General features: G+C 44.0%; 1 protein-coding gene across 2 annotated transcripts; it reads left to right on the forward strand.

Annotated features, from left to right (window-relative positions):
- The first annotated feature begins 45,961 nt into the window (after window positions 1–45,961).
- VTCN1 (V-set domain containing T cell activation inhibitor 1) lies at window positions 45,962–109,484 on the forward strand. 2 transcript variants are annotated; one of them, XM_019457987.2, is made up of 6 exons: window positions 45,963–46,085; window positions 79,200–79,264; window positions 91,617–91,964; window positions 94,833–95,111; window positions 105,300–105,469; window positions 107,907–109,484. In XM_019457987.2, exons 1-5 carry the CDS (start codon window positions 46,054–46,056, stop codon window positions 105,422–105,424), a joined length of 849 nt encoding a protein of 282 aa, XP_019313532.1. In that variant the 5' UTR covers window positions 45,963–46,053; the 3' UTR covers window positions 105,425–105,469; window positions 107,907–109,484. The 2 variants fall into 2 exon arrangements, with proteins under 2 accessions (XP_053746690.1, XP_019313532.1); XM_053890715.1 differs by lacking the exons at window positions 105,300–105,469; window positions 107,907–109,484 and adding an exon at window positions 104,885–105,247 and having other exon boundaries at window positions 45,962–46,085; window positions 94,833–95,119.
- Window positions 109,485–112,038: the final 2,554 nt, after the last annotated feature.

Below are 112,038 nucleotides of genomic sequence, written 5' to 3' on the forward strand. Positions count from 1 at the left end.
GTCAGTGTACAAATATTCTTCCCTCAAGTTGGGGAGATTGGGGAGAGCTAAGGGGGTATGAACAGAGACAGAATCTCTTTCATATACGGAGAGGAAATTTCCTGTACAGTTTTTAATGTCTGAAAAGAAGTCATTATAGATTTTTGAATCCTCAGAAGGGAACCAATATCTATTGAATATCTATTATGGCTTACATGGTGCTAGGCAATTTTCCTCAGAGTATCCATCAGCTATCTTTGTTTGCAAGTAACAAAAACAAAGCTTACCTATTTAAGGAGAAGAGGAATTTATTTAAAGGATATTGGGTAATTCATAGAATTGCCAGTCAGAATGGGGAACCAGGCTCATATACTCAGTAGCCAAAATCATTTCCAAAACTCGAACTATCTCATCTTTGGCTAGGGGAGTTCTATTCAAGTTAGTTCCCGAGTCCTTTGAAATGATAACTTTAATAACTTCCTTTCTACCTGGGATGACAAGATATTGTATGCCCAGCTTGTACATTTCCCTTGTCAGGCCTGGAATCAGACATTCCCTAAGGAGTTCTGGTGCATTTTAATAAGAAATGGTATTTAGAGACTATAATCTGGGCCCTAATGGTCTCATTGCTAGTGGTTTGGTCTTTGTTTCTAGACTTGTCAGAAGCAAATGGATATAGTATGCATATTTGTGCAACATATATATTACAGTATATATAATATATTAAAATGACATTAATTATGAATTATTATGAATATAAAATACACCATGAGCTCATACTGATAGTTTCATTCAAATTCAGGACCACAGAGTTTTTATTTAGCCTTATTTATCTTATGCCATGTGTCCTTTCTCCCATATCATAAATTTCAGTTCTCTGTGGTACCTGTTATGGACTGAATTGTTTCCTTTTCAAATGCGTATGTTGAAGCTCTAACCCTAGTGTGATATACTTGGAGATAAGATCTTTAGGGATATAATTAAGGTTAGACGAGGTCACAAAAGTGGCATCTTAATCTGATAGGACTGGTGTCTTTATAAGAAGAGTAAGACGTAGAAGATTCTTTCTTCCTCTCCCTGTCTCTCTGTCTCTGTCTCTCTCTATCTCTCTCTTCATGTACCCAGAGTAGAGGCCATGTCAGGACCCAGAAAGATGGCAGCTGTCCCCAAGCTAGGAAGAGACCTCACCAGAAACCAACCTTACTGGCACTTTGATTTTGGACTTCTCAGGAAAATAAATTTCTATTGTGAAGCAACCTAGGCTATGGTATTTTGTTATGACAGCCCTAGAAGGCTAATATAGTACCATAATAACTCATTCTCTTTATCTTACAAAGCACATAAAATAATACCACTGCTACCACTAATAATATGATTATTGTAAATAGTTTTAAAATTCTTTATGGGGCGCTGGGTGGCTCAGTTAAGTGTCTGACTTCGGCTCAGGTCACGATCTCGCGGTTAATGAGTTCAAGTCCCGCATTGGGCTCTGTGCTGATGGCTCAGAGTCTGGAGCCTGCTTTGGATTCTGTGTCTCTCTCTCACTGCCCCTCCCCTGCTCATGCTCTGTCTCTGCCTCAAAATAAATAAACATTAAAAAAAACTTTTTATTAAATTTTTTACATAACTTTTTTGTCCTTAGTGACTAGTCAAAGACACTCTGACCAGTTTCTTTCCATGTGGTTATGCCACCATTTAAATACAAGTTAGAATTGTTTTCTTTTACTTTTCACTCTTAGAGGTTGCTTTTTAAATTTTTAAATTTGTTTTATAATTATGTAAAATATTTCATGATTCTAAAGTCAAATCTGCAAAGCATGTTTTATTTATAGATTTCTATCATTAACATCCATATGCCCAATTACAACTCTATTTTTTCAAAAGATTTAGAATATATTTAGGTGGACATATAGCAAACTCTGCCACACCAGTAGTTTGTGTTTTCTCTCTGATTACTTCTAATTTTTTTCTTTGGTGTCTTATAATTTATCAAAATGTGTTTATTTGTATATTTTTCATCGCATTGAATATTTAGCATGCTTCTTGAATCTAAGATTTATGTTTTTATCAATTCTGAGAACTTCACCATAATTTTCTCTTCAAATAATTCTTCTTTGTCATTTTCTTTAATCTTTCCTTTTGGAACTAAATTGGTCATTCTTAGTCTGTCTTTCGTGACCCTTAACTTCTGTTTTATATTTTCTATACCTTTTTTATACTTTCTATACCTTCATCACTTTGTGTTACATTCTGGTTCATTTTCTCAGATTTATCTTACTTCTTCAATTATGTTTAAAATCAATTATGTTTAAAATCAATTAAATTATTTAATTTTTCCCTTGAATTTTAATTCCAATTACTAGATCACCCTTTTATAGAAGTTCTGTAAAAATCTACCTCCTTTCATCTCTTAATCATTTAGAAATACATACTTTACACAACTTCAGGTTGTACTTTTGCCTAAAATTTGCAAGATTGTTTTCCTAGTATTTAGTTTGTTGACTTTCCTAAGTAACGGATGGCTTTGTCATATATTAATTTTCTTTTTTTGTCACATGGCAATTTTGTATTGTAAGCTGATCTTTAATAACGATATTTTCCCCCTTGGGGCTTTCTTTGTGCTCTGGATCAGAGGTTGGCATGATTTTTCTAGAGCAGAGACAGACAGTGCGTATAGGAACCTCCCCTTATCCACAGAGTATACGTTTCAAGCACCCCAGTGGATGACTGAAACCATTGGTAGTGCTGACCCCTACACACTGTTTTTTTCCTATACATACATGCATACCTATAATGAAGTTTAATTTATCAATTAGGCATAGTAAAGGATTAGCAACAGTAACTAATAATGAAATAGAACAATTAGAGTAAACACTGTCATGAAAGATATGTGCATGTGGTCTTTCCCTCTCGCTTTCCAAATACTTTACTTACTGCATTCACCCTTCTTCTTGTGATGATGTGAGATGATAAAATGCCTACTGATGAGATGAAGTGAGGTGAATGGCACAGCCATTGTGACGTAGGATTAGGCTGCTATTGACCTTCTGAATACCTCTGATGGATCATCCGCTTCTAGACCGTGATTGACTGTGGGTAACTGAAACCATGAAAGTGAAACCACGGATAAGGGGGGAACTGCATTTTAGTCTTCATAGGTCACATAGAGTCATATAGTCTCTATTTCTCCTTCTCCTTCTCCTCGTTCTCCTCCTCCTTCTTTTTCTTCTTCCCTTTGATAATGCAATAACTATTCGTAACAAACAAGTCATACAAAAATAGGATATGGGCAGTATTTGGCCCCTAAACCTTAGTGTGCCAGCTCCCACAATTGATTTGTATCATACATTATGTTGAAAAAGTATGCTTCTATCTGCTGAGGGGCCCAGGGATTTGCAAGCCAGAACAGGTTTACCTTAATTTCTTGACTTGGGGATGCCCACACCCCCTGGGCAGCATACATCTGGGCTCCACGCTCAGGCAAAGCACACTCATGCAAAGCCACCATGTTTTGGTTTCAACAGGAAGAATTTTTCCTCTAATGAGAGTTCTAGGGAGATTCAAATTTCCTCACCACTTTTCTGATCCAGGGAATGAAATGTTTCTTGTTTCTAATTCACTGGTCAGGGAGGCGGGCCCGCACCCTTTAAGGTTCCAATCTCACGCGTTGATCTTAGTCATGGCCTCCCATCTAATGCAGGACCCAAACCATATATCTTATCCCTTAATGAACTAAAAAAATGCTGATTTTTTTTACCATTAGAGCTAATATCAGGACTTAATATGTCTCACCCCCCATCTCCTAAGTCATCACTACATTAGCTTATAATTCCGGCTTTAAATTCCTTCATTGTTTAGGTACCTAGTTTTTTCTTTCTTTGGAGCCCTACTATTATTTTATTTATTTTTTTAACGTTTATTCATTTTTGAGAGACAGAGCACAAGTGGGGGAGAGACAGAGAGAGGGAGACACAGAATCCGAAGCAAGTTCCCGGGTCTGAGCTGTCAGCACAGAGCCCGACGCGGGGATCTAACGAACACACAAACCGTGAGATTGTGAACTGAGCTGAAGTCAGAGGCTTAACTGACTGAGCCACCCAGGCACCCGGCAGAGCCCTGCTATTATTTTAATTGTACGTGTCATATATTATCTACCATTTCTCCATGTTGGGTGAAGCAAGAGGTCCAAGTTAGCTTTTTCTTCCAAGATGCCAGTAACTCTTAATCAGAAAAAGTGTTGAATTTTATCAAAAGCCTTCATTCATACAGTGTGATTATAAACTAGGTCTTACTCACTGAAAAAGATATGTCATGTTATATTAACTTTTTTTTTTTCTAATTCTAAATTATCCTCGCATTTCTGCAATAAAGTTTTTTTGGTCGTGATGCATGAGCCATTTAACTTACTGTGAATTCATTCAATTTAGTAGGTTTATGAATCCAGATGCATAAATAAAATGGTTTTAAAGTTTGATACGTCTTTCTTTCTGGTTAACTTTTTTTGGGGGGAGGGGAGGGGTTAAGATTTTATATTAAAGTTGTCTTAGTTCTGTTAAAAATTGGGTAACTTTATGTTTACTTTTATATTTTTGTTTTTAAACAATTTTTGATTAGATGCTTATCTTTTTACTTTTCCTCCAAAATAATAAATCTTGGATTTTAAAGAATAAATCTTGCTCTTTTTTTGTTTTTATTTATGCATTTTTGTTACTATTTTTATTTTTCCTTTCCTTTTTAAAGAAATTTTTTACCCTTCTAACTTCTTGAATTGAAATCAGTAATTCAATTATTTTCATTCTTTCTTCACTTATGAGAAAATTTAGAGTGATCAGTTTTGTATTTTCTGCATCCAAGTCTCTAACTTTGATACATAGCGTTAGGTTGTCTCACTGCTGGAATGTTCTTTCCCACATCTTCACATGATGAAATCTTCCTGACCTTCAGATCTCAACTTAAAGGCCATCTCAGAGAGGCCATTCCAACTAAAAGTATCCCTACCCTCATGCCAGTCACATTATTTTGTTTTATCTTTATTAGATAAGCAAAGTGTTAAGTTATTCGAGTGTTAAGACTATAAGAACAGAGTTTGTCTTTTCAGTGCTTTATATTCTGCTGTTGAAATAATGTCTAGCATCCAGTAGGCGCTCAATAAGTATTGTATAAATTCATAAAATGTGTTCTCACTTCATTATTTAAAAATAGCCTAATATAATGTTATATCTCAATTATACCTCAATTAAAATTAATTTTTTTATTTTAAAATTATTATTAAATTATTAAAAATTAACTTTTAAATTTAATTTTAAAGTAATCTTTATTTCACTTTATAGTAACTGGAAGTTTGCTCTCTACATCAAGTGGATGGTTTATTTGCTTGTTTAATTTCTTGTTTTATTACTTTCTTATATGATAAAATGGCTAGAAACTTATTGAGTTTTATGCTTTGAAACTTACTGAGTTCTGGGGTGCCTGGGTGGCTCAGTTGGTTAAGCGTCCGACTTCAGCTCAGGTCATGATCTCACAGTTTGTGGGTTCGAGCCCCGTGTCGGGCTCTGTGCTGACAGCTCAGAGCCTGGAGCCTGCTTCGGATTCTGTGTCTTCCCCTCTCTCTGCCCCTCCCATGCTCATGCTCTATTTCTCTCTGTCTCTCAATAGTAAATAAATGTTTAAAAAAATTTTTTTAAAAAGAAACTTACTGAGTTCATCTTCGCATCTTATTTATGATCACTTTTACTAAATATTCCACAGAAGCATAAAAAGATGGTATATTTTCTCTTTGTAAAAGAAAAATTCTGTCTATGATCCAGGTTTTTTATGTTTTTGACAGTTTTTGTTTATTTCAGCTGTCAACATCTGAGATACGTGTGTTTAAAAGTCTCCTACAAATATTGTATTTCAAGTATTTTTTTCTTACATTTCTAACATACTTTGTTACTGTCACAGAAAGTTTCCAGCTGTTAGGTCTTTATTGTAGATTGTATCTTTGTTCAGCATACCACGTTTTTCTTTGACCCATTTAATGTTTTCGACATGAATTCTATTTGTCCGAAAGAAGCCACCCTCTGCTTTTGTGTGTTTGTGTTTGTCTGAAAAGAGAACCTGGGAAACTCTAGCCCTTGGACCCTGATGGCTCCCAGACCCCTTTCCTAACGTGCTACAAAAGGTTAAATTTGAAGGGCAATTTAACACACTGTATGTGTGAAATGCTTCTCTTGTAGGAAAAGAGAGCATATATTGGCGAATTCTCCAGGAGTGCTGAAATTACAACTCTACCGGAGCCAGAAATTGCCTACCTGTCAACCAGCTTAGCAATGTCCTCCCTTTGATGTCTCCAGATCCCCAGACTGGCTTTCTGGGACAAGAATGGCACCCTCCCCGCTGCTCCTGACAGTCTAAGGAGCAATAGTACAGGGTGGATGGACCACCACGTCTCACGGAAAGCACATTGTTTCCAAGGGAATCTGGGAGACATTGCAAAGTCTGTACCTTTAGTAAGGATGACACCTTGCTTGCCTAGGACAATGGAGAAAAAAATAAATATTATTAATGTCACTAACAAGGAACTACTCAGTCTTTCCAAAGGCCATTTGTATTGGGTCCTTACCAAAACATGCTGTCCTGGCAACATGGCAGCCTCACATTTCTTCTAAAGTTGGCACAGCTGGGATCCCCAACCGACAACTTTGTGATGTGAATACTAGTACTTGTTGGAAGTCTTTCGTCTAGCAAAAATGCCAAACTGGTGTCCCTCTTGGTCAGAAGATGAAACTCTTCGTGCCCCAAATGTTAAATAATGACATTCATTTCTTTGAAAACAGTGATTTTAGTATGGAACAATTTATGAAATAAATGTATTATCGGCTATTAAAAAAAAAAGGGGGGGGGGGCTGTCTCCAAAGTGGTTGTACTGAGGATTCGCCGTGGACTGTGTGATGGCCTCTTTTGTGAGGGTGTCCCTGGCACGGACTGTGACTGGTGACAGCCAGGTTCCTAAGCATAGCTCAGAGAGCAGGGAATGTAAGGGGTAAGGTGTGTGAAGGCCCCTGGTGTCTATTTGCATGAAACCCCCTTGCTTAGTCTGGTTAGCAGTGGTTGGCACCCTCATCCACTCCCACCTAAACCTGGTGTTGCTGCTGAGACGCAGGAGTGCACGATGCTTGAGAAAGATCATGACGAAGGCATGAACTGAAGACAGCAAGGCAGAGCCCTGCAAGATCATTATTCTCCACCAAACGAAACCAGAAATCATGATCAGATCTGGCTTCACGGCATCTGGATATGGTGGCCACATAAGAAATATAGCAATGATGTGGCAGCAGAACCCTGGCCCAATGACAGGAGAACTGTGCATGAGTCCCTGTCAGTGTCCCTGCCTTGCCATATGCCACTTATCACGGTGTGAAAACTGGGCATGAGCAGAGCAGAGAGCAGCACCTCACTCCTCAAGAGCCTTCTGCAAGTAGATGAGAAAAATGTGCTAGTTTGTGAAGTGTGGAGAGCTGTTGGGAAGCAAAATACAGTTTAAAAAAAAAAAAAAGACAGGAAAGTACAACTGAGCTGTAGTGAAAACTGTGATCTGCCACCAGCTGCCCCTTTCTTTTCAAGGAAGAGCTGGCTGGCTGTCCCAGCTGCCGGGAAAACTGTTAGCAGTTGACCCTCCGCGACCCCCGCTACAGAGAGCCTCCCCATCCAGGAGAGTCCCTGTCTCAGGGTGACCCACATCGCTAGACTGATCAGTGGGGGTTATAAAGTTCTTGTCGTTTTGCTCCAACCCAGGAAACCCTGAAGGTCCATCCAGAACTTCTGGAAGAATCTTCTGAGGCCTTCACTGAGACCGCATAGCCAGACTGCTCTCAGGGGGAGCCCAGCTCCCACTTGAGCCATGCAAAGCAGTAGGGATTTTTTTTTTCTCCATTACTCTTTCTTCAGAAATTTAAGCATATCCTAAGGATAGGTACACCTGACTTGAAGAAAAACCCATTTTTGAAACAGTGATTTGGTGTTTTGTTTTGTTTTGTTTTTTAAGATTCAAACTGAAGGGACATGTTAACAATAGCTACCATTAATTTGGCATTTAATATGTATCAGATCCTGCGAAGTGCTTTCTATCCATTAGCTCATTTGATTCTCAGAATAATCTACTGAGGTAGATACTAATATTAGTTTTTGGTTTTTTTTTTTTATAGCTGTGGGGGAGCAAGGCTTAGAAAGTTTCAGTAATTTGCCCAAGTTCACATCTAGGAAGTGGTGGGATAAGACCTGATACTCAATTCTGTCTGACCCCAAAGAACTGGCTAATCAGCAAACACACAATACCATCTCTTGAAACTATGGTACAGCAGGCTTCCCTGTAGTTCCTGTAAATAATAAATTCCTTTGTGGCACTAAGAGAATTGCATTTGCAAAAAAAAAACAAAAAAAAAAAACAACAAAACTGGGCTAGGGGAGGAGATATACCATGTTTTCTAGAAAAAAAGGACACTGGGCATTGCATAAATATTAAACCTTTTCTCTTGGTCTATTTCTTCCACGTCCATGAAAAGAACTGGAAATAGAATAAGAAGCATTTCTCAATATTTCAATACACGAGAAATTTATAAACTATTCAGGACAGTAGTGTCCACAGAACAATGCATCTTGAAAATAGGCCTTATCTGTTGTCCAAGAGGTGGGGGCTCTCTGCAATTTCTATGACCTCTTTGGTCTATGCAGAGAGTGTTAGGCAAAAATAACTTTTCTTGCACTTTTTTTTTTTAACCTCTTCAAAAGAGAGGTCATTCTATCAAGGCCATTTTCAATGCTTCAGTCCCTCCTGCTGAGCCCTGCGCCTATCCTCCACTAAGGGCTGTGCCCTTTGAAGACCTGCTTGCTTTTGCTGCTGTTATGTTCCCTGAAGACCCCATCTCTGACCCTTCAGTAAGCAGAAGCAGATCCCCACAAGAGCACCGAGGCCCCCTTAAACCAAGCCGCATGGCCAGGTTAGCATCTCTCGTTCTCAGTTCCTTCCCAACCGTGCTGGGAATGTAACCCCCAGAGCACAGCGTTCCAAAGAACCTTCACCCCCCTTTAAGCCTTCATGTTCCCCAGCAGCCACTGCAGGCCAGATCTCAATCTCAACCACATCATTCACGTATGCCTGACTGGCTGAGACAAAACAGAACAAAATTCTCTCAGGTCACAGGCCACGTGCTTGTATCAGATAATCTGAGCTGTCCCTGGAAGAACATTCATCTCCTAGACCAGGCACCCCTGGCCTCGTAACTGAGGCCAGGCTTTCCTCTGTGCATGCTCGTAGGCCCTGGCCAGTGCCTGGCACCTTCCAAGACCCTCCAGAGTGGTTTGAGCTGCCTGCCGCGCCCATTCCCTCCGTTCGTCCAGTCCCTCAGGATAGGTCAGTGCACTGTGTTACCCCAACACAGAATGCTCAGCAGAGATGGTTCAGTTGTAAAGGATGCTGCTCCAGAAACTAGTTGTGAGGGGTGATGAGAGCTGACTCTGCTGTAGAGCTTTCTGGGTGGAGCTCTGACTAAGGACCTTCAGGTCTTCATGATTTAGTGTTATAATAATGGCAGTGCTAACTTTTATTGAGTATTGATTATGTGCCTGGCAGCATTCTAAGTGCTTCAGCTACATTATGTCACTTAATCTTCCCGAGAACGCTATGAGATAAGACCAATGCTATCCTTGCCTTACAGATGAGGAAACTGAAGGTGGGAGGGGTGCCTCGCTCAAGGTCACAGAGAGGGGCTGAGCCAGGATCCACTCTGGTCTGTCTGACTTTAGTGTCTGTTTTTGATCCACTGCTATGCTGCAGGTGTCTTATACGCAGCCCATGGGCTGGGCTGTGTTTAGCCTGCCAATGTTTTAAAAGACATTTAAAAATGTGAGCCAGGGGCGCCTGGGTGGCTGAGCCGATTAAACATCCGACTTTGGGGGAGCCTGGGTGGCGCAGTCGGTTAAGCGTCCGACTTCAGCCAGGTCACGATCTCGCGGTCCGTGAGTTCGAGCCCCGCGTCAGGCTCTGGGCTGATGGCTCGGAGCCTGGAGCCTGTTTCCGATTCTGTGTCTCCCTCTCTCTCTGCCCCTCCCGCGTTCATGCTCTGTCTCTCTCTGTCCCAAAAATAAATAAATAAAAAAAAAAAAACATCCGACTTTGGCTCAGGTCATGATCTCACAGTTCGTGGGTTTGAGCCCTGCATTGGGCTCTATGCTGATGGCTTGGAATCTGAAGCCTACTTCAGATTCTGTGTCTCCCTCTCTCTCTGCCCCTCCCCCCCTCGTTCTTTCTCTCTCTCTCTCTCAAAAAAACAAAAAATGAATAAACATTAAAAAAAATTTTTTTAATGTAAGCCAGTATTTAAAATGCAAGAGATTTCACTTATGAACACATATAAAATTCTGTCTCTTTAAAAATAGGTCTGGCAAGATTGGGCCCTCAGTTCCAAAGGCTTTCCTCTACTGGAGGTGAGTATTAGGTGCCTCCTTAGATGAGGCCTGTGCCCCGCAGTGTTCATAGAACCCAGTACAGTAGGCCAACTCCATGGTCACACCTGCATGACCTCCATGTGCTTCTGAATTGCCCAGTCCTGCTAGAGAGTCCTCTAGTCCATGACTTTGGGGTGGTAGGTGTATCCCTGAGCGATACCACCCTGGAAACAGAATTTGGGGCTAACGTTTGTGTCCCTGGCTGGTTAGGAACACAGAGCACAAGTGTAAGCTGGTGATGGTCTGGAGCAATAAGGCAGGTAACTAGAGTTCAGGGTTCACCCCAAAGTCACTTTCTCTCTGAGGGGTGAATGGAAAATGCTGGGAAGTGACGGTACACCAGGAATTTACTGAGTTCAGCGGCGAGCAACTTGGGTGAGCCAAGCTGAGTCACTTCCCTGCACCAGGAGACTGAGGTTGGTAAGTTACAAGGCAGATGTCAGCACTGAGACTCTTCTGTGCCTCTGCTTGTAAGTCAGATTTTCACACAAGAGGACTGACTTTGGGAACACACCTTCTGGAAGCGGACAAGTCTTTGTAAATTGCCCTCAGTAGCTACAAGTGAACAGGTAAGGAGCAAACAGCTTGGGCTGGCCACGATTCAAAGCAGCTAAGACAGGGGGCCATGGCTTGGGGCACTGCCTCCATTTCAGGCGCCAAATGCCTTGACATTAGTTCAAGGGTCACGTCAAAGCTCGGTTCTTTATTTAGAAAACCATAATAACAACCACTGAACACAGTCCTTGCCAGGGCAAACATCTCAGCCCCAAACAATATCACTGAGAACTCTGGAAGAGAGAATTTCACAATCTTTCTGTGCATTCAGAGGAACCCATGGGAACCGTATTGCTTTCTACTCTCTCTCTTTAAAGCACAACAAAGGGAACCTGTTTCTCAAATTAGAGGAGCCATGAAAATAAATATCCAAAAGACTGCACTGAAAGAAATCGAGATAGAAGTCAAGAAGTCAGGCACGGGTCCAAGAAAAACCCTCGTAATACATGTTTTCTGTATTCTATTTCGTACATCTGTGGGTTTTGTAATTCTCTTGGGCCTGCCACCATCTGTGAGTGTAAGATTCTCTGGTGCTTTAGAGTAAGCCCTATTTTCTCTTTGGTAAAGGTGTTGTGTACCGCCTGAAGTTCAGTTGCTTGTGCGAACATTTGATCTCAAGCACGACTTCCCAGAATCCCCCAAGCCTGGGCAGATTTGAGGGTGTGGGTGAGGGCCCATAGGAGAGATGCGGCCTACAGGAGAGAGCCAGATACCAACTGAGGCTCTTTGAAGCCCCTTTGAAGGGACCAAGTCATCCTGGACTCGGCCTACTGGCTTGATCTTCCAGAACTTGCCTCTATATCCAGGGTTTGCTGACTTTGCAGCTTGTGCTAGAGCAGCGACTCTCCTAGAACAGGCACATTCTCAAACTTGAATGTGCATACATATTACCGTCAAATGCGCGTTTTGATTCGGTAGGTCTGGGGTGTAGGGTCAGCCATGCACCCAGGGCAAACGGGCCAGGCTCCTCCTAGTGGCCTAGTTTCTCTAGAGAGTGTGCTTGGTGCTTTTCCAGCAGCATATACTAGCATTCAGGTGAGACCAGGTCCTATGGAGCACTGGGGCTACAGACTGGGGATGGGGGTGAGGGGGACGGTGCATCAGGGAAGGTCCAGGAGGGAGCACACAGCTGGAGAGCTAAGGAGAAGCTCACAGCCCCATTCCTTGCCTTGGGACTTAGGGGATAAGCTAAGGGCTGGTTATTTATTTCTAAGCCTCAGATTCTTTTCAGGACCAACTGATGAGATTTCTGCCCCAAATCAGAAATGCTAGGGGTGGAAGAAACCTAAGGTCATCATGCATAATAACCCCCACCTCCTGCCCTTCAGATTCCTCTAGAGCTTTCTTGACCTAAAGCCCACCAACAGCTGGGCACATCGGGGGCAATTACTCCCTGCCTCCTGAGCAGGAACTTTCTCTTTGAACTGAATGAAAATGGATTTTTCTGTAGCTTTCTTCCATCTGTTGTCCCTTCCCTAGAGAATGGTGGCTCCCCATCCCCCAAAACCCCTTTCTCCAACCAATCTTGCCGGGTGCTCTTGGCAACTCATCTTCTCTTTCGGCACCTGTACCTTCTCTGCCTGTTTGATAGAATTTCTGGCAATGTCAAATAAAATTCTTATGTGAGAGCACTTTGAACAAGTAAATTGGCCCTAGGACATAATGAGTCATGGTGGTTATTGGTTTGCTTAGCTGGCTAGTTCTAGCCCATGTCTACCTTCCAGTTCCAAACTCTACAAAAAAAAAAAAACAGTATCTTTCTTTTCCTCCTTTTTTTAAGTTTATTTATTTTGAGAGAGAGAGAGAGAGCATGAGTGGGGGAGGGCAGAGGAGAGAGAGAGAGTCGTTTTGTTTTTTAGAGAGAGAGAGAGTGAGCATGAGCGGGAGAGGAGCTGAGGGAAGGAGAGAGAGAGAGAGAGAGAGAGAGAGAGAGAATCTTAAGCAGGCCCCACACTCAGCCTGCTGCCCAATGTGGGCCTCGATCTCATGACCCTGGGATCATAACCTGAGCCAAAATCGAGAGTCAGACACTGAATAGACTGAGCCACCCAGGGCTCAGTTCTTTCCTCCTTTTTCTCCTTGTTCTCCTTCTTTTTCTCCTCCCCGCCCTTTCTTCAGTAATAAAATGCCAAGATTTATCTGGGCAAATGGTCACTCAGGTAACAACCACATCTCCCAGTGCCCCTTGCAGCTAGGAGGGACATGTGACTGAATTCCTGCTATTAGACAGTGAGTGGAAGTGATGTGAATGACATCAGTACCACATTCTTTATAGAGAAAGGGCTGTGCCCACTCTCTCTTTCCTCCTGTGTGGGGAATGGCAGTAACTGCCACGGCCACATTTAACCAAAGGCGGGAGCCACCATGGAGGATGGAAGAGCTGCCCCAGACCTATACTTCTGATGACCTTGGGGAACAGAGCTGTATGTCCATTACGCAGCTCTAGCCTACCTATGGACACTTGCAGCCAAAGGGTTCAACTCCTGTCTTGTTTTGGACCTCTTTGCAGGGCAGTTAAGCCTGTAACCTAAGTCACGTATCCAGGGTCCACCCCTTGGCATGTCATTAGCTTAGCTCAGGACCACAGAGGCATTTACTCAGTTTGTCATACTCTATATATATTTACAGCATGAGGTTCTCCTGAGTGATTTTCCAGTTTAAGTGTATCGTGATCCCCATCTGGCCATGATTTCTTTTAACTCTCCAGCCTCTCTTCCTCTGCTCACCTGCTTCTTCTTTCATTGTTCAGGTGCTCTAAATATTTGGAGAAAAATGAATGTCATGGAGTCATGGGTTTTCTTGCCAGGTCACAGTGCCTTGCGGGGGGCGGGCTAGGAGAAAAAGGGTTGTGAATGAGATTCTGAGATTAAGATGAAGACCTTAATTACCTGCAGCCCAGCTAATCCCAGCTCTCTATTAATGAGAATGTTCTACCACATCTTTAGAAAGAAATAAACTGCAACAACATAAGCTGTTATGAGAGAGAGATTTACTCAAAAAATCTGCTGCCCAAGCCCATGACAGAGTGTCACCCCGTTGGCTACTCTTTCTTGGTGGCATCCACAACCAGGTGTGATGGAATAAACTTTTTTTAAGTTTATTTATTTATTTTGAAACTGAGAGAGTAGGGGCAGAAAGGGAGGAGAGAGAGAATCCCAAGCAGGCTCCTCCCTTTCAGCGTAGAGCCCGGCGTGGGGCTGGATGCCACAAACCATGAGATCATGACCTGAGCCAAAATCAAGAGTTGGACGCTTAACTGACTGAGCCTCCCAGGCACCACAGAATGGGCATTTCTCATAATGGGTCTGAAGCTGTCCTTTCAACTCTGATTTATTTCTCCTCTATTAAAGTGGATGCTTTCAAAGGAAGGCCCAATGGACTACCACGTCCATTTTTAGGAACTTGTGCTAAAGAAATATCCTACAAATGTACAAAGCTACAGGCATAAGGAAGTTCATTTTGGTGTTGTTTGCATCAGTCATAAGGCTAGAAACAACCTAACATGCATCAATAGGAAGAGGAGGAAATGAAAAGTATTTGGTTTATCATATGATAGAAACAAAAGGCAGCCACTTTGAAGGAGATAGGTCTGTATGGGCGACTTGCAAAAGTGTATCTGATATATTGTTAGCAAGATGATTGTATCTTTTATTAAAAGGAACAACTGGTGTTTATATATATATTTTGATATGCCTAGAAAAATAGTCTGGAAGGATACCTGTGGAATTATTAACAGTTACCTCTGGGAAGTAGAATTAGGGGAGATAGGGGTAGGTTTTCATATTTTAGTCTATATAATTTTATATTGTTTGAATTTTTTAAATTATTTTTTAATTTTTTTAATTTTTATTTTTTTTAATTTTTTTTTTAACGTTTATTTATTTTTGAGACAGAGAGAGACAGAGCATGAATGGGGGAGGGGCAGAGAGAGAGGGAGACACAGAATCCGAAGCAGGTTCCAGGCTCTGAGAAGTCAGCACAGAGCCCGACGCGGGGCTCGAACTCATGGACCGCGAGATCATGACCTGAGCGTAAGTCGGCCGCTTAACCGACTGAGCCACCCAGGCGCCCCTGAATTTTTTTTAAATAGTAAGAACTCACTGTGATGCAGGGATCATCTTAGCCTGCCAATTGCCCTTTGATGAATAAAATATAGGAGTGAACAACCATAACAATACTTAAAGTTGTGTGCTAGGCACTGTCCTTTGGACTTTACATATGTCAGTCGATTGGATTTTTGTAAAGATGCTATGAAATAAACACCATTACCATTTCTACTTTATAGATGGGGAGACAGAAGCACAGAGAGGGTGAGCAAGCTGTCCGAGGTAACCAAGTGATGGAGCTGGGGTTGAATACACAGTTTGGTTCCAGAGACTGCTCTTAGCCCCTCTGTCATGTTGTTTAATTGGTGGAATGAACTAATGAATGAATGAATGCTAAAAGTAAAAAAAAAAAAAAAAATTTTTTTTAAAGTTCTGGCGAAGTCTCTGATAAGTAGAAGAATCAATGAACCAGTAAAGCTCATTTCCAGAGCATTCTGCTTAATCAAGGTTCTACAATTTATCTTTCATTGCAAGGTAATGGGCTGTTTATACTCAGAGCCTTCCAATGCTGAAAAGACACTGATGTTAACAGTTGTTGATGAGTGGCTGGGAAAGGCTGAACATTTTAATTTAAAGTAAGTGAAAGAATTAATTGCCAGCAAATTAAAAGGCTTCGTCTCCCATGTCTCTGCTCCTTGGTCATCTGCCTTCCACCCAGAACAATAACAAGGGCGTTGTTGAGCACAAGTGCGGTGGGCTGGAGCTTCTTTTCCACGCTGCCTGGTTTTTCAGCTTGTGCTCATACCTGAACGTTCAGTAGAAGCACTTCTATTCCTTGGAGGGGTGGTTGGGGCTCCACCCTCGGGGAAAAAGGCTAAAGTGTAGACTGTGAGTTTCTGGAACAGAGAAAGCAGATTGCATCCTGTTTGTAACCCCAGCAGCTGGAAGGGTGCCTGGCACATAGTAGGACCGTTACATAGGACTGGCTATCAGCACTGTCTGATCCGTAGGAATTTTCATGGTATAGAGGACGTTCTAAGAAAAATAATAAATACTCCTTAATTTTTTACATATGTTTAAAAAAAATTTTTGAGAGAAAGAGAACACGTGTGTGTGATCAGGGGAGGGGGCAGAGGGAGAGAGAGGGAGAGAGAGAGGGAGAATCTTAGGCAGGCTCCGTGCTCAGAATGGAGTCCAGTGCAGGGCTCGATCCCAGCACCGTGGGATCATGAGCCAAAATCAACAGTCAGGTGCTCGACCAACTGGGCCACCCAGGCGCTCCACTCCTTAATTGAAATAGCGTTTTCTAAATTTACAAATTACAGTTCAGCAAATAGATAGTAAGCATATATGATGTGCAAAGCACTGTGGGAGATACAGGTGAATACAAAATAGTCCCAGTGTTCAAGAAGCCTATAGTAGAGTGTGAGAGATATATATACACGATGTTGACACTGGGCCTTGGGAATAAGGAGAAGAAATTTGTAAATTTGAAGTCAAGGAAAAACAACATCTCTCTCTCTCTCCCTCTGTCTCTCTCTCTCTCTCCTTTCATCTATCTGTCTGTCCCTAATCTTAGAATTTATACAGGAGTAATTGTGTGGGATCTGAAATTTGTATATATGCCTAAACTGAATTTTTGTAACACAAGTAGAATTATTTCCCTAGGACAACTGAATATAGTTTCCCAGCAGAGTGGAGGTTGACTGATCGGTGGACATCCAAGTTGGGTGTAGGACTGCACACGAGCCAAGCACTCTTCCAGCTGCTGAGGATACAAATGGGATGAAATCTACTTCCTCTCTCAGGAACTCACAGTGTATGCTTCAGCCTTTTTCCCGGAGGGAAGAGTCCCAACATCTCTTAAGAAATAGAGATGCTTCTGGAGTACAGAATTCTTTCCCATATTTCCAGGTCCCCAGCTGTAAACGTAAGCTGCAAAACCAGGCAGCTTGGAAAAGAAACTACAGCCTTGTTACTGTAACTGTTACTTGTTACTGTTCTGGGTGGAAGGCAGAAGACCAAGCAGCAGAGAAATGAGAGTGAAGCCTTTTAATTTGCCAGCAATCAATTCTTTCACTTACTTTAAATCTCTTCCGTGGGAAGTCACAAGAAAATCCCCCAGGAAAAAGGCATGCCAGCCTGTTTGATGGGACAAATGACCTATTTGGGGGAGAGGAAAGGAGAAGAGTGCTTAAATTAATCGTGTTGGCTACTTGATCCTTAACAATCTTCTAGAAAGGGTTGAGAGCGCTGAGTAGCTAAGACACTGAACTGTGGTGGAATCAGGAAGGTACTCAGCCAAAATTTGGACAACCACACCTCTGTCTTTCTTGAAGCGTATCTGCACAAGCACCGAAGTTCTGAGCAGCAACAAACCAGGGACGTTGCAATTGTTCATTTGTTTCCAAACAGAAATAATACCACCTCATCGAATATTTTTCGTGAATCTTTGAATGTGGGGGAAGATAGCAGAGGGCAGTGGTAAGTAGGGCAATTGTTGGTGTCAGACTGGCAGTGTTGAAAGAGCATCCTCTGTGTTACCCTGGATAAGGAGACCTTATGTGGGCAGTAAGACATTCAAAGGGTTATTGTTAAGATTAAATGAGGGAGGCCTGGGTGGCTCAGTTGGAGAAGCGTCTGACTTCGGCTCAGGTCATGATCTCACGCTTCGAGGGTTCAAGCCCCACCTCGGGCTCCGGGCGGACAGCTCAGAACCTGGATCCTGCTTCCAATTCTGTGTAACTCTCTCTCTCTCTCTCTCTCTCTCTCTCTCTCTGCCTCTCTCCTGCTCATACTCTGTCTCACTCTCTCAAAAATAAATAAACATTTAAAAAATTTTTTTTAAAGATTAAATGAGATAATATGGGTGAAATACCTATATTGTAAGTACTCAACAAATGGCAGCTATGATCAGTGTTCCAGACTAACAACAAGAAGTACTATGTGCATAACCTGAGTTTGCAACGTGTGTTCTGGGATGAAGCACAGATCTTAAGAGTCAGACTTCTGGCATCATACAGATCTGAGATCAACTACTAGTTTCCTTCTCACCAACTTTTCAAACACATGCAACTCAGTTAACCTCTAAGCCTCAGTTTCTTCCTCTGTGAAATGGGATAATAGCAGTACATAAGGTATATAAGAGAGCAGTGAAGGTTAAATTAAATAACGTGCGTAAGCTGTTCGGCACATACTAAGGGCTCTATAAATGTTAGCAATCATTTATTATCCTGTATCTCCTCCTAACAGCTCTGTGCTGAGGAACGTAAAACTCTGTAGGTCATAGTTTCTCATGTTAGCTGGCAGCATTCCAGAAAGGGGCTGAGCTCAGACTCCAGTGCAAGTGGAGCACCTGGCTGAGGACATTTTCTAGTGGTGACGTAAGGGAGGTGTTTCTGCAAGTGAGTTGGAGGCTTCAAAGAGACACGCCAGATACCTGAGCCGGGAATGAAGATTCTAGCCCCAGAGGCCGTGAAGCCAACAATGGAAATCTGAAGGGAGGAGTCCATTTGAATCAGGCGCAGGGACCCAGTGAATCCCTTCACCTCCCTAAAAGAAGTCATTCGAGTGGACATTTCTCTTCTGGTCGTAGCTCTGGTTATCGGGAGTGGAGAGGGGAGGGGTCATAATAGGTCTTTGATGTGCCCCGAAGGTTCTTGGCTGTCCTCAGAACTCTGCAGATGGACTTCAAATTAAAGAGTGTGCAGATAGGGGCACTTGTACCCCGATGTTTATAGCAGCACTCTCAACAATAGCCAAATTATGGAAAGAGCCTAAATGTCCATCAACTGATGAATGGATAAAGAAATTGTGGTTTATATACACAATGGAATACTACGTGGCAATGAGAAAGAATGAAATATGGCCCTTTGTAGCAACGTGGATGGAACTGGAGAGTGTGATGCTAAGTGAAATAAGCCATACAGAGAAAGACAGATACCATATGCTTTCACTCTTATGTGGATCCTGAGAAACTTAACAGAAGCCCATGGGGGAGGGGAAGGAAAAAAAAAAAAAGAGGTCAGAGTGGGAGAGAGCCAAAGCATAAGAGACTCTTAAAAACTGAGAACAAACTGAGGGTTGATGGGGGGTGGGAGGGAGGGGAGGGTGGGTGATGGGTATTGAGGAGGGCACCTTTTGGGATGAGCACTGGGTGTTGTATGGAAACCAATTTGACAATAAATTTCATATATTGGAAAAAAGAAAATAAAAAAAATAAAGAGTGTGCAGAAGTGGACTCATGGGGGGCAGGGGCAGTGGGGCACTCTTGAATGAGCCCCACGATGCTGCAGAACCAGGTGACTCAGCCCTGAGATCTGCTGAGTCAGGGGACACCGTCCCCTGGCAGGTAACTGTAGTGATTGCGGCAACAGTCAGGCAGGCACAGAATTCTATTGATCCCATCCCCCTACGGCCTATTCACTTTCCCTCCCCCTCCAGTCACCTCCCAAGTCACACTTCCTCAGACACTGCGTTCTTCCTCTGTAGAGACTCCCACTCACTCCACTCTATTTTTGAGTTATGTGGGTACAACCTAAATGAGTGTCTACGCGTGTTCATGTACAGCGTTACCCCCAGTGTGCTTAATATTTGTATCAGTGTGGTTAAGTGTCCGACTTCGGCTCAGGTCATGATCTCACGGTCCGTGAGTTCGAGCCCCGCGTCGGGCTCTGTGCTGACAGCTCGGAGCCTGGAGCCTGCTCTGATTCTGTGTCTCCCTCTCTCTCTGCCCCTCCCCTGTTCATGCTCTGTCTCTCTCTGTCTCAAAAATAAATAAACGTTAAAAAAAAAACCTAAAAAAAAATAAAATGTTATAAAATATTTGTATCGGTGTGATCTAGATTTGTAGTCATCAGGGACTTAAGCCAAAATCACGAAGCCATACCTAAAGGACACATGCTGGTTTCCTGAACTAAGGCAAATCTGAAAGCTAAACTTTTCTTAGAAGAAAAGCTTAGAAGAAAATAGCGTGGTTCCATTTAAGACAAGCAATAGAATTTTTCAAAAATCACTTGATCTTTTAAGTAGATAATACATTTATAGGATTCAAAGTTAAATAAATATATAGGCACTTATATAGGTATGCATATAGCTCTATTTCACGCTCATAAATGGGTAACCATGTTAATATTTCCTGTGGATTCTTCCAGAGATTTTAAACGCATGCAGAAGCAAATAGGGATTTACAATGCAATCTCCTCCTTTCTACACAAATGAGAGCATGCTCTGTGTATTATTTTGTTAGATTTTTTTTTTTTTTGCTTCATAATCCATCTAGGAAATCTTTCAGTTCAATTTGTAAGAAATGCCCTCATTCTCTTTTGACAACTATACAGTATTTCATTGCATGGATGTACCATAGTGTGTATGACCAACCCCTATTGGTGGACATTTAGGTTGTTATCAATGTCTTGCCATAGCCAACAATATTATAATGAATAACCAATTCCGATGGTTATTACTAAATTGCCCCCCGTGGGTGACACCAATTGACGCTTGGAAGAACAAAGTAGGAGAATGCCCATTTCCCCTTTCCTTGCTAATACCACACACTAATACACTTAGATTTTTACTAAGTTGATAGTGAAAAATGGTATTTCATTGTAGTTTGAACTTGTGTTGCCCTTTATATATACATATATATGTGTATATATATACATATATATATGTGTACATATATACATATACATATATGTATATATACATATATATATGTGTATATATGTATATGTATATATATACACATATATATATGTGTATATATATGTATATATATATGTGTGTATATATATATATATATATATATATATATAAAACATTAAACTTTGTCTGTGAAATGAGTAACAAATAATTTGCTCCCAATTTGACATTTGTATTTTTACTTGGCTCGGGGGTTTTTTTGCTAAGCAAAGATTTTTATATTTATGGAATTTAATTTTCAAATATTTTACTTTATGCCTTCTAGATTTTGAGTCCTAGTTAGAAAGGTCTTCTCTAAATTAATACAGACATTTTCCTTTCAGGATTTATTTTTTTACATTCAATATTTGATTCATTTGGAATGGATCCTAGTATAATGCATTTCACAATTTTAGCATGAACCTGAAGAGTAGGACAAGGAGGGAAGTCAGAAGGATGTTTCTATGTGGGCTGAAGGCTGGAATCAAAAACACCCAGAAGGTTCTCGTAGCTTTGCCACGTCTTTCTGGCTCCCTGCCCTTCCAGCCACAGTCTTTTGGCCGAGAGGTGAGTATCTAACCCGATACAGGTCAATCAGAGTCCTTAGGAATTTCTGACCTTGGGACCAGCATGAGAATCAGGAAGTGCTTGGTGGAGACAGCCATTAAAAGTAAACCCTGGGACTTCCATGGGCCAGGCTTCCTTCCCTATGAGATGGCAAGGTAGGAGTGAAAGAGTATAATTAACACAGAGAAAATGGCGGAAGTGATAGAAACTACTCAGCATTAAAAAGGAATGAACTATATAGATACACACAACAGTATGAGTTAATCTGAGTGAAAGAAGCGAGACCCAAATAAGTACCTACTGTATGATTCCATTGACACAAAACTCTTAAAAATGTAAACTAATCTAGAATGACAGAAATCAGGTCAATCATTGCCATGAAGAGCAAGGTAAGGAGAGGCAGAGTGGGATGGGAGAGAGGAATTACAAGGAGGCATGGGGAAAATTGGAGAGTGATTGATACATGTACTGTTTTAATTGTGGTGATGGTTCCATGGATGGGTATATATTTCAAAACCTATCAAATAGTACACTTTAAATTTATGCAGTTCATTCTATGTGAGTGATACCTCAACAAAAGTGTTTTTTTTAAATCAGAGATGAGAGGAAAACTTAACACAGAGAGAAGCAGGAGGGAAGGAAAATAGGAGAAAGAATGATATTAGATAGTATCTAGTTCTCCTGTTCTAAATACCCAGCTGCTCCCCAGTTTGGTGTCTTAACCCAAACTTGTATTCTTGGGGCAATATGTTCATCACTTCGCCCAAGCTGAGTTTCTATGCTTTGCAGACAGAATGATAGAAACACACTCACCTTCTTCCCAAGAAATAGCTCAAAGATTCCATTTTGGCTCTTTCCCTCCTTACCTGTCACATCCGGTTTATCACCAAGTACAACCAGTTCTGCCTGCAAGCATTTCTTGCACTTGTCCTGTCCCATCCAGATCTGCGGAGAATCCTCCAATATGGAGGCTCTACCTTCCATAGTCTTTCCAAGGTTGCATAATCAAAGCATGGATCTGATCCTTCTACTGCCCTCTTCTTAATAGTATCAACCTTTGGTGATGACAACTGCTTGCCCACTGCATTGCCTAGCTTGGCCCCAGTATCCCCCTCCAGAGCACCTCAGGGGTCCCCCACTTCCCTGGCAGGCAGCTAACTCCAACTACACCAAGATGATTTGCCCTTGAGTTCTCCTATCCTATTTGTCCTCACCTGACAAACTTCTTACACAGTTACAGCCTGACTCAAATATTACCTTTTTATAACTTTATTTGGCTCTCTCAGGCTGAATTAATTGCTCCTTCCTCTGTGTTCCCATAGCTCTTATCACCTCTGCAATGGTGATTGATGAATCTGTCTTTCTCACAAGATGATAAACTTATGAAAAGCAGGAAGTGTCTTATCCATCTTTATAAACCCAGAAACCAGCATGATTCACAAAATTGGAGCAGGTGCTTAATTAATGTCTTTTAATTGATTTAAATTGAGGGAATCAAAATAGATCAATGATTTTCAAGTCTTTTGGAACACTCCTTAATACAACTCTTATTAAAAACAAAACGTTACAAGGAATCTCAATTTATAATTTGGATAAAGGTGGAACTGATCTGGTTGAAGAGCAAATTGATGAGTTTGATCCCAAGGCTATTTTGTCATTCAGGTTTTCTTTCTATCTGCAGCCACGTGTAAGAGATTTGCTTTTTTGCCACCTTCCCTTATCTGCACATATTTTCCACCACCTGATGAAGACTCCACTCACCCTCTCTGGAAGAATCCCTAATCCTCACAAAAAGAACCCCCAAAGATAACTCCCCTGTGTTACCTGGCACCCCCACTCATAGCTTTCCTGTGCCACAACAAATTCCCAATTATGGGGGGTGGGAGGGAGGGAGAGACGTTTTTGGACAGAGATTCCTAACCACAAAGAATATTCTTATAAAGAGGCCTCTGGCTACTTGCTGAAATTACTAAGCTAGTTTTCAGAAAGTTACATGAAAGAGAAAGTGTATCTCCAAAGTGCCAAGGAGTCTGGGAATTAAGCCATTGCTGTCGAGTGCTTCTCCCATTTAGTCTTCCTGCATGCAGAGTCTTAATTTAAAATTTTGGGTCTGTGGTCTTTTATTTCCAGAATTCCAATTTATAGAGTTGATTCTCATATCATTTTCTGTCTAGTATTATCCAAGGAGTTGCCATGTTTTAATTCTCCCGACAGTTTTATAAACAAAGCTGGTTCAATATAAAAACCCAATAGGCTACATTTGGAACCCATAGGAAGCATTCACAACATTTGTGGCATATTGAATTTATGATAAAGATAAAACTGAAGCAATTTCATTGTTTGTAGGCAAAGTGAGGGCATTGGACCAGATGATCTCTGAGGGTTCCTCCAGCCTGTAAGTTTATGATTTCTGGGCAGATGAGAACAACAGCATGGGTTTCAGGTGAACTGTGTAAGAAATAAATTGTTCTTTGCACAAACAAATAGCATACAATGGCAATAAATCTCAGAGAGAACATCTCAAAACTTATTTTCAGTGCCTCATGATACGTAGCTTCATTTGGTCTTATTTTTCTTTTTTTTTTTTTTAATTTTTTTTAACGTTTATTTATTTTTGAGACAGAGAGAGACAGAGCATGAACAGGGGAGGGGCAGAGAGAGAGGGAGACACAGAATCTGAAACAGGCTCCAGGCTCTGAGCCGTCAGCACAGAGCCCGACGCGGGGCTCGAACTCACGGACCGTGAGATCATGACCTGAGCCGAAGTCAGAGGCTTAACCGACCAAGCCACCCAGGCGCCCCAAGGTCTTATTTTTCTTACTTTCTAAAAAATGCCACTTGTGTGAGGTTTCAACTGTGATTCAGCAAATGGTATGTGTACTTGTAATATCTTCCATACCCCCAGCACAGAGGCCACAGGCTCTAGAGCCATTTTGCAAGGTCAATGGGACTACATAAAGGAAGGGGAGGATTTTTTTCCAGCTGCGTAAAAATGTGAAGAAAGGGGGTATTTCAAGAGTTGATCTGTTGGTGGGAATCCAAACTCCATTTGCCCAGACCATTGAGGTTATATGGCTAGTTTACCAGGCTAGATCCCAAAAGCCATTTTACCCAAAATATAATATAAAAGGACCATTGAAAGCTTTATTTTTATATATTTAGCCTCATTTATAGCATCATTTTCTTAGGGGGGAAAAACATTCTGCATTCCCTACTGCAATGCCATGGGCATATCTCCCTCAGTCCAGCAGTAGAAACAGACCTGCCATGGTAGGACAATTGTGGGCCGGTAATGGTAGCCATCCACAGTTTCTTCAAGCTTTACATCTGCCTAAGAGAAGACAAAGTTGTCCCACACTGGGGAACAAGGAAAAGTCATCTAGAAGGGTGGAGTGGTGAATGTCAACTCTCCCTAGTCTTACTTTTTAAATTATTCTGTAAATCGAATATTCACAACATATTGCTTGCCTTTGAATTAATTCAGAACCTGTTTTGTGACCATGATTGAGAACTCAAATGTTTTTTTTTCTTTTTTTTTTGGTCTTTGTTATATAATTAGTAAATGGTTTTATGTACCTTCATTATAATAAATTTGTTTTTGAATTTCATTATGATATCTAAATTGATCATTATCACAAACCAATGTCAGTATTTGGCTGTCAGTATTTTTCTTCTAGCAGAAATGAATGATGCAAATTTTTTGAATTAGTTTGTTGTGGGTTTCTTTTTTAACTACTTGAAGAGAAAAAAAAAAAACCAACACAATGATAAAGTATATTTTGAACCAAACATGAGCTCAATCGTTCATTCAACAAACATTTATTGAGTACCAACAATTGGGCTGAATCCTCTGGAGTATACTAAGATGAATAAATCATATTTCTGGTACTCATAGAACTTATGAATTACAGCAAATAAAAAAAGATAAATAAATAGCCCCTACTTAAGGTAAAATGAATAAGTACCATCAGAGACGACAGTTCTTTGGGCAACAAAGGAGAGGAAGAGGATATTCAGCTGAGACCAGAGAAGTTTCCTGGAGAAATTGGTGCATAAACTGATCCTTGTTGGAGAAGCAAGCCCCAAAAAGTGATGGGAGGGGGCCCCAAGGAGGAGGGAATGGAAAACCATTGATTTTAGAAATCAGAAGTGACATGGGTTAGCTGATGGTCTGGAAAGCAGACAGATGCTGGCTCAACAATGATTGCCGTGATTCAGATGAACTTCACATGCCTGAACCATATGAGACTTGTGTGAATGGACAGCACGGATTTGAGGGATGCTAAGGGAGCTGGATCAATAAGCCTTGGGGATCATTTAGAAACAAGATGGAAACACAGATTTGGAAATCAGTAAAGGTAATTACTGAAATGACAGAATAGTGGTTCTTAAGCTTTTGAAGCAGAAGAATTACCTGGGAGCTTATTTAATGCAGGTTTTAGGCTCTGCCCTATGGACACAGAAACTGAGTAAGATTCAGGTTTGGGTCTAGGAATCTGTATTTTTTTTTAAGTCACATCCCAAATGATGTCGATGCATGTGGGGCACTGATCACACTTTGAGAGGCAGTGCTGTGGACTTAGGGACTTCTGAGAGTGTACAAAGAACAAAAGGTGACTGAAAATGGCTATTTAAGGACCCAAGGAAGAGAATCTGCCCACAGGAGCTCCAACATTTGCCACAAGCTTCTGCATGTCCTGGCATCAAAGTCCTCACCTTCTTGGAGCTTCTGTTCTAAAGTGAGAGAATACATGCACAGGAATTAAAAGGTTTTAAATGGAGCCATGGAGAAACTAAAGCAGAAGAGGGCTAGAAAGTGATGAGGTTTGGGGAAGTGAAGGGAGCAAAAGAGTGGGAGGGATAGTATGGGAAGCACTTTTTTTTTAAGTTTATTTACTGATTTTTGAGAGTGGGGGAGGGGTAGAGAGAGAGAGGGAGAGAGACTGCCACACAGGTTCCATGCTGCTAGCACAGATCCCAAGGTGGGGCTCCATCCCAAAAACCGTGAGATCATGACCTGAGCTGAAATCAAGAGTTAAGAGTGGGACAGCCAAACAACCGAGCCCCTGACTTGCTTTCTGGAAAGGTCGCTCTGCCTGCTATGAACTGTAAAAAGTGGGTGGGGCAGTGAGAGCCAGCGAGGAAGCTACTGAGGGGGTCCAGGTGGCGGTTGCGGCAGTTGGGACACGGATGGTGGCAGCGGAGATGGTAAGAAGATGGGAAACCTGACATATGTTTCGAAGGTAGAATGACATAACTTGCTGATGAGATACGAGGGAAATTTCCAGATTTGGGGGTTTTGTTTGTTTGTTGGTAGAAGGAACAATTGAACATTTAAGAGATCAAGATGACAGTATGAAAACAAAGGGGGAGAGGGCTCCAGGGTCTCATCAGTTTGGGTATTCCTAATGCCTTGAACCACGATGACACACAGTAAGATCTTAACAAGTATTTCTTGAATGAATTTTACTGAAGGACTCAACATTGCAGAATATCTAAGAAGGTGAGGACTGGAGAAAGCCATTAGATGGTAGAATTAAGAGGTTGCTGGGAGGAAGGGTGGAGGATGGGGGTATTAGCCAGGGGAGAGACACAGAAGAGGTTGCAGGGTGAGGGCCAGGAGATAATCGCATACGGCGGCAATGAGGGAGGTCAGCAATGGAGAATGGACCTGGCTAGGGCTGAGCCAATACAGATGACAGGAAGGAGGGGCTTGGGCCTTGGGTGGTACCAAGACACTTGAATAACGACACCTGAATGAAGTCCTGTAACTATGTGCTAAGTGATTCTTTTTCAATCTCTTATAGGGACATGTGTGTGTGTGCAGATGAGTGTTTGTGCTTACACAATTGTGGGGGGGGGGGGCGGATCCACAATGGGAGTGTCTGTTAAGAGGAAAGCATGTTTCTATCTTCATGGATATATATTTGCACCAGCAAATTGCAGTTGCTTACACAACTTTCTCCCCCTCTTCTCTTCCCTCTCTTCTTCCTTCTCTCCTTCCTTTCTCCCATTCTTTGATGCAGACTTTTAAAGACTTTGAATCAATGAGCTAAGATGCTCCTTTGAAAAAAGATTCTAATTTAAATATCCTGGTAATCAAGAAGGGAATAAAGGAATTCTGACCAATGTCATACCTTAACAGATGAGGGTGGATGTTATCTTTCCAACTTGTGATGTAAAGTGTTTTTCCAAAGAGCCTGCAGCTGCTTTCTGACTGATACGTTGGTGGACTGCCTTCTTACGAATGCATTTCTAGGTGAACTTGAGCCTTGTGTTCCCTCCCATCTGCGCCCCCTTTGAACTATTTTGGTCAGAAAATATGGTTATGAAAGGCTTGCGCCATTCCAACCAACAGCATCCATTATCACTTGATGGATGGAATCCTAAAGAAGTAGTTCAATATGTGTAACATTTAATCTTTTTCAAAGTGGCCCATGAAATTAGTTTTAAGCATCTCATAAAACAGGGCCATATTCCAAGTTTGTGTTGCTATTAGATTATCTTTAAATAAAATATCATAAAGACATTTTATCTTGACATAACAAACTACCTTCCGCCCATATTTTAATACAATTTCCTGAATTTCAGTACATGCCATAACTAATAGAGTAATAACTTCTAAGCGGTCAATCTGCCTATTTTATGCAGACTTGTGATAGCATGGCTAATACCACGCCCCAGTAGTGCCCCACCTGTTTTTAATGACCTTGAGCCAACTAGCTATGATCCTCCTTTGGAAAGAAGTTCTAATTCAAATAGCCTGTTCATCAAGAAGGGCATATTTACATTGAATTTAGAAAGTTCTTACCAACCTTTAAGTCGGCAGTTCTTGACTGCAGACACAGTGCCTTGGGGGAGTTCGGAAATGCATAGACACTTGTGGTTGTCACGGTGACTGGGAGATGCTATTGGCCCCAGTCACCTCAGATCTGTCAAAGGCAGTTTGAAACCGGGCAGTTTCAGGTGCACAGGTATATTTTTGTGTGCCATTCCCTCTTCCTGCAATGTTCTGCCCTATCCCTGTGTCACTTGTGTGTGTGTATTACGCAAACATTATCACTACCTAGTTCCAGAATATTTTCATCACCCCAAGAGGAACCCCTGTACCCATTAAGGAAACTCCCCATTTCCATCACCAACCCCATCCCCTGGAAACCATTAAACTTTCTGTCTTGATAGATCTGCCTGTGATAAATATGTCATATGGGTGGAATCATGTGATCTGTTGCCTTTGTGTCTGGCTTCATTCATTTGGCACGATGTTTTCAAGGTTCATCCCTGTTTTAGGATATGTCAGCCCATCATTTCATTTTATGGGTAAATAATATTCCACCGTATGGATACACGATATTCCGTTTACCCAGTCATCTGTGGATGGACAGTTGTGTTGTTTCTACCTTTCGGCTCTTGCAAATAGTGCTAGTACGAATATTTGTTTACAAGTTTTTGTTTGCACTGGTTATCGGTTTGGGGGGTTATATACCCAGGGGTGGAATTGCTGAACCATATGGTAATTTTATGTTTATCAGTCAATTGGGCATCTTTTAAGAAATCCACTCTGAAGTTTTTGGGGGACTGTTTTTCCCCATCCACCCAAGTCAACCTACCCTCCCTGTATTACCACTGCTTACAATGTACACATCTCTTCTGGCACCTGAACTTGAGTTTAATAATCTTCTGTTTCCTGCTTCCTGGTGGTAGATTATAAACTTCTTCAGGGCAGAACCCAGGCCTTAGTTTTCTTTGTATTGCTTACTGCAACTCCATTTATCTTTAGTGAATTGTAAGCTCTCAGTCTCTGCTGAGAAAATGACTGTTCTGGGTGCAGAGAAAACTTAGCTTCAAAGGGGCTGACTTTTCGTTTGGAGAACCGAGAACTTCAGATGCGACAACGTGGTACTTGCTGTTTTTAACTGTATAGGTGCTTGGGCTGTGCTGGCACACCCAGGTTGCTATTATATTTATTTAGGCAAAGAAAGAGAGGGCGTATGCGTGTATATGTGTGGGCAAGAGGAGTTTTTTTGTTTTTGTTTTTTTTTTGATGCTGCAGCTTTTTGACAGTTAAGCTACATTTGCAAAATCTGTCTACCAGCCAAGTGACCTCAACCAATGTAGGAGGAACTTCTCAGAACTTCATCTTTGAACAAGCCTGAGTTGCGGGTCTCCTCTCCTGCTATGCCGATATCTGAAAATGCTGCGTTTTATAAGCCATAGGTCTGTCTAGAGCTACTAGCATTTTTGGCAATCTTGCAAAATCACAAGGTTTTAATTAAATTGCTTTCAAAGTAGCTTTACTTAATGGGTCATAGGACAAAATGTTGAATTAACACAAAGAATTTCTTAATGGAGTGAAAACAAATGGGGGGGGGGGAGCGGCTTCTCATGTGAGCTTCCTGTAATTGGAACCACCAATCAGAGGTGTTGCATGAGGGCTCCCTAATGGAATGCTTTTTGCCTCTGAATCAGCATACCACGTTAAATGCTGGAAAAGAGTTGACTTTCCAAGTGCAAAAGCACAGAGGGTCAGACAGAGAAGTATAAGGCATGGCTTCTCCTTACTAAGAACTTATAACCTAGCCAGAGAGGTGAGAAATAGACATGTAAAAGATAATTATCAGGGCGTCTGGGTGGCTCAGTCGGTTGCACGTCCGACTTCGGCTCAGGTCATGATCTCACGGTCTGTGAGTTCGAGCCCCGCGTCGGGCTCTCTGCTGACAGCTCAGAGCCTGGAGCCTGCTTCGGATTCTGTGTCTCCCTCTGTCTTTCTGACCCTCCCCCGTTCGTGCTCTGTCTCTCTCTGTCTCAAAAATAAACATTAAAAAAATTTTTTTTAAAGATATTTATCAATGGTGGTCACATGTGAGAGCTAAAGGAGTAGTATAAACACTCGGCAGTATTAGGTGAGGCAGGGGGCTAAGAAAAGATGCTACTTGAGCAGTCCATGAAGTGTGAAGAAGTACTTAAGATAGGCAGAGAGGCTGTGTGTTCCAAGTGAAGAACATGGTGAATGTCAAGAGCGTGCCATGGTTAAGGACCATTGAGCAAATTAGTCTAAATGGAGCAGGATATTCAGGTAAGGGACTAAGGGGGTAGAGGAATGGCACGGGCAAATTGGGAGTCAGATTGAAAAGAGCACTGAAAACAAAAATCAGTTTAGACTTCATCCTGGAGGGATTGAGAAGCAGTTGGGGCTTTGAGCAGGAGGGTGACACTTTGACAGTTATATTTACAGAAAAGTAATCTAACAAGATTTTATAGACTAGCTTAAAGGGAGAAAATAATGGGAAAGAGAAACAAGCCAAGAGACTGTTGAAATAGTCCAGCCCAGACTGAGAAGCTGGACTAGAGCAGTGGCCATGGGGATACAAAGAAGGGTGAGAGAAGGAGGTGGGTTCATACATAAAAGAGGGCTTTCGTTAGTTTTAGACAGACATCAAAAAGTATTCATTTTATGTTGAATTTATCTATCCGTACTTCATAGCTTCCACACACTGCTCTGTTGGAAACGAGCACCTCCTTAGCTGATGAAGGAGATCAGAATATGACACCCCAAAATATGCCACTTTGGCTTAAGGATTATTTTGAGCACAAGGCAATTAAAAAACAGCAGACCCAGGAAGAATTCTCTGCCCTCCCCCTTACTGCCTAAAAGGAAGGCATAAATTTTTCTTTGTAAAGGTAGCACAAATTTCCATTTGTAAAGGTGTCTCCCTTTCTAGCACCAGGAAGAGGAGAATACTTTTAATCACTGGAGATGACACTTATCACTGGAGACAGCACTAACTTCGGTCTGCATAACAAACGTTTTTGAACAAACATCTACTGTGAATTTCCTGGTTACCTTCCCACAAGTTACTGTCCCTAGAAGCCCAGACTGCCCTCCTTCTTTCCTCTGTCTAGTCACTTCTCCACTATCATTCTTTGTTAAAGTGATATATAAACCCCTGGGGTCTAAACCCCTTTTTGGGCTTTCACTTCTTTTCCAATATAAAATCCAATATAAAGACTAAATAAACCCTTCTCCTGTTAATCTATCTTTTGTCAGTTTAATCTGCAAGATCTGGGAGCTGAACCTAAGACAGTAGAAGAAACTTTCCCTCCCCTACGCTGACCATTCAACAATGCCCTCAAGCAACTGACCAATAATCACAATCATGTGACCTCTTTTATTTATACTCTGATGCCAAATCTCATCCTAAGTGCTGCCTATCTGAATACATTTCTCTAGTAAATTCACGGGAATGTGAGCTCTAAGTGGGCAGGGATTTCTATTCTGTTCACTGCTCTATTTCAAGAGCCTAGAATAGGGCCTGGTACATAGCACGTACAGTGAATGTTATGGACAAGTATTTCACACTTTCTCCTCTTTCCAAAGACCTTGAACCCTTTCACTGCAGTCCACCCTCAGCTACTTAGTTGACTGAGAAAATAAAATGAGTCTGAGAAGACTATCCACACTCTCCTGCAGCAAAAGCAACCACCCCCTTGCAAACTTACCCATATTTGCTCCTTTCCACTTATCACAAAGAACAATTTCTCCCAGCTCCTATCCAAGGCTGACTCTTCTGATTGTACGTGGCATCCTAGCCCCTGCTGCATACTCAAGACTTTGCTCTTGCAGTTGGCTCTTCTCTCTCCTGCACCACCAGTTTTTCCTCTCAACTGGATACTTCCCATCAGCATTCAATTGGTTTAGGAGAAAGCTCTGAGGCAGAAAAGCAAAGAGATGCTTTGGCATGTGCTTGGGTGCTGGCAGCCTGCATAGCACCGTCCAATAAAGCTGTCTTTAGGTGGCCTGCAGGCACCCAAAGCATCTGCTGAAGGAGCTGACTACAGTTTTTCTAATGCATAATTTTGTATCTGAGAATTAGTAGGTGTTCAATAAATATTCACTGAAGGACGGATAATATCTCCCATCTTAAATTATCCTTCTTTTTGGCTATAATCCTGCCAACTACCACCCCATTTCTCTTCCTCTTATTTATTTTAAAATTTTTTATGTTTATTTTTGAGAGACAGAGAGACAGAGCATGAGTGGGTGAGGGGCAGAAAGAGAGGGAGACACAGAATCAAAAGCAGGCCCCAGTCTCTGAGCTGTCAGCGCAGAGCCCAACATGGGGCTTGGACTCATGAATTGGGAGAGCATGACCTGAACTGAAGTCCAAGGCTTAACCAGCTGAGCCACCCAGGTGCCCCATTCATTCCTCTTCTTTCCTGGCAAAATTCACAAGAGTATTGTTTATATACTTGCTGTCTCCACTTCTGACCCCTTTGCCTCTCTTGATCTCACTCCAATTGTACTTTCGTTTCTACCACTCTACTGCAATATTGAGATCACCAATGACCTCCACTTTGCCAAATTCAGTACTTAGACCTCATCCTACTTGACCCATCAAGCAATCGTTTAACCCAGGGAATCATGTCTCCTTCCCTTTTCGTCATCAGCCCTTCCTTCTCAGTCACATTTGCTGGTTCTGCTGGTTCCTACCCGGCATTTAATGTTGGAATATTCCCATTTCTGCCTTCAGACATCTCTTTTCTATCAGACTCACTCCCCCACTTTATAGCCTCTCTACATTATGATGACTAAAATTCATATCCATGCCCTAAATTCAAGACTCATGTACCACCTCTTAGATTTCAATAGACATTTCTCTTTCTCTCTCTTTTTTCCTCTAAATTTCAGATGCATAGAAATGAATTAATCATAACCTTTGGCTGATGACACACTAATTTTTTTTGTCAATGCTTGGCCTTCTTTTAAAAATCTTTTATTAATTATTTTAAATAATATAATAAATATGTATGAACCCATAGCCCAATACAGAAAATAGAATGTTGACAATAATGGAAACCATACTCTATGGTCTTCCTCCGTCCTATCCCTGTATCTCCACCCCCAGCCCCCACAGTTAAACCCCTCTCACCAGCTCCATCACCATGAGTGTCCCATACACCATCAGCTGTCTCCTGGACTCACACAACAGTCTTCTAACGGATCTCCCTGCTTCTTCTTTTGCATCCCACCCCCACCCCCAGCCAATCTATTCTTTTCATTGCATCTGGAGTGATTCTTCAAGATCATCTCACATAAATCCTTGCTTCATAACTTGCAATGGCTTCCCATCTCATGCAGGATAAAATCCAAAGTCCTTACAATGGATTATCAGAACTCGTATAACCTGACTCTCGGTGCTTATCTGCTACCATCCTCCTCACTGTTCCTTTGGCCTAAAGTCTTGGAAGTTGCTATTCCAACTGCCCAAAATATCTTTCCCAAAATATCTTGTCCCTCTCTTATTTTATTCAGGCTGCTACTCACCAGGGACTTCTCAGCTTTCATTAGGAACAGCATCCTTGTCTACTTCCTGAGTCATTTTCCAACTCCCTTATTCTGTTCATGACACCCCCCCTTTAACTTCTTATATGTGTATTTGTTTATTGTCCGTCTTTTCTCCATAGAATAAATGCTCCATGGAGGCAGGGCCTGGTCTTGTTCACCACTCTAATCCCACCACCTAGAGTAATATCTGACACTGGTTATAGGTTGGGGTCCCTGGGAAGCAGATTCTGAGATAGGGTTTGGTGTGCATGACTTCTATAAGGGAGTACTCTTGAGATTAGTGGCTATAAAAGGGAAGAGAAAGAAACAGAACAGGACAGAGGGAGCAGTTGGCTGATGATACCATCTTAATGAAGGCCTTAGACAAACCCATCAGGCTGGGATTGCCTTTCAGAGTGGTACCAAATTGGGGTGACAAGCCTGGGCCTTGATAAGCCCATGTAGATCAGTCATTCCTGGGGTTCCCCGAGGAAGGGGGCATGACTTTGGAGGAGGGGCTCTCTTCAGCTGGGCAATTGTGTAGTGGGCTGACAGCTGAGTGCTGCCTGCAGCACCTCCAGGAGCTGGGGAAATCATTCCTTCATTTCTGAAGGGAGATCTGGGTGGCGTATCACAATACCCACTATAGCACTCAATAAGGTAGTTCAACAAATAAACTTAATGGGATCCAAGAACAGAACAGATGGCATGAGGATCCATGACGTGTGAAAGAGGAGAGAAAGGAAAACCAGGTCAGTGAATCCTCATGCCCAAAGTCCTCCATTTGCCTACTATGGGGAAGGCCCTGTGGTGGTGCTCTACAGGATATAATGTTCAAAACAATGTCACCCTTGCTTTTGAGAAAAAGAATGAACATAAGCACAAACATCCATGGTACCAAGCAGTGTATTTTAACTTCCATGTGTAGCACAAACCAGTGCTCACAGTGGGAAAAGAGGAGGAGGATAACAGGTGTAAAGATCATCACCAGTGTAACCTTACAGATGAAGGAACTAAGCTCAGAAAGGTAAAGGGACTTCCTCAAGGTCATGCAGCAGATCAGTGTCAGAAGTAAAACCTAATGATAAATACACAGCCCCCCTTCCCCTTAAATTATTGCCTAAATATTTGGCCAGAGCTCCTTATGTGATGTCTGCTTCCCCATTCTTTAATTAATAGCAATGGGGGTCGCTGGCCAACCCAGTTGCTGGGTCAAGTAAGAGCTCTCACCTAACTGTTGCCACTGCAAAGAAGGATGACATCACTTGAGTCAGCTCAGAGTCTTATTTTCCTGTAGCTCATGAATTTGTTGTTGGGGTAACAGGATGATTTAGAAGGCTCTAGCAGAGGTGTGATGGGAAAAGGAAAATATTCCAAGGTTGGCTGTAGTGGGAAAAAGAAAATATTCTAAGGTTGTGATTTCAGAGAGGGACGGATGGTCACTTGAAACCATGGCTTCAGCTTGAGGTTCCAACTTGGCTTTGTGTTTTCCCTCAAGTTAACCAATCTCCATTTGCCTAAGCTAACCAACCTGAATAGCAACCTCCTGATATGCTTCTAGAATAGCCTTCCCTTCCCCTCCTTATGTCATGAGGAAGACCAAAAAAACCCCTTTTGTTGAGTGTTTTCTATGTACCACGCTCTGGGTGGCCTTTTACATACTTAAGTTTATTTACATAGGTGATCAATACAGTCTCTGACCATAAGGAACTAAACATCATTTACATTAAAATAAGACAAATACAAAAAAAAAAAAATAAGACAAATACATAACAAAAAGGTAACTATCCCAAGTGTTGTATAAAACTAAAAATCAAGACATTAAGAGCAATGAGAATTTAGAGAAAGCAGAAGTCACTGCTAAGGGATGGGGTCATGAAAGTCTTAAAAAAATTATTTATTTATTTTGAGAGAGGCAGAGAGAGAGAGAGAGAACGAGGGGGTAGGGGTAGATAGAGAGGATGAGAGAACTCCAAGCAGGCTCCCCGCTATCAGTGAACAGCCCAGCATGGAGCTCAAACTCACGAATTGTGAGATCATGACCTGAGCCAAGATCAAGTGTTGGTCACTTAACCGACTGAGCCACTCAGACACCCCTGTCATGAAAGTCTTTAGGAGGAAGGATGGATTTGATATGGGCCTTGAAGAATGGGCAACATTTGGGCAGGGAAAGAAAAAAGGAGACCACCTACTCAGGTGCATGAACAGATCCTAAAATGGGAATGAATCTCAACTGTGCCCATGAGACAGTGAAAAGCCATTCCTGAGGATGGGGTGGGATGACCCCCACTCCCCACGCCAATAACCGAGAGGCAACTGCTTCAGTGTCAAACAAACTTGAACTCAAACCCCACTCATGTCACACAATAGCTAAATTAATAAGCCTGAGTCTCATTATCCTCATTTCTAAAATTGGAATAAAATACTTCATTCCTAAGTTGTCAGTTGAGGATTCAACAAAATGATAATGTGCCCAAAGTACCCAGCCCTTCATGCGGGCCATAGTGAGACCAGAAAAATGGTTAGACATCATCTAGTATGTGCAGATCAATTGAGCTCTCATGGTTAGAGCCTCCCGTGGTTTGCAAAGCACTCTCACAAACATGAACTCATCAGAGTGAACCTCCCAATAGTACTGCTGGGAAAACTGGAGTTTAGAGAAACCTTGACTTTCTCCAGTTCCTATCTTTAGGGGCAGACAGACCTGTGCTCAGAAGCTGACTCTGCTACCTCGGCTAGCTAAGGCACCTTGGGACACTTGGGCTCTCTGAGCTTCAGCTTCTTTGCATTCTGTGGTCAACTTTTCACATCCATACCTACATCCTTTCCTAAATATTTGATTTGATTCTTTACATTTTGAATAGATCATACATTATAAGCTTCAAAAATTAAACAGTACAAAAGCTACAAGATGAAAAGTCTCCCTCTCACCCCTGTCCATTATCCACCCTTTGAACCACACCCAGTAAGTAACCTGTGCATTCTCCAGTAATTTTCTGTGTATCCTTTTCTGAGTCTTTACGCATATAGAAGTCAATCTAAATGCGTATAAATATGTTTCTGCAACTTGCTTTATTTTTTAACGACACATCTCAGATATTTTTTCGTATCAGAATGTACCAACTCCTTATTCATTTTTACGGTTGCATGGTATTCGATTATATGAATGTCCCATAATTCAACTAGTTTCCTATTGATGGGCATTTAGGTTGTCGCCATAGTCCTTTGTTATTACAAACAATACTGCTGAGAATAGCCTGTACCTAGGCCATTTTGCGAGTGAGTACATTCATAAGCTAAACTCCTAGAAGTACAATTACTGGGTCAAATAGTTTGTGCATTTGGCATTTCCATAGCTATTGCCAAGCTGCCCTCTATCAGGTTATACCTCTGCCTGCAATGTCAACATATGAGGGTGCCTGTTTACCCAAACCTTGCCAACTCTTGTTGTCCTTGTTGCCAATCTGACAAGTGAAAATAGCATCTCAGTGTAGTTTCAATTTGAATTTATCTTACTAAAAATGAGTTTAAGGGTGTATTCATAATTTTTAAAAGCTATTTGTATTCTATTTACTTTAAATTGTATGTTCACATCCTTTGCCCCCCTTTCCGTTGGGTTGTTGACCTTTTTTATTTGTAATAAGGAAATTTATAGAAGAAAAATTTTATGTCAGAAACACAAGCCCTTCATTTGTAGTATGAGTGGCAAATAACTTTCTCAATTTGCCATTTGCCTTTTGATCTTGCTTACAGCATCAGTTGTGTGTGTGTGTGTGTGTGTGTGTGTGTGTGCGTGTGTGTAAGAAACCATCCCCAAACATATTGGCCTAACGTAAGATTTATTTGCTCATGATGCAATGTTGTGGCCTCCACTGAGACCACTGTTCTCTGTTCCACGAGGTGTCAGCTGGGCTCACTTAGGCTTTAAAGTCACTCGGTGGTTGATGGCCTCAATTACAAGTCTGGTGTTTGACTGACTGTCAGTAGAGATGATGGAGATCACTAGCCATCCAGTAGGCTAACCTACTCTTCTTCTCATGGTGGCCACAGGTTTCAAAAACAGCAAGAGAGCAAGCACCAATGCGCACATGTTTCTCAGTGTCTGCTTGTGTCATTTGTTATTGTCCCAATGGCCAAGGCAAGTAACATGGCTAAGGTTAGAGTCAGGGTAGGAAAGGAATAGCCAAGGGTGTGAATAAAGAGGAGACATTTGTGGCTATTTTTTGCCTACCACATTTACAGGAATTGTTTGTTTTTGGGTTTGGGTTCCTTATCATGAGGTTACTATTTGTTAGTTTGTCTTTCCATGCAGTTTTTAATTTTTATGTAACACAATATCATGGGTTCCGAATTTTGAGTCATAGGTAGAAAGCTCTTCTCCAGTTGAAGGTTATAAAGGTCATTCCTATTTTATTCTTTTATGGCTTCATTGCTTACATTTGAGCTTTGATTCATTGGGAATTTATCCTGTGTTCACTCCACATTTATATTCTTGATGAACAAACAGTCCTCCTCTGGGAAGGTTGTTGTACCAGTCAGGACAGGCAAAGTTATACCCAATTACAAAAAAATCCTAATGGTAGTAGCTTTTAACAAGAAAAATCTACTTCATGCTACATGCCCATCAAGGTTTGGCATAAGCTCTGCCCCACATCAATTTTACTCTGGTGCCCAGACTGATGAACCATCCTCCATCTAGATCGTTGCCAGTCATGCACAGGAGAGAGGCTGTGACCAAGCACAGACTGCCTTTCAGCTTTCTCTCAGAAGTGACATATGTCCCCTCCACCCTCATTTCATTGGCAAAGCAAGCCGCACAACCCATCTTGATGCCAATGGGATTCTCCCCCGAGGAGGGACAGCAAATATTTGGGAACATTTCAGTCTTTCATAATTGTCCCTCCTGCCAATGTGCAGATTTGCAAAGAAATGCACGTGGAGCCTGAGGCAGGCTGGGAACTCCATCTCTCCAGCTAGCTCAGGAACATGACTGCTAGCCTGTGGTTCTACCTGCCAGGGGCAAATGAGGCCCACCCCAACATTTCTTCCCCAGATCTTATATCCTGCTCAGACTAGAGGGCACACATATAATCCAGAGCAGCAAAGGACAGAACGGGAGGAATAGGGGGCCTCACCTATAGGACTGTTGAATTATGTCTCCCTCAAAAGACATATTGGAGTACTAACCCTCACCCCCAGTGCCTCAGAATGTTACTTTATTCAGAGATGGTGTCTGTACAGAGACACGCAAGTTAAAATGAAGTCATGAGGATGAGTCCTGATCCAATGTGACTGGTACCCTTACAAAAAGGGGATATTCGGACATGGACACGTGCCAAGGGAAGATGAGGTGAACACACAAGGAAAAGACAGCCATCCACCAGCCAAGGAGGGAAGCCTGGAGCAGACCCTTCCTTCAGATCCCACAAAAGGAACCGAGTCTGCCAACACCTTGGTGTCAGACTTCCAGCCTCCAGACCTGTAAGACGATAAGTGTCTGCTGCACAAGGCACCCAGGTCTTGGTTATGGCAGCCCTAGCAAACGAATACAGGGAACGTCTCCAACGGCTTGATGGGGGCGTCCTGGATGCTCTTTGGAAAGGGCTTCTGGTGCCACACCAGAATAGCAGGAAAGAAATCTGTGATCAACTAGCAAGGTCTTCCATGAATGTCACGTGGGGAGCAGCATTGAATTTGGAGTCAGCTGGCCAGGAAGGGCTCCTGCACACTGTGACTTTGCGATGAAAACAGGGGCTTTGCTGAAACGATGAGGGAGGGAGAACGGAGAATAGCATGGCATCCGCGAGGATATTGGTCCCTGGCCTGCTCGAAAGCCATCCGCCCGTCAACTAATAAGAGCACTAGCAGCTAGCAAGAGAAAGTCAAAGTCTCAGACAAAATGATAGTCCCTTAATATTTTACCAGACATCAGCATCCCCTTCAATGACTCTTTTTGAAGTTGGTTATATTAAGACCACAATGTCTGCTCTTCTCAGCCCTGCTGAGTATTATGAAATCTCTCCACCTCCAGCAGAAGTGATTCCAAAACCCTGCTAGCCGCGACGTATTTCTCAGAGCAGGTGTCAGAGTGTGCGAGGGCATTAGAGGAAGCCTGAAATATGCATGAAGAGGTCCAGAGGCGTGGGGATAGTGGTTGCTTTTGGCAGCTGAGGGCCCCTCTTTGTTTCCTCCCTGAAGGCAGATTCACCAACAACAAACTGTTGTATTTTAAACCTGAGTCATTAGTGTGCATGCATGTGTGTGTGTATGCGTAACATGTCTTAGTACACTGGGTGCTCCCTGGAACACCATCCCAATTTGGAAGCAAGACAGCACTCTTGCCATTGATGGCAGGGTTGACTCAGCAGGCCCCAGCAGTGGTAACATGGTGAGATGGCATCTGAAGTGACTTCAGAGGCAGTGATCTCCAGAAAGAAACATGATGCAGAATAAGACAAAAGAAGAGGGGCGCCTGAGTGGCTCAGTTGGTTAAGTGTCAGACTTTGGCTTAGGTCATGATCTCATGGTTCGTGAGTTCGAGCCCCGAGTTGGGCTCCGTGCTGACAGCACAGAACCCGCTTGGGATTCTCTCTCTCCCCCACCCTCTCTCTGCCCTTCCCCCATCTGTGCGTTTTCTCTCTCTCAAATAAATAAACTTAAGAATTTTTAAAAATATGTAGAAAAGACAAAAGAAGAGTGTATCTATTGCTTATGTAACAAACCAGCCCCAAAACTGTGGCTTAAAACAACCAGCATTTTATTTGTTCATGATTATGTGGGTCAGTAATTTGGGCTGGGCTCAGCTGGGTGATTCTTCTATTCAGCCAAGGTCATTCACGTGTCTGCAGCCAGCTGGCAGGTCACCTGAGGGCCACCTGACCTAAGGGATCTCAGCTGGCTTGGCTCTTCTCTGTTACACAGGCTTTATCACAAGGTGGCAGAGGAGTCCTCGGCAGCCCAAGTTCATTAGCATTTTTCAGGCCTCTGCTTACATCACCCCTGCTAATGTCCCAGTGGCCACACCCAGAGCCAATGTGGGAGGGGATTGCACAAAGGCTTAGATACAAGAAGCCATGATCCCTTGGGGGCCTTTCAGCATGAGAATCTTCCACAGTTTGCTTTTCTGAGAATTTTGTAAAAGTCGCTGAGATTCTCAAAGGTAAAACTTGCAGACCACTGGACCTCCTGCCTTAGAAGGTAGTGAAATCTTTGTTACTTTCATTACTATGATCCCATCTATACACACAGGCAAGTGAGCCTGGGGAAGCTCAAATTGTGGGTCTTGGATAAATCCATTAATCTCTGAGACTCAGTTTCCCATCTGTAAAACTCACCCCATAGGCATCATCAGGGAAATACAAACCAAAGCCACATGGAGATACCACCTCACACAGGTCAGAATGGCTAAAATGAACAAATCAGGAGACTATAGATGCTGGAGAGGATGTGGAGAAACAGGAACCCTCTTGCACTGCTGGTGGGAATGCAAACTGGTGCAGTCACTCTGGAATCAGTGTGGAGGTTCCTCAAAACATTAAAAATAGAAATACCCTACGACCCAGCAATAGCACTGGTAGGAATTTGTCCAAAGGATACAGGAGTGCTGATGCATAGGGGCACTTGTACCCCAATGTTTATAGCAGCACTTTCAACAATAGCCAAATTCTGGAAAGAGCCTAAATGTCCATCAACTGATGAATGGATAAAGAAGATGCGGTTTATATATACAATGGAATACTACTTGGCAATGAGAAAGAATGAAATTCTGCCATTTGCAGCAACGTGGATGGAACTGGAGGGTATTATGCTGAATGAAGTAAGTCAGTCAGAGAAGGACAGATATCATATGTTTTCGCTCATATGTGGAACTTGAGAAACTGAACAGAAGACCATGGGGAAGGGAAGGGGAAAAAATAGTTACAAACAGAGAGGGAAGGAGACAAACCACAAGAGACTATTAAATACAGAGAACAAACTAAGGGTGGGTGGGGGCTTGGGGAGAGGAGAAAGTGGGTGATGGGCATTGAGGAAGGCACCTGTTGGGATGAGCACTGGGTGTTGTATGTAAGCCAATTTGACAATGAAATATATCAATAAATAAATAAACAAACAAGTAAGTCAGTCCTAGGGATATAATGTAAAAAACAAAAACAGAAAAACTCACCCCATAGGGTTATGGTAAGTATCGCACCAGCTCAGGGACTTTTGGGAAGTGCAAAGCCCTCAATGGGTGTTCTTCTATCAGCCAGGAGATGCCATGAGGGAAATTTTAAGCTGGTACACAGGAAAATGTGCAGATACTCAATGTGAAAAGAGAGTTCTGGGAAACTGAGCTGTGTAGAGAATTTTTTTAAAAAATTCATGAGATGACATTTCGGTTCGAGGGACGTTAAGTTCATCTTGGTCTCTCTGTCTCTGTCCCCAAGACTGACAAGGAGAAAACAGATTTTGTCTTTGTTTCACACATCTGTTTTCCTCTTGTGCTAATTCTAAATTGTTCCTCTATCTCAAACGCAACGTGTTCCCTCCTGCTCCAAACAGCGTTGATCCAGCTTGCAAGACATCTCCAGAAAGTGTTTGTGGCTCACGCCCCAAGTTGATCCCTGCTCAGCCATCCATCAGATATTACCACGTCCTTTTTATGTGTCTGGCACAGTGCTAGGACCTGGTGACACAAAGATGAATGAGGCACAGTTTTTATTCTCTCGCTGCTCACAGACTGGTGATGAGATAGATGCATAAACAGGAAATAGCACTATCATTGTGTGCTGTGAAAGAAAAATGTGTATTTTTTTCAACGAGCACGTAATGATCCCTTCCCCATGCATGCCTTCTGCTGGCGTGAAGTACAAAATGAATTCAGATGCCTTTCCTGGTTTTCAGGGGTGTCTAGTGCAGGAGTCAGATAAGTCAACAGTCACAATCCAGGAACACAGAAGCAAGCGTGAGGTTCACACAGGAGCCCAGAGTACAGCACCTGCTGGATTGAAGCATTCGGGGAATGTTTCCCATAGGACGTATATCAAACAGGAAGAAGCAGGGGTTGGATTCCAGGCAGACAGAGCAGCGTGTACAAAGGCAGAGTGGCTTGGGGGAGTGTGGCATTTTGGAGAAACCAAAGCTGCTCAGCATGCCTGGTACACAGAGTGAGGAGGGGGGGATGTGAGAGCAAAGCAGCAAAGTCTGGAGGGGTGGCAGAGGCCAGACCACAGGCCCTGGGGAACCGTTGATCATTTCAACCTGGGAAGTGGTCTGGTTGGATTTGCATCTTAGAAAGATCGTTGTAGCCGAGGTGGGTAGATCAGCACATATACGGGCAGTCGGGGGGCAGGACAGGGACACAAGAGACTGTTTAAAATTCCCTTCAAATGGGAAATTATGAGGGACTGAATCTGGGTAATACTACTGGGGGACAGAGAGAAGGAGGTGGATTTGAGAGCCAGAAAGAAATGTCATGGGCTGAATTGTGTCCTCCTGTAAAAAAATTCATGTGTGAAGTTCTGGTACCTCAGAATGTGACTGTGTTTAGAGAGAAGGCTTTTGTTGTTGTTGTTGTTGTTGTTGTTGTTGTTGTTTGAGAGAGAGTGGGATCACTCGTGTACAAACAGGGGAGGGGCGGAGGGAGAGAGAGAGAATCTTAAGCAGGCTCCATGCTCAGCACGGGGCCTGACACGCTCTCTGGAACCGTGACATCATGACCTGAGCCAGAATCAAGAGTTGGACACTCAACCAACTGAGGCACCCAGGTGCCCTGAGAAGGTCTTTAAAGATACGATTAAGTGAAAGGTCATTAGGAGGAGCTCTACTCCTGTATGATTGTTGTGCTTATGAGGCCGGGACACAGAGACACATAGGAAGAAGACCATGTGAAGGCACAGGGAGAAGACAGCCATCCGCAAACCAAGGAGAGAAGCCTCAGAAGAAACCAGTCCTGCTGATAACAGTGTCTTAGACTTCCAGCGTCCAGAATCATGTGAGAATAAATTTCTGTTAAGCCACCCCACCTATAGTACTTTGCTGTGGCAACCTGAGCAAACAAATACAAGGAGGAAGAATCAGGAGTTCTGGGGGTTATGTGGCGGGAGGGACTGAAGGAAGAGAGTAGAGGGTGACTTTCAGGTTTCTCACTTGGCCGTCTGGCATGTGATGCTGCCCCTCTCCAAGAGGTAGAACTCAGGAGGAGCAGTGGGGTTGGAGAGAGAAGATGGTGCATTCCAGGTCGGACATGTCCATGGTCCCTGTAGAACAGTGAGTGGAGATGGCCCACGAAGCAGCTGGATGTGTGGGGCTGGAGTTCACACAGGAGGTGTGGGGATACAGGTAATGAAATGTTCAGACAGAGGGGCCGTTGAAGCAGAGGACAGCGGAGGTCACGCAGGCAACAGGTGTGCTGGGAGAAGAGAAGGCAGAGGCCACTTATGGGAGAAGGGAACAGAGATGGCCTGGGCACGGGACAGAGTGAGAGGCATTTCTCAGAGAAGAAAATGTCAAGAGAGGCTCTCAAATCCTGGAGAGCTCAATGTCTCTAAATCCCTGTCTCTCTCTGTCTCTGTCTCTCTCTCTCTCTCTCTCTCTCTCTCTCTTTCTCTCACACACACGCACACCCACAAGTTCATGTTGTTCTACCATTTTGTGATATCGGTCGGTCGCTTTGCAAAGATCTTTCCATTGTTTTCCACGTGTTGCTCTTCAGGCTTCAGAGTCAGAACCAGAGCAATGTCTACTTCTTCAGAGGCCACAGAATGCTCTTAGCTCTGGACCCCTGCCTGCTGGGGTCTGCCCTGGCCTCTAGCCAGCCCCCCAACAGAAGCTGTCCATTGGTCACTAAATGTCACCCTCCGGGAGGTTGGCCCGGTTTTTCCTCCAGGGCCGTCTTAGCCCATCCTGCAGTGATTACCTCACTGAAGGACACAGACTCAGTGGCCCTGCTCCAGGGTGTTTGAGGTGAGACTGCTCTTTTTAAGGCTTTTTGAGGAGTTGGGCAGAAACCTTGTGCCTCTGGGGTGGGGCCAGATGTACAGGAGCTATAGAAACCACCGCACCCACTTAGCCCAGCCTCCCAGACCTGGGAAGAACCGTTTCATTGGTTTACTTACTCTGGGAAGGCGCCTGGACCCCCTCTCATGGACTCCTCACTCCAGTCCAGTGAGAGATGCCTTGAAGAAAGGTCATTTGTCCCGGGTTGTGTGATTAATTAAGAACCCAGGATGTGGGGGTACCTGGCTGGCTCAGTCAGAAGAGCATGAGACTCTTGATCTCGGGGTCGTGAGTTCAAACCCCACGTTGGGTATAGAGATCACAAAAAATAAATAAATAAACATTAAAAAAAAAAAAAACCAAACCCAGGACTTGGCTCTGGGTGACTTTAAAGTTCTCTCCGCTGTTAAGTGACACTCTCTCTTGTCTTTCCGCCACCACCTGGTTCTCCCTTCCTTCCCGGGCATACTCCATGCTGGTGAAATCCTGGGGTGCTTTACCCTGAAGTAAACACAGTCGGCCAAGCAGTAGCTGGTGAACCGGTCAGCCAGTCAGTGGATGTTTACTCTCCAGGGCACTCCTCCAGGGTGTGGAGGGGATGGATGGCACAATACGAAGAGAGCACGAGAAAGAGCTTCTGCCTTAAGAACTTGCCGTCTCCTTGGAAATCGGAGTGCTGGGCACAATGTCAGAGATCGGTTTTTCTCACCCACTCGGCAATAAGCTTCGGTGCAATGCCAGTCAGGGTCCTTTGTGAGGCCGACAGGGCAGGCCCTCTCACCCTTTCACCGAGAGGGAGCCTGAAGGGGTCAGCCCGCCTAGCTGGGCTATCTCAGGGGCCCAAGGTGAGCTCAGTCCTCAGTGACAAGCTCAGCGCCCTCGTCCTTCCGACCTCAGCCTTTCTGAGGTCCCTCGGCATGAATCTCCCTCGAGAGACCCCACTGGTGGTGACGGGCCTCTGTCTGAGCACTGGCTGCCCCCAGCGATAAGGACTCCAGCCTCCCAGCGTCCTGGGAGAGCCCAGTCACTTTGAGCTGTTCCAGTCCCTTTCTTCTTTGGAGATTAAATCTCCATGCCCAGTGCTCCCTTCCAGCATCAGGAGGAAAAGACGTGTGCTGAGCACGAGCCCTGAAGCGGGGGGCCTGGGAAGCTTTCCCCTGTCGCCCGCTCACCGGGTCAAGGCCTGGAAAGCAACCCTGCGTGCATGGCCTCCCCGGCTGGCTGGGTGCGGGCAGCCTGTGTGCCTGCAGGGACTTCTGCCCAGCAGCGCTGTTTCCTCATACCTGAACCGCCCGGGCCGCACGCACCACTCCCGGCCTGAGCACACTATTTAAGGCCGGCGCGCTAGAGCCTGCTGTGAGTCACGGCACCGGGAGGGCGGCGGCAGCTCCACGCACCGGGCTCCCTACACGAGCGGGAAGGGGCGCTCCCCCGGCCATGGCCTCCCTGGGGCAGACCATCTTCTGGAGGTAGTGTGCTCTTCTCCTTCCTTCCTGGTGAAGGGGACAGGGGTGAGGTGTCTGGGGAGTGCTGACGACAGCTGGGCTGTCCCACGGGACTCTACCTATACCCTTATCTGCTCCAGCACTGTGCTGGCGGGAGCCTAACTGGACTTGACTTAACATCACGCCCCAGCCACTCAGGGCACCCATTTGGGGTGAGGCTGGTTTTCTGCCATGGACGGCCGGGCCCCCCACCAAGGCAGCTCTGGATCAAGGCTTGTATGCATCGGGCCGAGAGCTCCACGGAGACATCAAGGCTCTTGTGGGGCACCGAGCAGGGCTGTGTGGGGCTGCTTGCTGGGATGGCAGGGAGCCAGTGACTGATGCTGGATGGGATGTGAAGGTGCTATATACGCTATCTGGTCCCCAGGATGAGGCAGGCAAGCATGCTGTGACCCTTCTCTGTGGGCGTGACTTCCCAGTACTGCTGAGTAAACCACACCAACACCCCTCCTCCACTCCCAGCTGCAGGATGGGGTCCCTAGTTGTCATGGGGGTTCCCAGGAGACGAGACCCGAGATGCTGCTGCTGAGAAAGCAGGTCTTTGCTAAGGCCCAGGTCTGCCCATCCTGGGGACTGGGGCAGAGTAGGGAAGGAGAAAGAAAGAAAGAAAGAAAGAAAGAAAGAAAGAAAGAAAGAAAGAAAGAAAAAAGAAAGAAAAGAAAAGAAAGAAAGAAAAGGGGAGGGGCACCTGGGTGGCTCAGTCAGTTAAACCTCCGACTTCAGCTCAGGTCATGAAGTCAGTTAAGCATCCCACTTCAGCTCAAGTCATGATCTCATGGCTCATGGGTTTGAGTCCGGCGTAGGGCTCTGTGTTGACAGCTCAGAGCCTGGAGCCTGCTTCGAATTCCATGTCTTCCTCTTTCTCTGCCCCTTCTGCACTTGCACTCTGTCTCTGTCTTGCTCTACCACTCAAAAATAAATAAACATTAAAAAAATTTTTTAATTGGGGCGCCTGGGTGGCGCAGTCGGTTAAGCGTCCGACTTCAGCCAGGTCACGATCTCGCGGTCCGTGAGTTCGAGCCCCGCGTCAGGCTCTGGGCTGATGGCTCGGAGCCTGGAGCCTGTTTCCGATTCTGTGTCTCCTTCTCTCTCTGCCCCTCCCCCGTTCATGCTCTGTCTCTCTCTGTCCCCAAAAATAAATAAAAAACGTTGGAAAAAAAAAAAATTAAAAAAAAAAAAAATTTTTTTAATTGAAAGAAAGAGTAGGGAGGCATGAGAGGGAAGTATAAAATGCAGTAGGCACATAGAGCTGACAGGATGGAAGGCCCAGAGCTGAGAGGAGGAGCAGGGTTCACGAGGAAAAAAGAAAGCCCACCCCTCACATTTCCTCCTCTCACTTAGCTACCTCTAGTTGCCTCTTTTTCCCTCAGAACGTCACTTCCCTTTCTGGAAAGAAAGAGCTGGAAAGTGAAGGAAGGGTTTTCCTGAAAGGGTTGATGATTCTATGTCCCTCATAACTCATGATGGTGTTTAGGAAGATGGGAAGACTGGTACACAAGGACTCTAGGGGTCGTTGGAGAGACCAATCCTCTGATTTCTAGGTGTTTTTTTTTAGAGAAAGGAAAAGGACGGAGGGAGGGAGGAAAGGAAAGCTCAAATTAACAAGGAAGTTTGTGAAGAGGCTGAGAGAATGTTACTTCCCAGCGGCAGCCTAGAAAATTCTTTCCCTTAGGGGTGCCTGGGTGGCTCAGTTGGTTGAGCGGTTGAGCATCCAACTTCGGCTCAGGTCATGATCTCACTGCTCATGAGTTCGAGCCCCACGTTGGGGTCTCTGCTGACAGCTTGGAGCTTGGAGCCTGGAGCCTGCTTCGGAGTCTGTGTCTCCTCCTCTCTCTGCCTCTCCCTTGCTCGCACTCTGTGTCTCTGTCTCTGTCTCTCTCAATAATAAATAAACATTGTAAAAAATTTAGGAAAGAAAAAAAGAAAATTCTTTCCTTTAAAAAAAATGATAGCCCCCTCACTTGGGTCCTTCTGGAATAGCCAGTCCTGCAGTGGGGGGGGAGGGGGGGGTTGGGGGGCGGGCTCTGTGTGGTCAACAAGGCTGTCAGACAGCACTCACCTCCCCATGCCTTACTCCCAGGGGAAGGAGCAGGTAGTGGAGAGCTTCCCTTCAGGCTTTTCTGCCCTGCAAGAATGTCCCAGGAAGCACCTACATCAGAGGAACTGGTGTTTTGCCAGCACCTTCTATCTCCACGCCCTGGGCTAGGTGCCTTACAGAAGTCCTTTAATCCTCATCTGAGCCTGTGAGAGTTCATTATCACCTCAGAGAAGTTCAGCCATGTGCTCAAGGCGACACAGTGTGCAGGAGGCAGGGCAGCATTTAAATCCACTCTACCTAACTCTGAACCCCAAGCTGTCTCCTCTGGGCCGTGCTTGCCCCCACTCCACCCTCCCCTCAGACTCGCCTCACCTCGCCTGTCCCAGCTCTCCCTCCTCCACCCCCATTCCTCCGTTCTGGTTCCATAGATGTGAAACACTCCTCTAGCAACAAGTGGGTCTGTTGTTCCAAGGATGGATGTGTGGGCTTTCTAATAATACATTACAACCAGCCTGACTGGTTTTGCTGGAGGATTAGCAGGAGGTGGGTGTTCAAAATGCATGTTCCCCCACCCTTTAGAGACCCAAGGGAATCAACAGAGGCTCCTCTTGTTGGCCCCAGCATGCCTCATTAGCTATTCATGCTCTGCAATTGCAAAGGCCATGACAAGTCACAAGAGCAGATCTTTTGTGCCAAGAGGCCACCAGGAAGAGGACCAGTGGGCAGGCTCAGTGGGAAGCAGGGGCTGGAGAACTCATCCCACCCTTGGCCCTAACGAACCCTCTTTCTTTGCCATAATTTTCTTAATTCATAATAATTCCTTTTATTGAGGCGATCATGACCGTTGGTGATGTGGGGGAGTGTAAGAGAGGGCCTGCCAACCTCCGCAGACCCGGTGGATTTCTCTCTTAAATAATTACCAGGGAGCTTAATACCTTCAAATCTCATGCTCAAAAATGGATGCCACTCAGGGATGGAATACCAATATGCAGTTTCTGCTGAACCTGACCTTGGTCTATTTCAGTGTTGTGTGATCAGAATTTTTCTCCCCTCCTCCCATTGTAGCTGACAGTGGGCACAGCATTTGCCTATGGAGCATTTGTGCAGTACCTGCTAGGAGTTCAAGGGTAGAAAGGTCATGGCCCCAGCTCAAAGGGGTTATGTTATGGTCAACAACATTAACTCAATACCTTCTGTGTGCATCAGACTAGGCACTGGGTCAAAGGCGGCTAAGACATTGATGAGATTGTAGCCTAATGGAGAAGAAAGACTCCCAAACAGATAATTCCAGTATGCTGTTCATAAGCCATGAGACAATAAGGCAGTGTGCAACAGCAGCATTTCCTTAATCTGAGGCCTTAGGGAAGGTCTCCTGAGCCAGGTGATGGCTGGGCAAAGCCTTGAAGGATGAGTTAGTGTGATCCTGGTGAAGAAGGGTAGGAAGGACACTCTGTGCAGAGGAAAGAATAGAATAGAATAGAATAGAATAGAATAGAATAGAATACAATACAATACAATACAATACAATACAATAGAACTCACGAACCAGCTACTCTCCTCTCATCATCGGAGTAAGAAGCATGAGGCAGGGGGTACTGGGATGAAGCAGGAGAGGCAGGGCCAGGTCATGGTGGGTCTTATCTGTCAGGCTCAAAGTTTGTTGTTGTGATGAGAAGCCAATGAAGGCTCTCAAGCAGGGGGAATCATGGTGGTTTTCATCTTGGGTGGGTTATTCCAGAGGCAGCATAGAGGATGGATATGAGGGCAGTGAGCCTGGAGGCCAGGAGAAACTGGGGAAGCCATTGCTGTCAGAAGTATAAGGGATAACGAAGACCTGAAGTGGAGAATGATGGCTGGGATCTGGAGGGGAAAATCAATTCCAGACACATTTAGAACTTAAAATCAGTAATATATGAAAAATGAATGGAGGGGCAGGTAGGGTGGTACAGAGTAGGAGTAGATGAGGCAAAGGGCGGAGCCGGGCATGAGCCCCACGTTTCTGGATCGCACAGAGTGAGTTGGAGAAGAGCGAGGAGAGATGAGAGTTGTTTCACTCTGGTACATGTTGAATTTGAGGGCCCCCTGGAACCTCCAGTTGGAGATGCTCAACAGGCAGCAGAAGGCATGAAACTGGGAGAAGTGAGGGCTGGAGATAGCAGTTGGAGAGCAGTTGAGGGAATGGTCACCTGGGATTCCTTCTAAGGAGAACACGTAGAGAGAGAGAAAGGGCAAGGAGCCAGCTAAAGAAGTGAGCTAAAGAAAACTAACTTTTATGGGTGGGCAAAGGAAGATGAGTCAAAGAAAGAGCTTCGAGTACACAGTGGAAGAGGTAGGAAGAGACCAGGATGGACAAGTCTCAGGGATGTCAACAGAGCAAAGTTTCATAGAGGTCCCAGGGCTGGAAGCGGTGTCATTCAGGCTCAGTAAAGTCTGGCACTGACGGAGAGATCCAATCCAGATAAAAATATGGCCTATGCAGCATTTAAGTGAAACTCACATGGCTTTGCCCAGAAAATGAAGAGGGCAGGCTTCCAAGTAGATCCTGCATGCAGATGAGGTCAAGCAAGGGCAGGGACCCTCTGAGTCGAGCCTGAAGAAGGGCTCACGGGTGCTCTGAGTGTGCACGGTCAGCAGAGAACATCAGATTGCTATGACACCTGGTAGCTCTCTTTCCAGAAAGTAGAGACACAACTGTAGCAGAAGTGAGGCCCAGTTGGCACAGATTTCAAATTGTTATTCCGCTTTCCTCCCCACCAACATTCTCTCCCTCCCTCCCACCCTTCTTTCCTTCCTTCTTTTTCCCTAGATTCTTCATCTGTCCTATTCTGACTCTTCTATCTGAAGTCAACTCTTTGGAGCCTCTAAGACTGGGGGAAATCACCAGCAACAATGAGAGTGATGAAGACATGTCCAAGGAAGGAATTTACTGGGTGCAGAAGTAGCAGGAATCTTTTTACCAGAAGAAGGCACATGAAACAGAAAATAAGGGAAACCAGAACAAAAGCAGCTCAAGGGGCTTCGCTCTGGAGGCTTCGTTTCCCACTGTCCCTGAGTTTTCAAGCTGGTGGCTGGCTCAGACCTACCGGACCTTAGTGGCCAGGGAAAACAGCGCTTGGCAACACAATGAAAGTTCACCCGATGAGAAAATCATGAAAGGTCTGGCTTGGGGAGGATCTCAGCACAGGCCATGCTGACACTTGAAACCCCACTGAGATAGGAGATCTGCCCAACTTTCAGACCCTCTGAACCTACAAAACCTAAGGTCTGGGGGCCTTCAGGGCCCATCCCCGTGGACAGGACAGGAAGTTAGAAAATGAGATAAACTGCACATCGGAAGAAAGACTTAAACAGGTGGCACCTGTGTTGCTGCCCCTCTCTTTCCATTCAGCTCACATGGCGTTTCCACTTCGAGGTCTTCCTGGATCTTTCTAGCTGCTGTTAACTGCCCCTTTTATGTTTGCGGTTGCCCATGTTGATGAATTTCTGTTCCTGGCGCCCATCTGTCTCCCTCAGTAGGGTTTTAGCCCCTCGAGGGTCTGGCCTTCACCTTGTTCACTGTTGTGTGGGGGCACCACCATGTGTGACACCATGGCTACACGGCGGGGCTCTGGAATCAGACTGCCTGGATTCAAATCCTCCTGCCACCTTGAACACTTCTCTTCTGTGAGCCTCAATTTCCCTTGTTCTAAAACGGGGTGACAGTAGTACCTAACTCCTAGTGCCATGGGGATGACACGTGATGATTATGTGCCTGGCACATCCTAAGAACTCTATAAATGTTAGCTATTGCTAGAGTCATTAGTTGCCACTCTACAATGCTCGGTCCGTGACCGGCTCTCCATAAGAACTTGTTAACCTCAACTCCGTGACGCCACTGGCTCTCCCATCCCTTAAATAGGTGTTCTAGGGAGACTACACTTGGATAAATTGCCACTGGGGTCTCTTAAAGACAGTTAACTCTAACAACACTCTGGAGAATATTCAGTTTTCTAGAATCTTGTTTTGAAAAAAAAAAAAAAAATCCAGCCCACCTCACTTTGTTGTCTATGAGTCTGACACGTAATCCTTCTCTCAACCTGAGGATGACTACGGTTTAGAATATATGTCTGGCTTTCCCAGTATCAAGCATGAAAGCAGACAAGGTGAGTTGGGAGACCCTTGGGTATACAAGCTCAGCATCTACATCTTCCTGATGAGGCACTGTTGACATCAGGAGCCACAACCTTCAGGGAGCAGCTGGAGCTATGGAGATCTGACCAAGCACTAAGTAATGGTTAATTAGCTAACCCACCCCACAGTCCTGATTATCTCCATTTCAAAGATGCCAGTGTTGAGGCAAGAAGATTTGCTCAGTGTCCCCCAGCCAGCCAATGGCAGGAACCAGCTAGTTCCCACTTAGACCTCTATGCCAACTGTTACTAGGAAAGTGTCTTTCTACTCAGCTCTGCCTCATCTCGCGCCACTTAAAAAACCCCAGCTCCTCACTGGCAAAACTCACATCCTCAGGGGCAAGTGACTGCCAGGGTTCTTAACCGCCGAGGAAGGAGCTTCCTCCAAACAGGCAGGAGCCTGTGGACTGTTGGCCCCTGGTTTGTGTTGTTTTGAGTAGCTGCTCTAGGCGAGTGAGCTCAGGAGGAAGAAGTGACTGAAACTCAGTGAGAATTACATACTCTCAGAGCTTGACAATTCAGACGGTACACCCCCTCGTTTTATTGCCAAGCTAATAAATTGTGCAACTTGCCCATGGGTCATGCAGTTTTTAAAACATGGGTACAACAATAAGCCTATATTGTCCAGTGTCCCTAGCTGAAAACTCCGTTGGACCCCAGCCAGCCACGACTGACCAAACAGCAAAGTCCCTAGACCTGAGAGACCAAAGCTTCCTCCATATTTACCTTTGACATAGGAAGATGTGGAGATAAATGTTGGTACTGGAATTCGTCTGACCTGTGTTCATATTCCAGCCCTCCACCCCCTCGCTCGAGGGACCTCAAGTACGTTACTGAACCTCTCTGTGTCTTCACTTCCTCCTCGGTAAATTGGGATTCATAACAGAAGCTATGTCAGAGAGTTGTTGTCAAGACCAAATGAGTTAATGCACGTGAAAGTTTCCAAGCAGCACCTTGCTTGGGTTAACGGTTGGTTGGGTGTATGAGTTATCTCAGTTATTCCCTCCCACTGTTTTCACAGAATAATTAAGTGATTTGGAGATAGGGAGCCGAATGGCAAGTCTGACAGTAGCAGCTGGGTTTAAGGGACCTCAGTGTCTGAATTGTTCTAGGATTTCAGTCAACTGGAAACACTTTCTTTTCTAGTCCCTGTTCTGTGAGATCCGGGAAAAATCCCTGGCCCCCTGAGGTGGCAACATACCCCATGATACTCAGGGTTCAGTATCCTGACGGCAGAGGTGACATCACCTGGGCCTGTTAGAAATGCAAATTATCACACACAACCCCCCCTTACCAATCCCCCAGACCTACTGAATCACAACCTGGGGTGAGGCCCAGCAATGTGTTGTGGTTTGTTTTTGTTTTTGTTTTTTTCATTTTTTAAAGTGTTTATTTTTGAGAGAGAAGCAGGGAAGGGGCAGAGAGAGAGGGAGACACAGGTATCCGAAGCAGGCTCCGGGCTCCAAGCGCTCAGCACAGAGCCCGACACAGGGCTCGAACTCATGAACTGCGAGATCATGACCCTCAGAACCAAAGTCAGACGCTTAACCGACTGAGCCACCCAGGCACCCTGCAATGTGTTTTTTTTTTTAATTTTTTTTTTAACGTTTATTTATTTTTGAGACAGAGAGAGACAGAGCATGAACGGGGGAGGGGCAGAGAGAGAGGGAGACACAGAATCGGAAACAGGCTCCACGCTCTGAGCCATCAGCCCAGAGCCTGACGCAGGGCTCGAACTCACGGACCTCGAGATCGTGACCTGAGCCGAAGTCGGACGCTTAACCGACTGAGCCACCCAGGCGCCCCTGCAATGTGTTTTAATAAGCCATCCAGGTGATGTCGACGTGAGCTCAAGTTCCAGAAGCCCTGTATTAGCGTTCTCTCTGGACTCCGTGGTTCCTCAGGGAAAGCACAAGGATTTCATCTGGACAGAGATAAATTTCACCTGGGCTCATTTATCATTCCACATTTCTCCTTAAGAAATGTTCTAAAGAGGGACAGGTGGGCCTTGATGAAAACAAAGGGAAAAACATGAAGTTTCTGCAGGTAAGAAACCCAGGTTATATTTCTCTTTATGTTAGCTTTCCGCAATCCCAAACCATCTGCCTGAAACGTTTCAGATTTACTGGCCCATCACTTCCAAATGTATTCCTACTGCTCCCAGCACAGCAGTAATGGGAGAAAGGGCAGACGGTTTCCCCTCTTTCTTTTTCGGCAGGTTTAGAATGAAAAATTTCATACACTAAAAACCATGAAAGATTTGAGAAAGGGAGAGAGCATCCATAAAATTTAAAGTATTGAATTGTCTCTTTTAGCTTCCTATGGCCTCCTCATTGTGCTCTCTGCCACCCTCACCTGAAATGGCCATTTCCTACCTCTCTTCTCTTCAATCCTCTTGTAAGCCCTCCCCTCCCCAGTCTCAGATGATTATCTTGCTTTATCCTTCACTGAGAAAATAGGAGCCAGCAGACAGGTATCCTTTATCTTTTCACTCCCAAAACTACCTGCTACACTCATCCGCGCCCTTTTTCTCTGCTCTCGCCTGCTCAAGAACACCTCCGCCAGCCAACATCCTCAGTCTCCCCTCGGCTCCTCTGTCATCCCTGTCCCCATCAGCGCATTGCTATCTTAAAGGGAAAACCCTCTCTCACCTCACAGACTCTCTAGCTCTCGCCCCATGTCTCTTTTCCCTGCTTGGCAAACTTGTCGAAAGAGCTGTCTGGGGTTGCTGATGAGATCTGCGGCATCAGAGAGGGAGTATGATGTGGTTCCTAGCGCAGACTGGAGCCAGGCTGCCTGCGTGCAATCCCAGCTCTGCCACCTTCCAGCCATGTGGCCTTGGGCGGGTTCTTTGTCCTCCCGGTACCTGGGCCCTGCATCTGTAAAATGAGGATGATACTAGAATCTGCATAATAAGACTGTGAGAATTATGTGAATGAAATCATATAAAGCGCTTAGCAGATCCTTACTGCAGGACACAGTTTTGTCCCCACTATACCAAGGTATTGCTCCTGTCCCTGCCAAACCTGATGTTGACCTCTCTGTACTTTCACAGCGGCATTCGACACAGATGTCCCACTACCTACTTCATGATTTCTTCTCTCGGTTTCCATGGTACTACACTCTCCTGATTCCCTAACCCCCACCCGTGCTTCCCACCCTCCTTCCCCTGTGGCACTGGTATGGTCTCCTGGGGTTACCTCTGCTTCTCCAAGCCTGGGCCTAGTCTGAGGGTAGCCATCCCTCTGCTGCCCCCACACAACTGGAAACCACCAGGATCTTCCTCTGGGAAACCTGCCTCCGGTATGAGGACTTTCATTCATTTTCTATATTAAAAAAAAAAAAAAAAATTAACATTTATTTTTGAGAGACAGAGCACAAGTGGGGGAGGGGCAGAGAGAGAGGCAGACACAGAATCCGAAGCAGGCTCCAGGCTCTGAGCTGTCAGCACAGAGCCCGACGTGGGGCTCAAACCCATGGAACCATGAGATCATGACCTGAGCCAAAGTCAGATGCTTAACCCACTGAGCCACCCAGGTGCCCCCATGTCCTATATTTGATGATTGGCTCTACTCTGCTAAAAAGTCTTAGGGCCCAGGAACAAAATATAATGGCATAGGGACAATTGTCCTTTAAAGGGGCTGGCGTAAGCTTCAGGGTTGGGATGAAGTCCCATAAGGATGATAGGGTAAGTTGTGTACTAGCAAGTGCTAGATAGGAGGATGGCCATATTGGGCCACGCTTCCCGGAAACAGCCCTAACGCCTGTCAGAATCCCCCCATCTGTCTTCTCACTCCCCTGGACCATTATCTGGTCACGTCTGAGCATCATGGGGTCCAAGCAACATGCTTGATTCAAGCCCCTAATAATCTCTGTATTTAAGTACCTAAGACCGTGGTTCCCCAAATGAGTCTAAAGGGCACTGACGCTGCAACAAAATTTTTCCTGGAAGAGTCCTGCAGTCGAGCAAGTTTGGAAGTGCTGAATATTATTAGGTTGGACCATATGAAATTGCCAATGTTCAATGGCTTTTGCCCTATGGAAATGGCAATTTCAAATGGTTCATCCTCATATGTGTTCCTCTGGGACATTCACTTAGGCATATTAGCATCTTCACGTCCTAACGGTAGAGAAATCTGTTTGATTGCGATTGACCCAAGGTTATGAAAATGTAATCCTTTTTAAAATAATACTTATTAATAAACACCAGACACACTTTGGGAAACTATGGGCCAGGGTAATTGAGAACGGCAGTCATGAATAGAAAAAAAGTGCAAGAAGGTGGGAGTGTGCAAGCAGCAGCCGGGCCTGAGCAAAAGCACGGGAGAAAAAGAGCAGGATGGGGTTTTCCTTCCAGGGAATGCCTGCCCGTCTTTGAAAGCCAAAGTCATATTTTTTCAGATATTCCCCTTATACAGTCAAGCTCTTCCTTGATGAACCTTCTTCCAAATAAGCTTTTTTTGTAACTGACTCCTGCCCTTCTCTCCCTCCTAAAGGGTAGGGAGGATCCATGAGGTGACATCAATGGCTCATGCCATATTCCTCAAATGACAGATACTAAATAAACATGGGTATTATTTTGACTGCCCTCTCATTATTATAATTATTAATTAGTTCATCGTTTCCGGGTATTATCATCATCCCAGTTCATAGGTGTTCATCTAATCTGCTTACACCAGTGAGGTGAGTTAAGCACATCTGGATGCAGAGAAGAGACTCAGCCCTGGCTGCTGGTGCCTCAGGGAGCATCTCACACACGCTCTATAAAGAACGTGGGCACATAGCCAATGTGAGTTTGTTGTTCTCCAGGCACTGGAGCCAAATGTCCATGACAGAGAATGAAATTGTTGGATGGGGTAGATTCAGGTAGAGTAGAGTGAGACAGGGGCTTGGCCAGGACTAGATCCCCCGGTGCTTCCACTGCCCCCCACACCATGCCACTGTCTGGAATTCTTTCCATGAGAGAGCCTCTAACAGGCTTCTCTGTCATTCATATGCTACCTAACGGCCACCTGTGACTGACCCTCTGTGGAAGGACTAGGTATTTTGACATCAGTCAGCCCCTCTGGTCACCTAGCAGGTGTTAGGCATTGGTAGGCACTATCTAAGACTCTGTGGGAAGTAGAAGATGATAGTTGAAGGATAGGGTGTTGCTTTCTTAGGACAGCATAGCGTTAATCAAAGTTGTGAATCGTGGCTTGCTGGGACTAATGACATTGAATGGTCCCCTGACAGTTTTGTGTCCCGTGGTGGAAGACAACTGTCTAGAGTGAGCACCCTTACAAAGGAAATCCCTAGCCTGTCAGGGGCATGGCTACAAACATTCAATTACCAGGAAGGGTAACAACAAGCCTTTTTGATTTCTCATGATATAAGTGAAAACAAAGCCTTTGACCTAGGCTCGCCCAAAGAGCACACACGGATAAGCCTTGAACAGGCCACATCATCTTGCAGGCCCTCATATCTCTTTTGTCTTCTCCCCATAAAAGTCAAATAGTCTTACTAGCATTCGGAGAGCTCTGAGAGCAACGGGAAGGGGTGTGGGCATTGCTACTTCTCTCCTGCTTCGTGGTAGATTGGAAGAGGGTGGGATTTGGAAGCTGGGGGTCCTGACTTGACTTCCCTTTCCAAATTTATATTGGGTAATCTTATGCCAGTCACTTGCTTAATTTCTCCTGTTAAGTAATGACAATAAATGGACCTCCCAAAACTGCCCTAAGGCATCTCTTGCATTGCTTGACATGTCTACATCTTTAATTGAGAAGCTGTCTCACCCATTTCAAGAAGAGAATTAAAAAAAAAAAACAACACAAGACCCATACACCATGAACTTTAAAACAAGCAGAAGGTCAGAGGTGCCTGGGTGGCTCAGTCAGTTAAGCCTGCAATTTCAGCTCAGGTCATGATCTCACGGTTCGTGAATTCAAGCCCTGCATCGGACTCTGCACGGACGGCACAGAGCTTGCGTGGGATTCTCTCTCTCCTCTCTCTGCCTCTCCCTCACTTGCTCTCTCTCTCTCTCTCTTTCTCTCTCTCTCTCAGATAAGTAAACTTAAAAAAAAAAAAACAGACAGAAGGATTAAAAGCAATGGTCATACATGTCCTATTGTCCATTTCCCTTTGGGTCCAGCTTCAAAGAGTCTGTGCATATCAGGAATGTAGCCCCACGTTCTGGATCTCTCAGACAGCAACTTATGTCAATTCTAGTGTTGGCCTTCTCATGGGATCACCCTATGAGAAGCCCCACAACCTTTAATCATGGCCTCCAATGTTGGGTTCTTCCTGTGTATCAATACAGTTCCACAAGTTCCACATACATTATTGATGAATTTAACAAATAGTTATTTGATCATCTACTTTGTACCTGGCAACAGAGATCCTAGGATTATAGTCGTGTATCAGGAGATGGATAAGTAAACACACAGTTATAAGAGAGTAAGCAAAGTGCCACTGCAGGCCACTTTCAGAATGCTTTGGAATCAACTTCTAGCCCAGCGTTGATGGTAGTGATTATGGTGCATGGTCAGAGAGACTTTTTGAAGGAGGTGGCTGCTGAGTGGGAATTAGCGAAGCAAGGAGAAGTGGAAAGAACATCCAGGCGAAGTGCAAGGCCTAGGAGGTGGTGCAAGATGGGAAGACAAGGAGGAAGGCAGAGCAGGGAACAGAGTGGCATCTGGAGAGATCAGCATGAGCTGGATTTAACCTCAACAACTGGAGATGTTGGGTTTTATCCTCTCACTTTGCAGCTGAGTAAATTAAGGCTGAGAGTGCTAGGAGAAAGTGAAGGTGGATACTTGGGGGGAAGATTAGAAGACGTGCAAAATGAGCAGATGAGATCAAGTCACTTTTGAGAATGATTTTCAAATGAATGAGGAGAAATGATGAGGTCAGGAAGCCATTGGTTAATGGCAGGACTCTGTGAGGCCCATTACTTACACTTTCTGCAAGGGATCATAAATTTCACCGCTTATCCATTGTCACAACTGTTGAATATAATATATACAAAGGGAATTGAAAATAGAGTGTAGATCTATCTGCCTCTTTCTTTCTTAGAAAGAAATTTATTTTATTTTAATACTAAGATCAGGTGGTTGGAGGAGCTAGGGAAGTTGGGGTGGCCCGCTGGTGGCAAGTTGGACCTTATGAGGCCAATCCCTTTAGGTCCAAGAGCTTGATGGCTGTACTCTGTCAAGAGCTCTGGAGCCCAGCTCCCCAGGAGCCTCTGTGCAAAACCCTAAATGCCACTGCCTTTCTTTAAAAGCCCTTAGAAGTAAAACTCTAAGTGTTAGCAAAAAGGGATATTGGTATAAGAAGGAGGTGTTTTGATTTTGCAAACCTATAAGCTTCTTGGCTCTCTTGAGGTACCAGAAGGACCTTTTCCTTAAAGAGGTCCCCCCAAACTTCTTAACTGTGCTCAAACTCTAAGAGAAGACTAAAATTTTGAAAGTGTTGTGGTACCTGGCTGGCTCAGTCAGTGGAGCGCACGACTCTTGATCTTGGGGTTGTGGGTTCAAGCCCCACATTGGGTTTAGAGACTACTTAAAAATAAAATCTTTAAAAGGAAAAAAAAAACACAAACAAACCCCAAAACTTTGAAAGCTTTTGACCATGACCAAAACTGAAAAAAAGATAAATCTGGCTGTTTTCTCATATTTCCAGGTTGACATTTTCTCATAGGCAAATTCCTAGATCAACAAAATGCTCAAATTAGCAAAGAGGTAATTATAGTTTCCCTAATACTGACCCCAACATATTCCATTTATTCTAATAAAGATGTAAATGCTAATTTTCAGAGGCAGAAAAAATGGGGACTGTAAGAGAATGTTTAATATGTGTAAAGGATCCTGCTAGCTTCCCAGTTTCCTACCCTTAAGGCAAGTACAACTGTAGAAAAGTGAGTTGCAGGATGGTGGGCTTTCATTGGCATTCCCAAAAGGTGTCAAACTATGAAGGAAGGGTTTTTCATTTTTCTGAAAATTCTGGGGGCTCCTGGTGCTGCCCAGCTGGGCTTCCTAGAGCTGAGGCTGTTCTCGAACCATCATGCAGGGCAGCTGTGAACAGCCTATTGTGTTATGAAGAACATGTCTGCTCACATAAAGGAAGGCAGACCGGTTATGTATAACTTCTAGCACATGTTCGCTGGGTCCTGGCTCTGCCTCTGAAAGTGCAACAGCTGACCCAGGAAACTGTTGGAACTGCTTCCTGAGAGCATCACTTTGAAAGATGCCTGCTCGCCCACCATCTAAAAGACAGGTCAAACCTAAAGAAATTAGTGTTTTCTCTTGCAAAATGTGTTTCCCTTATTTGCTCTACAAATGTAATGTGGGATTAGTGTGGAAACTTGGAAAATGCAGAAAAGCACAAAAGAAAAAAATTATCAAAATCTCTATCATCCCTAACCGAGGGATACCCACCGTTATTATGTTCTTCCAGTCTTTTTTCTTGGTATCTATGTTTAATAAGTGATACCCTACAGTGCATATTATTTTAGAAACTACTTTCTACATACTGGTTTTGTGAACATTTTTCATATAAATAAATATTCTTGGGAAGTGTGATTCTTTACCACTGCATAGTAGTGCCTCTATAATGAAACTTAATTCTCTTGTTCACTTCTCTGTTCTTGGACATGTGGGTGTTTTTAATGATTTGCCCATAATTACTATCCTAATTTTAACCAACACTATAGTTACTATCCTTGGAAATCCATCCCGTTGGGTTTTTTTTTATTTTTTTTAAATGTTTATCTATTTTTGAGAGAGAGAGAGACAGAGCACAAGCAGGGGAGGTGCAGAGAGAGAGGGAAGCACAGAAGCTGAAGCAGGCTCCAGGCTCTGAGCTGTCAGCGCAGAGCCCAATGCCAGGCTCAAACTCACAAACTGTGAGATCATGACCTGAACTGAAATCGGATGTTTAACTGACTGAGCCACCCAGGGGCCCCTAACCAACCGTATAGTTACCATCCTTGGAAATGCATCTAAAGAACCTGTTGGTTCTTTATAACGAGTTCTTAGAAAGAATTACAGGATGGAAACTCACAATGTACACCGTATGCCTTCTGATGCATGTGAAGACGCTGTCCCCCTTCTCCTCACCCTAAAGTGTGCACCAACTCACACTCCTACCAGCCATCTAGACTTCCCAAAATAATAGTGGCTACATAGGACTTTTCCAGGACCAGTACTAACCCTTTGCCACCATTTTGAAAAAGATAATGGAAATATTTTTTAATGTTTATTTATTTTTGAGAGAGAAAGAAAGAGAAAGGCAGAACGTGAGCAGGGGAGGGGCAGAGAGAGAGGGAGATATGGAATCCAAAGCAGGCTCCAGGCTCTGAGCCGTCAGCACAGAGCCCGACACGGGGCTCAAACTCACAAATTGCGAGATCATGACCTGAGCCAAAGTTGGACACTTAACCGATTGAGTCAACCAGGTGCCCCGAAAATGGCAAATTTTATATCTAATGTTCCCACATTTCCCTGTTGTTGAGGCTTTCTTTTTCATGTCTTAGTTTCCTTCTTAATTTCTCATCCAACCCTACTCTCAGTAAAGTCACTAATATACTCATTTACACTCAGGTACACTAGACAGTGATTAATGAGATAAAATATTGTACTATACATTTTAATCAGTAAAAAAACCAAAGGGCTAAATTTCTTATAGGGTTTCACTTAATTATCAAGCTAAAGATAGGAGGGACTGTGGCGTGGAGAAAGCCCAAGAGGTAGTAAAACAGAGGGTCAGTTGTCCGCCATATTCCTAGAGCTGCCCTCTGCGAGTCTCTTATATGGACAGAGAAAACAATGGAATATTCACAGCCTATTCCTTCTCTACCCAACCCCTCAGGAGAATCTTGGTGTTTTCTGCTAAGTCTCCCCACCCTCCAGCTCATAATTATGAATTCAGTGGAGTAAGCCACACAGGCAAAACTGATGAAGGTGGAAGAGAAAGGAGAGAGGATTTGCTGGTGAGAATAGATAGAAAGCTACGAGGGAGAAGAGACCAGGGAGTAGACCTCAGAGAGAGTTTTGGGGAACTTTCAAGAAGGAAAAGTTTGGGAAGCCAATAAGAAGGATAGAAGTTGCAAAAGAGGGTGTCTTTCTTCTTCTTTTTTTTTTTAAGAAGTTTTGCCGTGCACTGTCCATGTAATGCCTTTTGATGTTTTCCTACATGTCCAATGGTTTCAGTGAAGCTTTTCCATTGGGTCAGTATTTCTTTGTGACATTGTCAAAAACTGGACCACAAGATATTTGGGCTTTATATAGGTTATAATAAGATCCTGTCCCTCGAGCTAGACAATATTTATGGATAATAATTAAGAGCTGATTTCTAAATGCGTGTTTATATTTAGCTGCTAATTTTAATTATTCATGTAAAATCTTTAAGGAGAGATAACCCTGAAATAAAAATATGGACCGCCATTCCATTGGGCTGCCTCGTGGACATGTTTTGGTTCAGTAGAAGAAGGATACATTCCAAAATCAGATCAGCTCAGTTCGGTATTTATCGAATGCCTAGGATTAGTCAGGCACTATGTCTGACACTCAGGGGAATAAATGTGACTGATACATTGATTCAGCATGACCAGCAGGTTAATAATTTATAATCAAAGCGCAATTTTATTTTTATCTCTCTCTGACCATTTGAAGTGCATTCAGTAGGGAAATACATGACAAACCTTTTTTTTTTTAATTCAAGTTAGTTAACACACAGTGCAGTCTTGGCTTCAGGAGTAGAACCCAGTGACTCATCTCTTACGTATGACACCCAGTGCTCATCCCAACACATGCCTTCCTCAATGCCCATCACCCGTCTAGCCCATCCCCTCACCCAACACCCCACCAGCAACCCTCAGCTTGTTCTGTGTATTTAAGAGTCTCTTATGGTTTGCCCCCCTCTCTGTTTTTATCTTATTTTCCTTTCTCTTCTCCTATGCTATCTGTTTTGTTTCTCAAATTCCACATATGAGTGAAATCATAGGATATCTGTCTTTCTCTGACGGGCTTATTTCACTTAGCATGATACCCTCTAGTTCCATCCAAACCTTCTGAAAGCTGTCATGAAAACTTGGCCTCTCCTTCAGATGGCTGATGCCTCCTTGGCCCCTGGTTCATGGCAGGCGCACTTCTCACATGACTCTCAGCGCTCAGGTGTCCTCTCCCACGTATTGCTTGTGGTGAGGACTCACAGCTCTAGGGTATCAGGCCTACCGGACAAACTCACATATTCCTTGCCTCGTGAAAGGGTAATGACCCCCAAATTCAGCTCTGTGTTCCGTCTCCCCCAACCTGAACCCCTGTCTCTGTCTCACTCACTGAGCTGTTCTAGACCACATTAAACCCCTGAAGTATGATTTCAGTTCTAGTGGGTGTTTCACCGCTGCACCCCAACTTTGTGCTTTGTGCATTGGGGAGGAGTTAGAGCCTCAGAAATTACCTCACGCACCTTCTCTCCCTACACTGAGCCCCTTTTAAATCCTTCACCTGATTGAGGTGGCTAAGATTTCTAGAAGTGGTTGTCAAAGATCCCCTTTTAAAAATCTGCATAGTGCTGTGGTATCTTGCTTTGGTATGCAGCGTCTACTGTATCTTAGAACCTCAGCTGAAACGTTAAACTTAACATCCAATTACACGCACACAAAAAGATACACTGCCCGTTACTGAGAAGTTTAGAGGAGACCAAAGGAGACACAAATGTATAAACAGATCGTTTATACACTTGATATATATGATGGGATGGGCATCGGGACAGAAACATGTACCAGGGACAATGAAGACACCGAGATAACTTCTGATACACATTGCCACCGTTTTCCCTCAAGCACTATCCAGAGTTAGGCCATACACAAAAGAATGAGGAGGCTGTCTGGCTTCCAAGTGAGCTCAAAGAATGTGGTGTCTTCCTGGGAACTTCATGCTTCAGCACAAAGGCTACGGAGTTGCCCCCTGGTTACTCCAGTACCTGGAGAAATGATAACATTACACATTTGGGGTAATACCGTATAATTGGTTAAAGTGGATAGGGGAAGGATCCTTTCTTAAGGGTTTGAAAGGAGGCCCAGAAATCTTGGCAGCCACATCTAAAAATAGTAATCCTCTCTGAATCTGCCTGGAGGCATTGTAGAGACAGGACCGGTTGGGGGGCCAGCGCCACTCAGATGCGTCTCCTTGTTGCTCTCGGCTCCATGGTATCAGTGCCCATATAGAAGACATCTGCACGAACACAGCCCCAGATTTTAGGGGTGGAGAGGGAATAGAATGGGCCCTGTCCACTAAAGCTACCTTCTCCTACCTTCTCTGCATTTTATCCACCATCCAATTCTCTCTCTCCCCTTGCAATAAATAGCTCATTGCACTTTCCCAGCCCCCACCTCCCACCCAAACACGACTTTACAAAACTGTAAGGAAAATACTGAACACGTCTAAGAATGAGCTTGCTCCGCTCGTGGTGCTAAGGCAAGAGGAAAAGGGAGCTGTGATCTGTTAGGGTCTCAACTGAAGTTTACGCTGCTGAGCCCTCGGCCCTAGAGACGCCCTCTCCAACTGTCCAAACAGGTGCAATCCACTCTCCACGCCACGAGAACCCTGCCCTGGCTACAAGTCCACAGGCCTGTTGTAGCTTTAGTGATCTTACCCATTGCACATCCCAGCCATTGGAATAGCCCAGGAATTCAAGCAGTCAGGAATGGAAACTACCTCTTTCAGACCTCTCACACCCACCCAATCCCATTTCCCATTTTTAGAAAGATCGCTCTTGTAACCAGAGACCATTTCAGAGCAATGAAGCAGGATTTCATGCCCAGGGTATCCCCCACCCTGTTAGATGGTGACTCGTATGGCAGGCCGTGGCAACGTCCTCTGGGAGACCGTGGTAGCAGGGAAACTGGCCAGAGGGAGATAGTTCCAACATCCCCAGTCATTCCTACCTCTTGTCTTCTGGGCACCCCCATCTGTGTTGCCACATCCATGGTCATCCTGGGTTTCTCAACTCTGTGGCCACTGGAATGGTCACATTTGACTGCAATGTGAGACACTGTTTCTGTCCTCGGTTTGGGTAAGATGTGCCTAGAAAGAGCAGAGAAACTAAGAAACCATTGTAAATATGAGCCCAACAAAACTAGTTTCTGATCCTGACTTCTGAAATCTAAGTCAAGGTCGATGTGGCTGGTGCAGCTTTAGGGGCACTGGAATTATCCTTTGTATCCAGGCTAGTGAGAAACAAAGCCCATCCATTTCTAGACCAAGGGAAAACCGGGGATGCATTTCTCCCAGGCCTGGCAGGATTCTCAGTCCCTGACAGAATCTAAGTGTCTCCACAGGAGACCTTCCTCTCCTAGCTCCACCCTCCACCCTTTGGCCTGGAAAACAGCACACTGTCTACCCACAGTCACCCTGGTTCTTCACATGGGCCTTAAAGGAAAGGGATGCAGCCTTTTTAGTGCACTTGCTACCTGCCAGGCACTGTTCTACAGGTGTTATATATATCATGAAGAAAGGCACCAAATGAAGAAGGTAGGTCTGACGTTGGCCTTCAAATATTTCTCCCTCCCATTCAGAGCATTAAAAAGATGGTAGTGTTGCCCCCTAATGCCTCACCAACCACCAGGTAATTCACGTACGAAAACCACTAAACTTTAAAACAACAAAAAAAAAGTATACACAAGTTAACATTAAAAACACTTCCTTCCAGTTTTCCTGATTGTAAAGTCCACTGAAACTTAACTTTGATCTCTGGTCCTTTTGTGAGTGTTGGTCGGGGCTGGGAGGGACAGGTTGCCATTCCTGCTGGGCTAAGGCCATAAGGCCACGCTTCGTGGGCCTAATGAATAGCCCAGGGCTGCCCAAAAAAGCTTGCTTTGGCCCATCTCTTGAAGTTCTGATAGCTTGGACCCCTGGACAGCGAAGCTTTGTCTGTCACTTGTTTCTCTAACATGTTCAATATTGCCTGAAGCAAATTCTCTGGATGCCCATTAAGACTGATTCTACCCTGCTGTGAAGGTATAAATCTTACTTTTAAGTTTTTGGAGGCATCATCTAATAGTCTGTTGATTGTGCAGGAAGTGTTCATGTTGGGTACCACATTCCCTCCATGGCGTATCTGTGTCTGTGATACCTGCTGGGCACTCGAGCTATACTTCATACCTCGCATTTCCTTTTCTCTTAGGACTTTGAAGATACAATCCCATCATTTTTCTGGCATCCCTTGTTACTTTGGAAAGCAAGCTATTAGTTTGTCATTCCTTTCTAGGTAATTTGTCTTTTACCGCCTTTAAGATCTTTTCAGTCTTTGTTCATCAGTTGCGCTATGAAGTGTCTTGTAGTTTTCTTTTTACTTACCCTACTTGAGATACACTGGCCTTCCTGAATCTGAAAAATTGGGATCTTTCCTGCATACTAAAAAATACTCGGTCCTTTTCTCTTTGGATAGTGCCCCTCTCTCATTCTCTACCTCTGATTAGATACGTATTACATTTTCTCATTTTGGTCATGGTGTGTCCTACCCTCTTTTTTATGTTTTTAAAACCTCTTTTGTTTCTATGGCTGGAAATTTATATTTTTGTTCCCTGAAAATTTCCTTTTGGCTTAGAGGGGCGTGTATATTTTGTAAATCATCTGTGGAGAGAAATGACTAAAAGGACCCAAGGTGAATAAGTGATCAAGCACAGCTATTATCAGTTAATTCCAGGTTTGCTTCGTGACCCTGGCCAACTAGGTCTTCTGCTTTTTTGAGCCCTCCAAAAAGCATTGTGCTAGAATGCATGGCACCAGCAAGATCACATATGCTGTAATTTTTTAAAAGATTATTTTCCTTTAGAGAGGAATATAAACGATCACTTCTCCCATAAAAGGCGCCTCAAAAGTGAAGACTGTGTTAGTTTCCCTTAGTCTTTGACTTATCCATTAATTCAATAACTTTTAAGTACTATGTGCTAGATACTCTGGGGGATGCATTCTCTAAGGCGAAACATTTACTCAACAAACATTTATTAAATTCCTACCATGTTCTAAGACCTGGAAAAACAGCATGAACAAAACACAAAGGCAAGAAACAGCCTGGGATCTTTAGAGGCCCAAATTCATTTAGAATAGATGAAACATGGAGGTAGGGGGCCAGAAAATGGGGCAAGAAATGGGATAAAGTATCCACGAGTTCAAAAAAATTTTTTTAAATATTTATTTATTTTTGAGAGAGAGAGAGAGAGAGCTTGAGTGGGGGAGGCCCAGAAAGAGGGCCAAGAAGATCCAAGCACTGTCAGCACAGAGCCCGACATGGGGCTCAAACTCACGAACTGTGAGATCATGACCCGAACTGAAGTCAAACACTTAACTGACTGAGCCACCCAGGAGCCCCTAAACTATCCACACATTTATGTAAACTCTTCTTGAGCTTGTATTTGGTTTCAAGATTTTTTAAACTTTCAGAATTCATATACATTCTTTACTTTTTATGCTCAAATCAATATTTTATATTTAGATGTAAATCTTAAGCTGTTACTAAAATATGGTATCTGAATATGTAGAAGTCTAAACCAGAAGATAAAACAGAAATTTTGTGTTTCATTGTAGCCCCGTAGCCAACCAATCCCCAGGTTAGTGCCAAACTAACCTGGGCTAGGCACAGGCTGGGATGGGGAGTTGGGGGTGGGTACAGGAGAATACAGCGGAACCTTCTTGCATGTAGTACCAGGCTGGCAGGAATGCAGGAACCATGAATCTACAGGACAGAGCTGAGGCCTGTGCCTTAGAAGTCAGGCTGGGCCAGAGGGAAATGACCATGCAGCAGACTCAGAAATCACAACGAGGCCCTGGACTCAAGCCCAGCTCCAGGGCAGAAGCAGGGTGCAGATTCCAGGCTTGAAGGCCGGGGAAAGTTTCTTGGTATGTGTTACAGACAAGCAAGTCCACAGAGTTGTGTAAGTCAAGGATGAGTGTGGATCCTAGGACAGGGTGCATATCCCCTACCGTCCTCAGTGTGAGCAGTCGAGATCTGTCATGTACTGGAGAGGGCAGCCCCAGGGTCTGTGGCTAAGGAGTGCGGCTCGATCCCTCAAGGGATGGGCCCAGCAGCCTAACTTCCACAAGTCCGTCCATCCTCCCAGGCTTCATACAGCCACAGCTTCAGCCACACTTTCAGCACTGCATGTCCACATCTACGCAATGAGAACGTAGGTCCCAGCAGGTGAGGACTTGCCTGCCGTAGAGCCCTGGGTCGGACTTTTGGAAGACCGAACAGCGTATCCCTATTGATTCCCAGGATACAGCGGTCTGCTTTTCACTGGGGAGATTTCCTGGTGTTACTGAAATAAAGAGTGAATGACAGAAGCCTTGGGGCATACAAATATGACATTGTATCCCATTTCAGAACACAGAGGCGTCAGACCGCCTAAGACAGGTATATGTGCTCAGGGAGAGAAAAGTTCTGAGGGTGACAGATAGACTTGTTCCCAGACTTATTAATGAATAAACAATGAACTGATCCCAGGGCTAGGCTTTCTGAGAGAAGACAGCCCAAGTTCTTCTCTGAATCTCTTCAGTGACAGTGTAGGTTTCCTGAAGGCAAGAAAGGGATGAAAAGTCACAACAGTTATTGTGGCTTTAGGGTGTTGCAAAGTGATCTAGATTCTAGATCATTTGCTCTGTGGGCCACCCATGTGCCCGAGGCCCAGATCACAGTGACCGATGGGGACAAAGGTTTGAGGAAAATGTACCTGCCCCAGAAGGAGACTGCCCTGTCCTACCCCATCAAACTTGCTAGTTCCCATGCTGGCCTCCCAGCCCCCATCCTAAACCCCAGTGCCTGACCCTCCTCCTCTTGCTCAGGCCCTGCCCTCTGAGGTTCCCCTTCCTACCTCATCCCCTTAAATCCACTAAGGAAAGAGAAAAGATAGCACACTCTGGGCTGGGCCTTCAGGAAAGGTGTCAGAGTCAAGGCAGAGCTCTTTGAGTGGGACCTGCCTTTCACAGCCAGAGAGGGGTCAGAAGAATGTTACAGACGGAGGACAACAGGGGACAATGCACTCATCCACTTGATAAGGATTTACGGCTCCAGAAGGGGAGAAGGGTCATGTAGATACGATGGGGCATTTTACAATGGTCTTAAATTCTAGGCTCGATTTGAACTTTGATCTATAAGCAATGAGAAATCATTTAAATTAGGAGACATAGGGGTGCCTGGGTGGCTCAGTCAGTTGAGCATCTGACTCTTGATTTCAGCCTAGGTCATGATCCCAGGGTTGTGGGATCAGGCCCCATGTCATTTCTGTACTGAGTGTGGAGCCTGATTAAGATTCTCTCTCTCTCTCTCTCTCTCTCTCTCTCTCTCTCTCTCTCTTTCTCTCTCTCTCTCTCTGCCCCTCCCAGCTTGTGCTCTCTCTCTAAAATATAAAAATAAAAATAATAATAATAATAATTGGGGGATACTGGGAAGGGATAGAAATAAAAATTAACATTTGTAATTTAAAAACAAAAACCAGCATCTATACAAAGCCTAGTTTGTTTCTCTGACCCTTACAGCAATCCTGTAGAGGCAAAGTGTTGATGAGGACCCAGGTAGAGGAAGAATTACAGGATTGCTCAATCATACAAGCCCTCTGCTCCCATCAAGTCTTCATTAGGAAAATAACGCCAGGTTCTCCACGGAGTTGGTGAGGGGAGAGGTAGAGAGCACCTTCTCTTTGCATCATCCATTCCAGAAATGACCATCATCCATCCATCCATTCACTGTCACTGAGCCGTGCTCCAGCCCTCATCTGGACTGGGCTGGAGCAGGAGGGGTGAGGAAAGCAAGGTGATGTGGGACAAGGTGGGAAGGAGGCCGTGCATGATAGGAGAGCGGCCTGAAAAACAGGAGCCAATCATGTGAAGGACGTGCTTATTAGCGGCCAAACCTCACTCCAGGTGCTGTGCGCGCCCCTGGAAATCTCTCCCAAACTTTGGTTTGGAAGACTTATAATTAGGCTGTTTCAGTTCCGACCACACAGACTGCTCAGGGGCTGCCCAGCCCTTCCTACAGAGCAGACACTTCATGGGAGGTTCATAACCGGTGTGAAGTGTGTTTGTTATTAAACACAATGGGATCAGTTATACTGCTGAAGAAATCTTCTGGAAACGTTATTTCCTCTGCAGTGAGAATAAGGAAGAATGGGAGACACAGGTATGATTAGAAAAAAGACTAGCGATCAATCTGATATTGACTTTTGTCCCGCTCTGCTTGTGCCACTGGAGAACAGTGTGCACAAGGCTGATGAAATGCTAATGTGTGCTTCATGGGCAATCAGGGGACAGTTATAAATAGAGCAGGTTTAAGAATAAAATATAATGGGGCACCTGGGTGGCTCAGTCAGTTAAGTGTCTGACTTCAGCTCAGGTCATGATCTCGTGGTTTGTGGGTTCGAGCCACGTGTCAGGCTCTGTGCTGACAGCTCAGAGCCTGGAGCCTGCTTCGGATTCTGTGTCTCCCTCTCTCTGCCCTTCCCTTGCTCATGTTCTGTCTTTCTCTTTCTCTCTCAAAAATAAATAATAAACATTAAAAAAAAATTTATGGCTCTGCCACAAAATCAAATATTGTTTAGGTAAAGGTATCTATCTGTTAACATTCAGTAATTTTCCACCTGATACTCCCCCTTTCGGGTTTCCTTCCAGCATCTCAAACAAAAGATACCACCTGCGAGAGGTGGGCTTCTTCAGTCTGTGGAACATCAGGCCCGATGGCCTCCACAAGTTATTAACTGCACAAACCATGAACCCAGCAACTGATGGGAACCCTGGGAGTTAGAAAATTTGGATTTATGTAACATACCGTACGATAATGAAGGCCATGAATGGTATTAGATCCAAAGTCTCATACCATTAGACCTTGGTATTAGACCCAAGTCTCATCCTACTCTGATTTAATAATGTAGGGGTGAGCCCGTGGATGAGTTACTTAACACAAGGCCTCAGTTTCCCCATCTGAAAAGAAAGATAACAGTACCGATTGGGTTGCTGCAGGGATTAAACGAGATAAGTGAGGCCCTGCCCTCAGTACATACCAGCCATCATTGTTAAGTTATTAATAAAGGTTTTAGGAGGCATAATCAGAATACATAACTGTGGCAAGGGCAAGGCCAGAGCAAACCCCCTGGGATATCAAATTACAGAACTGTCTATTTGAAAGGGACTTTCAAAACTGTTCCAAGTCCTATCCGGTGCCCCAAAATGCCCTTCCCCACTTCTGTCCCTAAGTACTTACTCAGCCCCTGCTTATAGGCACATGTCCAGTGACAGGAAACTGCAGTCTCAGGCCCGTACCAGAACCCTCACTGGAAAGGTTCTCTGGATCCTTGATCTAAATCTAACCTCCTGGAACTTTCACCTATTGGCTTCATTTCTTCCAGAGTGAGAGAGAATAGGCCTGTATGGCACCCTTCAAATTTTGAAGTGATCATCACTGCATCTGGACGTCTCTAACTTAAACTACCCCAGTTACTTCAACTACCCTTCAAAAGAAATGTCTTCTAACCACATCACCATGCTGGTCCCACTTCTCCTAGATCAACAGTCCTCAACCAGAGCAACATGTCTCCAGACATTTTAGGTTGTCACAAAAAGGGCAGGGTACTGCTGGCATCTAAAAGAGGCCAGGGACGCTGCTAGAGAACCTACAGTGCACAGGACAGCCCCGGCAGCAAAGAATTATCTGGCCCAAATACTCAGTATGGCTGAGCGTGAGAAACCCTGTCCTAAACAAACACATTAATCAGTGTTCTTTTTATTTATTTTTATTTTTTAATGTTCATTTGTTTTTGAGAGAGAGAGAGAGAGAGAGCACGAGCGGGGGAGGAGCAGAGAGAGGGAGACACAGAATCCGAAGCAGGCTCCAGGCTCCGAGCTGTCAGCACAAAGCCGGATGTGGGGCTCAAACCTACAAACCTTGAGATCATGACCTGAGTTGAAGTCAGACTCTTAACCGACTAAGCCACCCAGGTGCCCCAATCAGTGTTCTTCTTAAAGTGTGGGCCAAAAATGTGCATAGAGGAGTGTCAGCCATTTTACTGTCATTCTTTTTCTATTAAATTAGGCTAAGACTCTGGTAGTCTGTGGCTAGTGGTTAGCTCAAGCTCCCTTTTCATGTGTCACTGCTAGCCCAGAAACGGCACTCCTGGGGCCCACGTGCTCACCCAGAAATCACCGATCAGTGGTGCCACTCTCTCCTGCTGAGCCTGGAGGCAGCCTTACAATCTTCTCTAACACAATATCCTAGGCCACCACCACTATCCATCATTCAAAAGAAGTTGGCACGTGAGATGCAATCTACTTGTTGGTCATATCTTCCTGGTTTTGTGGCATTGGGGTCCGGGTATGATGTAACCCTGGGTCCTGTGCTTTGGAGGATCCCCATAATCCTGCATCACTATTCTCAGCGGAAGCTTGAAAGAACTCAACCTGATACTCAAAAGCACCCAAGTGTCTTATGGGCAATTTTTGAAAATGTCTTTCCCAAACAGAAAGCCATGCTGTCCACTGCCAGGAAAGCCATGTGGACAGGGCAGGGCTGCCCAGAAGGATGCCCATTCCTCCCCCTCCCCTCACGCAGCTAAAATTCCATGGAACAGCCCCCTCTTTGCTAATTGCTTCCCAACCCTCCATTTACCAGTCTTAAATGGTCATGTTCTCAGTTCCCTGGATCAATGCTGGCCTTGATTTTACCAATACAGATAAAGCAGGGGGATGTAGAGATGGGGAAAATAATGTCTGAGGAGACAACAATCTAAGCCTCTCAGAAACCTAAAACCTGTACTAATCGATATCTGGACAATAATTGTACCTTGAAGCCCAATGCTCTCTTCTACATAGTATTTAAAAATAATTCCTTTTCACCTTTCTAGGGGGGAAGAAAGAGAGAAATTTTTTGGATAGGCTGAAATGAATGTCTTCAATTTCAGCGTTCTTTATAATAAACTCAGTCACTTGGTTAGTTTATGAACAAAGTAATATATTTGATTTATTCAAATATTTACTTGATTTACTCAAATATTCTGCTTGCTATATTTAATTTAAAAGTGTAATTTATTCAGATTAATCATACAAGTGATAACTTAATCTACGTTTCAGAGCTCTTAATCATTTATCATTTATTCAAGTGGAGGTAAGCTGATGATCTGTAAGGAACGTGCTATCTCTCAGTTCAGTCAGTATTTGGGGAAGGAGGCAGAAACTAGAGAGCATAGAAACCATTAATGTTTGGATAAAACAAAGGGCACTTTATGCCTTCCAGAATGAGTGCTCTACGCACCGTGGAGCGGATCCAGAAAGCCCTTGTTTTCTGAAATGGAGCTAGGGGAGATACACAAGGGGTGGGGACAAGGGGAGCCTTCTGACCTTGTGGCCTCCTGCCACGTGGGACCTTTGTGGCTTGCTGTGGCTTTCAGGTTTGTCTGTGTTTTAAATTTCAAATCAACACCTGTGCTTGGGGCTGCCTTCCCAGATCAGCACACCCCAGTCTGCACCTCCCCACGTCCCCACCTTCCCAGAAGACCCCCCTGGTTTGCAGCACCCTCGGTCAGCACAATTGTGTCTGTGCAGTTTGAATAATGCCCGGAAACAGATTCTGGCCCTACTGAGCTGCCCACTTTGGCTGCCAGAGTTCTCTCCAGAAAACATTATTCCTGTTGGTAGACCAATTACAAGGTCACACAGGTTTTGAGCGGTCAGCCCTCTACCCTGTTTTTCTCCATAAGCACTGCCACGTTTAGTGTGTGATTTTGTACAGTGTGTGGTTTTGCAGGGATGCACGGATCATGTCTTCCCAGAAATGCCTCATTTCTTTCAAGGCAGCAGCAGCGGAGACAAAGTCGTGTGAGAGAGTTGAACAGGGCCATCCCTGGGTAGCATGGATGTGTTTGACAGAATCTAAGCCCCTCCCCTGGAAGACTCTGAGTCCTGCAGCACCTCAAAGCCCCCTTCTCCAAGTCCAGAGCACTGAGTGGGGTCCTGACCCCGTCCCTGCCTACGTGGTCTTTCTGTTGCTTTGGGTTGCTGCCTTGGAGAGAGAGTACGTTGCAGCATGAATTGGCTAAATGCATTTCTCCAGAAAACCTTCCTTTGTACTTTCCTTGAAATTGGTTCATGGAAACACACTTTGTGGAAACACACTTGGATTCTTCCTATTTCTCTCTGATGTAAATACTTCCTACACCCTAGAATTCCTGCAAGAATTTGTTGGTCTTTGTACTGAAGCCCTGACTATGTGTCTTGTGTTATTACAGCATGCATGTGTGCGTGTGTGTGCATGTCTGTGTATGTTGCATGTGCGTGTGTGTGTGTGTTTTGCCTTGTTACACTATATGCTCCTTGAGGGCAGGCACCCCATCTCTACATTTCCTCCATATTGCCCAGCAATGCATTTCACACTCTCGACACTCAATAAATCTTTCTAAATGAGCCGATCCTCCAAAAGCACTGATTTTCATGTGGGTCCTTTTGTAAGGAGGATCTATTTAAATGTGCGCCGTGAATTCCAACGCAGTGGTGAAAAGACAGTTTTGCAATAAAAATTTCCCACAGCGTCGTTATTGGAAATCATTCCGGCAAAGTAAAAGCCAAAAAGCAACGTAAGAACACCTTATGTGAATATTTTCTTCAACTTTAAAAAAAATTAATAAGCAGCAGACAGGAATTATTTAATCTGGCAGCTCCGAGAGTTCCTGCCTCTCTTTCCAAGGCGCTAGAGTTGAGCTATTTCCCAAGGGAACAGCAGCTCGGCACAAACCTCAAGGGGATTCCTGCTTAGGGAGATTGCTGACAGACAGCAGGGTTCAGCTTCCACGATTAGGGAAACATGCGGGTCTGCTGGTGATGGAGATGGGCTCAGCCGCTTTGACTGACACACGCGACCTCCACTGTCCCATCCCTGCCGGTGAGTGTGCAGGTGTCTGTTCTGTGTCTTTGCTTTCTTCAGAGAGGGTAGGGGAAAGCACATGTGATGGCTTGAGGCAGGGGTATCTATGATGCTTCAGTGTGGCTGGAGAGCAGGAACCCAGGGGGAGCGTGGGGAGAGGCAGAGGCAGGAGAGAAGGCAAGATACCCCCTTTCGAAGGCCACATGGCCACATCCAAGGGTGAATTTTTATCATGAGGGAAATGGAAAGGCACTCAAAGTTTTCAGCAGAGGACTGTTATGACTATATTACAGTTCGCTAATCATTCTTACAAAGAGCTCAGTCGCTGAACGAAGGGCCAATCCCCACACCAACTTCCATCAGCACCCCCAAGGAAACATATATTCCAACTTAAAAACATGAGTTTGTTATATAACCACAGCAGAAAAATAAGAATTCATACTTATGGAAGCTTCCCATGTGCCTGGCATTATGCTACATGGTTTTTAAAATCACTCAACTTGTGTTAACACTGTGTTAACTCGTTTAATCTTTAAAAAAAAAAAATTTGTTTAATGTTTATTTTTGAGAGAGAGAGAGAGTGTGAGTGGGTGAGGGGCACAGAGAGAGGGAGACAGAATCTGAAGCAGGCTCCAGGCTCTGAGCTGTCGGCACAGAGCCTGACGTGGGGACTGAACCCGTGAACTGCGAGATCATGACCTGAGCGGAAGTCGGACACTTAACCGACTGAGCCACCCAGGCGCCCCCAGATCATTTAATCCTAACAAGAAGGAATGGAAGCTGGAAGTCACATGACTATAAGCGGTGATGCTGTGGCTCGAATCAAGCAGGGCTCGGTCCAGAAGCCATGCTTGGGACCTTGTCATCATACTCTCCCCGTGATCACTGAGGCTCCCACCTCAGTCACTCTCATACAGAAACTCTGAAGTCACACTGATGGGGGCGGTATGAAGAGTGGGCAGGAGGGGCCAGACTGGAAACAGGGAAGACTGTTGGGAGAGCCTTGTAAAAATGCTAGTGACACACGGTGGTGACCAGGGGCCCTGAAGACAGAAATGAAGAGACTAGGAGAGAAATGAAACGGATACTCAACAGGACCTGATAACTCAAAGGAGCTCGTTGAGCCCTCGCACATGCCTGGTACACGGTATTTCTGATGTATCAAAATACTCTAATATTGTTAGGATTACCAGTTGGACTGTTCCCAGGTGTAAGTCAGCTTTTAATAACAAACTTACAGCAAATAGCTTCGGGTAAACGTTTTTATGGTAAAATATATATACACAGCCTTTCATGGATCATGCCACATCCACTATCTAATTTGATCTTAAAACAACACTCTTAGATGGGTCTTCTCAGTCTGCTGTAACAAGGAACCACTGACCTGTGGCTTAAACAACAGAAAGGTGCTCTCTCACAGCTCGGGAGACTAGCAAACCACTTGTGGGGCAGGCTTGATTCCTTTGGAGGGTGAGGGAGAATCTTCTCCAGGCCTCCCCGCCAGCTTCTGGTGGTTTCTGGGCAATCTTTGATGTTCCTTGGCTTGTAGGTCTCTGCTTTCATCTTAAAGTAGTGTGTTCCCTTAGTGTGTGTGCATGTCTGTGTCTAAATGTCCCCTTGTCATAAGGACACCAGTCACACTGGACTGGGGGCCCACGCTACTCTGGCATGACCTCGTCTAACAAATTCCTTTTGCCATGACCTTATTTCCAACTAAAGTCACATTCTGAAGTACTCAGGGTTTGGACTTCAAAATATAAATCTGGAGGGGTGGACGCACTTCACCCTGTAACACCCTTCCAGCTGGCAAAGCAGGGATGGCTCCTGTGCCCATTTTAAGGAAAAAGAAACCGAGTCTCAGAGAGATGAAGTAATTTCCCCACGGTAAGTGAAACCCTGAGCCACAAATGCCAGGTGGCTCCCTGGCTCAGTAGTCAGAGACAGCCAGGCAGTGCCGCCTGCTGGGTGCGAGTGGCTGTTCTCACACCCTTCGAGCGGTCAGAACCGAGGGTGTAGAGAGAGCAAAGTGGTCAAATGTGGTCTCCTCTTAGAATCAATGGCAGATACCCTGTTGTTAAAAGCATCATTTTGCTTTATTCGGTTGCTGCCCCCACAGCCGCACTTCGTGAGGGCTTGACCTCCAGGGAAACTGTTCGCTCACATTGTTTCTTGTACGTCTGTTGTTTCTTGCGGTGGGTCCGGCCCTGAGCAAGGGGAGAGCCAGGCACAATGCGCGTATTCAGGGTGGAGAGCAGAATGCCCTGCGCCTCCCTTTTCTCTCTGTGGCACCATTCTTTGCCTCCCTGTGCCTTTCTTTTGTCCTGTTGTTGAGCAACATTGGTGTGGGCGTGGGGAGCGTGCGGCTTGCCAGCAGTGAGACCGCGTGCCCGAGGACGCCTGCCTGATGACTTATGCACAAGGGCGGGCAGCGATGGGCGAGCTTCCCAGGAACCGCTTTGCCAACACGCCGGCTCCGACCTGGGCCTTCTTCTCTGCCCGTGTCACTCTCGACAGCAAGAGCTGGTAGCCCTCCAGGGGCATGGGTCCACCCGGAGAGCAGATGGCCGTGCCCCATGTGTGAACCCCCCTCCTCTTGGGAGGCAGCGTAGGAAGTAGATGAGTGCAGCTTCCAGAGATAGATTCTAATCCCAGCTCTGCCACTTAACGACAAGGTGAATTTCAGGAAGATGCTGAATCTCCCTGTGTCATTTCCTCATCTATAAAATGGGGATAATACATTTGTTTACCTCATAAGGTTATTGAAGAGATAAATGATATAATCCATGGATGGTGCCTAGAACAACATGTCTGCCAAGTTATTCTAGCGCTCGGCACTTGTAAACAGTACTGCCTTACTTTTCCCCCAAGTGTCATTTGTTAATTTGTTCATTGCAAACTGGCAGGATACATTTTTTTTAATGTTTATTTATTTTTGAGAGAGAGAGAGAGAGAGAGCGAGCATGAATGGGGGAAGAGCAGAGAAAGGGAGACACAGGATCTGAAGCAGGCTCCAGGCTCTGAGCTGTCAGCACAGAGCCCGACACGGGGCCCGAACCCACGAACCGTGAGATCATAACCTGAGCCAAAGTGGGACGCTGAGCCCCCCAGGCGCCCCTGCAGGATACATTTCAAGAAGTTAACAATGGTTGTGTCTGGATGACGGAATTGCAGGTCATTTTATTGTTCTATTAAAAAAAAAATACATTTGTATTTTCTAAAGTTTCTGTAAGAAATATGTAGTACTTTTTTTAATAAGAGGAAACAAACTCCCATTGAGGATCTTCAGGGTGCAGTGGACTAAGGATGGGTGAGTACAAGGGAAGATATGACCATTGTCTTTCGTGGAGTTTAAAGTCTATGGAGGGTGGGGCGCCTGGGTGGCTCAGTCTGAAAACCGTCCAACTTTGCCTCGGGTCATGATCTCATGGTTCACAGGGTCGAGCTCCACGTTAGGCTCTGTGCTGACAGCTCAGAGCCTGGAGCCTGCTTTGGATTCTGTGTCTCCCTCTCTCTCTCTCTCTGCCCTTCCTCTGCTTGCATTCAGTCTCTGTGTCTAAAAAATGAATAAACATTAAAAAAATTGTTTAAAGTCTATGGAAGGAGACAAGGCAGATAGATCAATGCTGGGCATTAATGCTCAGTGTGGGCTGAGTATGGAACCAGTCCCCCCACAGGTTGCACCCAACACCACAGAGATGCCCTCAGTTTTGTCCCAACGATCTTTTATGTGGTCTTTCCTGATCTGGAAATAGGACAGTAAGATGATACACAAAGTCACCGCTTTCATGACTCCCGGCGCCCCCAGGGACATGGGGATGGAATTGTTGAGACCCCTTCCAAAGGCTCCTATTCCTAGGAAGGGGCTTACGATGAAGAAGAAAGTTGAGATGCTTTCTGTGGCACCTCTGACAAATGACACACATGAACCCGGGTCACAAAGCAGCATGTCAAGTGAACTGAAGAGTAATTTCCTGTTTCTCTATCTCTCCATAGCATTATTAGCATCATCATTGTTTTGGCTGGAGCCATTGCACTTATCATCGGTTTTGGTATCTCAGGTATGTGATTTCTTGCGTTATCGTGATCCATTCACCCCTTACCACTAGGTGCCCGATTACTCAGCACAGTCGAATGGGAAGAGCGCAGGGCTTGGACCCAGAAAACCTCAGAGCAGAGCACTGCTTCTTCTACTTATGGACTCCGCTCTCTCCGAATTAGTCATTTAACTCCCCGGGCCTCAGTTGCCTCATTCGAAGGATGGGGGAATTAATGCCCAGGTCCCCAGGTAGTTGCGAGAGCCAAACGGGATGTGTACCAGGGTATTCTACCTACCAGTCAGCGCTGAAGGTATCTGGCGTCACAGGTAAAGGGCTACGGCGAGCCATTCTAGCAATGGTTGGCCCGGGTGGGTGGTTCCTTTGCAGTGAAACGTTGCTGAAGTGTTAAAGAATATCAGGTCCTTGTGCACAGGGGTCCTAGGTAGCGGGAAGACAGGTTGTGACTGCTGTTTGTGCAGGAACCTGACGCCACTGTGCGTGGATGGTGAGATTCCGAACGCAGCTGATGTCAGTTGCAGGAATAGTCTTCTCTCCCCTCTTCTGTGTGGACCGTGACTTGGAAGCGTCTATTATGGATGCCACTTTAATTAAAAACATTGAATGAGTTAGGCCACAGCTGTCTTCTCTGAGGCAAACTGTTTGCTCCATTTCCCTTAAGCTGCCTGACTCAGGCCAACATTTCTATTTTAACTTAGTCTGGGGCCAGGGCTGTCGCTTTATAACTTCAGTTTCTATAGTCCCAGCTGCCTGTTGTCTCTGTCACTCTCCTCTGGTGGGGATGTGCTGCCACCAAACAGGGGTTGTGGCTTAAGTGAAGAAAATGGTAGCTGGTACATGTGTTTGCCTAGAAAAGGCATTAGCACCTTTCCCCACTTCCTTGATCGAAAATAGGTATTTTGGGGGGCGCCTGGGTGGTTCAGTCAGTTAAGCGTCCAACTCTGGCTCAGGTCGTGATCTCGGGCTCTGTGGGTTCGAGCCCCGCGTTGAGCTCTGTGCTGACAGCTCGGAGCCTGGAGCCTGCTTCAGATTCTCTGTCTCCCTCTCTCTCTGCCCCTCCCCCACTCACACTCTGTCTCTGTCTCTGTCTCTCTCTCAAAATTAACAAGCATTACAAAAATATTTTAAGAGAAAAAATAGGTATTTTAGGGTGCCTGGTTGGCTCAGTCAGTAGAGCAGGATACTCTTGATGTTGGGGATGTAAGTCTGAGCCCCATGCTGGGTGTACAGATTACTTAAAAAAACTAAAAACTTTTGGGGCGCCTGGGTGGCGCAGTCGGTTAAGCGTCCGACTTCAGCCAGGTCACGATCTCGCGGTCCGTGAGTTCGAGCCCCGCGTCGGGCTCTGGGCTGACAGCTCGGAGCCTGGAGCCTCTTTCCGATTCTGTGTCTCCTTCTCTCTCTGCCCCTCCCCCGTTCATGCTCTGTCTCTCTCTGTCCCAAAAATAAATAAAAAAAACGTTGAAAAAAAAAAAAAAAAAAAAAACTAAAAACTTTAAAAAAAAAAAAGGTATTTTGTCTTTCATCCATTTTGATTGGATTATCTGCCTTTTTCTTTTTGATTTGTAGAAATCCTTTATATATTTTGGATGCAATTTGGTTATATGCATTGCAAAATCTCTTCTACTCTATGGCTTGCTTTTTCCCTCTCTTAATGATGTCTTTCAATGCGAGCAAAAGCTCTTAACTTTAACCTAGTCCATTTTATCCATCTTTTCCTTTATACTGGGGCTTTCTGTAGCCTGTTTGGTTAAAAAAATATTTGCCTATCCCAAGGTCATGAAGATTTTTTCCCTAAGTTATCTTCTAGAAGCTTTCTTATTTTACTTTTCTCATTTATATCTATTAACCATTCAGAATTAATTTTGTGTGTGGTGCAAGAGAGTGGTCAAGATTCATATGTTCCGTGTGGCTCTCCAGGTGATCTCGCACCATTTGTCAAAAATACTGTCCTTCCCCCACATCTCACCAAGTGCTATTTTTATCATAAATCGAGTATCTAAATGTGTATGGATCTGTTTCTGAGTGTACTAGCCTGTTTTATTCTAATATTCTTTTATAATTCATTTTCTTTTTATGTTCTCTCTCTACCTAGTCCTGATCTTGGGCATTTTATCTGTCCATCAGTCTGTGTGTATCTCTCTCTCCTTCTCTCATCTTAAAGCAGGTTTACAGGGCATTACTAGCTCGACAGTAGTTTTAAAAGAGCCACATTTAGGTTTGTCTCTGATTGTTTTCCTATTTAGTTTTGGCTTTTATCTTTATTAATGTCCCTCTTTCTGCTTCGTTTTGCTGTCTTTTCATTCTTTTTTCTAGTATCTTAAAATAAACACTTCTCAAAAGAGTATGTCCAGGAAAGCCAACATGGCCACCTGTGACTAAGCATCTGACTTTTGATGTTGGCTCAGGTCATGATCTCACGGTTTGTGAGATCCAGGCCTGTGTCAGGCTTCCCACTGACAATGCCAAGTATGCTTGGGATTCCCTCTCTCTTTCTCTCTGCCTCTGCCCCACTCACTCTCTCTCAAAATAAATAAATTAACATTTTTTAAAAAAGAAAGCCAATTAATAGCTTTTAGGAGATACTATCATTCAGCTTTTCAAAATGTTTACCAATTTACTCTTCACCAGAAGTGTATGAGAGATCCAGTGTTTCATGTCCTCACCAACCCTAGATACTGTAGAATCCTTTTGTGGTTTTAATTTCTATTTCCTGGTGACTGAGGAGACTGAGTGCATGTTCATATGAGCATCATAATGTTGAGTGACAGAAGCAGACACAAAACAGTACGTTCTATATAATTCCACGTATATATAGTTCATAAACAGGCAAATGAATCTCTATTAGAAAGGAGAATAGTGGTTACTACCCTGGGAAGAGTTGAGGGGGTAGCCTTTAGGAGGCAGCATGAGGGGACTTCTGTGGGATAGTCAAGTTCTAGTTCTTGGTATGGGTGGTGGTTACGTGGAAATGAAAATGTGATAATTCTGCAGACTGTACAGTTACGATGTGTACATTTTTATGTATATGTGTTGTACTTTAACACACTCATATAGGGGCGCCTAGATGGCTCAGTCAGTTAAGCATCCGACTTTGGCTCAGGTCATGATCTTGTGGTTCATGGGCTCAAGCCCTGCATCAGGCTCTGTGCTGACAGCTCACAGCCTGGAGCCTGCTTCGGATTCTGTGTCTCCCCCTCTCTCTGTGTTTCCCCCACTTGCACTCTGTCTCTGTCTCTGTCTCTCTGTCTCTCAAAAATAAACATTAAAAAATTTTAAATATATTCATATATACACACATATTACAAATATGTATTATAAAATATGTGTGTATATACATTGGGAAATAAAATATTGACTGATAAAGTGAATATTTTGAACTAACTTTTAAAGATATCAGTATATACATTTTGGTAACTTCTTCACTAATGCTTAATTAGCTCTTCCTTAGTTATAATTTACCCATTCTGGATCTTATACACCTCCTTGAATTAAAACCCTAGGCGCCTGGGTGGCTCAGTCAGTTGAGTGTCTAACTCTTGATTTTGGCTCAGGTCATGTTCCCATGGTCATGGGCTTCAGCCCTTCATCAAGCTCCATGCTGTGCAAGGAGCCTGCTTGAGATTCTCTCTCCCTCCCCCCGCCTCTCTCTGTCCCTCTTCCCTGCTCGCACACTCTCTCTCTCTAAAAATAAAATAAAATAAAATAAAAAATACACTGCCTTAAAAACAACAAAAACAACAACAACAACTCTAGTGTTTGTCCTGCATTCTAAATCTTGGTGACGAAACTTTTTTGGGCTTAGGGCTAAACGGCTTGGCATGACACCCCTTATGGAATTATCTTTTACTTGACCACCCTAGCAAGAATTTTCACATTGCCACAGCTTCCCTGTGACAGTCAACATTTTGCCACTCACACTTTTCCTATTGTATGACTACAACGACCTCAGTACTTAGTTCCGTCCCCTGAAGAGGATGCTCAGAGGGTACTCCCTAAGTGCTTTTTTGAACGGACAAGTGGATGGGTGCTTGGAGAAGCAAATACATGGATAAAAGCTAGTCTACCCAGTCCAGCAATATCCCACCAGTAATATTAAAACCCTACTGCCAATAAAGAGGTTTTCTGCCTCCGTCCTATTTCATGGGGTTAAAGCTGGTCATTTTGAATACAATAGGCTGTTTATGAATTTAACACTCTTTAGTTGGATTTTTCTCAGTTGCCTTTATTAAAACGCCCATAACCCTTACCCAAGAGCATCATATTATCACACTTTAGATAAATTCAATAAAATGTTAGCTGGCTTGGGGCGCCCGGCTCAGTCAGTTAGTGCCCGATTCTTGATTTTGGCTCAGGTCATGATCTCACGGTTCACAAGTTTGGGCCTCACGTTGGGCTCCACGCTGACAGTGTGGAGCCTGCTTAGGATTCTCTCTCTTCCTCTCTCTCTTCCCCTCTCCCCCCTGCTCTGTCTCTCAAAATAAATAAATCCACTTTAACAAAATGTTAGCTGGCTTCATACACAAGGCAGTGAAATTAAGGAAATGGCATTACGTAGGTGATGGTGATGATGATGGCAATATCTTTTGAATCTTTCCTATGTGCACCTCACTGCAATAAATAACTTTGCATACATTATCCAATTTACTATTCACAACAAAGAGGAGACAAGTATTATTCCTCCCTCCCAATAACTATCCACCCAAGGTTGCACGCAGCTAGCAAATGGCACAGTTGTGTTTCAGGCCCTGGTAATTTTCTTCCGGAACCCACACTCTTCCCTACCTCCCCGGTACAGATAATGACTTTCGTACAGAGTTGTGGCAGGGAAGGGTGTTTTCTGGTGTGCCTTGCAGGCATCATTCCTGAGACCGCAGCTCAGACATAGAGATATTCCTAAATACGGAAAACAATTCCACCTCTCCAACACTCTCCTGAGGTCACATATGCCAGCTCCTCATTGCCACCCCACTCCTGAAGAGTGGACCCCAGAACACATAAAATGCACGTGAGGTGAATTATTTGGAAGAGAGGTTGAGAGGCTCCCATTAATCCCTGGTTATAGGACAGCCTTTGTGGATGGCCCTTCGAGACGGGGGCGGGGGGTGGGGGCGGACGCCGTGGAAAGGTCCCTGACCCTCTGCAGCCCAGTCCTCACACTGTCACTCACTCACTGGATGACTTGGAACAGCTCTGGGTAAGGGAAGAGTTGAGGGATCAGACAGAGACGTTCTCATCTCAGGTCTGACACTGACTGTATGTCTTTGGGGATATAACTTAACTTTCCAGAAATGGTTTCCTCGCTGATAAAAGAGCCGTTGTGGGAATTCAATGAGAAAAGTGTTTGCGAAGTACCTGGCACATGAGTGTAATAAATGGCTGTCACTGTTATTTAGATTGATAGCATCGGTGCTATTAATAATAAATTGTTGTTATTAATGCATTTATATGGCACTTCTTAAAACTTCCGCAATTTCCTGGCCATGCCAGGGCTGGATACCTCCTCTGAAGTTAGGCCAGGGCAGGAAGCCACAGGACACGGTTTCATAATAAATACTCCATCTTTGGACACTGGCTAAGCCAACCAGGCATGTGCTCATGGCACCGAAACAGGAGACTGAACAAATTGTCTGCAAAGTATTTGAGAGGCATACAGATCTATATTTCTAGATCTAGGTCTAGATAACCTATCTAGATATCTAGATATAGATATAGAAATATAGATATTTTTTAATTGTAGTCATCTGAGAAACAGTTGTTGGCCTTTCTTACTTTCGTTTCATGGTTTTCAATCGTTTTTAATTTTACGTAAGGTAAAGATACCATCTTACTGGATAGGCTCTCTGTGTGTCTCAAGCTGGTCATGGATATAAGCCAAATGTGGTAGAAAGAGCACAGGGTTAGTTCCAGACAAGATTGTGTTTGATCCTGGCTCCACTACATGCTAGACAGAGCTTCGGCCAGCTATTTAATCCCATGGAGCCTCTTTATCCTCAGTCATAAGAAGGGCATAATGGTAATTCTTATCTTTCCTGGTTCTTACCAGGCTTAAAAGGAGTCACTATAACTGAAGCACTTAGTAAAGTCTCCCTGTCCTCCTGGTGCTCTGATCTGCAATCTTTCCAAATGATTCTAGTTAATAATGGTTATCGAAAGCATTAAGATTTAACATGTGGCAAGTCAGGTGCTATGTTAAGCTCTTTGCCTGCGCTGTATCCTTTAGACCTTTCAGGGATTGTCTGAGGGAGCTACTATCATTAACATCTTAATTTTAGGGGCGCCTGGGTGGCTCAGTCGGTTAAGCGTCCAACCTTGACTCAAGTCACGATCTCGCGGTTCATGAGGTCGAGTCCCACGTCGGGCTCTGTGCTGACAGCTCAGAGCCTGGAGCCTGCTTTGGATTCTGTGTCTCTCACTCTCCGCCCCTCCTCTGTTCATGTTCTGTCCCTGTCTCTCAAAAATAAGTAAACGTTAAAAAATTTTTAAAAGATGAAAAAAAAATGAAATAAAGAAGTTAGAAAACTTGCCCAAGATCACATATCCAGTAAGTGGCAGAGATGAGACTTAAATCCAGACAGCCTGATACCCGTTCTCAAACACCATATTCTACGGTGGCTTCCCACATTGTCCCTTCATCTAGCATGGCCCAGCATCCCTCCTCATTTCTTCTCACAGAAGCAGCCGTTACCCCCAATCCTGCTCTCCTCTCTGGCAAGAGGGGCACTCACATTGGTGCCAGCTTAAGCCTACGTGTTGCCACCTTTAAGCCTTATGCTATGGTGTCCATCCAGGTGGCTGGGTGTTTCCAGCCAATGCCGAGCAACCATTCCTGAAAGCTCCCAGTATGCTGTCTATGCTACTGGAATGTACAGAACTTGTCTTACTGAGTCATTTCAAAAGAAAGTTCATTTTCCAGGTTTTATCCAGTGGCACTGGACATTCCAGATTCATAATTTCTGTAAAGAAGTCTTGCCTTGTGTCACCTGTACCCTCACTTTCCAAGAGATTTCTGCTCCTACAGGGCAGGGCAATTGAATAGCACTCACCCAGTGTGAAAACAGAACCGCTTAGGTTTTGGCCTGCTTCTCTTTTACAGCTACTCTTCTCCGATGCAAACCAGAGCTGTCAGAGCAATTAGCCCTCAAGGGCTAGAGAATGCATTTTCAGTAAGTGGCAGGGCTTTCCAACTTTAAAGTTCAAATCTTAGAGGCCAGTGAAATTCTTAAAATCTGTGCCTGTTTCAATTAACAGAAATCTCTATCAATAGATAACCACCTCGAACCCATCGCCTGGAGTCCTTTTACCCTTTGGCTCACCAAATCACACAAGAGCCACTGGTGGTTAAGAGGCCTGGAGAATACTACCAGGCCAGATTGTGTTTCCTAAAACAATTGGCTCTTTGAGCCAATATTTGCTTGCAAGTTTGAATACAGATTTCTTTCTTTCTTTCCTTTCTTTCTTTCTCTCTTTCTTTCTTTTTCTTTCTTTTATTTTCTTCTCTTTTTTTTGAAAAGCAATATTTGTGTGCTATTGCTTGCAAATTAAATTTCCTTTAATCACTTTTAATCATCATTTATTCAGCTAACAAGCATTTATTGATTGCTTTCTGGGTGCAAAGCCATGGCTAGGTCCTCATGGTTTTTTAAGTTCTCCCTAGTTTTTATTCCTCCTCTTGATTTGATAAGGGAGGGGAGCATTTAATCGACATTATGCTCATTCCATCTGCCACATCTTTAATGCAACCTTAAATGGGCTAGAGCCTGCAGTGGGTCCCTGGGGCACTCCACACTTGCCTACTTTCAATCATTAAGTTCTCTAAGAGATATTTCAGCAAATTCTCTACCTTTGGGCTCAAGGCCAACACATTAAAATTAATTCGGTAGCACAATTACCAAACTAAGATATGTCATTACCATTTCATTCTCTCTATAAACTGTGTTAATCATGTATTTTTTCTGAAAAGTAATTTTTCAATTCAACTTTAATGGCACTTTATAAACTACAATCAAATTTATCCCTGCTCTAACATAGTTACATTTGCTCCATGATTATATTGAGAATCTCTGTATTTTCATTGCCTTCTTTTTCACTGGCTCACGTTTCCCCAAAATTTAGATGCGGTAATCCTGCTGAATATTCCTTATTCCTATAACCATTTTGGATAGTAGCATTATCTCATATAGTGCCTTGATTTCTACTTATTTCCATTCACTCATTCATGTATTTATTCAATGAACAAACACTATTTTTCTTTGTAGAAATGTAGCATTAGGCACTTGTCTTACTTTGTTCAGGCTGCCATAACAAAATATCATAGACTGGGTGGCTTAAAAAACAGAAATTTATTTTCTCACAGTTCTGGAGGCTGGAAAGTCCTCCCCAGGTTTTAGGTGGCCCCATCTCTAAGGCTACAATGGTAGTGGCCCTCTGGCCGATTGAAACACAGACAATGGCCCTCATCCTTTGAAAGGAAGGAGGCACACCCGATGATCTCTGCGCATCACCTTTAGATTGTTTTTCCCTTTTCTGGAAGAATAGCACATATTTACAGCTCTATGGTCTTGGCCTGCAGGATCTAAGAAATCTGACAGCCTTCCTTCATTTGTCTCATTTTTTCTATCCCCTTTAGTTTTTCTGTCCCCTGCTGGTGCTGTTGCTGCTGGTGTAGTCCCCATTTCTATTCCTGGCTTCTGCCGAGGTGGCTAATTAAACCTTTCTCATTTTTTTGCAATATGGATAGGCTGAGAAATTTCCAAATCTTCAAGTTATGGTTCTTTTTTAACTTAACAATTCCTTCTTCAATTCATCTCTTTCCTTTCTTAAATTTTACTATATAAGCAGTCAGGAGTAACCAAAATGCTCCTTCACACCTTTGCTTAGAAATCTCAGCTAGGGGCACCTGGCTGGCTCAGTGAGTAAAGCATCTGACTCTTGATCTCGAGGTCATGAGTTCGAGCCCCACATTTGGTGTAGAGATCACTTTAAAAATATACAATCAATTAATTATATACCCAATTCCATTACTTGTAAATTCAAAATTCCATCACTTATAAATTCAACTTTCCACGAAACACTAGAACATAGTTTAACCAAGTTATTTCCCACTTTATAACAGGATGACTTTTCCTCCAGTTTCCAATAACATGTTCCTCGTTTCCATCTGAGACCTTACCAGAATCACCCTTAACATCCATATTTCTAACATGCATCTTAAAATTCTTCCAGCCCCTACCCAGGACCCTGTTTCAAAGCACCTTCCACATGCTTACTAGTCTATTACACCAGCACCTCACTTCTTAGTACCAAAATTTGTATTAGTCAGGGTTGTCCCGAGAAACAGAACCCAGAACCAATTGGAGTGTGTGTGTGTGTGTGTGTGTGTGTGTGTGTAATGAGAGAGAGGGAGGGAGAGATTTAGAAAGAATTGGCTCACACAATTGTGGAGGCTAAAAAATCCCAAGATCTGCTTCATCAAGCTGGAGACCCAGATGGTTGAGTTCCAATCTGAGTCCAAAGGCTTGAGAACCTGGAGAGCCAATGATGTAGTTCCAGTCCCAAAACTGGCAGGCTCAAGATCCAAGAAGACAGTGTTTCAGGTCTAGCCCAAAGACAGGAAAAGACGAACGTCCCAGCTGAAAGCAATCAGGCAGTCGGAGTTCCCTCTTACTCAGGCTTTGTGTTCTATTCAGGCCTTCTACTGATTGCATGATGCCCCCCATATAAGGGGCGGGGGGGTGACCTGTTTTACTCCATCTACTGAATCAAATGTTAATCTTATCCAGAAACATCCTCACAGACGCCCCAGAATGTCTGACCAAATGCCTGGGCATCCCATGGCCCAGTCAAGTTGACATATAAAATCAGAGCATTATAGGGCTTACGAATATCATGAAGACAGTCTCCGTCCTTGAAAAGCTTACAAATGTGTGCCAGGGACAGACCAGACACAAGGTGGAGGGAGACAGCTGCTATAATAAAGGCAAGGGAAAGTATTATGGGAGAGTAGAGAATCTATTAATTTTGTCTTGGCAGATCAAAAGAGGGCTTCACGCAAGGGCTGCCATCTGAACAGCCTTGCATAGAAGTAGAATTTGGATAGCTGGTGATAAAGGAGAGGGGAGAACTATAAATTGTAGGTGTGAGATGAACAGGGGTGTGAAGATGCATAGTATAATGGTATAACCAGTACTACCCTGGAATGTCTTGGATATTAGTCTGTCAAGTAAAAATAATTGAAAAGCAAATTAAATCTTTAAAGCAGCGTTCAAGAAAATGCCAAGGCAGGGGATGGGGCCTGTTGCATTCATATAACGCACTGAAACTCCGTACAGTCGTCTTTCATAATTTCTCTCCCAAATCTCCCACGTGAATGGCCACTGTGCATGGCAGCTGCTCCCAGGTCTCACTTCCCCCACACTCAAAAGTCTGAGCAACTTCCTCCCAAGCCAGCCTGTGCACAGGTTTTTTTTTCCCCTGCCTCTTTTTCACCTAGAACTGTTCTTCTATCAGTAACTCTGTTCTTTCTAAATAAACCCATTGAGCTTAGCTTCTTCGGGTCTGTCCTCCATCCAGTACCTTCACCTACTTTCCACGAGCCAATTAGTTCCAATCCCTAATGGGCTAGGAGAGGTGAAATGCCAAGGATATCCTTATGTTCATAGCATTTACCTCTTGAATCTGAAAAATAGCATGCATACCTTGTGTATTTTTTCCAGTGAAAGCAGAAAATCAATAAATCACTTGATATACATAAATAGTAGAGACTATGGAAGGATGTGTTAGGAAATGAGACTGGAAAGGCAGCGATAAAAACTAATATCTATGGGGCACTTACTATGTGCCAACCAGGATTTAGCTTTGAAGGCCATGCTAGTAAGTCTGAACTTTATTTACTCCACAGCCTTTGGGAGCCGTGGAAGATTAGTGATTATAAAACTGATGTGTCCAGACTGTATTTTAAGGTCTACCCGTAAGATGAATGCATGTAAACTAGATTGGATGGAAGCAAAGATGAAGTGCAGAAATACCAACAGGGAAGCCAAGAAATGCTCAGGACCCATCAAGTAGGACTTTTTTGGCTCTAAGAAGGAGAGGTGTGCGCTGACTGTTTTAATACAACAAACAAAGCATTTGTTTAAAAGGTACTCAGAGATTGGGACAGGAACTAGACGTGGAACCCCTCAGGATCTAAGACAGCTCTAGGGGTGGAGGATTCTCTTCATCTTTCTCTCGCATGTTCTCTCCCCCACACTTTGGATCGGCTCCACTCTCCTCTTGGGCTCAAATGCCCCTCCCCCTCCTTCACTTCACAACCAACCACGGAAGGAGTCTCTCAAGAAGATTCGGTTAATAAGAGACTCTTAAGTACTGAGAACACACTGAGGGTTGGTTGGGGGTGGGGGAGAGGGGAAAGTGGGTGATGGGCATTGAGGAGGGCACCTGTTGGAATGAGCACTGGGTGTTGTATGGAAACCAAATTGACAATAAATTATATTTTAAAAAAGAAGAAGAAGATTTGGTTAATTAAATCACCCCTACAGGCATGCCCAGTCATTCAGTTGGCCAGTCCTTCACAGATTGCACAGGCTGTCCACTGGGCAAGTGGGGGAGAGGCAGTGGATATGTCTGGCATCATAATTAATATTTCTACTGGTGGTATGTTTGGAGGGCAGGGTGGTATCTATCTTAAGCCAAAAATCAATTAAATTAAGTACCATTCTTCATTACACCATAGCTAGCACTATAACCTTGACCAAGTCACTTATCTCCTCTTTGCTTTGGTTTCTTCATCATCCAAATGGAGATCAAAGTAACAGCACTTTAGAATCTAGCATTCTTCAGAATCACTAGCCACATTTAGTTAACGTGAGGTCTCACTTCTGTGCCACTTCTGGTTAACCAAGAGTAACAATACCTGATGTGTGTCATTGCAGTTTGCAAATCAAGTTCACGTCCATTTGATTTGATCCTCATAAGAACCCTTTCAGGTGGGGAAGACAGATATCATTCCCTCCATTTTTCTGAGACCCAGAGAGGTTACATGATTTACTCAAGCTCACACAGCTATTAAGTCAGAAAGCCAGGACTTGAATTCCCATTTCAAACTCCAAGTTCCGTATGTTCTCTACTTGTCACCTCTCAAGTTTGGGTTGCCTGTTCCAAAAAGCAGATCTGCTGTAGATCAAGGCTACTGTGTTCCTGTTCTTTCTATTCTTATGTCTTCTTTTTTTATGCCTCTCCTGTTCTTCTACATTTCTAATTTATTCCAGAAGTGTTTGGCCTTCAGTAATGAAGGGTTTGGTTGTAGACATTCCAAGACTTCCCTCAGCATTGACCCTTGCTTCCTGAATTGCAGGGAGACACTCCATTAGAGTCACTACTCTCACCTCCGCTGGGAACATCGGGGAGGATGGAATCCTGAGCTGCATTTTTGAACCTGACATCAAACTTTCTGATATCGTGATACAGTGGCTGAAGGAAGGTGTTATGGGCTTGGTACATGAGTTCAAAGAAGGCAAAGACGACCTGTCAGACCAAGACGAGATGTTCAGAGGCAGGACGGCTGTGTTTGCGGATCAAGTGATAGGTGGCAATGCCTCTCTGAGGCTGAAAAACGTGCAACTCACAGATGCTGGCACCTATAAATGTTACATCATCACCTCCAAAGGCAAGGGGAATGCTAACCTTGAGTATAAAACTGGAGGTGAGTCACTTTGGGGAAGAGGGAAAGAAAGTGCCCAAAGGTAGGTGCCCAAAGGTATTTGGGGCTAAAGACCATGGATGGCTGATGGAATATGTGTGCCCAAGAGTGACCAATAAGGTGAAGACTGTCTGAATTCTGCCAGCAGCCATCCTTGCTGTCCAAGACCCACAGCAACTCCAAAAATAGCCCCCTATCATATTAGATCTTAAAATCTTCTGTTCTGGACTCTAGTCTTTTCCAGATTTTCAGGTATATTCCCTGAAATATCTTGCCAAAATAAACGTGGTCTCTTTCATGGTAGCCTGTGTCATTACTAGCAAGAGAAACCTGTGATCTGGCCTGAGACTTTTCTACAAGAAGTAGGCCCTAGCCCAAGTCTGAATTCAGCACCTCCAGGGGCTTATGGCAGTGGAACCCATTTTAGGAAGACTTCAAAAGGAACTAATGGAAAACAGTATTGTCCTATAAACTCACTAATCCTCCCCCAGTGAAATCCACCCTTCCTTATCAACTCAGCTTGGTGAATTACTGTACAAGGAACTCAGAAATGTGCTGTAAGGAGTAAAAAGATGATTAAGAAAACTAGATGATTGTCCCCCGTCTTGAAGAGCTCTTTGTATAGAGCATATAGAGTTGAGGGCTGGGGCAGAGATAAGAAAAATGGGTAAATAACTATAATAATTGGTAAAGTGTATCAAATGCTTTAAGAGAAATACACAGTGATTTGGGGATTCAGAGGGAGAGAGAGAGATCACATCCAAATGCCTAGGGAGGGGACAAATAGGAAAGCCCCCATGGAGAATTTGGCATTTGAGAAAGGCCTTGCAAGATAGGCAGAAAGTATCCCGAGGTCTCCTGGCCTGCACAGGCCTTCCTTGGACACTTCATAATATGTGTTTATATTTGTTTGAGGCACAGATCTAGAGCCAGACCTGGACAAGTATAGTGACCTGGGCAAGGCAACCTGACTGGGCCTTAGTTTCTTCATCTTAAAATGGGGATTCCTAGGGTCATCTCAAAGGGACACTGGAGCCAACTGAAAGGGCTTCCAATGGCAAAGCTGGAACAGTCTGAGCAACCATATAAACAGCATGGTATTAAATTAGAACTCCAAGTATAAAATAAACATGTGAGTCCATACTTCTATAAATATGAGGGAGATGGCACCAACCTTTACAGATGAATTCCAAATAATGTATTTAGATCTCCCCACTCCTGGAGGTAGAGCTTAACACTTCCTCCCTCCCCCATGACCACACATAGTGTGTGTTTTTCTCAGGAAGTCCAGCTTCCAGAGAAACCTGCCTCAGCCGGGTGGTCAAAGTTAACCTCATCAGTGATAAGTCATGTTGATAGCATGCCTTCTGATGTGACATGATGAGAAGGATACTCTTCCTCCCACAGTCTTCCTTTCCGAAACCCATAGCACCAATCTAATCATGAGAAAAACATCAGACAGATTCCAAGAGAGGGGCATCCCACAAAATATCTGACCAATACCACTCAAAACTGTCAAGATCAGGAAAAACATGGAGAGACTGAGATACCGTCACAGGCCAGAGGAACCTAAGAGGACGGGAGGACCAAATGCAATATGGGATGCTGGGGAAGAAAAAGGACATTAGTGGGAAAACTGGTGAAATGCAAACAAAGTCTGGAGATAAGTTAATAGTTATGTACCAGTGATGGCTTCTATTATAACTACATAATAGTTATGTACCAGTTATGTACCAGTGATGGGTTTCTCTGGCACATTTTGACAGATGTGCCATGGTTATTTAAGATGTTAACATTAGGGAAAATGGGGTGAGGTGTATACAAGATCGCTGTGCTATCCTGGCGACGTTTCTGTAAATCTAAAATTATGCCAAACTTAAAAGCTTATTTTTAAAATGGTGATAATAGATATCCTTGTAACTGTTGTGAGGATCAAATGAAATAATGTCTGGAATTTGGTACCTGGCACAGAGAACACCCTCAATAAATGGTGGTTCACTGTCATGTACACTCAGTTCCTTACATCATCTCCCGGGAGCTCATTCCCTGCCTGCTGGGAGGGGATGAGTCTCATCTCCCCTGCTAGATGGCAGACTCTTTAAGGGCAAGGCAAGGTCTTTCCTTGTACCACTCACTCAGTTCCAGCACAGTCCCGGGCGAAGGAAAGTGCTAAATAACTTAATAAATTATATCCTGGCATAATAAGCGTTTTACAGTCAAAAGTCCAGGACTTAACATTTTTCCATAAGTATCTTTCTGCCTGAATATTTGAAGAAGCTAGTCTTAATTTCCAAGTTCATTTACCTCCCCAAGAAGGAGAACTATCTTAGAAGGAGACAAATGCCTGCCTCTACCCCTGGACACCAGGGCTGGAGAGGCTCCACCCAAGAAAATCTAAACCACCATGATGGGAAGGCCTGTGTATGGAATTTCTGTGGGCGACAGGTGAATGCTGTTTGTTTTTTCCTTCTCCTTCTCCTTCCCCACCCTAACTTTATCCTCCAGGCAGAAAAATACATAAAAAAATCCAAGAGGCTTCACAGGTACCTGAGAAAATGCCCAATTTCCTTAAGGGATACACTTTCTGGTGATCAACTTTATCCTTTATCTTTAAAGGGATAAACTGGAACTCATCTTAGTTGGAGAGATTTACCTGTTATAACAATGATACCTAAAACTTAGGTCTTGGCCAAAGGGTTGTGTAAATCTTTACTGGAAACTACTATACAATGGGCCATGCACAGACAGCCCACTGGGGAAGTATTGAGTCACTTCGGTGGTGGAAATGACTGTGTTTTTAAGACCTTGCACTTCAAAGGCTATATTGTTTTATTGCTATGACCTTGACATCTGCCCCTTTCAATCCTGCAGCCTTCAGCATCCCAGAGGTGAACGTGGACTATAATGCCAGCTCAGAGAGCCTACGGTGTGAGGCTCCCCGATGGTTCCCCCAGCCTACAGTGGTCTGGGCATCCCAAGTTGACCAGGGAGCCAACTTCTCAGAAGTCTCCAATACCAGCTTTGAGCTGAACTCTGAGAATGTGACCATGAAGGTTGTGTCCGTACTCTACAATGTCACGATCAACAACACGTACTCCTGTATGATTGAGAACAACATTGCCAAAGCCACAGGGGATATCAAAGTGACAGGTGGGTTTCTCCATGCTTTTTGTACACTTTTCGTATGGGTTTATTGGGGGTGAGAATCAAATCTGAATTAAAATCTAATTTCTTTAACAGATATATTATGTATCAGGGAATGGAAAGCTCTAGAGTCCTCTTCATGGAGACCTTAGCCACAATTATAGTTGGGACTGCATTACATAAGAAGAAGCCTAACACAAGACAATATTTATGGCATATAGGTCAAAAATTGCAATGAGGCTTCATCTTATATGCCTTCTCACTGACTGGGGATGGTTCCCTGGAAAGCAGTATTTAGGAATCTGTGGCCCTAACTCAGTAGGTCTGCTTTGGTGAAGCAATGAGGAAAATGACAATTATTTGACATCTTTGACATATTCAGCTTTGACATATCCAGCTTTCCTAACCTGGGTGATCTACATGCCTAACCCCCCAAAACTGATTTGGTTCTAGCCTGCTTTTGAGAAGACTTTTTTAGGGTCTGACTTAGTCTTATTCAGCCCATCTGGGACTGGCTCATGATCCTACTAACACTGGCCTGGGATTTATCTGAAAGCTCTGGCATTAAGTGGCCTCCCAGGCTGACACAACCAAGACTCAGAGAGGCCCAACGTGCTAGTTTCCCTGTTTTCATGCGCGCACACACACACACACACAAAACCTAGGGTTGAGCTAGTGTCTAGAAAATGCACAGACTGGATTATGACTTTTAAGACCGTCCCTACGGCAGCTGAATTAAAAATTCAGTCTAGAGTGGAAGGCGTATGTCAGGAGAACTGCTGTCTCATATCCAGCCCAGAACCAGTGGAATACCTTGCACATTTAAGAGACCTATCAAGAATGTTTGCTGAATTTAGCAGATCCTGCACACCGAGAAAACTGATTTGAGGATTAACACAACAATCTGCACAACCTGAACCACAGAACTCAGCAGGTACATGGAACAGAGAGGTGAACCGGGGGAGAGAAGCCATGGAGGGCAGGGAGCTGTTTTTCCATCCAGGGAGATGATGGAGAATACGGGAAAAGCACTCCCCCTCAAAAACAGCTGGACAGAAAGCGGAAAAGTGGAAACAGCCGCAGGGACTGAACTGAAAAGGGAGAAAGGAGAGGAGAGGGTTTAAATTCCATTAAGACTATAAACAGGGAGCACAGAGTCTGCAACTCCGCAGCTGATACCTGGCGGTGCTCCGGTGGGAAGGGCGAATCCCCAGGAGTAGAGTGGGGTCCGGGGCTCTTCGGGCCACAAGGGGAGAGGCGGTTCCCCTGCTGGGAGGACATTCGGTAGAGGCTGTGCAGCCACCCCGTCCCAGTGGACCCCGGAGAACAATCGTATTCGCTGGTGCTGGAACAAGGTCGCTGGGGGTGAAGCCAGATGCGGGTTGAGATTTTCCATAATCTCTGAAACGCTGCTGCCACCCGATCGCGGGAACTTTCTCTGGGGCGGCTGGCACCCAGCCCAGCCGCAGTCTCTGGGCGTCAGCAGCACAGTCCCGCCAACGTTCCTGGGGGCGGCGGCACCCGGCCAGTGCTCGGTGAGACCCTCCCACAGAGAGGTGGATCTGGTCAGAGCCGCGGTCCCTCGGAAGTGAGGGGTCGGGAAACACAGTCTCATCTGAGATAAAACTCAGGAGGGAAGTGCCGCCTGGCACCCTGATGGCTTGGTCACGCAGGGTATAAAAGCGGGGAGCCGCCGGAAGCCAGAGACAAAGGATGGGTGCGCGACAAGAGACGAGGTAGCTGGGTGACGCCATTTTTGCCCCTCCCACGCATGCGCATATACACACCTACACGCGCCACAACAATCCACCCTGGTAAGCTAAGCAGCACCATCTAGTGGAGAACGGAGCCATTACACTGAGCCCCGCCCAACTGGGCCAACCTCGCTCTTCGGGAACATGACAAATCTCTCCACCTACTTAGTTTACGGACTATAAAGTACTTCATAGTTTGACTTCTAGGGGAAAATGGTGTAATTTCAATTGTATTTCAGTCTGTTCACTGGTCCATCTATTCAATTTTTTTTCCTTTATTTTTCTTTCTCTTTCTCTTTTTCTTCTTTTTCTTGAATACAGAAAGAAAAAAAATTTATTTTTACTTTCAATTTTTATTAAAAATATTTTTTTTTAATTTTTTTCTACTATATTTTTTAGTCTTGTGTAAATTTTTTCAAATTCTATTTTACTTCCATCTTATCATTTTATTCTATCTCAGTGTATTCATTTTTTCAAATTTTCAAACGATTTCTTTTTTTTTTTCTTTCCCCTTTTTCCTCTAATCTATCAAGCCCCTTTCAACACCCAGACCAAAACACACCTAGGATCTAGCACCATTTATTTGATTTTGTGTGTGTGTGTTTGTTGTTTTTAATTTTTTAACTTTAATTATTTTTAATTTTAATTGTTTTTAATTTTTTTACCTAATTAATTCCTTTTCTCCCTTCAAAATGATGAAACAAAGGAATTCACTCCAAAAGAAAGAGCAGGAAGAGACAACAGCCAGGGACTTAACTAACACAGACACAAGCAAGATGTCTGAACCAGAATTTAGAATCACGATAATAAGAATACTAGGTGGAGTTGAAAATAGATTAGAATCCCTTTCTGTGGAAATAAAGAAGTAAAAGCCAGTCATAATGAAATAAAAAGTGCTATAACTGAACTGCAATCTTGAATGGATGTCACGGCGGCAAGGACTGATGAGGCAGAGCAGAGAATCAGCGATCTAGAGGACAAACTTCTAGAGAATAATGAAGCAGAAAAAAAGAAGACTAAGACAAAAGAGCACGATTTAAGAATTAGAGAAATCAGTGACACATTAAAAAGGAACAATATCAGAATCATAGGGGTCCCAGAAGATGAAGAGAGAGAAAAAGGGGTAGAAGGGTTATTTGAGCAAATCATAGCAGAAAACTTTCCTAACCTGGGAGAAGACACAGACATCAAAATCCAGAAAGCACAGAGGACTCCCATTAGATTCAACAAAAACCGACCATCAACAAGGCATATCATAGTCAAATTCACAAAATATTCAGGTAAGGAAAGAATCATGAAAGCAGCAAGGGGAAAAAGTCCTTAACCTACGAGGGAAGACAGATCAGGTTTGCAGCAGACCTATCCACAGAAACTTGGCAGGCCAGAAAGGAATGGCAGGATATATTCAAAGTGCTGAATCAGAAAAATATACAGCCAAGAATTCTTTATCCAGCAAGGCTGTCATTCAAAATAGAAGGAGAGATAAAAAGTTTCCCAGACAAACAAAAATTAAAGGAGTCTGTGACCACTAAACCAGCCCTGCAAGAAATTTTAAGGGGGGCTCTCTGAGGGGAGAAAAGACTATATATATATATATATATATATATATATATATATATATATAATAGAAAAGATATAAATATAAAATAGAAAAGACTATTTTATATATATATATTTTATATTATATATAAATATATATTTTATAACTATATATTATAATATATTATATTATATTATAAATATAATATTTTATATTATATTTTATATTATATATATATATATATCTCAAAAGCAACAAAGACTAGAAAGGACCAGAGAACACCACCAGAAACTCCAACTCTACAAGTAACATAATGGTAATAAATTCATATCTTTCAGTACTCACTCTAAACACCAATGGACTAAATACTCCAATCAAAAGATGCAGGGTAACGGAATGGATAAGAAAACAAGATCCACCTGTATGCTGTTTACAAGAGACCCACTTTAGATCTAAAGACACCTTCAGATTGAAAGTAAGGGATGGAGAACCATCTATCCTGCTAATGGTCGACAAAAGAAAGCCAGAGTAGCCATACTTATATCAGACCATTTAGACTTTAAAATAAAGACTGTATCAAGAGATGAAAAAGGGCATTATATCATAATTAAGGGGACTATCCACCAAGAAGACCTAACAATTGTAAACATTTATACTCCAAATGTGTGAGCACCCAAATATATAAATCAATTAATCACAAGCATAAAGAAACTCATTGATAATACCATAATAGTAGGGGACTTCAACACCCCACTTACAACAATGGACAGATCATCTAATCAGAAAATCAATAAGGAAAAAAATGGCTTTGAATGACACACTGGACCAGATGGACTTAACAGATATATTCAGAACATTTCATCCTAAAGCAGTGGAATATACATTCTTCTCCAGTGCACATGGAACATTCTCCAGAATAGACCACATACTGGGACACAAATCAGCCCTCAACAAGTACAAAAAGATCGAGATCATACCGTGCATATTTTCAGACCACAATGCTATGAAACTTGAAATCACCCACAAGAAAAAATTTGGAAAGGTTACAAATACTTGGAGACTAAAGAACCTCCTACTAAAGAATGAATGGGCTAACCAAGAAGTTAAAAAGGAAATTAAAAAGTACATGGAAGCCAATGAAAATGATAATACCACAGCCCAAAACCTCTGGGATTCAGCAAAGGTGGTCATAAGAGGAAAGTATATAGCAATCCAGGCCTTCCTAAAGAAGAAAGAAAGGTCTCAGATACACAATCTAACCTTAAACCTTAAAGAGCCGGAAAAAGAACAGCAAATAAAACCCAAAACCACCAGAAGACAGGAAATACTAAAGATTAGAGCAGAAATTACTGCAAAGGAAACAATCAACAAAACTAAAAGGCAACCAACAGAATGGGAAAAGACATTTGTAAATGACATATCAGATAAAGGGCTAGTATCCAAAATCTGTAAAGAACTCACCAAACTCCAGACCTGAAAAACAAATAATCCAGTGGAGAAATGGGAAGAAGACATGAATAGACACTTTTCTTTTCTTTTCTTTTTTTTTTTTTTAACATTCATTTATTTTTGAGACAGAGAGAGACAGAACATGAACGGGGGAGGGTCAGAGAGAGAGGGAGACACAGAATCTGAAACGGGCTCCAGGCTCTGAGCAGTCAGCACAGAGCCCGATGCGGGGCTCGAACTCACATACCGCGAGATCGTGACCTGAGCCGAAGTCGGACGCTTAACTGACTGAGCCACCCAGGCGCCCCTAGACACTTTTCTAAAGAAGACATCCAAATGGCCAATAGACACATAAAAAGATGCTCAATGTCACTGCTCATGAGGGAAATACAAATCAAAACCACACTGAGATACCACCTCACGCTGGTCAGAGTGGCTAAAATGAACAAATCAGGAGGCTATAGATGCTGCCGAGGATGTGGATAAATGGGAACCCTCTTGCACTGTTGGTGGGAATGCAAACTGGTGCAGCCACTCTGGAAAACAGTATGGAGGTTCCTCAAAAAATTAAAAATAGATCTACCCCATGACCCAACAATAGCACTGCTAGGAATTTACCCAAGGGATACAGGAGTGCTGATGCATACGGGCACATGTACCTCAATGTTTACAGCAGCACTTTCAACAATAGCCAAATTATGGAAAGAGCCTAAATTTCCATCAACTAATGAATGGATAAAGAAGATGTGGTTTATATATACAATGGAATACTACTTGGCAATGAGAAAGAATAAAATCTGGCCATTTGCAGCAACGTGGATAGAATTGGACAGTGTTATGCTAAGTGAAATAAGTCTGGGAGAGAAAGTCAGATACCACATGTTTTCACTCATATATGGATCCTGAGAAACTTAACAGAAGACCATGGGGGAGGGGGAAGGGGGGAAGTTACAGGGAGGGAGGGAGGCAAACCATAAGAGACTCTTAAATACTGAGAACAAACTGAGGGTTGATGGGGGGTGGGAGAGAGGGGAAAGTGGGTGATGGGCATTGAGGAGGGCACATGTTGGGATGAGCACTGGGTCTTATATGGAAACCAATTTGACAATAAATTATATTTAATATAAAAAAAGATTAGAGCAGAAATTAATGCTATCGAAACCCAAAAAAAACAGTAGAACAGATCAATGAAACCAGAAGCTGGTTCTTTGAAAGAATTAACAAAATTGATAACCCCCTAGCCAGTTTGATAAAGAATGTTTGCTGAATTTAACTGAATAAATCATATTTCTGTCAGCTTACTTTTTAATTTCAAATTGTAAATATGAAAAAGCAACCTGTGGCATGGGAGAAAGTATTTGCAAATCATATATCTGATAAAGGGGTAGTATCCAGAATCCATGAAGAACTTCTACAACTCAACAACAACAACAAAAATCAAATAACCTAATTAAAAAAATGGACAAAGACCTTGAACGGACATTTCTCCAAAGAAGATACAAACAAATGGCCAACAAATGTATGAAAAGATGCTCAATATCACAGATCATCAGAGAAATGCAAATCAAAATCACATATCGCCCCACAACCATTAGAAGAGCTAGTATCAAAAAAAAAAATCTCAGGAAAAAACAAGTTTTGGTGAGGATGTGAAGAAATTGGAACCGTTGTACATGTTGATGAGATTATAAAATGGTGCAGCCGCTCTAGAAAACAGAATGGAGATTCCTCAAAGAATTAAAAATAGAACTAGCATGTGATCTAACAATACCTTCTGTATATATATCCAAAAGAATTGAAAGCAGGTTCTGAAAGAGATATTTGTTCACCCATGTTCATAGCAGCATGATTCACAATAGACAAGAGATGGAAACAACCCAAAATGTCCATAAGAGATATATGAATAAACGAAATGTGGTGCATACATGCAATGGAATATTACTCAGCCTTAAAAAGGAAGGAAATTCTCTCACATGCTGCAAAGTGGATACATTTTCAGAATATCATGCTACATGAAATAAGCCAGTCATAGAAAGACAAATCCTCTATGATCCTACTCATATGAGATATCTAATGGAGTAGTCAAATTCATAGAAATAGGAAGTAGAATGGTGGTTACCAGCAGCTTGGGGGAAGAGAAAGGCAAAGGGAGTTGTTTAACGGGTATAGAGTTTCAGATTTGCAAGATGAAAAAGTTTTGGAAGTCTGTTTCACAATAATGTGAATATATTTAAAACTACTGAACTGTACATTTAAAAATGGTAAATATGGTACATCTGTGATATGTTTACCACAATAAAAAAAGTATCTAACCAAAAAAAAAAAAATCATACATATGAGAAAAAGAGAGCTCTTCCGCCATCCTGAGGAACAAATTGGTGACTGTAGTAAATAGATGCTCTTAGTTGACTGCAACAGAAAACCAGCTCAAACAGGCCTAAGGTAAAAGGGAAATTTAATAAAAGAACATTAGGATATCTTGTAGAACCAAGGACACAAAGTGCGATTTGGCTTCAGGAAGTGCTGGAACCAAGAATTTAAACTCTATTGGGATTGTCAATTCTCTATTCTCTCTTTACTCTCTAATTTGGTTTCTCTTGTTTTAGTCTATAGGGCAGAATGTGAGTGCCAAGAGTTCCTAGTTTAAAAGTCTCTCTCACTCAGTAGAGTAACCAGAGTGAGCCTCAATCCTTCAGTCCTATCCTACATTCTCAGAAAGGCTCAACTTGGGTCAGCTGCCCACACACAGACCAATGGGATAGTACCTGATGGAAGGCCTTCCTAGAAGGAAAGGGGGGAATGAAGCATTGGGCATTTAGAACAACGGGTGTTAACACCAGTATCTCAGTTCAGATCTCAATAAATATCTCCAAACTGTGTAACTAATGCCTTCTGATAGAAAGGACAATAACTGAACAAACCACAGAAATTGAGCACACGTTTTATTCTGTGAGCAGATTCTTTTTCCACACGTTTATTGAATGCATTAGGACAAGTGTCCCATGTATCAGAACTAGGACTGACTACCATATGACAGCATGACATAGCTCAAAATTCAGAAAATTAACACAATTCCTTCTTGCCATGTACAAGGTAATGACTCCATACATGTTTTTATTTTTTTAATTTTTTTTTTAACGTTTATTTATTTTTGAGACAGAGAGAGACAGAGCATGAACGGGGGAGGGGCAGAGAGAGAGGGAGACACAGAATCAGAAGCAGGCTCCAGGCTCTGAGCCATCAGCCCAGAGCCCGACGCGGGGCTCGAACTCACAGACCGTGAGATCATGACCTGAGCCGAAGTCGGACGCTTAACCGACTGAGCCACCCAGGCGCCCCTCCATACATGTTTTTAAACAATCGGATGAGACCATGAAGTTTATATCCTGTGTTCTCTGACTATACTGCTAATTTAGGGCATTCATTCAGCAAGTATCTATTGTGTGCCAAACATGTACAAAGCAGTTTTTTAAGCCCTATGAACCACTGAGATGAATAACACAAATGTCATGAGAGGTCAGTCACAGTGTAGACATGGCGTCTAGGGGAAAGCGTTGTTAATTATGACTGTGGCTCAGTAGATGAGGCAGAGTTCAAGCTAGGCTTTGAAGGACAAGAAGAATGGTTTTGATAGAGTAGGAAAGTATGAAGTCAGGAACCTATGCCAGCGGTCCAGGGGAGAAACGATGAGGGCTTTACCTGGGGCAGTGAGAGTGGAAAGGAAAGAGGAAGAATTAAAGGTTAATGAAAAAAAATGATCTTGGTGACACAAATAGGATGGACGACAGCAAGAGCAAGTCAAAATGCATCTGATATTTCTACCCAGCTTGCTTAGGACGTTAGTAATGCCGTCGACAAAAAAAAAAACAAACAAAAAAACAAAAAAAAAAAACCTAAAACACAGGAGAAGACACATGAAGACGAGGGTTCTAGAGAGGTGGAGCTGACAGGGCCCATTGTGCACACAGGTACACATGTCCACTGCTTAGCACATTATCCAGCATGTGACAGCATTCTCCCCCAAACCTTCAACTCTACTCTACATTTTTCCTTCCATGACCAGGGATCCCCATCAGTGTAACCCTTCTAGCCTCTCTCTTCTCTCCCTTCCTCCCCTTCTTCCCCGAGGAGGAGGAATTAATTTATCTGATGGGTGACCTTAATAGGAGAAGCTAGACACAAGGAGTTTGGCTCCATTCTTTCCTTAACTCTCTAGCTAACCCCCAGGAAGTCTACATTCTATTCCGCTCCTCTAAGCCACCAGTTTTTCCCAAGCGCAATCTGCCCTTGTGACGGGAAGCCTGTCCCTGTCTGGTGCTGCCCGTCCCTGGGACAGCCTGGGCTGCAGCCCATCTGCCTGAAGACAAAGCTTCATCTTTTATTGTCACCCTTGCCAATAATAAAGGTGCTATTCTGGTCTTCCAGCAGCCCCACTCTTTTTATCCCATCCTTTAATTGATTCAGAACTCAGCTGGGGAAGAGAGTGGGGCTTTTGTTTGTTTGTTTGGTTGGTTGGTTGGTTTTTTTACTGGACTCCTTTGAACCCCAATGGCGGGTGCTCAAAAAATATTTACTGAATGATTAAATTTTTAACCGACATGTTCGGTAGCAGCCGTAAATCCAGATGTGGAACTCGGGACGGGGGTTCACACTATGGAGGTGGGTCTGGAAGCGATCATCAGCCTAGTGGAAGTAAAACTTACTGGGCTTGAGTGGGGTCACTGTTATTGTTGTGCCAGGTGATACCTCCTGAGTGCTTAGTACGTGCCAGGTCCTGTTCAAAGTGCTTTACACGTATTAACTCACTAATCCTCGGAAGTTGTCTAGGGAGTAGATTGCTATTATTTTTAGCCTGGTTTTATAGGTGAAGAAACTGAGGCATGTACAGATTGAGTAACTTGCCTAAAGTCACACAGCTAGCAAGTGTCACAGCTGGAATGAACTAGATGAGACTGGGGTGTCTAGGAAGGAAAGAGAGTAAAAGAAGAGTAATTTCATTTCTTCACTTCTACCTTTCTCTGCTTCAAAATGAGGACGATACTTTCTCAACGCTTTGTAGTGTTGTGAGGAAGCAAAGGACACAGAGCCTGCAAAGGTGCCTGCCTACAGGAACAAATACGTCTGAAAGCAAACACTGGCCATGACGGTTCACCCTATTCATTGTTTGCTGAGCAGTAACGATCTCTGTATTGGCATTGTTTTTCATTTGGCTGAGTGTCCGCTGGAGTGGACCACAGAATGGAACTTCCTTTGAAGAAGGAGAAAGCTCAGATTTTAAGCCAGTTTCGAGGGGTAGAGAATAGGGTACAGAACTGCCCCCCAACTGGGGTATAAGGTGTATTAGAAACAACTTGTTGAGTCTTTCAGGTACTTTTCTTTGCTATCCAGCCATGCGAAGAAGACCTCCAGCTTTTCCTCTGTGACCCTGAACTTGTTTCTGTCCCTTTGTAGACTCGGAGATTAAAAGGCGGAGTCACCTGCAGCTGCTGAACTCAAAGGCCTCCCTGTGTGTCTCTTCTTTCTTTGCCATCATCTGGGGACTCCTGCCTCTCTCCCCTTACCTGATGCTCAAATAAGGTGCCTTGGCCACACGGAAACATGCACAGTCACTGGTACGACAGGTGAGATGAATCACGAATGGGGTGGGGGTCGGTTCCGTGGGTGCTGGTGTTCCTCACATGAGGCAAGCAACCTCCGGCGTCAGCCTCAGAGAGAAACACTGGATGGTGCCAGGCCAGTGGGCCCTATTCCCACCGGTATTGTGAAAGGTAAATGTTTGTGAACAAAGAGTGTAGCTCTCATCGATACGCTTAGAGCAGAAAACAACGATGCCATTCAAATATTTGTGTAAATTCAAACATCTTTTCATTTATTGAGTCACCCATCCACAAGGCAAAAAGAGAAAGAGAAAGAGATGTTTGGCCCCGAGAGTTCCCCTGGATTTCACCGTTATTTTCCGAAGCATCATGACATGAACATCATTGCTCCCACAAGTGACCTCCTCCTACCCCTCCAGCAAAGCTCCTCTTGACCAGAAATTTGACAAGTGACTCAGCAACCAACCTCCCCTGTTGAGGCTTCTCCCTATCACCTCAGTCCTCCGGCTCCAATCACTGGCAGGACGTTTCTCTCTGAATCACCTTCTGCGTGTGGAATTTGTACACGGCTGAGCTCATGAAACTCCAGTCGGCACGACCACATTCGGTGGCATCACCACCATGGGCCCAGGCTCACAACCTTAGAGCTATTTTTGTCCCCCATGGCCTTCGTGTCCATTTGCTACCAAGCCCTGTAGCATTGTCCCATGTTGTCCCTCAGATTGACCCTAATCCAGCCTTCATTGCTTCACACACCAGCCTAGTTCTAAAACCTTATACTTGCTCCTTCCTTTCCCTGTTTCCGGTGATAGGAAACAAGATAGCAAAATACAATTATTCAAATGCTATTTTCATCACAGCCCTCCTTTGCTCTGGGACCTCAAGTCACTCTCTGGGCACTGTTACGTCAAAGTTGAAGTCCTCAGCCATGTGGTCACAGCTCTCTAATGGTGTCTCGCCCTGAACTTCCTCCTCCTCTCAGCTGCCCACTCCTCTCTCTGGCTCTGCTCCCTCTCTCACTGCTCCTTCCTGGAGGTGCCCTCTGCTCTATGGCGACCCAAATCCATGCTTCCTTCACCCATTTCAATCGAGTGCTTCCCAGCTTATGGCCCACTTTCCTGATGGTCCCTTTATTCCGCATCCCCTTGGCAAGCATGAATAATGTATGATATCTTCCACTCTCTAAGGCACATCCACTCCTTGCCTAGATTGTTAAGTAGGGCAGGCGAAGCTCTGTTGATCTGCTTTTCATTCTTTCTCCTGCTCCAAACACAACCGCGCAGTGCACAGAAAGGATTCTCTGTAAGGAAACCAGCCAGTTCCCGCCTCCACCGCTGCCAGCGGAGGGAGATTTCCCTGAGGAAACTCTCTCTTGAGGATCTCACTAGTAGAAGGAACGCTTTCTTCTTTCCTTCATGCCCCACAACACTGTAAATACATTTTTAATATCCTGCAACTAGATAATCTGACCTATAAAGTATAGCTTATTCATCTTTACCTTGTATTCCCTTCAAGCAGTAATTTGCAGGCTTTTTTAAAAGCCGTGACATACATGTAGGGGATAATGTTCACATGCAGTATGTATACGTTATATACTGTTAACTGATTAGCTCGTTCTCCCTAGAACTATAGAGGGATAACCTTGAAATATTTTGTTTAATAACCAAATAGATCATTACTTATGACACACATTATAAGTGACTGTTGGGGAAGGTCAATGAAAAGACGTGACTATCAGTTGACCTATGAGCTAGACCCGGGTGATCAGAGGCTCCTCACCTCCTCCTCTGTCCTTGGAATGTGGTTCCCACTTGCCTTTCCCACTCCCAGAGGCTGCTCCAAGAACATGGCCTTGAGATGATGATGTAGTGTTGAGAACACCTTGCACGGTATTTGAACCTCCTGAAGGCCCCTTTATGTATAAAGATTTGCAGGGATCCACTCATCTTGTTGTCGCCCATGACAAGCCTCATATGTAAGTGCCCTCTGCTCACTGACACTGCCACCTACCAACCTGGAGTAACCTGCCTCCTTGGATCTCTCCCTGACCTACATGTTGAGGGCGGGTGGGGGGGGGGGTGGGAGGCAGTGTCGGATTACACCCAGGAAGCTCTGAGACAGCTGCCAACCAACACGGGTCACAACACTTTAGGTCACATGCTTTCCTTGGTTGGAAACTCAAGCAGAAGCCATCTTTCTGCTTCTACCCAGGAGCCTCATAGTTCATCTCTCAGTTCCTGTTTGCTCTAAGGATGATCCCCTCCCTTAAGAAGAGACTCAAGCCATCTCCTTTCCCCCAGCAACCCATGGTACCATGTGGTCTTGGTGGAACACCATCAAAATACAGAATAACCAGCCCATTTCTGAACAAGAGATACCCATATACAGGGGTAGAGACCATCAGTTCTCAATAAATGTTTGCTGAATGGTTGTAATGATAGCCTATTTCTGTTATTTTCAGAAGCCCAGGAATCTGCAGAACTATTTCACCACAAGATATGACCTAGTTTTATATTTCTGGGGGGAAATGAAATTTGGAGTGAACTAATAAGATCAAGAAGCAAAAAAAAGCCAAAAGCAACCCACGGAAGACTCCAAGATGAACAAGATAAATCTATCTTCAAAGATGTATATTTAAAGCTGGGAACATAATTCACCTGAACTGGAAATGTGTTAAGACTGAGTAAAATGCATGTGGAGACAGGTGTATCCATACCTCAGGGACCTCCCCTTACCCCTGCCCATCCAGGGAGTGAGAGGAAGGGATACTGTATCTCCCTCGTCTCTGAATCTTTATATTGCTGTAATGTTGCCCTAAAATCCCAGAACGTTCTGACTGCAATAGATCCACATCTTCTACTCTATGAATTAAACTGCAGTGGATATAATATGAAGCTGGTAATTGGGTGTCCCTTCACAATTCAGAGATGGCTGAATTTTAGTGATGGGTCAAATCACTTTTCATTAGGATGACCCAAGAGCGCCTTGGAATCTCCTTCCACCTGACAAATGCTAAAGAAATGTGGAGAAGGTCATAAATGTAACACAAAAATTATGACACGGATTTTCTAAATTACCTGAGCCTCTTGTTTTTAAAACAAACAAATGCCATTACATTTCCCAGATGATGTTCATCCTGAACGGTCCGGGAAAGGACCTCTCACCATCACTGTATAGGGCACCGTATCATCACGAGGTGTCAGGCTTCTGCTTTGTATCCTGTGTGGACGGCGATGACCTCAACTCTCAACAGCATCTAGAGCATGCTCAGCTACTCAACGATGGTGATTTTTCACACCCATCCCCACACGCAGGGGACATCTGGATATGTCTGGAGACAAGTGGAGGTGTCACAACTTGGGGGAGAGGGGAGGGTGCTACTGTCATGGATAGAACTCAGGGAGGTTGCTCAACATCCTACAATGTACAGGACGACCACCCACAACAAAGAATTATCTGGCCCAAAACGTCAGTCGTGCTGTCACAAGAAGCCCTGATGCAGAGTAGACAAGGATCTAGAAAAGAGGGGAGCAAACAAAGCTGTTTGCTTCCCACAAACAGGCCCTGTCCTCGGTCTCAGCACAGAGGTGTCAGTACAGACAGCCAGAGCTCAGTGTCAGGCAATCAGGCATTCCCGATAGGGTTATCTTCAGCTGGGTCCTTTCCCTCTGTCCTAGTGTACAAATCAGGCTCTGTGAGATCGGCCTGCACTCCATCTCAAGTTCTTGTGCTCCAAATTTGGAGCTCAGGACCTTGCCTGGTCACACTTCAAATTAAGGCAACAAAAACATGTACCTTCCTTGAAACACACAGAGACTTCTGAAAGCAGGGGCGATGAACCTTTGAAGTGAGACCCTGAGGAATGAAGCTCTGATCGAAAAGAATGTTCTGTTCACAACCCCCCTGCCCATACTCTTCATGTGTTGACCACCGGCCTCCCGGCACTTTGGACCCACCGTGACTGTATTACATTTTGTTATAGAAAACTTGATTTTTGAGTTCTGACCATTCAAGAGAATGATTAAATACGCATTTCCTATGCTGTTGTCTGTCTGGTCTGTCAAACAAAGCGAGCGTAAGGGAAGATGGATAAAAAGCCAGGGATCAAGTTCTGAAGATTAGAACGTAGCACGTAACAGGCCTTCAACAAGTGTTTGTTGAATGAAAAGATAAATGAATAGGATGTGAGCACGGGCCAACTGGCTGGGCCTAGTTACTTGAGGAAAGTCTATAGGCTTTACCAGCCTGCCATGTCTCTATCAGGGAAAGGTCTCAGTGGCTTGAGGCAGATCAGTTTGGGAGAATACATAAAGGTGGACAACCCCATTGCTCTAGTGTCAAAAAATCTGATTTTTACTATTCAGGAAGTATCCAATTCTAAATCTTAGAGGTGGAGGACTTCAAAATCGTCTTTCCTAATCTCTTCACTTTTCAGATGAAGACTCAGAGGCCCAGGGGGAAGTGTGGATAATTGGCTATCGTCAGGTTACGAGACTTGACAAAAACTGCACTGGTAGTTGTTAGAGGGTTAAAATCTATAGAAAATTTAATTGCCAAAGGACAAATTCTCAGGAAACTTTCAGAACGCTTCCCTGTTGTATTTCTAGCTTGGTCCCAATAGGCCTTCTGCAAGAGGAGACCAATGCCGAAGCAAACTGAGAGAGCAAACTGTGAAAGCATAAACACTCCCAACCCAGGGTCGTTCTCTGGCCTTGTCCATGAGCACACGGCAGATGCGTCAGACAACAGATGCATCATATCCGCGAAAGCGCAAAGACCAGACTATGATACACACCACAGACATCTGGGGAAGCTCACATTTAGATGCCAAAGGTTAAAACATTTCAGAAATATTAACACATTTGACCGACCAAGTCAAACTTCAGTGGACGTACTGGCTCCCAGCTCTACCCAGGCTGTTTGAAGATTTAAGCGCACGGTGGCCTCTGTACGTGCATTGTTAATTGGGGGAAGGGGTGTTCATGGCTCACTACTGCATAATAAAACTTCTGCCCGATGGCATATGCAGTGTGCTTTGGTTCTATTGATGAAATATAACTCACCAATCTCCCCCCGGCTGGTGAAGTCTCTACCCATCCAACTGGCTGCTCTAATTGAGACGGTCTTACAATGTGCTTGAGCTCCTGGTTCCTCTTAACTTTGTCTTATTTTCTCTTTCACATCAGTCATCTCCAGGAGCTTCAGTATGAAAGCCATGAGTGAGAATTTACAAGTCACAAAAACAAAGGCTTAGCTATGCTCTCTCCTGTCTTTCTTTAAATCCTACTTAGCCTCCGGCAAAAATTCTTCCCCCATGAAGCTGTTTCTGAGCAGTTCTACATGCCACGATTTTACTCTCGCCTTTATACATGCAATTTAGCACAAAATCACACACTGTTTTGTCTATTGGTTTTCACTGCTGTGTACCTGGACTCCCTTGAAGATGATGACAAAATAAGGATGGGGGTCCAGGCAGCCCTTGGAAGGCTGCTATTAAAAGAGGGCCAAGCGGATAAACCCAGGAAGGCTTGCTTCCTGATGGTGTTTGCTGGGACAAAGCAGTTAAATCGCAGCCTAGGAGGGGGGTCTGCAGTAATCACTACAGGAGCCCAAGTGCGCACTGAAAGGTATGGCTCCCCCGGATAATGGTATGTCTGTGTCTTCTCAAAGTCATAGCCTGACCTTCAGCATTATCTCATCTCTCAGCTCAAATCTAACTGTCTGGCCTAAGACGCATCCTTAGCATTTTCAGTTATAGGGTCCCTTACCCCAAACTCTAAACAACATATCAAATAAGAACTTGATGAACACCTTGGTCCTATATCACTTCTTCAGAATAAGCCAAGATGCTCAGTGAATCTAGCCTGTGGGCAGTTCATAGCAGAGTGAGAGCCTTTCCCTTCCCTTCACCTTCTATATTTGCAGTTACCAGATGTTACTTCCAAGTATTCACGTGTCATTCTAGGGACAGCGATTTAGGTTTTGACAGATAAAATTCCAGGACCTTATGATACTTGACAGGATTTTGATGAGCCGGTTCAGGTAGCCATCTGTGACTTAAGTGGAGCGTCCAGGCCTCACACCTAGGGTAGGTGAGACTAGAAGAGGACAGGGTTACAGCACACAGAGAGCAGTTTCTATTGAGAGGCAGTGGTGCCCCAGGAGAAGCCGTGTCACAGCTGCAGAATGAGAGGCTATGAGAAAAATGATAACCGTCTCCAGTTCCTTCTCCCTTCCTTTTTATCCATTTTCCCCGCCATGGCCCAATCAATCCTCCTGTAGGCCCTGAGTACCCTTTGTGTTTCCATCCTTCTTTCCATTAACTGCCCCGCCTCCGAATTGCCCAAGAAAAAATGAATCCTGGCATCTAGCTGCACATGAGAAAGTAATCTGTGGACTACCTTTTTGATTAGCTTAATGTATTGCCCTCCCATGGAGGCAAACCCTTACTTTACTGAAATAAAGCTATGAGTGAAAATATCAAACAAGAATATCCAACTACTGAGAGATACTCGGGATATCAAAGTGTAGACCAGTGATCCTCAGCAAGGAAGTCTGGGGCCGGGGTGCAGGTGCTTTTTAACAGTACAGAC

Source organism: Panthera pardus, unplaced genomic scaffold (genome assembly GCF_024362965.1).
Source record: "Panthera pardus isolate Hobbes unplaced genomic scaffold, ASM2436296v1 HiC_scaffold_11, whole genome shotgun sequence".
NCBI lineage: Eukaryota > Metazoa > Chordata > Mammalia > Carnivora > Felidae > Panthera > Panthera pardus.

Bases quoted from the DNA above. Each gene is read 5' to 3' on its own strand.
- VTCN1 (XM_019457987.2), top strand. From the start codon at position 46,054: ATGGCCTCCCTGGGGCAGACCATCTTCTGGAG. The intron at 46,086-79,199 runs GTAGTGTGCTCT...ATCTCTCCATAG, and splicing joins GGGCAGACCATCTTCTGGAG to CATTATTAGCATCATCATTG. The intron at 95,112-105,299 runs GTGGGTTTCTCC...GTCCCTTTGTAG, and splicing joins AGGGGATATCAAAGTGACAG to ACTCGGAGATTAAAAGGCGG.